The 144,179-nt window shown below is 35.2% G+C and overlaps 1 non-coding gene across 1 annotated transcript; it reads right to left on the reverse strand.

Annotated features, from left to right (window-relative positions):
* Positions 1 to 55,113: 55,113 nt before the first annotated feature.
* LOC115897249 lies at positions 55,114 to 55,320 on the reverse strand. Its single transcript, XR_004057156.1, has one exon. It is a non-coding gene; the product is annotated as a small nucleolar RNA U3 (small nucleolar RNA).
* Positions 55,321 to 144,179: the final 88,859 nt, after the last annotated feature.

The raw sequence follows: 144,179 nt of genomic DNA on the forward strand, positions 1-144,179 counted from the left end.
TTGCATTATGAGCCATCCCTTTGTGCTGTTTCTATCCATATTATAACCACTGATTTTTGTCTTTTTTTTTTGTGGAGACATTTATTTGCAAATGATTGAACTTAGGGAGGCACTTCTTTTCTCTAGTCAGCTTAATTAAATTATGATACTTACAAGGTTGGTTTTCTATGAAATATTTAGTTTTAGCTTATTTCTAGAATTGTTGTCAGTCTCAACTGCCCATCCCCCTGCTGGGAGACTAGATTACTCACTGTCTGCTCTGGTGCCTGTTTTCTCCAAAGTCATTCTAGTACAGAGTTACTGCAGAGATGTATATGGCCTTGGGCAAGTCATTTAGCTTTTCTGTACTCTCCTATCTTCATTTATAAAATGGGGATTAAATGACCTTTCTCTACCTACATTTCAGAAGTGCTTTAGATAAAATTAGATAATAGATATGAATGTACATGGGAAATGAAAGTATTGTAATAAAACATGATAATCTATTCTAAGGAATCCACATAGAAAAATGCGTGTACAGAGGTTTTTAAATTTGCATTTTTTGGTGACTAATTGCATTCATGAATCAAGTTGTTTTCAGAAAGAAAAAAAAAACAATGGCTTTGAAAAATCAGGAAATTATTTTATATTTCTATTATAAAAATGTTTAATATCTAGTGGAGATGGATTTTAAAAGTTATAATCTTTTTTAAGGGGAGATTTTCATAACTTTAAATCTTTATAATAAAAAATATTCTGGGTCAGTGGCTCCACTATAAACTATCGGTGACCTTCTGTGACTTTTAGAGGGACTGAGTACAGGTAGAGAAAGCCATGAGGTTTCTATAGGTAGAGAAAGAAAGAAGACAAACAAAAAGGGAGTTCTGACAGATTGCAAACAAAATTCAGGAAAAAATTGAGATCACTTCTTGAGAAACATCCATTGATCGAAAAGAACCACCAGGTTTTCAAACAATAGCAATCCCACATTCGTACATGATTTTCTCTTCTTTGTTCTTTTTTTTCTTTTCGTTTCTCTATGCGCTGAGGCAGGAGAAGTGAGAGAAAAACAGATAAATTCAAAGAACATATGTGATCTTTTCCAAAGAGATTGTAAATACACGGTTAAAGGTCTCTTTTACTAGATAAAGATCAAAGGTTGAGTGAAAGCCTATAGAAAGAACTTTGAAGAACAAGTTTGCTGGATATACCCAAGTGTACTGATTCAGGAAAGAAGTTCACTTGATGACAATTCAGATAAGTTAAATCTGCCATAGCCTGAGAGAAAATTAGGGTTAAATTAAATAATAAACGATAACAATTAAAGATAAAATAGAAACACAAGTATTTGTAGATATCTATATACAGTGTAAAACAAAATTCTGGAGAATTTAATTGTCATTTTTTTATTATTTATTTTCAATTATATCCTTAAGGAATTCAACTGTATTGAACAAGCATGGAGATTTTAAAAAGCATGCTGTGATATTTGATTCATCATAACTAGGAAAATTATTATACTTTTAACTCTAAGACTGCATAGTGGGTTTAATCTTGTCTGTTGGCTATGTGCCCTAAATGCTGTAGTCATTCCAGTCTTGCATATGGAAATCCACAAAGGTAGGTGCAATGGACAACTTTGCCAGGAGAGGATACTTACCTGAACTTCTAAGAAACGTATATTCTCCTTTGCCATTCCAGCAGAATTCTGAAAACTGTTCTAAATACTTTGATTTGTCTAATTGTTATTTATCATTTTCTTTTAAATCTTACTGCCCATTTCATTAGGCCAATTAACAATATCTGAAATTGATTGTAAATAGTTTCTTAGAACCTGTTTTGCTGTTCTCAAAAGTGTTTCCAATTTTTAGTTTCTTATTCTTATACATTAAATTGCTGTTTTCAATAAATAGCAACAAACAAAAAAGAACATAACCATAATATAAAAGCAACAATCTTGTATGATTTCCATGTGTATGATTATCTGTTTTGCACCTTTGAAAGTCAATTTCTAGAGAGCAGAGGTCATCATTTGCATCTTTCTTTGGTGATAATAAATAATGTGCACTGAAGTCTGTCTTTGCAAAGCAAATGAAACAAAAAGCAAAACCATCAAACATTCTGGATTGAATAATACACAGCTTAGAGACACACAAAGAATTACATTTTGTGTTTCTAACCACTTGACACAGGAAGAGAATGTCTTCTGTATATGCCAATTATTTTCTAATTCCTAAAAGGCTAACATTTGAAAGTTTAATAGATGTTATAACTTTCTACACAAAGTCTATTAATGATACAAATATATAGATGAACACCCTTTACAAATCATTCACTTAAAAATGTTTATTTGTTAAATGTAATGACTATTAATGTTTTCTATCATAGACATAAATTATGATTATAGGCCATTTGTGATTGGGGGAACTTTCAGAGCATGTTTCTATTCCATTTAGAAAACAGAACAGAAGAGAGGGGATCATGGTGCACACCAAGGATAGAACTGTACAAGAAACAGGAAAGCAATTGATGTCAATGGAAATTATCTTTCTTTTTGTTTAAAATTAAGTGGAAAAGTAGAAAGATTAATACTTTTAGCCAAATATAACTGAAAATTATTCATAGGAAAAGTTGTCAAAAATGCCCCTGACATAATTTTTCTATCTTGAATTTTCCTGAATATTTTCTCCTAAACTTTTATTTCTCTTTGCTAAAATTTATTACATTTCTAATAAGAATCATAATATACTTGAATTTTTTTTTCTTTATTATTCTTCTAGTTGAACTTCCTGCTGACAACATCACTGATACTCAGTATGGATAAAAGTTAACAAGTTTCAGTCTAACTTTGGGGTTCTTTATGAACATAGATTTGTAATTGAACCAGCTTATGAACAAGAAAAAAGGTAGGTAGCAAGTTTGTGAAGCAAATTAACTGGGGGCCAAATTTAGCCTTCTAAACTCATTTCATTTGCACCTCAGCTTGGACTTAAGCCATTAGCACAGCAGGGAAAAAGCAATGGTTATGCACCAGGCCACCAACACTTCCATGCATAAGATTTTGCAGAATGACAGAAATAATGAATGTAATTAAAACAGCATGTAGCCAAGAAAAAATAATTAGTATACAAGTTGGATGGCTCTGGGAGGCCCATGACATGACAAAAACATTTTTAAAGGGTTTAATGATATTCTAAACTAGTTTCGTTTCCACATAAGAGTTTGTATATCATAACATTTGATAAATGAATATTCTTAATAATTATATTTGAGCTTTAGATTTAGGTTGCTCTAGTTTTAATAATGTCAGCTTTTATTCTCAGAATTTTTTCACTTACTCTTGGAATGACAGCTATAAATTATTTAATTCTTATTTTCAGCAGGAAGAAGGAATATAAATGCCCAATGTTCATAAACTGATGAAAGTTAATTAAGATTTAATAATTATTAATCAAATTTGAATCCCAAATTTTAAATTATTTATTTGTAATTATATAGGCTGCAATCATTAAAAGCATATTCATCTTTAAAGAGAGAGAAAGAAAGAAATCCAAACATTCTCAAGGAAGACTGTTTTGGAAAATCAAATCACGAACCACTAAGAACTGTGCTAATTTTTTTAAATTACAAAAGTATTGTACATTATTGAAAGCACAAGTACTTAAAAGATAAATACATATTATAGACAATTCTATTTCCAAAAATGTTTTAAAAACTAATTGTTAAATTAAATATATATTTTTACAATGTAGAATATCTTATCTTCTCCAAGTAAACCATTCATACAACCCCAAAACAATTTTTAAATTATTTTTCTTCATACATATTTCAGTACATAAACCCAAAATGACTTCTAACTTTTTTTTTTTAGTAAATTCCTTAGAATTAAAAAAAATTGCAATCGAAAACCAAAACAAGTAGGTTATCACTAAGAAAAAAATATGACAGAGTAGATGCAATTTGATTGTTCTTCAAGTATAGATAAATTGTAGAGTGAATGCAAAGGAAAAGAAGAATTTGCCAAGCGCATGGACATGTAATTAACAAGATTGAAGAAATTTCAAAATTTGAGCCTTTAGATGTCTAAGGTAATAATTGTGCTATTGACAGAATTGTGAAATGAAAATTATATTTGTTGGGGAAATGATAAAATTCAGATGTTGAGATTGAAGTGGCCATAAGGAATTCAAGGTGTGAAATATTAATATTTATAGACTGTACATAGGGAAGATCTTAGAGGTGGCAATAGTTTGGAAAGTTGTTTGCTTAAAGGTGCTAGTTAATGATTTACTAAGGTGGTTGATGCCATATTTCAAATGATATTTTTCACTCAAAATACTTTTAAAAGAGGGAATCATATATAAAGACAGATTTTAAAATGGTATATGTAAATATAAATTAAATATATTTGTATTGTATTATCTTTTAGATAGAATACTTTTAAACAAATCAGTAACATGCATCATTTTGCCTATAAGAAATGAGCAACTGTATATTTACAAATGGAATTTAAAATCTAAATTAGGGACTATATATTCATAATAACATCAGCTATAGTTGTTAAATTATTTTAAATCTTGAGATAAAGTAAAATACAAATTCTCTCAAGAAAAATGATTTAAGAAAGTGAGTTGGATACCACAGAAAGTGAACCCCAAGGAATACAACATGGCCTTGCTTCACTACTTCTTCCCAACTTCTATTTGTAGATGTAGAATGGGGGAAACAAGGTCCATCTACTTTTTAGGACATCAATTGCATATCACTCTACCTTTAAACAATGAAGGCTACAATACACACTGCAGAGTCCCCGCCCTTTACATGTCCACAATCTAATAAGGGAGATGGTCATGCTAAATCATGATTCAAATATTATGAGGAAGCATGTCACACTATATTAAAAAAAAATTGCATCAATAGGCTTGGAATCCCTCCTAGCTCATGGGTAAATGGTTTTTTTTACATGGCTCTTTTTTTTCTAAATCTGGCAGCCTGAATTCTTGCGATTTATTCTGTTTACCTTTAGTTGACATGAGAAAGCCTCTCTTGAAGATAATCTGGCAGGAGAAATTTTTGTGCAATAGTTTTTGTTTATATTAAATGATAAAATGACCATTTTAGGTTTTTACTAGTTTTCTCCTATAAATCATTCTCTTAATATGTACTTACACTGTTGGCCGGGCGCGGTGGCTCAAGCCTGTAATCCCAGCACTTTGGGAGGCCGAGACGGGCGGATCACGAGGTCAGGAGATCGAGACCATCCTGGCTAACACGGTGAAACCCCGTCTCTACTAAAAATACAAAAACTAGCCGGGCGAAGTGGCGGGCGTCTGTAGTCCCAGCTACTCGGGAGGCTGAGGCAGGAGAATGGCGTAAACTCGGGAGGCGGAGCTTGCAGTGAGCTGAGATCTGGCCACTGCACTCCAGTCCGGGCGACAGAGCGAGACTCCGCCTCAAAAAAAAAAAAAAAAAAAAAAAAAAAAAAAAAAATTTGTACTTACACTGTCAAGGATTCCATCCTTTAAGTATTTTGGCTATTATTTATTGTAATATTTCTCATTATTTATCCTTGAAATTTAGTCAATATCTACAAAAGAATGAAAACAGTTGAAGTAAAATAATTAGTCTGCATAAGCACAGGTACCAAAGCATCCAAATAACATAATACTATGTCTTGTTGGAACTGATCATTTATAATAAGTAGAGGTTTTAACTGAAACACATTATCAGTGGCTAATGGTCTATTTGGCAGAGCTCATGGCCAACATTATTTTGGCTGCTCTTGATTAGGAAGTGGACTGTAGGATGCCACAGGGATTCTTAATTGATTGTTATTAACAGTCAATGGAATATGTTTAATAATGAAAAAAACTGGACCAGAGAGATATTCTGATTAAAAAAATGCTAAAAAGAATTAGAGTTCAAAACATCTCAAATATGGTTCAGCTATGGATCTATATAACTTTCCTTCAATCCTACATTTCAAATGCCTTGGGAAAAAGGAAACTGATTTTTGAAGTGAGAACTGAAAATGTTTGTTTGGGAAAGCAGTAGTTGCATTGAAAATATAAAGGCTGTAGTGCCTTGCCATCTATCAATTGATTAGCTGTATACTTAACACAACTTGGAACAAGTTTTCAGAATCCATGACTTCACTAAAGTAAATATTACAATGATGGAGCAGCTGAAAAGAAACTTCTGGTCAAATGGATAGTACATTTAAAGGCTATTTCTGAATGCAGATATATAAATGATATTAAGAAATATTTGGCTCTATAATTTGTTGTCTTAACTCTCACCAACAGAATTGTTCATGAACTGAATGCTAATATGCCCCATAATTTGAGAAAAGAAAGGAGAAGGCAAGGCAAGACCAGATCAGACAAGAAAAGCCATAGCCACAGTCTTTACACCAGTTTTATAGCTTGGCATGAGACAGTAGTAGCGATCAGGAATACTTAAACATGACGTTTATTGTATTAACAGTGTTTTGCTGTTAAACAGAATTCCCAAAACAACAGGGAATAACAGATTAGATACGATTTTCTCAGTTTTGCTAAGCACTACTAAAAAGTCATTAAATAATTTCCAATCAGGCTTTGAAAAGAAGTGGTTGGCATTTATGTGATTTCCGACAGGTGAATAATAACTTTGCCTTAGGAATAAAACATACATTATTCATTGACCAAAATCCAACACGGTTCTTCAAATGAAAATAAATGAACAATTTTGTTTCAAGTAAAGATATAAAAAGTGCAGGGTGCTCTAATTGTAATGACATGGATAATATAGTAAACTAGAACAGTATTTTAGAAATGATGTGTTTAAACACAAAGAAAATTATAACACACTGTCAATAGAGCACTTATTATCTAATTGATCTCCTTCCTTATGGATGATACCAGTAGAAAAGAAGAGTATCATCAACTGAGCTAATGAACCTTTCTCAAAGCTAAGAAAGAAATCCAACTGACAAACATGTGTTAATCTCTTTTCTTTGCTAATCCAATAGCAACTTTTAAAATGCTAGTTTCAATCACTACTTCTTAATTATCGTTTATATTTGAATCTAATAATCTAAATCATTGTCTATAATTGAAGATACTCTAAATACTAAGGGAGAAAAGTGGACATATTCCCCCTGAGAACTAGAATAAGAAGAGAATTTCCACTCACCACTTCTATTTAACACAATACTAGAAGTGCTAGCCAGAGGAATCAGGCAAGAGAAAGAAAAAATGGAATTTAAATAGGAATAGAAAAACTCAAACTATCTCTCTTCTTTGACAATGTGATTATATTCTCAATAAGCCCTAAAGACAGCCAAAAGGCCCTTGGAACTATTAAAAATATTTCAGTAAAATTTCAGGATACAGAATCAATGTTCAAAAATCAGTAGCATTTTTATTCACCAATAATGTTCAAGCTGAGAGCCAAATCAAGAATGCAATCCCATTTACAATAGCCACAAAAAACTAAAATATGTACAAACATATCTAAACATGCAGGTAAAAGAGACCTACAAGAACTATAAAACACTACTCAAAGTAATCATAGATGACACAAGCAAATAAAAAAATTATATGTTTATAGATTGGAAGAATTGATATCATTAAAATAACCACACTGCCAAAAGCAATCTACACATTCAACTCTATTCTTATCAAACTACCAATGTAATATTAATAAAACTAGAAAATCTTCTAAAATTTATATGAAACCAAAAAGGAGCCTGAACAATCATAAGAAAAAAGAAAACCAAGAGAGGCATTACATTATCTGACTTCAAACTGTACTATAAAGCTACAGTAACCAAAACATCATGGTACTAGTACAAAGACAGAAACATAGACCAATGAGACAGAAAAACAGAATGCAGAAATAAAGCCACACACCTACAGTCATCTGATTATCAACAAAGTCAATAAAAAAAAGCAATGTGAAAGGAATTCCTATTCAATCAGTGGTGCTGGTATTACTGACTAGCTCTATGCAAAAGAATGAAACTTGATCCCTAACTTTTACCATATATGGAAATTAACTCAAGATGCATTAAAGATTTAAATGTAAGACCTCAAATTATAAGAATCCTAGAGGAAAACCTAGGAAAAACCACTGTAGACATTAGCTGTGGGAAAATTTTTGACTAATTCCTCAAAAGCAATTGCAACAAAAATAAAAATTGACAATTGGGACCCAATTAAACTAAAGAGCTTCTGCAAAGCAAAAGAAACTACAAACAAAATAAACAGGCAACTTACAGATGGGAGTAAATATTTGCAAACTGTGCATCCAACAATGGTCTAATATCTGGAGTTCATAAGGAACTTAAACAATTGAACAAGCAAAAAACAAATAACCCCATTAAAAAGTGGGCAAAAAGGCCGGGCATGGTGACTCACGGCTGTAATCCCAGAACTTTGGGAGGCTGAGTTGGGCGGATCACGAGGTCAGGAGATTGAGACCATCCTGGCTAACACGGTGAAACTCCACCTCTACTAAAAATACAAAAAATTAGCCGGGTGTGGTGGTGGGTGCCTGTAGTCCCACGTACTACTGAGGCTAAGGCAAGAGAATGGCCTGGACCCGGGAGGCAGAGCTTGCAGTAAGCCAAGTTTGCGCCACTGCACTCCAGTATGGGCGACAGAGCGAGACTCCACCTGAAAAAAAAAAAAAAAAAAAAAAAAAAGCGGGCAGAAGACATGAACAGACACTTATCAACGCATACAAGTGGCCAAAAATGTATAAAACTATGTCCCATGTTGCTAATCACTAGAGAGGCAGAGTTGGGGCAAGAGTTGAAAAACTACCTATTTGGTACTATGCTCAGTAGCTGGGTGTCAGGATCATTTGTACCCCAAACTTTAGCATTACACAATGTACACAAGTAACAAACCTCATATGTACCGCCGAGTCTTAAATAAAAGTTGAAAAATTAAATTAATGTAAGGAAATGAAATACTCATCATGAAAAATAAATAATTAAAAGCAACGGTTGTGAAAACATTTTAATATAGTAGTATTTTAATATTCATCTATATCTTATTTGCCTTTTTAAATTTCAATAAATATAAGAATTTTTGTATACTGAGTGATATTTTCGTATAGAAAAATTGTATACCTAGGAATGTACAATATTTTATAAAATTATACCAACACGATAGCAACACAGCTTTGCTTTTGAAATTCTCATGATTGAAGCCAGCCAAAACAAAAGATATGTTGAAACAGTTTTAGGATCCTCACCTCCATTGAGTAGAATGAAGTACTAGTGGTTCCCTAAGATTTACAAAATATATAATACTGAAACCCTTTGATAGATAATTGTTTACCCTACAAAGACATTTTTCTTGTCTGCTTTAATGAAGGAATGGCCCAGCAAATATTAAAAAACAGTTTATTGTAAACAATATGAATCTACTTGAATAAATTACATGTGGAACTTTAAAATCTTCAGTCCATTCAATTTTCTGAGAAATTTTTCCCAACATTTTTAAAGTGCAAAAATTACTGCTGTATTTTTCCTTATTAGTTAATTTCTATATATTACCATATACACAAATTAATTCAAGACAGATTAAATATTTAAATGTAAGACCTCAAACTATAAGAATCCTAGATGTAAACCTAGGAAAAACCACACTGGATATTAGCTGTGGGGAAAAAAATACTATAGCTAATTCCTCAAAGGCAATTGCAACAAAAACAAAAATTGACTAGTGGGACCTCATTAAATTCTACAGCAAAAGTAATTGCGGTTTTTGCCATTAAATCTGTGTCCAACAATTTCCAATTACTTTTGCACCAACCTAATAATTAAGTAATGTAAAAAGTTATAATGATAATAAGACTAAAGTTTATATTTTGAATTATTTTATTCTAGAACTGATCCAATGGTAGAAAACCTAATAGTTATTACTATCCACTGAAATATCTTAATGTTCACAGAATCGATTTCTGTGATATATTACTCACACATGTTTGTCATCTGGGAAAAGTATAGTAACAAAATTAAAAGTTTAGAAACGAAATTAGGGTAAACAAAATAGGAAAGATGTCTGGGTAAGATGACAGCTTCAGTTATTTTTTTTCTAATTTCCCAAAGGTCTGATCTTGCCTCAGCGTTAGAAACAGAGACAGAGTGCCATTCACATGCTAAGAAGTTTAGGACTTTCTGCTAGACATGTAGCAGATGTGATCACATTGAAGGAAACTGATAAAGACTGGAAAATAGTATTCTTATTGAGAATGCAGCTAAATACTGTGGAAGTTGAGTAGAGGAGACTCTGGCTGAATCACATAAAAGGAAAAGTGAAGTATGTCACATGTTCTCATGATTATCATTGATGAATAAAATTTTAACAGATAAGTAAAAATTCCAGACGCAAGGATCCCAAAATGTTAACACTTTTTGTATAAATACCAGGTAAAAGAGAACTCTACTCATTAAAAAGCAAACAAACAAACAAACAAACATAGTTAACTGGAAAGAAAGAAGCTTGCAAACTGTTAAAGAAATATTTGCTATACAGAAAGCAGAATTCATTTTCAGGGTTAAGTATGTTTTTAGTTTTGAAAATGTTTTTTACTGTTGAACACAATATATTTCAGAATACTTACTTTGTGCTTTTGACAAAATGCAAGGAAACATAGACTGTTGGAGAAAAATGAATTCAAGTACACAAGTATAAAATGAAAAGAGAATCAACTAATATAAGAAAAGATTGTAGCTAAACTGATATTAAAACTGATAATAAATTGCACATGGAAATAGTATTGAATATAATCTCTATTATAAATAAAAATAGAGGTATGCGTCCTTCTGTCGGTACTCTGCATTTAATGAGGTATGGAAGGAAGTAAGGAAGGCCGTAAGAAGTAATTAAGTAAGGAAGATTAATGTAAGTCCTGCACGTAGGTGAATGAAATGAAATCGCTAGTAGTTATTGTGATGTAAAAGAAATATAGATGTGAAGGGAAGGAGGAATGAAGTAAGGGAATTAATGAAGTAAGGAAGGAATGGAAGTAACGGAATGAAGGAAGAAAGGAATAGAATACTAAAGAAAGAAAATGTCTAGTTAGGTATGGCTATTATGATTGATATTAGTTAGTATCGTATTATTATAGTGATAGAGAGTCGGCTGAGGGATGTGTGAGGGGATTGCTGTATGATTTATGTGATTGAGGGAGTTAGGTATGCAGGAGTATGCAATACATCTTTAAGGAGGTAGAAGGAGGAGAAGAAGGAATAATTAATCAATTACTGACCAAAAATCTATAGGCTTGACTTATTTATGGATAAAGTCGAAAATCTGTTAAGTTCCGTACACGTACTTATCATTCCGTCATTCCTACCTCATTCTCTTCTTTTCTTTCTCTTATTTTTCTTTCTTCTTTCTTTCCTCTTTCTTCTCTTCTTTTCTTTCTCTCTCTCTATTTCTTTCTCTTTTTTTCTTTCTTTCTTTTTCTTTCTTTCTTCTTCTTTCTTCTTTTTCTTTCTCTTTCTTTTTTCTTTCTTTCTCTCTCTTCTTCCTGTTCCTTCCTCATTTCTTTCTTTTCATCACTCTCTCTTTCCCCCCTCCCTCCTTCCTTCCGTCTTCTTTCCTCCCTCCCTCCCTCATTCCTACCTTCCTTCTTTCTTTTTCTTTCTCTTTCTCCTTTTGAAAGTCTGTATATCAAGAAGAGAGCAGCCTTGTGAGTAACTGAAAGAAAGTCTAGATGGATTATTCCCAATCTCATCCTATCTACTCTAAAATTATTTTTGCTCCTGAAATGTGATAGAATGAATAGTCTATCAAATCAGCCTTTTGCAGAATAAGTTGATATAGAAGACAAACTTAACATAGATTTTTAAAATGCAAATGTATATCAATTATGTGAGTAAAGCAGTAAGAGAAAATAGAGCTATGATAAAGGCATTGCAAGATTAACTTCTATGACTCTTGAAGGAGAAGATAGAAACAAAGGAAAATAAGATATAATCACTACATAAAAGAAAAACATATTATGAGTGAAGGAAATATAAAAAAGATCATAAAGTAAAAAAAACATACAAATAAAAGGAGGTCAACACCTAGGCATATTTTGGTGAGTTTAAATTTCAATGAATATAATGATTTATATATACTGATTGACATTTCCATATAGACAAAATGTATAATAGTTTATAAAATTATATGAACATGAAATCAACACAGTTTTGCTTTTAAAATTCTCATGATTTAAACCAGCCAAAACAAAAAATATGTTGAAATACTTTTAGGATCCTCACCTCCACTGAGTAGAATTAAGTACTAGTGATTCCCTAAGATTTATAAAATAAATAATACTGAAACGCTGTGATAGATAATTGCTTACCCTACAAAGATATTTTTCTTGTCTGCTTTAATGAAGGAATGACCCAGTAAATTTTAAAAAACAGTTTATTGTAATGAATATGAACTTACATGAATAAATTAGATCTGGAACTTTAAAATCTTCAGTCCACTCCACATCTGAAAGTATACTATAGTATATTGATAAATAAATCAAAATTAAAATTTAAAAAAGGGAGCATAAAAGGGCTAATATTGAAAATATTTTTAACCAGGTTTAAAATTTACTTTTGTTATTATAATATGGCCATATCATCTAATGGATACGTTAATAAATTTTAAAGAGGAAATAAAATAGCAAAATTAATATAATCATATTATTCAGAATTTAAAAGATTCAATATCTATAGAACATAGGATGTTATTAAAAACTAGATTTCACTGAGTTTTATAGATTTCATATGGGGAGTCAATAGAAATTGCTTTATTCTTGGCAAGATAATTAAGAAAAAAGTTTGAAAAGTTTACATCAAAAGCAACCTTAGTACAAGTATACATTTATTTCAATTGTCAGTGGACAAAATAACAAATAAAACAGTACATACAGGGAAGGAAAAAGTGACGGAAATAGAAAATAAAATGTGAAGAGAAAACACATACTAGGAGTTGTAATCTATTGTAATGATGAAGAAAACATCAATAGTCATCATCTAGATAAATGTATTTAAACCCACCAAATTATTCTCTGTCCTCTATCCTGTGTGCCTTTGCTCCCAACCCCTACCCGCCACCACATACAAAAAAAAAAAAAATGTAAAAAATTATTTCTATCAATACCTGAAAAAGTAGCATATATCCTATAGGTGGCTGATTTTTATGGTACTGTAAATATGCGTGCAGTGGGTGAAGCCAGAAATGCTATTCTTTTTGTCCTTCTGTTTTTCTCTACTTTTTTCTTTTCCATCCCATCCCTTCCCTTCCCCCTTCTCCCCTCCCCTCCACTCCCCTCCAGTCCCCTTGACTCCCTTCCAGTCCCTTCACCTCCCCTCTCCTCTACTCCCCTCACCTCCATTCTCTTTCCCTCCCCTCCACTCTCCTACCATCCCCTCCACTCCATCCCTCCTTCTTCCCCTCTCTCCCTCCCTCTCTCCTTCCCTCCTCCTTCCTTTCCTTTCCTTCCCTCTTCCTTTCCTTTCTCCTTCCTTTCTCCTTCCTTCCTTCCTTCCTTCCTTCCTTCCTTCCTTCCTTCCTTCCTTCCTTCCTTCCCTTTCCTTTCCTTTCTTCTTTTCTAAGTCTGTATTCCAAAAGGAGAGCAGCTCTGTGAGTAACTGAAGCAAGATCTGGATGGATTGTTCCCAATTCAACCCTATCTACTTTATCATGCTTTTTGCTGCTGAAATGTGATAAAATAGTCTACCAAACCCAGCTTTTGCAGAATAAGTTCTAATCTTGGTTGTGCATGTCTTTTTTTTTTTTTTTTTTTTTTTTAAGCTACCAAGGTAACTGCTTAATTCTTTGGGGAAAAAATAGGTTTTCATTCCAGAGCTTAGAATATAATGAATGAAAATACTAAATATTAGAAAAGAAATGTAGCACAGTCACCTGCAAATGATACTGAATAGATATTTTTGAATGAGTAAAAGAAAAGGTCATTACATAGGTAATCTATAATTGGATATGCTTTTAAAGTGTTAGTAACAAAAGAGTAAAATGTAGAAAATACTATATTCATATATACAAAATATTGTAATACATATAATAGCTTGAAGCTAAGAGAAGAGTGTTTGAGGAATAGTGTTGACAACAAACTTAATATTTTATAGACATAAAATGCCTATGAGTGTTAGAAAGTATCTTTGGAATTATCTCTGAAATTTGTTTCATATTTTTGCTTTATGGAGTTATGTAAAATGTCTTATCCCTTAGCCATTGAAATATATCATCATGATTTTCATATACCCTTATCTTCTGTTTTCAAGATGGTATTTTTTCTTTTCTCTCACCCATTGCTGAAATTTCTATCTTCCAAGCTTCTCTTCTCTGAAATCAGTGCTTGCTTTGAGTAAGCAAGAATCTCTGTTGTTCACATGTTAAAGTCCCACAGTCAGGCCTGGTATTCTGTAACCTCACATATCCTATCCAACTGCAATATCTAATTCTGACACTAAGATAATTATTTTCTGCAATCCAATCATGGACTCTCGTCACCACATCTTTTTATATGTCTTCTTATATCTCATTATTTATGTCAATCCTCTGACCTGAATATCCTTCCCATTTTATATATGGAAAGTATATGGGGCAGCCTCCTGCTACACAAGTGTGCCCCCCTACCGTTGTCACCCACACACACACACAAACACACGTGGCACATCGTATCACACATGCATATACTTCTTTACCTCACAAGATATGCAAAAATGAAGCAATTGTTTCAACCCTGGGAAGCCTTACAAGACATGTTATGTCCACAATGATTTATTTCTTTTCTGAGAATTTATTTCTGTACAAGGCATGTTACAAAGAATTGTGCATTATTTTATGATATTTTTGAACATTTGCTTTCAAACATTATTCTCTATGCATTCAGATTTTTACTGTCTATATTTTACTTCTCCAAGTAGAGTGTAAGCTCTTTGAGCACAGGATAAATTAGATTTTACTTTATTTTTTTTTTCTATCCTCCACGTCCTTGCACTAATAATGTAGTATTGAAAACATATTTGTTGATTTATTTACTTTTTCCAGATCTCAAAATAACATACTACCAGTTGGAGTTGAAAAAAAAAAAAAAAAAACTTTCAATATCCCTTTAGACTTTATAAGCAGCAGGCATTACATTTAGATGAAACTTGAATTATTCAACTTAAAGTTACTAAACTATGAAATGCTCTATAGAAAAGCCAAAGGTATAAGTGCTGCGATGTATAATGTCACTATAGGTTAACAATGGAATAGATCTTTTCCACATTTTCAGTGAAAGCATTTGTGAAAAGATGTATTGCTCCAAGTTGGAAATCTATATTCTGCGACAGCTGCTGACTAGTAATGAGATCTAATGAGCTGTCTCTTTATTGGAAAAAATAACATTTGCAATAACAGCCCCTTTGCAAATTGTAAAAGAGTATGGGAGTACAGATATAACCCCCAAGTTGATAGGGGTATATTCATGCCAATGTCATTTCAATTCAAATCTGAGTTTCTGTTCTCATTTAAAGTAAGGTACACTCCAATGTGAAAATCAAGTTCTTTTCTCCCCAAATAGCCTCTGGCTAAATTCATGTAATATTAACAGAACACTGATGCCAATATTATCATAGGAAACTTAAGACAATTAAGTTTAAACAATTATAAGCTTTTCAGATATCATTTCCAAGTTTAACAGAAAGCTATTGTTCTTTCTCATTGTTGTGCTCAGCTAATACGCAGGGTCCATTATTGGAAACGGATACATTGATGTGTGAATAGCCATCCCCTTTGCTCATTCCACAACTCCTCAACATACACATAAAAAAGCCAACTTTGCTAAGTACTACAGTACTATCTTTGAAAACTGATGGGTAGTTTGCATTATCTTAGAATGCCTCAAGGCTCAAGTTAAAATCATTTAAAACTAGCAGTGGCAGCGAAAATATAATTCATTTTGGAAATACAAAAAATACAATATTTCACATAATAAAAACAGGTACTATCAAAAGTTGTCAATAAAATGCAATTTCTTTTTTAAAAAAGTAATTTTACCCTTGATTCACATTTAATCATAGGAGTTTATTTGCACAAAATGCATACAGTTCTGAAAGCAATAATTGTTATGGCTTTTAAAATGCCCTAGCATTCCTTATAGAGGAATAGTGGTTTTCTGCATCCAAGCCATCTTTTCCTTTTCTCTGCCATTACAAGAGGAAGAACTACATTATTCTTAAGGCTAATCCCTTCAGTTCTCCAATTCTCAACACCTCAACTTTTGTCTGGATTCCTTCTGTACATTTTACCCCCTCTATTTCCTCCTATGTTTTCACCATGGTCATATCTTCTAGCTCTCCAATCAGCTTAGCTATACGTACATAACTCACATATTAAAAGCAAGGAAAAAAAAAAAAACTCAGAATTCCACCTCTTTAGCTCCTACTCTATCCTTCCAAATCACAGATGAACCATTTGAAAATAAAATTTCTATAATTCGTGTTTCCACCTTTGTAGCTCCCATTCACTTTTCAGTCTGCTCTTTATATGCTATAGTTCTTTCTCTAAGGAATCCATTTTCTAAGAAATCAACCTCTCAGTTCATTTTTTTGGAATAAATTTTATTGTTTCTACTTAAGGTATACAGCATAATGGAATATATGTAGATAGTTAAAAAAAAGGTTATTATGGTGGGGAAATTAACATATCCATCATCTCACATCGTTACCCAATTTTTTTGGTTGTTGTTTTGTGACAAGAGTTGCTAAAATCTACTCATTTGGCATGAATTCCAAATGCAAAGCAATTTTATTACCTACAGTCCTTATGTTGTGTGTTAGATTTCTAGACTTGTTCACCCTACGTATGTCTCAATTCAGTTTCAATATACGCCTATTGGAATGCCTCAGCAATATTTGACACTGTTGCTCACTTCTTGACTTGGCTTCCCTATTAGCATATTCTCCTAATTACCTGTCGTCTTCAATTTTTTATCTTCTTCAGCCATATTTTCAGAGTCTTTGCTGTCTTATTACCTAAATGTTGTTGCTTCATATGATTCTGTCCTGAGCACTGTTTTCTTTTCATTCTTCATATTCTTCCCAGAAAGACCTCATAAATTTCCAGCAATTACCCTTTAGATGCTGATTGGTCCCTATGTTTTTGCCCAGATCAGATGTTTCTCTAATGTATCAGAATCATCAAAAGCCTATTGGGCATATGTGTACCTCCATACTGAATATATTCAACTCCACTTTGTAAATAAACATTATTTTACACCTGCAGTATCTTCTAGATTTTTCTACATGAATGCATGACTCATAGGGTTTGGCTCTGTGTCCCCAACCAAATCTCACCTTGAATTGTAATAATCCCCAGGTGTCAAGGGCAGGACCTGGTGGAGGTAACTAGATCATGGGAGTGGTTTTCCCCATGCTGTTCTCATGGTAATGAGTGAGTTCAGGAGATGTGATAGTTTTATAAACATCTGACATTTCCCCTGCTTGTACTCACTCACTCTGTCCTGCCACCTTCTGAAGAAGATGCCTGCTTTTCCTTTGCCTTCTGTGATGATTGTAAGTATCTGGAGGTCTCCCCAGCAATGTGGAACTATGAGTCAATTAAACCTCTTTCTTTTATAAATTACCCAGTCTTGGGTATTTCTTCATGGGAATGTGAGAATGAACTAATATAGCCCAGAAGACATTGACCATTCCCTCACCTCAATACTTTCCCACATTACATCTAATACAATTACTAAATTCCTCCAATTTAACTTCACAGATACTTCTCATGTTTGTTAGCTCTGTAGTCCCATTCCACTAGCTTAATTCAGCTGATTATTAAATTGTATCTTATCCAGCCCGATAACTATGTCTCTCTCTGGTCAGTGACTACATGGAAGCAAAGTGATCTAGCTAAACACAAAACTGATCATATCACTTACCTCCTTAGAGTTATTCCATAACTTCTTGTGGCTTTCAGGCTAACTCACAAATCTTTAGCTTAGCTTTGTTCACTCCAGCCTTCTCTCTAGATCACTCATTTAGTTCCTGGAAGATGAAAATTTACCTTTGAGCCTATGGACATCCGTTTGACGAGTTACCTGATAACATTCACGTCTAAAAATTAAAGAAAGCCAGTTTTTTTCAAATGCAAACACATATAGAGTGCCCATCATGTACCAGGTAATGGATTCCACATGTGTTATCTAATGTAATCATGATATCTATGAAAGAAGTTACTGTTTTATCCATCTTAGATACAATAAAACTAAGGCTTAAAGTGAATAAATAACTTGCTTAAATATACCTGGCTGGTTTTGAACAAGAATCTGAACACAGTTCTTGCCTGACTCCAAAATTAGAACAATGTCACCTCTTTAAAAACTTTTGATTTTAAAGTCACTATTGTGTGCTTTGCCTATATTTTTCCAGAGCAGCCAATACTTTAACATAGCACTAATCACTCCATACTGTACTTACCTATTAAATTATTTGTATCCTTATATGATGCTCCAAAATCTGTATTGTCTATTTTATCTGCCACTGTACTTCCATAAAACAGTCTTGGAAAAGCACAGTTAATTCATACCCAAGCTCTGAGATATCCGGAATAGCACCAACTCTTGCAGGTACCCCTGAATGTTTTCTGCAAAAATTCTCCACTTGATTCTTTAGGGTAAGGGCACATTTTTAATAGATAATTTGTCACTTTTGTCACTGAGCACTATGTTGGGTATTCAGTGTTGTCAAGAATTTTTTTTTCTCTCTCTTCTACTAAAAATAGAATCCTTCTTCATCTGTGGAATGGCCTCTCCTTCACTGCATGTGATTCTTGTGTAGCTGCCCATAACAATGCTAAACCTCTCTGACCACAGGCGCAAGTGAGTGTGACCAAAATCTAGACAATCATTGTATTCATTATCCTTACTACCTATTTTGGCATTAGGTATACATATAACCTATTCCAGTCTAATACAAATTTAATAGCTAGATAATGAAATTGAAAAGCTGTCTGCATCATTCAGAGCTCTAATAGAAACACTGTAACTTTCTTAAGGAGAAAATAAATATTTTAAAGTATCTCACCTAGGGACAGAGAGTCAGACTTGGAAGATACAGAACCAAGAACAATGTCCAAACCATGTTATAGCATCACTCTAGTAGAGACCTCACTACAACCCCCTTTTCAGTTTCCTAGTAAAGGCCTGGAAAATAGTTGATACTAAGCAGGTAATCACTGAGTGCCCATGACACTGTATAATAAATATCAGAATCTACCGCAGAGAGCCAGAATGTATAACTCCCAATATTACTAGAAATTGATTCTGTCTAGGGCCTCTTCCTTCACATCACTTTCTCCTAAAGCAAGATTTTAATAGGAGTATATGTGTTTGATAGATAAACTTCAAGAAAAGGTGGGAAAGTGAGTTTTCAACTTTTATCTAAGAGAGGTAGGACTAATACTATGGGAAATTCCCAAGAAAAAAGCAAACTCAATGATGCTATGAGGCAACTAAGCATGACAACCACTAAACTCTTTCTCATACAGGATCACTTAACTTCAGGGTTATAGAAACATGTATGTATCTTCAGTCCTGCTCTCCTTTTCTAATACTCAGAGGAAGCCAATATGCAGTGGGAGATACTGGGTCAATACACAGAAAGAAAGAATCCGAAAGAGAGCTAATGCCATCATTTAAGCTCCTGGAGTTCTTAGGCTACACTATTCATTGATTACACACACACACACACACACACACACACACACACACACACACACACTTCTTATATTAATTTGAATTCTTTATCTGTCTCTTACAGACAAGAATGTCCCAAATAATGAAGATATTAGTGCTGGTTAATTTTCTTTGTCACCTTGGCTGGGCCATAGTGCCCAGATATTTGGTCACACACTATTCTGGACATTTCCGTGAAGCTGGTTTTTGCTTAGGATAATATTTAAATCAGTGGACTTTGAATAAGTCATATTGCCTTCCATAATGTGGGTGGGCATCATCCAGTTAGTTGAAGGCCTGCATAGAACAAAAAGACTGACCCTCCCCTGAGTAAGAGAGAATTATTACTGCCTGATAGCCTTCAAACTGGAATGTTGGCTTTTTCCTGCTTTGTGACTCAAAAAGGAAACATTAGCTCTTGCTGGGTCGCAGTCCTGTTGGCTTCTGGATTGGAACTACACCACCAGCTCTCTTGATTATCAGCCCTTCCAAATCAGACTAGAACTACACCATCAACTCTCTTAATTCTCAGCCCTTCACAATCAGAATGGAACTACACCATGAGTTAGTCTCAGTCTCTAGCTTGTCGACTCACCCTCCAGAATCTGGGACATGCCACTGTCTTATTCCTTATGATCAGTTTATATATATGTGTGTGTGTGTGTGTGTGTGTGTGTGTGTGTGTATGTGTGTAGTGTGTGTATGTGTGTATACATGTTGTGTGTGTGTATGTACATACACACATATATGTATACATATATATATATATATTCTATTGGTTCTGTTTCTCTGAAGAACCCTGACTAATACATATATACCATATATACAAACATCCTCTTGGTTCTGTTTCTCTAGAGAACCTTGATTAATAGGGTACTCTACCAAGAAAATTGTTAAAAGACGAGATGGGAATGTTTAAAGCAGAAAAATACTTCATATTTTATAGAAAAGTAATGACTTGCATGGAGAATGTGGAAACCATATCCTTCTTCCTCACCATACAACAGCAATTTCAAGGATAGATGGTTACATATACTCATGGGGAAAGGTTTTGTTTCAGAGTTAGGTGGTTACATATACTCATGGGGAAAGGGGAGAAGAGGTCTGTATATAGACCTTGTTATCTTATGTTTCTAACAGACTCATGGCTATAAACAATTAATAAGTCCATTCCTGGAGTTGTATCCCAAGACCAAAGCCAAATACCATAAAATATACCCATTTTAACCTCCTGATCAAGTATCTTTGGATTTTTCTTTTATGAACTATCAAATATTAAAGTCTAGTTGAATGGTGATTGTACAACTAATGGAAATGTTTCTGGTAATAAATTGATAATTACAGTAAATTCTGAATGTCTCTACATCATAATTGCTCCATTTTTCACACAGTTATAAATTAGATAAGAATTTCTTGCACTTGGGGCTGTGACCTGATTATGTGGCATACGAAGTGAGGCTAATGGGAAGCTTAGAGTAAACTGCATGTGAATAGAAGTAACTATTAAAAAATATACTCTACTATTTGTCATCTTAAACAGTACTTATTAAAACCACTGCCAAAGTTTATGTTAATTATTTGCTCTTATTTATTTTTCAGACCTTTTTCCTCCCATTCAACATATATATTTTTTGGTTCATAGTTGGCCATCTTTCCCCTGCATCCTCACATGGTAGAAGATTCAAGGGAGTTCTTTGAGGTATCTTTTTGAGCACACTAATCCCATTCCTGAGGGCTCCTCTGTCATGACATGATCACCTTCTAATGGTCCCACCTCCTAATATAATCATGAAAAGATGGCCAACTATGACCACTAGGTGCTTATTGCTTTTTTTGAAAGTCATTTCAATCGCATACGAAGATTCTGAACTAACCATTTTAACTAGAGCATCCAGTAAAATCCATCAAATGTAACACAAATTACTTATCTACTTTCAGAGTTAAATCTCATTTTGTAATAATAATTTGTTGAGACCTTTAAAATAATTTGAAAATATAAAGCCAAATGATCTGCCTTAGTTTGGTGGTTCAGGTTTCTTATAGATATAAATGAAGAGTTATTAAGAGTAAATAGTCAATGGATGAGCTTCAAGAGATACAGGATCATTCTAAATTTATATTCAATTTTATTGTGTAAGCTTATGAGGAGCATTGGCAACTCATCAGATTGCCAAGGTGTTCATGAGTTCAAAAGGTTAATATTTAAATAAAACACATTTCTGCCATGAGAGCTGATTGATTGTCTTCCCCTTTCCCACCACATCAATGAATAAATGATTGAAGGGAATCTTGATTAATCTGGGCAGATTCATATAATAAAAATATTAGAAATATTAATACCTAAAAATTTAGATCACATTTTGTAGTAGAAATATCCTTTGAAATAGGTGTATTATTTCCCCCAGTTTTCAAAGGGAAAATGTGAGGATTAGAAAGATTAAGTAACAACTCTGCAGCCATACAGTTTGTGAGTGACAACTACAATTTGGACTGTGTCCCTGATTTAGAGCCTGGGTGCACCCTTAGACACAATGTTCTGTTGCCTATCCACTTGACCTTGAAGGTGACTCAGGCTGTTTTTTACAGACTGAAGCACCAAGATCCACTCTTAGGAGATGCTATAGACTGAATGTTTGTGTCCTTTCAAAATTTTTATGTTGAAATTCTAACCCTCAAAGTGATGATATTAGGAGATGAGGGCCGTTAGGAAGTGATCATGTCACAAGAGAGGAGCCCTCATGAGTGGGGTTACTGTTCTAAAAAAGATACCTCAAAGACTCTTTCCTCTTCTGCCATATGTGAAAGAAGGGAAAAGATGGCCAACTATGAGCCAGAAAGCAAACCTTCACCAGACATTCAATTATCCAAATACTTTGATCTTAAAGCTCCCTGCCTCTGGAACTGTGATACATGAACTGTCATTTATGTTAAGTCGCCCAGTCTATGGTATTCTGTTATAGCACCCCAAACATGCTGAGAAGGGGCAAAAGGTTTTGAAAGGCAGTGGTGCCCCCTACTTCCCAATTAATAGGAGAGAGTGAAATATTAGATAGTTGAAATTAAGATGGTTTACTGATGAGTTTCCCAATCATCAAACTGAGGAATTCAAGGCATCAGGAATAATGAAATAATCAGTCAGAACAGGACAAAAATGGTCTTTTCCACTCTGCTCTGTGGATGGCACAACAGGTTCTTCCTAACACAAAGTGGTAAAAGCTGCTAACTCTTAGGTACCACATGAAAAATCAAAAACTAAGGAAATTATTGGACAATCCTGAGTGTATGATTCAATAGAAAAAAGAAACACACTACAAAAAACTGTTCTCTCTCTCCTTGATGGAAAAAGAGAAAATAAATTGATAGTTGGACTTCACAAACGTATTAGTGAGGGAGCATGTGTATCTGGGTGGAGGCTGGTGATGATGAATGAAGAGACTGGAGATGATGTGGAGCTATAGTAGACTTCAATGGTGAAGGGAAAGCTGTTCTCTAATTTCTTTTTTGAAAGGAATGAAAATTTTGGTTTTCAGTATGAGATAGTAAAAGCAGAATCAGTTCCTGATTAGAGGAATAAGCTCCATAAAAACAAAGCAACTTGAGATTACAGGTGCTCTGTGCATCCAGCCCAGGGTTGTCATTTATGCCTTGTCGTGAGGGCTATTTGGAATTGAAAGGGTGAAATGAAATAATACACTTCTTTATCTTGAATAAAGATTCAGAATATCACATTCGTGAATTCTATCTTTATATTCCTCCCCAAGTATATCCCTGAGAGAAACGATTAAGAAACAAGCAAGCAAACAAACAACAAAATATGGCTATGGAGAGATTTTCAGGACTAGGTCATTCATAAGTTTCAAATTCAGTGTAATTCCCAGCATAGAGACTAACCAAAGGGAAAGAACTACTTTTGGAAAACTCAGTAAACACTCTTATTAGGGTCTAACAAGAAATTAGTGTTAAGCTTCAACAAATGAACTTTGGAAGAACATAAACATTTAGTGTTAGCCTATGATATGTCTATAGATTGGAGCTTTAAGGCTCCAATTCAATTCTATAGGCGGGAACATTATTGAAACATGAAAATCACATAGAAAATTATTTATTGTCAAGGTTTTTATTATGTTTTTAATAAAAAAATTCAGATTATGAAATTTTGGTTAATGAATTTTTAAATTACAGTTATCACTGATGATTCTATACACTTCTTATGTAGAGATCATTAAGTTGCATGGGATAGAATCCCTCTCTTTCTAGCTTAAGTAAAGGTAATTTTCTTCTAATGTCAAATTAGTGTATTCCCATAGGAGCGAAAAGCCAGTGGCAAGGAATATAGTAGATTTCACAGGTAACTGCTCTTTGTATCGCTTAGATGAAACAGTCTCTCATATTTGCTTCCTCTTCAAAGTGCCTCATGTATCTAAATCAATTTTCCAAGAGGTTCTCTATTTAAGGAACTGTCTGGGCAGTTTGCATGTGGCATTAAGACCAATAGAATTGAGAGGCATGCTCAGTATTTATATTTTTTTTGGCTAGGATATATAAATATAATAGAGATAGGTTAAGTATGAATCCCTTCCTCAATAATTTACTAAAATAATGATTAATATCAGTGAATAAATAAATGATTATAGAATAATATGATTATGTGCTAGAAGTTTTTCAAAAATTCCTTTTAAATCCAGACAAAAGAATGACCTTATTCATCTTAAGGTGTTGCGCTTTAGAAAAGCTGAGAGAAAACTTTGTGCAGAAAAGTGACATAATCAAGACCTGTCTCATATGTGTCCTCCATTTTCTAAGCTCAAATTTTAGAGTGAAAAGCAACAGAAATATTTATGAGCAAAACTTAATTGATTCTATTTTGTACTTCTATCACTCCTGTGACCCTCCATCTGGACATAAAAGACTTAGGGAGAGAAAGAAGGAAAAAGAAAGATAGGAAACCTTTGGGTACTTCATTTAGACTATTAGTAATTCTTCATTAATTTGCTTAATTAATAATTAATTCTTATTATATATGAACATATTCTTTTTTATTATTGAGAATAACTGCTTGCAGAAAAAAACCCTTCCCTCTCTCATACCCCCTTTCATGGAACTTCATTTTATTAAGAGAAAGACAATGCAGAATGAATGTTAATACATGGCATGATAAAATATAATTATGTTTATGAAGAAAAATATACCAAAAAAGGGCATAGTAATGCTGGTAAGTGTTTGAGGATCATCGTTAGTTTACAATATATTATCTAATATATGTGACAGTGGAGCAAAAACTTGAAGGAAAGGACTGAGAGTGAAGATTTATAGAGTAAGGACATTTTAGAGAAAGAGAACAGCTTGTGCAAAGGCTGTGAATGGGAAAAGTTCTCCTTTGTTCCAAGCGCAGTGAGGTGTTTAATGTGACTGAGACAGAGTGACTGGGCATGTAATAGAAAATTAAATCAAGGATATAAGGTCCAAGGTCATATTGGGTCTGAAGGGCATAGTAAGGGGAAGAGGCGTTGTAGATACTTTGGATTTTATTCTGAGTAGAAAGTGAATAGTATAACTCTTCAATGTCTAAAACTAAATTCTAATGTAAGTTGCTTAGATCAACAAGCAATTCAAACTCTTTAATCATCTCCATGGAAAGCTTTTATTTTGGATTGATTGGTTACAAATCCTGCAACAGGAAGCAATCTCCAGAGTAAGGCATTCTCATTGAAATCAGTAAGAAACACTTTTAATTTTACTACCTGGAGCTATTATACTAAGTATTTAAAGGGCAGATTAAAACTCAAGAAATCAGGAATCAGTAATTAATTGGGTTATAGAAACATCAACACCAAGGTCATTAGTTCAAATCGAAGTTGTGAAAACATAATTGTTAACATCTGAAAGCACTTCAGTGGAAATTATGAAAAAGAGGTCTGTCTCAATCTTTTACTTGTCAAGAAGCATTCACATGCACAAAGCAAGAATGACCCTGCTTTTGATATTCAACGGCATGGCTTCAGGAAGTCATTTTGTAGATGCTAAGGTTAAATGAATTTGGAAACTGGCCTATTGGGTTGGAGTAAAATATTTTAGCACAATGCCTAATCAAATATTTTCTAAAATGGCATTGGAATGTGTGTTCCCTGGTTGATTCTAACCCTTATTATGCAAAATGCACTGAAAAATGTAATGCAGAACATAATGATTTGATTATGTAACAAAGCTAGTTAAATGTTTTCATTAGCTGCACAATATTTTTGCACAATAAAGATAATTGAGTGTTGAAAATGTACTAATTCATTTATTCCCATGAGGCAAAAAATAATAGTGAGGGAAATAATGATATTGTTAAGGACTATAATTCGTAAAAAATAAGGAAAAATTCAGCTAATAGGCATAGTGTAAATTTAAAGAACAATATGGAAAAAATTAACACTTTTACTCATTGAATTATTTAAAGTTAATAAAATGATTAGACTTTGCCTTCTTATGAAGTTCAATTTCACCAACTGGTTGAGCAACAGGAAACATTATTATTTGCCCAATGGAGAAGTACCACATAAGTTATATGTGAGCACATATATAAAGGCTATGTTGTAATCTGCTGCACTACAGCCCTATGTAAAGAAAAGGGATGGAATAGGATTGCCTGAGGTAAAAACTGCATGTCAACAACATAATTCAATAAACTACAACATGGTCTTTTGTCAAGATAGAGTTAGTATATTGTCCAACTTCATAAAAAAGAAATAAAGATACTAAAAATCTTGAGAATATCACATAAAAATGTCTTTTTCATTTTGTTAGTAAGTATTAAAGTATAAACATTTGGGCAGCATTATCATATAATAGTACTTCTGTTGAATAAAATATTTACATATTCCTCATACTACTGCAAGAACCATATGTTTTATGCTGCTAGCTTTGTTAGTATTCCACCGTGTATTAGTCTGTTTTCATGCTGCTGATAAAGACATACCTGAGACTGGGCAATTTACAAAAGAAAGAGGTTTAATTGGACTCACAGTTCCACGTGGCTGGGGAGGCCTCACAATGATGGCAGAAGGCAAGGAGGAACAAGTCACATCTTACATGGATGGTGGCAGGCAAAAAGAGCTTGTACAGAGAAACTCCCATTTTTAAAACCATCAAATCTCATAAGACTCAATCACTAACATGAGAACAGTGCAGGAAAGACACACCCCCATATTTCAATCACCTCCCACTGGATCCCTCTCACAACACATAGGAATTAAAGACGAGATTTAGGTGGGGACACAACCAAACCATGTCACACGGTATCATACAGTGTGGCAAAATCCTAGTGGAAAGGAAGATATCTTTTTTTTAATATTTTCCCCAGATATATCTGAATACTTATTTTCATCAAAATTCAAAATTCAAAAAGCCAAAGAGATATTTTAAGGGGAATTCACAAGATAATTCTGAAATTCATCTCAAGGAAGCAACACCTGAACCATTACTAGCTCTATTTTTATTGACTGATTTTGTTCTTCATAATGGGTAACATTTTTTTGCTTCACTTATCTATTTTGATTGCATGCTTAATGTTGTATGTAGAAGAATAGTAGCAACTAAATTAATTGTTGTCCCGAAAAGGGCATTCTCTTTCATCTGTAAGCTGCTAGCCATCAATTCATTCTAACCTGTAGCTTAGCTGGTTTTGATGTTCCTTTGGTTATATTCAGTTTATCATTGACTTTAAATATTTGAATACGTGATCAAGACCTTCCATTGTCTTGGTATTAGAACACCAGAAAGATTCAGCAATTTTGTGATTGACACTCCAGTCACCAATTTCCAAACTGCTTGTGATGTCATTCTTGATTTATATATGTCGTGGCTTTCCAGGTTTTTTGTTTGGTGTTTCAATTTGCTGGGGATTTCTCTTTGTTCTCCAGTCTTGTTCCTAGCTTTCTGTCCCACAGGAGCTATTTCATATCCTGCTTTTTTTGCAGACAGTCTTGGAAGACTTTTGCAGTGTGTACCGTGAAGGTAGAGAGCAGTTATGGAGGGTTGATCTCAGGACCCCAGTCCTTCTCTTAATGGGTAATGGCAGCTGCTGCCTACTTCTCAGTTCTGTTCTATCATCTGACTTCAACTGACCTTGTAGGATGTACCTTTGCAGTCATCTCTCCCATCTCTTACTCCCTGCTCCAAATCCATCATGTGAACATTCAGTGATGACCTATGAGAAAGCTAGTGGGTAGGTGCAGAATCTCTTTGTGACTGGGACTGCCAAGTTTTCTGAAGTATTTACCAGTCAAGTCATGGCCAAAAAATTTGTTAAAAATTCAGCCACTCTCCTTTTACCTCTACTAATAGTTGCTTTCCCATCCTCTTGCTTCTCTATCTGAAATGAAAACCACTGTAAATCTCTTTTCACCCAAGAGGGCTTGTCCTTTTCTATATTGTAATTTGTTTTAATTTCTTTTTGTTCTCAAATTGCTAATGGGTTTAAAACAAAAACAAAAAATAAATTTTACTTTTATAAATTGTCCATCTTTCCTGTTGCTGAAGTAGTAATGACATTATGTTGTTACTTTCTTCATCTTTAGCAGAGCAGAAAGTAGAATGTCTGTAATTATTTTGATAAAAGAAGATAACCAACAATATAGGATTACATAAATTATGGTGTCAAATTTGTTCAGGCTTCTATAAAAAAATACCATAGACTGGGTGGCTTACAAACAACACAAATTTATTTGTCACAGTTCTGGAGACCGGGAAATCCTAGATCAAGACACCCACAGATGTGGTGCCTGGTGACAGCCTACTTCCTGGTTCATAGGTGACCATCTTTTCACTTTAACCTCACATGGTGGAAAGGGGCAAGAGATCTCTCTGGGTTTGCATTCTTACTAATCTCATTCTTGGGGGCTCCACCCTCACAACATGATCACCTCTCAAAAACCCTATCTCTAAACACAATTATATTTTCATTTAATTATGCTTCAGTACATGACTTTTAGATGAATGCAAATGTCCAGCCTATAGCATATGATATTTCCATAGATTAGAGCATAATTTGAACATGAAAATAATAGATTATTTATTGCCATACAAGTTTTATATTATTTTTCTAATGACAAATGCAAATTATGAAATTTTAAAATAAATTTTAAAACTATGGGCATCTCTGTTGGGATATTCACTTCTTAGTTAGGGATCATTTAGTTACATAGGATAGACTCTCCTTCTAGCCTAAGTAAAGGTATTTTTCTTTTACTGTCCCATTAGAGTATGCTAACAGAAATGAATAGCCAATGGCAGGAAATACAGTAGATTTCAGAGGTAACTGCTCTTTGTATTTCTCTTAGATTAAATAGTCTCTCATATTTGCTTCTCTCTGCATAGAAGTGGCCTATTGTAACTACAAGAATTCTCTGAGTCCCACTTGCAAATATTTAGGAGGATTTATACGGAAGGTTCAACTTCACTTTCAACCAAGTGTAACAGCAGGATAAGTCATGATATACTAACATAGAGGTTGGGAACCTTTATTTTATAGTGTTATTGTTTTTGTTGCTATTTTAAACTTACTATTTTTCTCCCCATATTAGGATACAATTCTCTTGAGATCAGGAACCTAAGTGACTTACTCTTTTACATTCCCAGTATAGAAGGAACTGCCCTACTCATGTTTTACTCATGTTTTATGTTTAATTAAACTTTTACTGTAACTATCTCAAGTCTTTTGTCTGCCATGTAAATGTTATTTTTTATACACTTCATTTCTGTTATTCATTAAGATGCTACCTCCTGCAATGGTAATTATAAAATTTAAAATAACACATATGAAATTTACATTATAATTTAAAATGTTATACAAATACTGCACTACTACCTCAAATTATATTAAATATGCATAGTAGTTAGACCGGCTGAATTGCAATAATTAAAAGTGGAATTGAGATTTTTAAAATAATGTGACAATAAATATAACAGATTTGAAATAAATGGTCACTAGTTCACTGATAATGCATCAGAATAAATAATCCACACAATGTAGAGTAAAAGTGAAAGAGTTTATGAAATTATTGGTGGTGCAGATGTCTTCTGGAGTGAATGTTTATTGTTGAATATGTTTTGTTAGGCAAACACAGTGGAAAGAGTAGAGAACAATTGAAATTTTGTTAGAGAGTGTGTGATGGTTGATTTTATGTGTTGACTTGTCTGAGCCAGCATATCCCCAACTACTTGTTTAATCATTATTTCTGGGTGTGTCAGTGACGTTGTTTCCAGAAGAGGTTTAACCCAGTGAAGTAGATGATCCTCCCCAGTGTGGGCGGGTCACCCCAATCATTAAGGGCCTGAATAAAACAGAAAGGTTGAGGAAGGGAGAATTCTCTCTCTCTGCCTAAATGTTTCAGCTGGATAATCAGTCTTCTCCTGTCCGAAGATTAGGACTTTCACTTTTGGCCCTCCAGTTCTCAGTCCTTTGGATTTAAGCTAGAATTCACATAATTGGCTCTCCTGGTTCTCAGGCCTCTGGATTCTGACCAAATATGTGCCACCGGCTTTTCTGAGTCTCCAGCTTACCAAAACAGATTGTGGGACTTCTCAGCCTCCGCAAGTGCATGAGCCAATTTTTTATAGTAAATCTTTATATAGAAGTACATATATCTAAATATATGATATATGGCATGTATCTCCTATGTAACCTATTGGTTCTATTTCTCTGGAGAACCCTGTGCCACTAGCAAGTTCTGCCTTCTCCTTTTCTTTCCTTATTTTATTTTTTCTTTCCTTCTATCCTTCCTTCATTAATTCATTCTCTTCCTTCACAACATTATATTGGGTGCCTACTTAATACTGGGCCTAGGCACGCTTTTTCAGAGCTATGGAGATAGGAATGAATGAAACAAATCTCATTCCCTCATAAAGCTTGTGTTTTTTAAGAGAGACTGACAATGAACAAATATTTGTGTGTACATATATATTTACATATGTACTGTATATATTTACATATAGGCATAGCTAGGTGATAGGTGCAATGAAGAGTTAATGACAGGGAGTAATAGTAGCTGCTGTTTTAGATACACTGTTTTCTGATCAAAGGCTACCTCGTACTTGAATGAGGAAAGAACCATACAGATGTGAGAAAAGAGGATCAGGCAAAATATGCATCAGGTGCTTACACTTGAAGATGAGAGCTTACTCATCAACTTCATCTAAGTTCAAGGACTCAGAAAATCTAGAGTGGAATGAAGAGGGGAGTGCATAGTAAAAGATAAATTGGAAATGGTAACTGGGAGTCAGACGATGTGTCACAAACGATAAAAAGGACTTGGAATTTTATTCTAATAAGGGAAGTTACTGGAGAGTTTAGAGCAGGAAAAAAAAAAATGGTCCTAACATAAATCTTAAAAGGAATACTCTGGCTGCTGTGTGAAAAATAACTGTGGAGGAACAATAGGGCGTGTTGTTGTTCAGAACGTTGTTCAGGTTAAGGATAATTTTTAACATTGATTTTTGAGAGTGTTGGGGACTTATAAATATCTTGTGTTGTTGCTTTACATGTCATTAGAGTGTTATATATAGGATGTGTTTTTAACTTTTCTACCATCAGTCAACAAAAATGCATTTCTTTTACTTATGACACTAAGATACCAGATAAAAAGAAGAAAAATAAAAATATTGTTTTTTTTAATTCTCTAGGTGGTCAAATGCATTAGACTGAGTGCACCGTTTTCGAACTTAAGAAAGCACATAGCATTAATAATAAATAGTTTAATGTCAAATTATACTTTTAAAGCACAATTCAAAATATCAAAAATGTAAAATCATTTACATAATCAAATGAATATAAATGTATAAGAAAACATTAGTTTGCCATTTTTGGTTTTTAAAACAAAAATTTGTCAGAAACTGTTACCAAAAGAGATCTACAAATACATATATGAGATATCCTTTTAAAAGTATCTTTAATGGTAACATAAAGTGAAGAGAATTCCAAGGGCTACATTGGAAAATACGGGGATGTATCCAGAGCTGTTGATGCACTTAAGGGCAAGGAGTCTTTTCATTTCAAATCAAATGTCATATAATGATTACTATTTCTGGATTTTCTCTTTCTACCAGCCACTGATCTAAACACATTGTATACATAAATTCTTTTAATATTCTGCCAATTCATTGCTAAGGAGAATAAATTATGGGCAACCACTGCCAACAAATAAGGTCATTTGTTGCACATCTATTTTAGGTAAGTAGCCAATTCTTAATAGGAAAAATGAAAATATGATTTCACCAGTTTAGTTTTGAGATCATGAGGAAATAATAGAATCTCCTATCTTCCTATCATCCTGGGGAGAAAGAGCTGGAAAATATTTAGCTACAATAGTAAAGAAGGAACTAATACACTACAGCTTTATATTTCATTGTTTATTTCCTGCAGCTGCCTCACAGGAAATGTGTGTATCATCTAATTGGGAAGGTGTCCACCAACAATTACATCAGATGGAATCCATGGGATCCAGCAGTTATAGCAGATTGGATTAAGAGCAAATGGATGTTTAATAAGTACTTCTTAATGATGATGATGATGATGACCATATTAAGAATATTGGTGTGACATTTGTGGTGAATAAAAGATTGTTTTCACTCCTTTTAAAATACATTTGTAATATGACTACTTGAATTCCAATTGTGCAGTGAAAAAGCATCTTTTTCAAGGTCTCTTATAGTACAATATGCCGGGTATTGATAAGTGAACGAAACCATTTACAGTAGCATGATTTAGTTAGATGTCATACAAAAGGCAGTTAACGGTAATCATAATTTTCTTCTATGTAATGCATTTCTACAACCTAAAATTAAATTACAAACATTAAAAACTTCACCTCTGTCTTAGAACGCTTTGTGCTGCTATAACAGAATACCACAGACTGGGTAATTTATAAACAACAGAATTTTATTTGGCTTAGAGTTCTGGAGGCTGGGAAGTCCAAAATCAAGAGGTCATGTGTGGTGAGGACTTTCTTCCTATGTCTTCTCATTGTAGAAGAGAAAAGAGATTACCTAATCACCTCCAAAGCCCATATCTGCTAATACCATGATCTTGCGGGTGAGAATTTCAACAACATACACATTTTAGGGGAGCATAAATAAACCATACCAGGTACTCTCTGTGAAACTTCTTTTTGTGCAATTAATAACAATTTTTTTATTTCCTAATTCTGCTTTCAAAATTATTATTGCTATATAAGACAACTTTGTAATTAAATATTATGGAGAGAAGGATTCTAGCACTGATGGCCATTTTTTTAAGCTCATTTCTGTAATATCTCATAGGAGTTGGTGGCCCTGCATATGCATGTAGTCTTCCCTAACATTCCTACTGTAAACGTAACCTTTACGGTTTATAACATTTATTTTGCTTTAATAACTGAAGTAAATCCCAGGGATAGAGGTCTCATACATTATCACTTTGATTAAATCTCTACTCCTGATCGTAGTAACAGGAAATTTACTGCAGTCTGTCTTAGGGCATCTACATAAAACTCCTTCCTTTTGTGCCATCATCACACCTAGTTAGTTAAGTTTTGCCATGGATTTGAAGAGTGTAAGATTTTCAACAATAAATCCATACTCTGAATCAATCTTTTCTTCTTGTATTTTGGGAAGTAGTGCATTTCTATAACTGATTTTTTTCATCCGATGAGAGAGAAACAAGTGAAAAAGAAAAGGGAATGAAGCAAGACTAGAGAATGTCTGCGTACTTTGAAAAGGCACATTCCTATTGTAAAATTTCCATGCATATGACATGATAGCATAAGAAAGTAATTGTTCCATAATACAATCTACAGAAAAGTAAAGCTCAACTAAATCTTTTGGATAGGTAGGGATAAAAATTAAGAAAAAAATCAACATTCTATGGTTTACTATTTCTCAGAAGGGAGAACTACATCAGCATTTGGACCTTGGCCCAAGTATTTGTTATTATCAAAAAGATTTAATAGATTACAGATTACCAATGGAATTAGTCCTGGGCTGTGGCAGAGAAGATTGACTAATGCCTGGTATATGACTATTTTAAAAAGTCACCACATTTATTTATGCTTCCAGTTTATAGATCATATACACTCATTTGGGAGCACCTCAGATAATGTCTTTCTCCCTTGATTTTACTACCCCTGAATACATTTCCCATCCAACTACTGCAAAGCATTTAGTTTTGGGAAATTCACTGCCTATCAAGGCAGCCCATTCTATATTTGAAATTGCTGCAACTCTTTTATCTATGGAGCTAAATTTGCTTCCCTGCAACTCCTCCCGCTAGTCCCAGGTCTACCCTTTGAATCTGAACAAAATTATCTAATTTTTCTTTTCTATGACAACCCTTGACATAGCTGAAAATAGCTATCATGTCTCCCTAATATTTTATTTTCTAGGCTATTTACCCATCACCAAAATAAGATTAACTATCCGTAACCTGCTTCATCTCAGAATGGTGATGAGAATGAGGTGAGATAATAGATGTGAAAGTGTGTCAAGAATACAAACAAAAATACATGAAACTTATTGTTTTTATATTTTAAAACTAATAGATATGAAATTCTAATTTTTCAGTGAAAGTATCTTTCACCACGGTATTTAAAAAGTTCATTTGTTTACAGTTCTGCATTCTTAAGATTGAACTAAATTAGTGATTAGTTAAAAGATTCAAAGAGGTTTTAAGAAATCAGAATATGTAGCAATTAGGGCAGTTGAAGAATGTCAGGGCAGTCTCCAGGAAGGATAGAATATGTGCTGAGGTGAAGTTTCAAACCTTCCAAACCTAAAGACTTCAAGAAACAGAGCTGAGCAGGCCTCACTACTGTTGTTGTTGTTGTTGTTGTTGTTGTTGTTGTTGTTGTTGTTGTTGTTGTTTTGATACAGAGTTTCACTCTTGTTGCCTAGGCTGGAGTGCAACAGCGCAATCTCTGCTCATCACAATCTCCGCCTCCTGGGTTCAAGCGATTCTTCTGCGTCAGCTTCCTGAGTAGCTGGGAATACGGGTATGTGCCACCATGCCTGACTAATCTTGTATTTTAAGTCGATATGGGGTTTCTCCATATTGGTCAGGCTGGTCTTGAACTCCTGACTTAATGTGATCCACCTGCCTCGGCCTCCCAAAATGTTGGGATTATAGGTGTGAGCCATCACGCCCAGCCAGCCTCATTGTTTAAGACAGCATTACTCTCAATATGAAAACTCTAACCATAGACCCATTCACCCTGATACAGCTCTCACAGGTCCTATCACTGTTGGGCTTAAAGCTACCTCTGGCAGCTCTATAGTGATTCAGACCTTACAGCATTAGGTTGTGGTAAGACTTCATAAATTAAAATACAGCAAAGTGTATAGAACAGCCTTATCTCATAGTTCAATAAATTCCCGCTGAGATGATGATGATGAATTACTCAGAATTGAGGCTAGAAAGAGTATCTTCAATTATACACTTTTATAAATTTGTACACAGAGTTATGAATTGTGGCTACATATCTGAGCCAATGGGCATAAAGTTGGTTTTCCCATTTCTCCTTCTATCCTCAGTGTCATGGAGAGAGATCTGAAATATTATGCACTGTAATTGACTTAGTTATTGGAAAATGATGGTGAATAATTAACTTAAAGGACTGAGTTGTAAATAATATTGACCACATGTTACCCTCTCACTACTCAATCTGAGAATGCCCATTCTTCCTACACCTCCCTGGAAAGTAGGAAAATCACTGTTGAAGTTGCTCCACTCAAAGCCAAATATCAAGAATCAGTCATGTTACAGTCAAAAGAATATTCCAGTTAGTGATGCCAATGAATTGAAAAAGGAGAGAAAAAATATTAGGATGCAACTATCAGATTATTATCCTCACTAACGCTATTCAAAGTCTGAGGGAAAGACAAGTGTTCTATGTGTATAAATTGTCTTAACTGCACGGGCTCAAGTTAGCACTTCGATTAGTAATTCATTTTGTTTCCTATTGACTTCACCTTTTGCTGTCTAAATCCCTTCCAAACTTCTATCCAAAGTAGAAGAAGCACACCAGGTCACCAGACGCTGTCTCTCTGATTACTGTTGTTTTCCTGTGGCTTTCTCATTCCAGTACAATCAGAAGGAATAAGGGACCCTCTTTTCAGTCCACTCTAGAGTGGCCCTAGCTCAGTGTGGCTCTTTCTGACAAAATGACTAGCTTCTTAGCTCAGTTGCCCTGCATAATTGGCTCACATCTCCTTGATAGTCACCCACAAATGACCACACACTTTGCATTCCTTCATTTTCATTCTGTCTTGCTTTTCACAGGATCTTGCTGACTGATAACATTGCTTCTGAATTTTCAGTTTAAATCATTCTATTTTACCTATTTTTTTCAGTGCTTTCCTGATTTCCTCACTGATCTCCTTTTCTAATCAATACTATCCACTCAAAATATAATAGACTCTGAGAAGTGCATTCTTGAATTTTTATGACTTGGTTTTATGTTCTCTTTTTCTAATATGGAACATCTCCTCTTTTTCTCATGATTCTGAATTTCTGGTTTCCATATGATGCAGATGTTCACTATGATGTTGCTTTATTATGTGATCCAGAATCCATCTGCACTCTACAATTAGGCTCACTGAGTTTGTTAGCTCAGAAACTCCAGCAGCTGGAAGTCTCCCTCCAGGGGCTTGGAGAGAACAGAATTCTTTTGCCCCTTTATCCTGGAGGTTAGACCCAGGAGCTCTCACTGGGTGTCCACAGCCTACAGTTATCTTTTACCCTTAAAATTATTCTATTTGTTTTTCCATGGTTGTGATCAAGATGTTAGCCAAGGAATATGTGCCCTCTGTGCTCTTTTTTTTCTGAATACTCCTTCTGTATCTCAAATATATAATCTATATTTGGTGAATTTCTGCAGCCTCTCTTCATTGATGGTCTATGTGGGCAAGAAATGCCATCAGCAGGTAAAATACCAATAAATGGTAAATAGCTTGATCCTCTATCAAACAGGAAAGCATGAATTTAATGAGTCATATTTTAAGGATATCAAATTACATATATATATTCTTATATAAATTATTATGCAAGATCTATTGACTTAAATCAGATATAGATTTGACATACCACTGTCAGGCTTTCAAAGATTATGTGAATTCAAATGAATAAGAATATACAGATTCCCATGAATATACCTAATAAAATTGGTGTCTTACAAAAAGTCATTCTAAAAATTGAAACTGATAGAAAAGTTTAAAAAAAACCTCAAAATAATATTAGGTCCAAAGAAGGAATCAAAATTGCATTTACAAGCTTTTTACAACATGATGAAAACAAGAACCTAGAATATCAAAACCAATGGAATGCTTTAAGGAAAGCACTCAGGACAATATTCTTAACATGAAGCATAGATTTCTAAGCACCAAGCCACTTTAAAAACTTGGAAAATGATAACAAATATAAGGTCATTATTAATAAAGACATGAAAAGGATTAATTGAAAAATAGAGAAATGGTAAAATTGATTAAAAATTCAAAAGTGGTTTGCTTGAAAACACAATGAAATAAATAACAGATTGATGAATAAAAAAATTAAGATAAGTTCATGAGTTAGCAAGCAGGTAAAATGGCAGTTAGAGAGAAAATGATTTTAAGAGGCTACTTTGTAAACCACTTTACAAATATATATGACTTGTGTACAGCAGATTGATTTGTTCTGGAGGAATATTATATAATGCTTAAGAAGTCAATAAAGAGTTTTAATCTTGGGTCCATTACTCGCTAGCTGGGTAAACTTGGGAAATGTATTTATTTTACCTGTACTTCATTTACATCATGTGTAAAATGAAGGTGATATATTTTATATGGATTTACCTCATCACATTGTTCTAATGATTTAATTAAATATATGTAGACTGAGATAAGTATGCAAATTTCTGACGCCAACCTTGTGATTAACAAAAGTTAGTGTATTAGTCTGTTTTCACGTTGCTAATAAAGACATACCTGGTAATTTATAAAGGAAAGAAGTTTAATTGACTCACAGTTCAGCATGACTGAGGAGGCCTCAGTAAACTTACAATTGTGGTGGAAGGGGAAGCAAATACATCCTTCGTCAAATGGCAGCAGCAAGGAGAAGTGCCGAGCAAAGGGGGAAAAAGCTGCTTTGAAACTATCAGATCTTGTGAGAACTCACTATCATGAGAACAAGAAAGCATGGGAGTACCTACCCCCATGATTAAATTACTTTCCACTGGGTCCTTCCCATGACACTTGGGGATCATGGGAACTACAAATCAAGATGAAATTTGGGTGAGGACACAACCAAACCATATCAGTTAGGCTTTAGCAGTAGTGGCAATAGTTGGGTTTTATAGGTTTAATACTTTGGCAGCCACTGACTCAGATGTTCTTAATATATAACTTTATTTTTAGAATTCCTTAAATATTAACTCTTAGAATTCAGACCAGCAATTGGACGACAGATTTATGAAGTTTTTTTAAGTAAATAAAACCCAAATCAATGATCAGTCAATTATGTTCAAGGTGCACAACTCTGCTCCCTTTTGAAGCCCTACAGGCTCCATTTCAAAGGTTCATCATCAAGCTTTAGTTTGTCTTCCTACTTAGTTGGCTATTATATCATGGAGAATTTATATAAATAGCTGGACACGGGTGGATGAGAGAACTCATCTACTTTCTTGAACTTATCTGTATCTAGACCCCATGATATCACTCTCACCAACTGTTTTGACCTTGTCATTTATTTCCATGGCACAGAAAATATTTACATCTCTGGCAGGTACACTTCTATTTTCTGTTTAACAATCTGGCATTGATGATTCCCCAGAGAGGGTATTCTGGCCATCCTGTTCACCTGAACATTTAGAGGTGCCATGCTCCCATTTCAACTTGGCTACCAACTTTTGAAAACCTAGATCACAGAAGGGAACTACACCTTCATTTCCTAACTAATTCAAGACAAAATTCAAGGGAACACAGGTTAACTCCTATCAACTCTCCCCCTTCAGATTCTACTAATTGAAAGACAATTTCTTAATACCCCTCCTTTTCTGTTTCCTTCATTTGGTATCTTTATTTTCAGGCTCCAGAGGATCCACTAACGTAGTGTGAGAGAGCAAAGTGGTGGCAGTGAATATGCAGATTATCTTTCATTTCAAATCTATGAGCTGTCAATTCAAATTAAACTTCAATTATTTATCTTTATTATATTTTTGAATTGATACATTAATTGTACATATTTTGGGGGTACAAAGTGATATTTTCATTCACGCATATGATGTGTAATGATGACATCTAGGCAATTAGCATATAAATCACCTCAAGTACTTATCATTTTTTCATGCTGGGAACATTCAAAATCCTCATTTATTTTATATTTTGAAATATACAATAAATTATTAGCTATAGTCAACCTACAGTGTTACATAACAATATAATATATTTCTCCTATCTAGCTGTAATTTTATTTTCAACTACCAACATTTTCCTATCTTTTTCCAATTCCCAGCCTCTAGTAAGCTGTGTTCTTCTCTTCACTGTGAGATCACCTTTGTTATCTTCCGCATGACTGAGAACATGCAATATTTATCTTTCTGTTCCTGGCTCATTTCATTTACCATAATGTCCTCTAGGCTCATCCACATTGCCACGGATCAGAGGGTGGTGTTTCTTTATGTATAGAGGAGAAAGATGTTGTCCTGAAGGGACAGGAAGTTTACTGTGAGTGGCAATTAGTCCAGAGATGAGAGAGTGAAAGTAATGAAACCAGAAAAGTGGGCAGGAGCCAGAATATTTAGTCTTAGAGATCATAAAAAGGAATCTGGATTTTATTCTGATTGCAATGGTAAACAATAAAAAAGTCTTAAGCTTAAGGAAGGCATAATCTGATTTATGCTGATAAAAAATGTGGACTCTAAAGGCAAGAGAAAAGAAAGAGATACCTCTTAGGAGAATACTGAACAAATCCAGGTGAGGAATGGGGTGATGGTTGAGTCTAATGTTATTATAGTAGAAGAGATGGTGAATTAGATGTGGAATGGAAAGAAAATGGGAAGAATCAAGGAGGAGTTCTATGTGATACACCTGAGAAACTAAGTAATTCGTAGAGCCATTTAATGAAGGGAGGCATTTATCCTACTTCAGGCTTTGACATATGTGGAGTAAGGGAGAAAACATCGTTTTCATTTGAGAATGATATTTTCAGGGAGGTGAAGGTAATCTTCAGAGATGACAGTGAAGATTCAGGGAAGTTGCTTATCATAGAATATTCATTGCCTGTGGTGGGGGCAGGATTTGACTGAAGAAGGGCATGAGGGAGCTTTCTATGATAATGGAAATGTTCTACAACTTAGTACACACAGCTATGTGCATTTATCAAAACTCATGGAACTATAAACTTAAGATCTGTGCATTTCAGGGTGTGTAAATTGTATCTCAAAACTAGAAACTTAAGAGTTAGAAAAACAAAAGTGGTGTTGTTTGCATATAGAGAAGATGGTGAGAATAAAAAGCATTCAACCAAGGCAGTTGTCCACTGAGATAAGAGTGCAAAGCAGCTTTAATTCTCTGAATAAACAATTTCCACTTAGCATGTTGTAGACAGAAATTTGACAACCGTGACTATAAAGAATCCATCACAACCACCTGAAAAGGCAAGTTATAAAGAACTCCCCTGTGACAATGATAACTTGTCAGTAAAATGTCCAACTTGTCAGTAAAATTTCCTTATATGATCAAGTATACAAAGTCTCATGACACTACCTGACCCCAAAGTTTCCCAATGGGAGGGTAGAGATACAATTATTAGTGGATTTCTTGTGTTCCTATTTGTCCAGGCCTTCTGAGCAATGGGCATGTTTGGATAGCAAACATATTTTTGGGATCTATAGAAAGTGTGTCTCACTAGAAAGAGACATTTCAGGATACTGAAGTGTGATGGTTTATTTTTGTGTATCTACCGAAGTCTCTCCCCTCCCTGGAAACATTTTGCTTACTTTCCAGGTTATGAGTAATGTCTCTCTCTCTACAGAGGAGGGTATGCAGATTGCTAAAAGCCCATAAAAGCTTAATGTTTCGTAATTTGGGGTTTCCTCTCCTGGAATGCAACCCGGCTGCATGCCGAGGTAAACATTCTGTACTCATAATGTTGCCCTAAGGGGGACTGGGGTGTAGAAATGCTAAGATAATATGATATTACTCTGACTACTGCTTTTGCTGTGAGTAACAAACCATCTGTGTCTCTGGTCTAGGGTTTTGTGTTCTTCTATCAGTGCATACATATTAAAAAAACAAAAAGCTAACTTGCTAGCTTGTAAGTGGAGTTTTGTCAGATCCTCCACAATCTCAGAACTAACATGGAGATTTTACTGTAATCATGTTAAAGTTTCCAATGGTGTATATTGGATTCCTATATCAAGACTTTAGTTCTAAGTCAGAGGGCTGACACAGTTCAGAAAAATTTGGAGGATATTTCCAGTCAACATATGTGGGACCTATTAAAATTCAGAGTTATCTACTCTGGGGAGAGAAACATACAACTTTACAGCGGTCTTTACAATGTCCCCAAACTCCAACTATACCTGTTAGTAACCTGTGTTACTGTTTAAGCCTAGTTATTTTTCATCAGTCATCATTGTGACTTCGCTCTCAAAGATCAGACACAAGCAGGATACAATATCTAATTGTATTTTCCCATAGGAGAAAGAGTTTGCATTTAATTTTGTATTTAAACTGAGGAAACTGATTTATACTCTAGTCTCTTAAAACCTTTTTGGGATTTTAAACATATACATTCTTGATGCTTTGACAGGGACCAAGTTCTTACTTTTTCTGAAAGTGGAATATACAGATCATTTAACAATGGGCTTCTACCCAGATGTACCATCATTATCTTCTTTTAAGTAAAGCAAAAAAAGCACATAAATAAAAATTGAGCATTTCTTCATAGCAATTTGTAGGAAGATCAGAAGATCTGAAGTCTGCTATCTTGCAATTCTCCTACTGATACTACATCTTCCTGGGATTGTGAGGTCTCTTTTCACAGATTTTTTCTTGCCTGGAAGTCTTGACTTCAACACCCAGCCCTGTTAGAGAAGAACTCCTTTACTAGGTGTACCACCCCTCCTATCCTGTACCAAAAAGCATTAAATTGTCCCTCACTCTCATTCTTAGCCAGAGAAGCATGCAATTCCGGTATATGGTACCATATTGTCCATTTCTGGAACTTAACTCCTCTGGTCTAGGATTCCACAGGCCAAATACAACATGTTAGTTCCATGATTCTGCCTGCAGCAAAAACTTCTCCATAGGTTTAGGGGAGTAGGTAGATCATAGAGAAACACTTGAAAAATTCTATGGATGTAAGTATATTTTGAAATGCAGGTAAAATTGACTGTAGTTCTGACAATAACATAACAACATTCATGCTTATATTATTAATTGAATAGTGTTCATGGGGTAAAATATTCAATGCATTATTTATGCCATTACTGTATTTGTGTGATAGACAACTCTAACAAAGTAACTGTTTTAATGCCAAACTGAGAGACAGAATCAGATAGTGTTTCTGCTACACCCTAGTGGAATATTTTTTCTTAAGTACTAAACACATGCTAAGCAAGATATAGAACTTTGAATTAGATTTTGATCAATGATCTCATGCTAATTTTCATTCTGTTTGTTTTGCTAGTGGGAAACTCATAAGTGAGGTTTCAGATTTCTTATGCATTTTGAGGGTATTTAAAAAAATAAGATAATTGTTACAGAAAGAATAGCTTATCTTATTTCTTAATGTCAATGCTCTATATGCTTAGGATTATTAGATATCTCCTAGGAAACTCTGATCTTTTGTGAAAGAAGAGCACAATTTATTTCTAAGAACAAAACCATTGAATATCTTTCTTCTCAGCAACGCAAAATAATCTTAAATTGCCTTAAATTTTAGGCGATATTATCCGGACTAGAACACAAAGATAAAGAATGCCGTCATGCCCTTTATCATTCATCAACACATAGTTTGAGATTAATTAAACAAAAATTTCGTAATGAAGAATAAGATAATAAAATAGAAATAAAAATATAATTTTATTTGTCTTAATTGTTATATTTATACGTGTGCCTTAGATGTCTAGAAACATTCAACCTATCTTCAGTAAGAAAGGTCAATGAGATATTCAATTACTTTTAAGCCATCAAGATTGCTTGATGAAATACGGGGATTATTTTGCTCTTTTTTTTTAACAACTCACTAGAGTGTCTGCAAGTTGGTAAATTGTTCCAAATTTACGAAAGTCGAACATTTTATCAGTGCTGCAGAGAACCTAATTACCATGTTTATTAATACGCCTGCAGAAAAATTAATTCATACTCTTCCAATCCCCCAAGGGAGCCAGGGCATAACTTTTCTCGTCAGTAAGACTGTAGATGCCTTTCCTCTCAGTGGGAAGGGGCCTCTCCCTTCCAGTAACCAGCCTTGGTGTGACAGCCGTGGTGTGGAAACAGACACCAGAGACATAGCAGAAAAAGTTAAGTGGGCTGAGTATACTGACATGCTAGCTCCTAAAAGATGTTTCTCTGTATGGCTGAATGTATAACATCCTTTTGAAGTTTCATTAGGACTCTAGGAACCAACCTTCATGCTTCAATGCTCTCTTGACCCATTTCTTCTGAAGAGTCACAAAGTTCAAGGCAGAAGAGAACAGGTTCTCAGTACTTCTTTCATAATTTTTCTTTTTTTTTTTTTTTATGAAACATATAGTAGTTCTGGGATTTCTCTCAACTCACATATATATTTCCCTGATGCCTCCATTTTATAATAAGGGCAACACTTGGGAAGATGTATGTGGTACAGGATTGTCTTCTGAAATTTCTCTTCTTTCCTAAACCTCACTTGCTCCTATAAGGTGTAGCCTGCAAACTCAGCAGATCATGTGTGATGATGCAAAGCAAATGCCCTACTGGTAGCTGCCTGTGGGTGCAGGTTCAGATGGGAAGATACTCTTCTCCTTCAAGTATTATTAAAAAATAATTTTATAAAAAGTTTCGATTAGTTTGTAAACTGAAAGTAAACCAAACCAAGTATCTATAGGCTAAACAGCCCCACAGGGCTATCAACTTATGATCTCTGCTAGAGAAAGGGACAAAGGCACACAGAAGATGATACTGCCTGGTTTATGTCTCTAATATAAATGAATCCAGAATCATCTATTTTGGAATGTATACTGAGAGGTATAAAGATTTCACGTATGTTGGGGATATATTTAGAATCATATTCCTTTATTTCTCTAAATGTAATTTGACTTCCTATTTCTCTATCAGTAAAACTCTTAGTTGATCATCCCATTCTTAAGAGTTTGTTTGCTCCTTTGCAAATTGATCAAGAAATCACAGAATCAAAAATATTTTTTTAAAGAACTTGACCTAATTTCCATTGCCAAGTGCAAAAAAAAAAAAAAAAAGAAAGCAAAAGAAAGGAAGAAAAAATCAAAACAAAAAAACAACTATGGGTATCTCCCCTCTGCCACTGCTGTCAGTACTACTGATCCTCACTTCCATAAGATGCCTGCCAGGAGTAGGATCCCGAAGATCCACTCTGAGTTGACCCCTCTAAAACCTACTTTGGCCCCCACATAAGTGGTGCAAATCACTATCCCCTGTGCTGTTTTGTCTTCTGGCTTAGTTTCCGTACTATTTGGGAGGAATCTTGGTTGATAAATTCACTCTGCCCACCTGATTCACAGTAAGCTCAATCAACATTGTCATATTAAGTGGAGAGAGTACACACCGATCTAATGTTGCTCCCTCCCCCTGCCTTCTTTCTTCAAGTTTTCATCCTTCCATTTGAAGTATGGGGCAGACTAATTGGTCTATTCCTTAAGGAGACATTAAACTGGAAAGTGAAGTGTCCATTTTCCCTCTTTCCTGCCCCTTCAATCTGTAAGAACGATTCCCTCAAAAGACTCTTCAAATGGCTCTGAGTGAAAAGAAACACATGCTTCTATCCTTCCTTATTCAGGGAGCAAAGGGAAAAGCCACAGCATTCTCAAACAGACTGACAGTTTCCAATTCTATAGATCCTTTCCTCCCAATTCCAATTGTTTGCTTATAGCTTATCTAGTCAGGTTTAGAAGTAAAGAAACTTTTTCAGTGATGTTTATTGGGGAAAAGCTTTTTTCCCCCCAATCCTTAATCAACCCCAAAGGGAGTTTTCTAATTACTATTTGCTGTTATTCTCTACTTGCGGTTTTTTTTTTTTTTTTTTTTTTTTTTTTTTTTTTTTTTTTGTGAAGTTTTGAACAGCAGTTCCTTCCAAGTTCTGGGATATTAGGAAAATTTTGGCTCAAATTTGCACATTTGTATGAAGTAGGAAAAATCTCAAAGATTTTGGGGAAATTCCAGAAATAATCTGAACACAGAGGGCTCATGAAGTACCCTTATGCTAACATGACATGCAAAAAATATGGACAGCACACCAAACTAGGAAGAGTAAAAACACTTTTATCTTATGTAAATGATTCTTGGAGGAGAGAAATAAAGAAGAACGAGGAGGAGCAGGAAAAAAGGGGAAGAAGAGAAAGAACAAAATAGGAAGAGGAAGAAGACGGGAAAAATTTCTTCTGACTTGCAGCATGAAATACAGGAGAAGACAACCAGGTGTCCTGACATTAAGCAGCAGAGCAAGAGTTCAGGTTCCCAGAGGAGAAAGAAACTATCACCTCTGGTGGGCTGAGGACATGACTTCTCTGCTCCTTGGAGTAGGGCTCAAAACCGCCTAGATTTCCTTAAGCATCAACAGACATCTGCTGAGGAAAGTATGCTGGAGGAGCGACATAACTGTGAGCACATTCTGCTCCTTCACACCCTCTCTCTTCTCCTTTGCCATCGTCCTTGGGGCACAGGTTTAAGAAAGAGGAGAGCAGTGATCAGCCCTTGGGAACTCAACAGGTGTTGAATGTGACAACTCTTCTCTGTTCTCACTTCTGAGACTGTCTAGGACCCTGCATAAGCCATCTGGAAAGCAATTGAAGTGCTGGCAGCAGCAGTGATGGTGGTGGTGAGGGGTCCGTGTAGGATGCTTAAAGGAGGGAGATTTGAAATGAATAGCACGTGAGGGTCTACTATTGAATTCTACTCACAAAATACATAAGATTTATAAGGAAAAATTATCTGTAACTATTTTAAGAAAAGACTAGAGTACGTGGAAGCTCAAACAGTACGTTTTTGCAGTAGTGTCATTGTCTGGGATAAATACCTGGGGTTCATCGTCTCATGTCAAGAAAATTTAGGGCGTTGGACACACACACGGAGTTTAGGAGTAGAGACTTAGTAGGCAGAAGAAAAATAAGGGAGAACAGTTCTCTCTCTCTCTCTTTCTCTCTCTAGTGAGAGAGAGGGGCCTCCAAAGGCAAAAAAACAGCTGGCTGGGAGTTTGCTGGATTTTATAGGCAGGCTTGAGGGGGTGGTATCTGATTTAGGTAGGGCCCACAGATTGGTTAGATGAGCTATTGAGAGGTGACAATGTGCTAGCGGCCTTCACTCTCAGCGCCTCCTCAGCCTCAACGTTCACTCTGGCGGCGCTTGAGGAGCCTTTCAGCCCGCCATGGCACCATGGAAGCCCCTCTCTGGGCTGGCTAAGGCCAGAGCTGCCTCCCTCTGCTTCCGGGGAGGTGTGGAGGGAGAGGCACGGGCGGGAACCAGGGCTGCGCTTGGGGACCAATGTGAGTTCTGGCAGGCACGGGCGCCGGCTCGGTGGCCCGGCACAAGGAGGGCCAGACGGTGCCGCAGGCCCAGGGCAGTGAGGGGCTTAGCACCAGGGCCAGCAGCTGTGGAGGTTGAGCCGGGTCCCCCAGCAGTGCCGGCCTGCTGGCGCCGCACTCAAATTCTAGCCGGGCCTTAGCTGCCTCCCGGCAGGCCAGGGCTCCGCACCTGCAGCCTGCCATGTCTGAGCTCCCCCTCTGCAGTGGGCACCCGCCCAACCTCAGCTTCCCCAAGGGGTGCCGCCCCCTGCTCTGTGGCGCCGGGTCCCATCCACAGCCCAAGGGCTGAGGAGTGCAGGTGAGGCTCGGGACTGGCGGGCAGCTCCGCCTGCAGCCCCAGTGCAGGATCCACTGGGTGAAGCCAGCTGGGCTCCTGAACAGGATGGGGACTTGGAGAACTTTTGTATCTAGCCAGAGGATTGTATGTGCACCAATCAGCACTCTGTATCTAGCTAACCTAGTGGGGACTTGGAGGACTAGCACTCTGTGACTCTGTGTCTAGCTCAAGGACTGTAAATGCATCAATCAGCACTCTGTCTAGCTCAGGGTCTGTAAATACACCAATCAGTACTCTGTGTCTAGCTCAAGGTTTGTAAATACACCAGTTGGTACTCTGTATTTAGCTAACTCTGTATCTAGCTAATTAGCACTCTGTGACTCTATCTAGCACAAGGATTGCAAATGCACCAATCAACACTCTGTCAAAATGGACCAATCAGCTCTCTGTAAAACAGACCAATCAGCAGGATGTGGGTGGGATCAGATAAGGGAATAAAAGCAGGCTTCCCAAACCTACCAGTGGCAACCCACTGGGTTCCCTTTACACAGTGTGGAAGTTTTGTTCTTTTGCTCTTTGCAATAAATCTTGCTGCTGCTCACTCTTTGGGTCCACACTGCCTTTATGAGTTGTAACACTCACTGCGAGGGTCTGCAGCTTCACTCCTCAAGCCAATGAGACCAGGAGCCTATTAGGAAGAAGGAACAACTCCAGAGGCGCTGCCTTTAAGAGCCATCACACTCACCACTAAGCTCTGCAGCTTCACTCCTGACAGCGAGACAAACGAACCCACCAGAAGGAAGAAGCTCCAGGCACATCTGAGCATCTGAAAGAACAAACTCTGGACACACCATCTTTAAGAACTGTAACACTCACCGGGAGGGTCTTTGGCTTCATTCTTGAAGTCACTGAGACCAAGAACCCACCAACTGAAGACACACTATGACATTTACATAGCAAGCAGGGAAGGCTGGCCACCCTAACCTAATCTTATTGTGCAGAGGGGCTTTCCACTTGACCTGCACCATCTTATCTGCTCCTAACTCTACACTTGGCTGGCAATGGCAAAGAGAAGGGACGGTGGAGCCACCATTTTGAAAATGCCTAGTCCCAGGTAGCTTTGTCCTGCCGGCATTCACACGTGCAAGCTTTTGGCCTATTTGTGTCTGTAGCTCGATTCTACAGGCTGCTCTTTGTTAGAAAATGATTTGGGGACCGTTTTTCATTAAAAAGAAAACCTTACCGAAAACTCTGGTACCCTATCTGCTTAAGTATTTTCTTCTTAACTCGTATGTCATTTCTGCATCTGTTTGGGCCTCATACATTAAAGTTCCGATTGTACAAACACAGTATCTGATTTGCGACTGTAGTTCATACCTCATGCAGTGAGAATCCTGTGGGAAAAATCTCTCTTCTTTTCTCTCTAGCATATTCACAGACGTATTCTCTTCAACCCTGACCCAATCACAATGCCCCTTGATGGAGGAGTCCTGAATTTAAGTAGAGGGTAGTTTTTAGTTATTCCTCGTCATACAGCATTAACAAAATAGGAAAACTCTTTCCTCTTTCTCTTCTTCTTCCTCTTCCTCCTCCTCTTCCCTTCCTCTTCTTCTTCTTCACTTTTCTTTCTCTTTTTTGTTGTGCATTCTGATTTGCTGCACATTTATCTTAGTTAAGTATTAAGATCCTGTTCAGTTTTCCAAGTTCTTGTTCTTTTCACTAGCGCCAGATTTCTACCTTGAAGGGACATTGCAGAAACGGTGGAGCAGATCAGTCAAAAGCAACAGGCTTTCCAATGGCGGAAGGCCTGTGTGGCATAGGACATGGACGGGGCTGCAGCACTCTTTTGAGGTGGAAAGGAAGACTCAGAGAAAGACTGAGGTGTCACTGGCTGTAAAGGCTGCTGAGCCATACCGAGTGATCTCTGAGGTTCAAGTCACAGGTGAAGTTGCACAATTCAAAGTAAACATAATGAATCACTGCTCAGGCAGTCATAGAGCAGCAATGATCCCAGCAGAGTGGGAAATATAACCATCCCAGGGGACTGCAGCAAGGAGAACGTCAAAGGGCGCCAAGGCTGTAGGCAAGGCTGACTCAAAAGGCTTGCCTATGTTGTTAACAGCTGTGAACGTATTGATAAAAGATCAGCAAATGCACAGGGAGAAGGGAATTTACTGATATTCTGTAACAACTTCTGAATTAATGTTACTTTCTATTATAAAGAAAAAATGTTTTATTTGAAATTAAAATTTCCTTTCAGGGGAACCTTACAAAGGAATGTAGTTGAAGGCCATTTTATTTTCGCTGAGAACCTACATAGCTCTTGGATATCCAAAATAAGACCTTGGAGCTGAGTTTGGGAATAGCAAACAGAAGAAGCTGAACGCTCTGCTTAGTGGAGTGAGAGGAATTAGAGTTCCTGGAAGCGAAATCAGGGTGAAGAGGGAAAGAGGAACAAACATAGACTAGCCTTCAAGACCTGCATGCAGGAAGAAAATATATGATTATCTCAAAATAAGGCAGGAAACAAATTATAGGAAAGCTTTAAGCAAGAACAAACTAATCAAGGTATTTATTTAGATATTCCTTTAAACTGTGAATCCTCTGAGAGATATTCAGTTTCATTATTTCAGTGACTGTTACAGTGCACATAATAAATGTTCAATAAATGCTTGCTAAATGAATTAATAAAAGGAGGGTTAAAGAAAAGCAGGAAACCAAGCAAATCTCAGATTGTCATTGGTTAGGAGCAACCTAAGAACATACAGAATATGCTTAATGAAACTCAGTGTCTTTGCCATGGCCCTTTCATCTGGAACATGGTCTTTTCCAACATGAACTCACACACACAGTCTTACAACCACACAGCCTGGTTCCCTTACCTGCTACAAGCTTATCTGCCATTAACACTTTATTTAAAAGTGTGCCTCTCCCCTAAACTCAGTTTGGCTTTTCCTATATCATTCCCTACTTTATTTTGCTGCATGGCCTGCATACTATCTAGTCCATTATATATTTTATGCAGATTTATTTTCGTCACCACACTTTGATATGTAAGCTCCAAGATGTCAGGAACTTCTATCTGTTTTGCTCAAGGATATACCCCCAGCAACGAAGGAGGGCCTGGTCTGTAGCAGGTACTTTTGTAGGAATGCATATACGAATGAAGGAATGAATGAATGAATGAATGAAGGTTTATAGAGGAGTCATGAAACTTGTCATTCGAGAGACAGAAATAATTTTTTCCAGCTGGACTGAAAGAGGCATGCACACTGAAGCAGTTTTAAAAAAAGAAAAAACCATTACCAGATATGAATTAAAGCCTGTCTGCTTTTATGTATTCAAAACCCCAACCAACACAGAACAGTAGTCAGAAGCTGGACCTAATTTCAAGGAAGGAAATTAGAAGCTTATTTTCTGTCTTTGCATTGCTTTTGAGTGTGTCTTCTGATACAAGCCAAATGCTGTCCGTCAGCCTGTTACAGCATGTGCTCTCATGTGCTGCCATACTTTTCACTGCTGTCCCCCTGAGTTAAACTGCTCTGTTCTGCTGCCTTGCTGTCTAAGGCTTGAGATAAAAATGTTCAGTTGCTGCTGCCATGCTGCCTGTCTCCTGTGTTTAAATGTGTCCATATCATGGTGTTTGCATCTGACTACATCTTGGCAGCTTCCAAATAAGACTTAGAGAAACCAAGCCACTGCTGGGATGATGACTAATCATTTTGCAGAACAGCGTGAGTCAAACAAAGGTATAGCTCTTATGGTTCTCAGTTTTCCTTCTGAGACATACCACCACAGAACAGAGAGAGGATTGATTACAAGCAAGTACCATCATGGACACAGCTGTAACTGGTCAACAGATGCAGTCTTATTATAATATGCATTCCACAAGCATATGGAATTGGGTGAAATTAAACTAAAAAATAAAGAGATTAAGCCCTTCTTCAAATAAGAGGTATGTAGAAGCCAAAAAGCCTCCCTGTTCTTTGTTTTCTACCTTTCCGAACTGTAGCAGATGTTGTGAATTCTATAAAATTAGAAAAAATGCAAATGTCCACTAAATCCTGAGTGGGGATTAATGCAAAACTGTAGAAACATTGAAATTCGAAATACCCAGCAAGTTATGTTTATTAATATCATCCACATACGCCTTTTTTTGGTCTTTAGGGTGCTCTTTGATGTAACACCAAGTGGATCTACAAAGGATGTGGAGCAGTATGTGTGATCCTTTTATTCATTGAAAAGGAAAGGGCAGCACGAGGTAAATGCTGGTTGCCATTAGCTTGTGAGCTTTATCCCAGGAAAAGTTTAGGACAGCGTGAATTATCATAGAATGTGCCCTGTTTTGGATTATCTATTGCTACCATTTATCTATAAAACACCCTCCAACCAGTATGGTTACCTTTCTCTTTGTAATATTTTAAAATTCAATTGCATTTAGGACATTTTCTCATCTTTTCTACCGTATCTTTTTATCTGTATGCCGTCCTGAAGTTTATAAAGTCAGAGGACAAAAATTAAAAGTTGTCATAAGGGGCCATTTTTCAATATTTGTTGTAAGTGGAATTATTTATAATACAGAAACCATCATATCTTAAAACATAAACATTTAGGGCATGTATCTTGGCTAGAATATTTGAATAGTGTTCTGTACTTGACAATGTTCAATAAATATTATCACTCAGAAAATAAAAGCAGCAAAAATTTGGTGGTACAGTTTTAATGTTTAAATTTAGAAGAAAATATCAAAGGCCAGAAATCATCTAATATCTGCTTCCCTATCAATAAGAACCAATGTAAACTGAATATCGCAATCTTGTTATAAAAATTTGGCTTCCTTTACTGACTATTGAGGGAACACATCATGACAAGCAATCTTAATTTAAAAAGCCAAAATTTGAAAACAGTAGTAATGCCAATTTCACATTGCATTTGAAGGATAAATGTCAAACTCTGTTGATGAATTTGTCCTTAGAAACAAATATTTTTGCAGGTTTTCTTTTCTAAAAGATCTACCCTTATCATTTAAAAATAGGAGTCCAGTCTTATCTTTCAGTCCTGCCTTTCCAGTGCCCTCTACTGGGCACTACAGTTGATAAATATGTGTATCTACTCCTCCAGGTTTGCCTCTGATTTTATTTCTAAATCATAGAATAAAGGGAGGGCTGAAAGAAATTTGAGAACTCCATCCCTGCTTTCTACTAGGGTCATAACCAAGCCACCTGAGAGGTATGAAATCTCTTCTGTTTTTCAAGATTGTTAAAAAAGAAAAGTGATTTAAACCTATTTGGCTTGGTATTTTCACCAAACTGGCCTATACCTTAGCTGCCTTAGTGAGTGTTTAGGATGACTTAAATTACTGCACCTGCCACAAGTGCCTTCCAGGTACTGTAATATATAACACTGCCTTTTATTCTTTAAACACAAAAGATGTGGCTTTCATTTTTGGCTGATGGAAGTTATCTGTGCAACATAAAAATTGCAAGTGTGTTTATCTCTGTTTCTTTGCTAGCTGTAGTAATGGGTGCTTATGCACAATGGAGATGACATTATTTCTATCTGTTTTAAATATTTTTTCTTAGTAAACATCTATAAAAGAATGCATTCACAAGCAAGTAACCCTGGAGGCCTTCTAATGAAATTTATTTTGCTGCATTTTAGTGCAAAGGACAAAATATCCTTTATTGTTAGACTGGAATTCAGTATAAAATATCCATTAATATTTAGCATTTATGCATAATATAGGCCTTGTTATGTTTTGGTGTGTGCAATTGATCTCCAAACTATTTTTAAGCAAGATTTAAAACAAAATAAAGCAAAAGCTCTGGATAAAGAGACTCTACTAGCTTTTTCTCTTCTTATTTTTTTCCCTCCTTTGGTTATCAATTTTCTAATTGAAAAATTACAGAGGATGACATTTAGTACATTTAAGAGCTGTTTTGACTGAGCTTTTACTCCCTGAATGTTAAACACATAAGAATATTTACAGCATATCAGAGCATGGCACACCTATTCTTTCCTTTCTGTTTTGGAAATTTGCTTAGGCTGTTCAGCTGTCCCTTCTCTATGGCCACATAATGGAACCATCATTACCTCCAGTGGGTTAGTAGCATAACCTTTCTGATGGACAGAACATGTTTCTGTTTTTTGAAGTTACTCAAATATTTCTAACAGTTGCAGCTAATCAACTGCTGCATTGATTAATAAAAATGCGCCCCAGCAATCATTATAAAATATCAATATACAGTAGCTAAAATAGTCTTAAAGAGGCCAATAAGGATTATTCTATATTTCTGTAGTCATATTTTGATTACAAGTGCATAGAATGTTTGTATATATTATAAATACTATTGTTTTGTGTAGCTATTTTTGACAAATATTCTATTGCAAAATGAAAATAACCAAGAGGAAAAGTATAAGAACTTTAATTTTAACTTTAAAAAAAAATCAAACCTTCTTCAAAGCTAACAGAAGACCGACATGCTGATCATATCTTTCAGAATCTCTTGAAGTGTAAATTTAGTCAGAGTGCCAAACATAGAAAGTTGATCTCAACCAAATCTTCAAATGGACAAAACATACTCTTGGACTCAACGGGGACTGAGCCAGCTGCCAGTTGATATGTGGGCAGAGAGAAGTTGAGTGCCTGATTCTGGGGGCATTCAGCTTCTATGCTTCAAGGTAGCATAGTCTCAACATCAGATCCTGCATTAGAGCTTTGAATATGTGTCAGAAGAAAAAAAAAAAAAAACAGTTCAATTTCCAAAATTATTCTAGCTTGCAATATTTTTGACCATCTAGTCATGTTCATACATTTTGTGATAATATATTGGAATATGTATTAAGCTGAAACCTTTGTCACCCAACTACTGGGCCCAGAATTGTAATTTTTAACATGTTTGTTGCATTAGGCTACCAACCACAGTTTACTAACTGTATGTGGAACTAAAAATTGCTGATGAAAGCTTTCAATATAATGGAAAAGGTGTTAGATTGGAAATCAAGGGAGCTATTTTTTTTTTTTTTCTATTGCTTTCACTACATGTTACAGTGGCCTTGGAGCAAGGTGTCTTGTTTTACTTTTTAAATAACACTTTTCGCAAACACTGACTTCTGCAGAGTGGGGTGGCTCACGACTGTAATCCCAGTACTTTGGGAGGCTGAGGCGAGCAGATCACCTGAGGCCCGGAGTTTGAGACCAGCCTGGCCAACGTGGTGAAACTGTGTCTCTACTAAAGATACAAAAGTTAGCTGGTTGTGGTGGGGGGCACCTGTAATCCCAGCTACTTGGTAGACTGTGGCAGAAGAATTGCTTGAATCCAGGAGGTAAAGGTTGCAGTGAGCCCAGATCGCACCATTGTACTCCAGCCTAAGTGGAAAACAAAACGAAACAAAACAAAAAACTGAATTTTTTATCTGTCATAAGTGTTGGTTGAACTAAGATGATTAGGTCTTCTGCAGCTATAAATTTTCGTAAGCCAGACTTGTATACCAAAATACTTCATCAACATTTCTTCCTAGAAATCCTAACAGATTTCAATGATAACACGCTAACGTGTTCAAAAACAAAATTTTCACTTTCCTCTACACTCTTCTCAGTCTTCTTAATTTCAGAAAATAGTAATTATTTAGGCCCCAAATCCTGAAGTCTTTTTAAGTTCCCTCTATTCTTTATACCCGACACCCAATTAATCAGCAAAACCTGTTGGCTCAACCTTCAAAATGACACCAATAGCAGCCACTTCTCTTTGTCTCCAGTGTTTATGCTCTGGTCCATCCATCATCTTTAGACTTCACTATTTCCATAGTATACTGGTATGGTTGAATTGCATTCTTCCAAAAAGATACATGGAAGCCCCAATCCCTAGTGTCTCAGAATGTGATCTTATTCAGAAATTGTGTCTTTGCAGTCATATTAGGATGAGGTCATTTGGGTAGGCTCTACTCCAATATGACTGGTGTCCTTATAAAAGTGGAAAATTTGGATGCAGAGACAGATGAGCACACAGAGAGAATGCCATGAGGAGATGAAAATAGAAACCAGAGTGATGCATCTATGCCTAAGATTGTCTGCAGATCACCAGAAAGCTAGGAGAGAAGCATAGAACAGTCTCCGTCAGAGCCATCAGAAAGAACTGACTCTACCAACACCTTTGTCTCAGATATCTAGCCTCCAGGAGTTTCAACAACAAATTTCTGTTGTTTAAACCACTCAGACTGTGGTACGTTTTTACAGAATTCCTAGAAAACTAGTGTATATGTTAAGTGGTCTTTCTGCTTTCCACTCCTCCACTATGGCCTATTCCCCACACAGCAGTTAGACATACACACACACACACACACACACACACACACACACACACACATATATAAAGGACTGCATCTCTCCTTTTTATTCTCCCAGTGGGAAAGAAGAACTATCATTAACGGCAAATGGCAGCTGAAGCAACACCAGGAGCTGGGTTCACATTTAGGAAAGAATGCTGCACCTTCTCGTCCTCATCGTGGTTTCTGGTGCTCTGCACATTCAGAGAATCTTCTCTAGTAACAAACTATAGAAATGATCCCTGAAAGTATAACCTTTAGAAACAAGTATTTGTTTAAAGTGCCAGTCAAATCGTATTGCCTTTTTATTAAAACTCCTCCCATAGTTCCCCATGTGCTCCTGATCTACAATTCGATTCTTTCTACCATTTCTTCTCTGACCTGTCCCCTAAAATAAGTCTGCTCCAACCAGAGTTCCTGGCATATAATAAGTGCTTAATTAGTATTTGTGAACTGATAGAATAATTAAATTTTAAATAAGCAAAACCATTTTTGAAGTTTTTTTTAAAAAAAAAAAAAGATTAATAATGGAGAGAATAAGACCAGGTGCATAAATGTTGATTAAACCAGAATGACCTTGCAAAATTTCATTCATTCATTCAACACACCTCATTAATACATGCTGTTAGCCAAGTGCTATTCTAGGCACTTTACTTTCAAATGTGGAGAGGCCATAGCTCCTATACATCTGGCATAGATGAAGGGGCAACTTATAATGCATTAAGGTAAATCTTACCACAGAGGTGAAAACAAAGTTCTATGGTATCACAAATGAGGGAGCAATTACTTCTGTCCAAAGCAGTTATGAAAAGGAGACAGTTAAGCCAGTCAATCTTAGAAGTTTGGTGGTGATGGTAGGAGTGTTAATAGATAGGTGACATATAGGAAGGTGAACATTTCAAGGTGCTGACATAGCATGTGCAAACACATGGCAGAATCATGCATCTAGAAAAGGTGCCATTTGTTAGGCAAAGCTGTATGTCCCTGACTCACTACTTCACTGCTCAGCAGCCAACCAGCTGCAGAATCCTATAGAAATACCGGAATCTCTTATCTTAAAAATAGGAAATCATAGGCGCCTTCTGCATTTAAGAAAATCCCAGACTCTCTTTATTTAAATGTTCCACAAACCAATGAAACAAGAAGCCAACAAAGTGGGACTGGACTCTAACTTTGCCTTCAGTTTAGCAGCAAAGCTGTATACCCAGCTGGATCCTGCTGCTAGATGATTCTATGTGACTGAATCCTAGCCTACTCTCCCAGAAGGAGACAACCAGGAGTGGAGTCTGGCCTCATCATGAGATACCTGATATATTTTCATATTTCAGTGTTTTTTCTTCTATTTATGTAACCCTAAATGTTTTACAACATTAATATTTTATTGCTCCATTTCTTATGTTGCAAGTACACGAGGCAGGCATGCAAAGAGAACCCATGTATTTTGATGGTCTGATTACTACCCATTGTGAGGTTTGGGGTTTTAAAATATCAATTTCTTGCCGATATTTCATGTAATGCTAACTGTCACAACTGCTCTGTGTAGCCCAGCAAAATTGGATTTAATATACTAAAGAAATTAGGGAATTGTATTGCGTCTGGGTTCTAATCCTAGCTCTCTAACTAATCATTGTATGTCATAAAACAAGGCATTTAACATTTCTCTTAGTACCCACATCTATCTGACAAGCAGCTTGGACTATAACAGTTGCTAAGATTCATTATTCCCTGATCTTAGAAAGTAAAAAAAAAGGTGAATTGGAAACAGCTTAGAATCACCATCAGTAGTTACTTGAAAGACATTGAGATTTATTTTTTGTTTGTTTTGTTAGTTTGTTTTCAATATTGACTTTTCAGATGTGTGAATCCTCATGCTTCCTTGATCCATGTGTCTATAACTTAGCAATCAACCAGTTATGTTTTGAATGCTGAATTTAAATAATTTATTATTTTTCACATAGAGTTAATGGTGTGTGTGTGTGTGTGTGTGTGTGTGTGTGTGTGTGTGTGTGTTGTATTTATCCACCTAATCTTCTCAGGCAGGGGTTATTTAAATTCCTAGAGGCTGCTTTACAAAAACTCAGAGCCAGGTTTGCTCTTTCATCATGACTTAAATGGGTAGTTGGTTTTCATTTCATATCATTGCTACACTTATTTGCTTGTATAGATCTTAGAAAGTATTAATAAAAAATCAGTTGTGGATGAAACACCACTTATTTCTGTGCCTGCAATGATACGTAATATTGACTCAACAACCTCACTTTTATTTCCTTGATGGAATCTTGTGCCTGTGGATCCCATTTTGATCCCGAAACGTCTTACATCACAAATGCTGGAGCAAATGTTAGTTCCCTCATAACACTCTACTTCTTCACTTCCCTGTGATACATATAGCTACATTCAAGGTTTAGCATAACTTAGGAAATATTTCTGTGGAAAATATGCACAACAGATCTTCCTAGCAAAAATAAAAGCTATTTTAAAAGAGAGATATTGCATAAGTCAGAAAAAAAAACAACATTGGGGTAAAAGAATATGTGTAGACAGTCAAATTTTAAAAAATAAACAGACTTTTATTTTTATTAATTTCTTTGGTGTAACCGTCTGTCATAATGTATATAGTAGTGACATGCAATTTATATTTTAGGATCTAAGAAGTAATTTCCTTAAAAAATCAGTGAGTAAAGATTTTAAATGATACTTTTTAAAATCTTGCATAATTAATAAGCTCATAGTAATCAAAGAAAAGTATTTGTTCAGTATATTAAGAAACTAAACTTTAAATAAGGTACTTTGATAATATTTCTGTGTATGTTGTATTCATCTTCACATGATCTGGTAGCCACATTGCTACTAAATTAAAGCCAGTTTACATGATTTCAGGCCATTTATGTGTTTTATTTCCTTTTAAAAAAATCTATACAATTCCATCCTATCCCTCACAATATTAATTTCCTTGGTTTCTATTCATGTTTCAAACGTATTTCCAAAATAATATGATTCAGATAAGTATTTAAAGGAAATATATCATCACGTTGAGCCAGGTATTATAGCTAAATGTGAAGGGGTTAAGCAGCTTAAAATATGTTGTCACAGATCCTGTATTCTCCCCTCCTTCTTGACAGCCAAGGTCATGTTTTCCTGGCTTCAACTATGGGGAATCTTTCCAGGCAGTTTTGCAGACCCAGTCCTGCACACCTCGATTAATGTATCCTTGTGGGGGTAGGGGAGGAGTACCACTTTTGTAATGATGTGTATCTTAAAACACACAAAATTTTTCATAAATCATGCAAAACAGAGCTGCATTTATTTGCAGCTGCTGATGACAAAAATACCTCTGAGAGCAGGTTATTTTTATTTCCACTTGGCTGAAAATAAGCAGAAACAAATCTTCGCACAGTTAGGATGACAGGACATGTTCCGCTCTTCATCTCAAGTTCCTCTTCTGCTGCCACACCCACATGATGGCTATGCTCTGCCATCTCCTGCTTCAAGGATCTGCACCCTCCTGTTTCCTATTCCTATTTCACAAAGCACTGACATCCATGGGGGCACTTTTGCATTAATTGACTTACTGCCCCTCATATGAAAGAATTTCAAGTATTCTTCCAGGCCAGCCTTAGCATCTTCAGCCTTCTATTCCTAATTATGAAATAAATGTTATAAATTCATGAGCAGGTGGCTCACTGAGTTGTTCAAATACCTGAAATCACAAAATACAGTCAGTTCTGCTACAATGCTTGCTTTGAGAACATGAATTTGTTTCAGTGTAATTGAGATATTTGGGAACAATTTAAGCATAATGCAAACTTCACATTTGCTTCTGTGGGAATTCCTCTGCCAGAAACACCAGGAGAGCTCAAAAAAACTGCACCCAGTTGAACCCATCTGCATAAGAATATGCAAAATTCAGATGTCGCCCATCTCAAACTTCCACTCGCTACCTCAGTTCACTAGGTGTGCTGTGAGCCACATATGTCCACATCTGGTGTTACAAATTTCATCCGATTTCTGAGAATCCACCTTCTACCATCTCACAATAACTTAAAAGCTATTCTTAATATTGCTTAATTTTGAAATAAGAAAACTTCAGATCTTAAGATTGCATTTTATTGTAGAATTTATGTATTCATAAACCACTTAATATATATAAAACTGGGCTACCATATTTATTAAGTTCTTATATTTTTAATGTATGACTGATGAAGTTTTTGTGTTGACTGTCTGTTTTTTGCTGCACAGTTTTGCATAGCATGATAACTTTCAGGAGTGTATATGCAGCATTACAACAAAACTGACAGTATGAAACTGCCTCCACTGCCAAGACTGCTGTAGCAGGGATATCTAACAATACCTTCTTTGGTCTTATTTTGAGAACTTCTTATCCTTGACTCTTCTTCACGTCAATTCTCAGTCACCACTCAAAGACCAATTTTCTTTTATAGACCTGAGAACAGTTACGAAATATCTGAGCATTGCATTATTCTAGAGGGTTTGGCTTTTATTAGAAAGGCAAGAGGTACTCTTGAAGAATTTTAAGCTGGAGAATGGCCGAGATAATAACAGGAATCAAATCCATGCTGGAGAGGGCTTTACATAAAAGTTTCTATCAGGACGCTCTGATTGTGACTCAAAAGCCCGTGAGCTCCGAGAGGATAGAAATTGTCCAGTCATCTCAGAAGCCTCTATGCTGGGCATCCTGCCTGAGCTGGAATGGCTCAAACTGTTTACTGAACTGAATTCCAACAGTACAAATGAGGATTAGTCCTCAAAATGGTTACCAAGAGGCACTGGAAAGTCTTAATAATGATGCAGATAATCAAGTTCTCCACTTAGACAAGGAATTCTTCCCTTAGATTTTAGAAAACAATTGTTTAATAGTAAGAATTAAAACAAAAATGATTTTTCATTTATCTAAAGTAAATAATATGCTTTTAAGCTCCTGCTTTATGCTTAATAATATTTGGGCACAGTGCCTTTCCCATCAGGACATGATAGATGATCATTCAATTCATCAAAAAACCAGTTAATCAGAACATTCATTTCCTCATAAGTATTCTATTTAAGTGTCTGTTGTGTATAATTTAATGTTTCACACAGTTTGGCTACTTTAATTTCTTAAAAGACTTTTGGAATTTTTACAGCATCCTCTAGAGATGAAAGTATGAAAAATCTTTCATTCTTTTGCAATGCTATTGCATTCATATGCAATAATAATACAGTATCATTGCCTTCTATATAACATTTATACAGTTAAAGCTAAAAAAGACAATGAACATCAGAAGTAAAACAATAGTGACTATGAAATCACAAGTAGTATGGCTTACTCTAAATGTGATCTCTGCTGAGTGACTCTGACTTCCTTTCAATTAAGTGCATATTACAGCTCCCCAGGTGGGTAGCCATCTGCTCCTCATGGAAGGTAATGCCACCCAAGCTCTTGGCTCTCTTCCCTGCCAATTAGTCCCCTATATGCATTTTATATGAATGTTGCAGAGCCTTAGATAGGTGTGAAAATTTTAAGCTTCTATACTTTTGATGAAGTCTGATTTAAGCATACATTGTCAAAGAAATGAAAAGAGTAAATATCAATATGGCAATGGAATTTCTATAACCACTACACAATTTTGTTCCTCAAGTGGTTATCTGAATTTAAAATGATATTCTTCCAGGCTTAAAATAGATAAGTAGCTTAGTAATAGATTTGTTTTTAGTAATAACGTCACTCCCTACTTCTCACTGGGATTCAAATACGACAGTTTTTCTTTACATGATTTAAATACACATGACTGGCCACAATCCTGTTGTGCACATTGACCTCTCTGTATGTCCTACATGTTTTCCAGTTATTTTAAGTGTATTGTTTTTGACCCCAAGCAATTTTTATTGCCTTATAGCACTATTCTGTGTGGAAAAAAATAAAATCAAACTGGAGTTATTTAGGCCAAATGATACAGTGGGTTTCTAGGAAGCCTGAGGCAGATTGTCCATTTTGCATTTAGAAGAAGCCACTGGAGAGTGACAGTTCAAAAAAACCACACACACACGAAAACCTCTGTTGTGAAATATTTGGCTTGGCAAACAGAATTTGGGAAAGCTCAGATTAATGCATTAAGATACTATTATGCACCCCTAAATAGAGATCCTAGGAATAGGCTGCCACCTACTATATTAACTCTAATTCCTACCTGAAAGTTCAGTGGTTTCATTGAATAGATAACCTAAATTAAAGGCGCAGTATATTAAAAAATCATCTAACCCCTTAGTAAATGAGGACTGAACTGGTAAGCTGTATTTATACTGTGAAAGTTAAGCAAAGTCCCTTATTGGTAACTATTTTTATTTTAATTTCTCATAACAGCTATTTTGGGTTACATTTATAAGTATGGACTAAGTTGGTGTCACAGAGACCCAAAATAGTAGTGGTTCAAGTAAAACAATAAAATGTGATATCTCTTGCATGTGAAAATCCACAGGTAGGCAAGAGGTCCAGGATAAATAGGCAGTTCTAATCCATGAAGTCATCCAAGCATCGGATTCATTTCCCTCCACCATTCCAGAGTAGGTTTTCCTTGTCTGTATGGTCGAAGTTGGCCATTATTATAAAATCTGTGTTTCTATCATCAAGGAGAAAGTGAGAAGATGGAGCACAATTTCCTTTTTAAGCTATGTGATCCAGGAATCACACAATTTCCCATACCTACTTGCAAGAAAGTTTGAGATATATAATCTCTAGCTTGACAGATGTTTGTTCAACTAAACTCAAGCATTCTATTATTCAAAGGAAGAAAGGGAGAATGGATATCAATGACATCTTGCTCTACTACTAACTAGCTATTTATTTATTTTTTACTAATTTAATAATAAAATTTTTTTCCAGAGGTATAATAAGGAAGCTTTTTAAATAAATTGCACCAGGTTTCTTCCGCTTAAAATCATTCCATGACGCACTGTATTGCATCAGTACAAATTCCTAACATCACTTACAAGGTCTTGTAGGCTCTGGCCCTTGACTCTGACTCCAACAACAATTTAAACATGCTTCTCCTGGCTTCCTATTTTCCAACTACACTGATATACTTTCCGTTTTGTGGACATCCCAACTATTTCCGTCTCTCCATTTTTGCTCTTGTCATCCCTTCTTTTATAAATGTTCTTCCCAGAATTCTATGTATAATTAATTGGTTCCTTGTTGCCCTTCAGTGCAGCTCACGTATCACTTCTTAAGATGCCCTTTCACTATTTTATCTGGTTTCCCCAAATTTCTTCACCATTTTTTTAATCTACTTCATAGAATTTATACTTTATTTATTTTGTTAATTTATTTTTAATTCGTTTACTTCCTGATTTTCCCTCTGGAATATAAGCTCTGGGAAGGCACAGAGCTCATTTGTTTTGTTATCTCAGATAAACTGATTCCTGGAATGTACTTACTGGAACATAGTAGATGCTCAAGAAATATTTTGGAAATGAGAAAATGAATATACAATTATAAATATATAATGTGCATATATATAATGTTTGCAGTATCTTTTGGAACACTGTATATTGTCAAATTAATGCCTGCCATTGTCTTAACACTGTATAAGGATTGAAAAGGTAATGTAAAGAGTTGATGTATAGTTCATCACTTTCCTCATCTGAGATATAGGCAGCCTCCTGACCATAGTATTATGCATAAGTAGAGTATGGCATTCTATTTTCTATTAAGCTTGTGTTACCAGTATATTTCCATTTGCTTTATATCAAAGCTATAGAACTGTATTTACTAAATCCTGAAAAAGCATTCTGAAATACAACCAAATATTTGTTGACCTGCAACCAAAGACAAATCTTATATTGATCAGAATTAAATAGTTACTCTGGAATCATACTGAACATTCACATGACAAAAGCAACAACAAAACAATTTAGAAGAGAAATGTAACAACGAAAGTTCTCAAAATCATAGAAGCAAAGTAAGTAACATGTTTTCAATATATATTTATGTATATAGTTTAGTTTATAAGTTTATAAAAGGAGCTGTATTACATTTTGTTCCTCTTCCCCTAAATAGCCATGTGAAATGATGCAATATAGTGAAACTGAACACTTATTTCCTCTGTTGCTTCTCTTTTAAAATAATATAATTGGTTTGTACATTTCACTTTGAAGAAAGGGATAATCAAATGGTGACACAAATGGTCCTCAGAACCAGTAGACTAAACCACAGAAAGAGTAGCAGATATTTTTCTAACATGTACACAGTTCATCCATTTGATTTGAAAAGTGATCAGCTTCAGAAGATTTCCTTGATTTATTTCTCAGTTGGTCACATCATGGTAGAATTTCAGAATCAACATTAAATAGAGCTTTCTGGAACCATCTCCAATGCAGTATGTTTTATATTAAATAGGTTTACAAGTAAAAGCCCTGGGATAAATAAAGAAAGGAATCTCTGTGAATCCTACAATAATCACAGTGATTCCCCCGAGGCGCAATGGGGATTCTATTAAAAACAAGAATTATACATTGTCACTATGTTAATATTAAGCCAATTTCATAAAAATAACAAAATATTCCTTCTTACATGCTAACAGAAATGGGCAAAAAAATCTTACTTTACAACTATCTCAAAGTAGATTAAAATAAGAAAATGCTTTCAAATTTTAACTGTTACTTTCCTCTATTATAATATGCTCCTGAATTCATATGAAGCATTCAAAAATTGTTCTACATATCATTGTCATTAGAGAGACTTCTTTACATATCAAGTGAGTAAGTATTGGCCATGTGGAAGTCTATTGACTCAGAGTGCCTACCATATCCACAGCCATTTTCTGACAAAAGCGACCACAAGCTATTCTTTGACCATAAATTAATGTGGTTTTTGTTCTGTCCCCTGAGAAAGAAAAGAAACTTTTTATCTGAGGAATGCAGCCCCCTTTAAATTATCGGGTCCAGAGAGGCATAAGAATGAGGTAAGAGTCACATCCCACTAACCCCCTTGAGCTGAGTAATCATCCTCTCGAAGCTGCCGGCTGTATGGACTTTAGACTGAATACTGCCACAATACTTATAAATTAACCTAATGATGTCATATGTTGGGCACCATAACTTACACGCTGTGCTTCAACAACGTCTAACCAATTATTAATCAGTGTTATAGATCTTTAAACTAATGAGAATTTCTGAAACACAACTTTTGTAATCCCCCCTCTCCTGATTTGTCCTTTTTTCTTCAAAAGCTCAAACCTCTCTTTTGTTCTCCAGAACACTTCTCAAGGTAACTTGGAAGTGTTCCCCAAGCAACTGTCCTAACGTTACTTGGCTTAAGTAAACTCTTTAAAATCATATTTTGTACCTCAGCTTCTTCTTTCGGATTTTTAACCCCTAAAACCTTGGCTGTAGCTGATTGGCTCTGATCATATATTTTTCCTCACTGAGAGCTTTAGTTGTGAAAACACAAAACCACATAAAGGGAAGTTAATATAAAAAAAGTTGTAGCAGACAAATTGAAGCTGACGAATTGAGGGAGAGCGAAATTCAGTGTGAAAAAAGTGAGGCGGAGAATGAAGATGGTGGACTATTATAGAAGCAGCTAGTGTGCATGGCTCTCACGGAGAGGAAATGAAATAATAAACACTGACTCTGCCAGCCGACCATCTAAGAAACCATTTCCGGACCCATCAAGGGAGTGAGGGGACACAGACAACAGGGAAATGCGAGGCTGGGCTGCAACCCATCGAGGATTGGCACAGGGCCAGCCCTAACAGAGAAATGCTAAGTGAGAGCCCCCAGGAATCCACACTTCCCAAAGGGACCTGTGCATGCCTGGGAACAGGAGAATCTCCCTGGCTCTGGGGGTCTCTAGACTGACATAGCGAGCAGTCGGAAATTTTGTGGCTACGACACTCAAGACCACAGGGTCCTGCACGAGCTTGGACACTGCAGCCAGGCACCAGCTGCCATAGCCCCAATAGAGGCCACAGTGGTGGTGTCCAGGAGCAGTAAGATTGCTCCAATCTGCCTCACCAGCTTGAGCCAGCTTCAAGCACAATGGCCTCACTTCTGCCAGTGCCCCTCCTTCTGCAGAGCAGGCGACTCCACCCATCCTCCACAGCACACAACCCAGCGGGTTACACCTGCTGTGGCTTTCAGCACAGCGGACCTGATTCTGTCGGAACTTTGTGGACAGGAGTGTCGCTAGATTAGGCGACTCCGTCCACTCCTACTGCTCGTAGCCTGTTATGACACTGACTTGGATGGCGTCCAAGCAAGGGGAAGCCCTCACTCTCAGAACACTGACAGGAGTGAGGTGCCCACGTTCATGGGCCTGCAAGGGAACGAAGCATTCCTCCCTTTGCAGGGCCAGGCCAGAAGGGTATAAATGTCTGCCAACTGTGGCTCCTAACTGAGGGAGCCCTACAGACCAGAACAACCAACAAAAGAAACATGGATGTAGAGCCAGTGATCAGAGGGGGTTCTTCCAATGCTCAGGAGTGGACCAAGTGAAGGGGGTTCTTTCTCCCCACGCCACAGAGCACGACTGTCAACTGTGCCAAAATACAACAGAGCCATGTGACTAACAGCCTATCTGCAGGCCAGTAATCTCAAGTGCCACCAACTGGATCTCAGTCCAAAATACAACACCAAAATACTTGACCAGAATACAGCACCTGTGAAAACTAAGGCAAAATTCCAGTCACAAATAAAGATTCCACAGAGTGCTGGCCGACTGAAAACACCCAGAAAAGAAGCCTATTGACTATATTCGACTTACATCACAGTTAAAGGAACACCAGCCCTCAAGTATGGGCAAGAATCAATGCAAGAACTCTGGCAACTCAAAAAGCCAATGTTTCTCCCTGTCTCCAAACAGCACACTAATTCCCCAGAAATAGTTTTTAACCAGATTGAGATGACTGAAATAATACACATAGACTTCAGAGTCTAGGGGGCAAGGAAGCTCACTGAGATCCAGGAGAAAATTGAAATGCAAACCAAGGAATGCAAAAACAAAACAAAACAAACAGTAAAATGATCCAGGACCTGAAAGATGAAATAGCCATTTTGAGAAAGAACCAAACTGAATTTCCGGAACTGAGGAATTTACTTCAAGAATTTCATAATGCATTTAAAAGCATATGACAGCAGAATAGATCAAGCTAAGGAAAAAGATCTCAAACCTCGAATACCAGTTCTTTAAACCAGGTCAGTCAGATAAAAATAAAGAAAAAAATATATTTTTTAAATAAGCAAAACCTTTGAGAAATGTGGGATTGTGTAAAGAGATGAAATCGGCAAATTATTGGCATTCCTGAAAGAGAGAGAGCAAGCAACTTGTAAAATATATTTGAGGATATAGTCCATGAAACTTTCCCCAATTTTGCTAGAGAGGAGGACATACAAAATCAAGAGATACAGAGAACCCCTGTGAGATACCACGTAATGTATCCATCCCCAAGGTCATATTTGCCAAGGTCAACACAGAGGGAAAAAAATCTTAAAGGCAGCTAGAGACAAAGGTAAGATTACCTACAAATGAAACCCCATCAGGCTAGCGGCAGACATCTCAGCAGAAACCTTGCAAGTCAGAAGAGATTGGGGGTCTATTTTCAGCATTTTTTTTTTTTTTCCTTTTTTGAGACAGAGTCTCACTCTGTCGCCCAGGCTGGAGTGCAGTGGCGCGATCTCTGCTCACTGGAACCTCTGCCTCCCAGGTTCAAGCGATTCTCCTGCCCCAGTCTCTCGAGTAGCTGGGACTACAGGCACGTGCCGCCACACCAGGCTAATTTTTTGTATTTTTAGTAGAGACGGGGTTTCACAGTGTTAGCCAGGATGGTCTCTATCTCCTGTCCTCGTGATCCGCCTACCTCTGCCTCCCAAAGTGCTGGGATTACAGGCGTGCACCCCTGCGCGCAGCCTATTTTCAGCATTTTTAAAGAAAATCAATTCCAACCAAGACTCTCATATCCCACCAAACTAAGCTTCATAAGCAAATGGGAAGTAAAATCTTTCTCCCATAAGCAAGCACTAAAGGAATTCATTGACACCAGATCAGCCTTACAAGAGGTCCTTAAGGGAGTGCTAAACATGGAAACGAAAGATTGAAACCTGCAACAAAAGAAACACATTCAAACATATAGTCTTCAGACAATATAAAGCAATTACACAATTAAGTTTACAAAACAAACAGCCAACAACACAAAGAGGATCAAAACCTCATATATCAATACTAACCCTGAATGTAAATGATCTAACCACTTCACTTAAGAGGCATAGAGTGGTAAACCAGATAACCAAAAAAAAAAAAAAAAAAAAAAAACAAAAAGGTCAAAAGGGCCCATCTCCCTGCTGACTTCAAGAGGCATGTCTCACATGTAAAGACACCCACAGGCTCAAAGTAAAGGGATGAAGAATAATCTATCATATGAATGGGAAATGGAGAAGAGCAGGAGTCATTATTCTTATATCAGGTAAAACAGACTTTAAATCAACAACAATTGGGAAGGACAAAGAAGGGCATTATATAATGATAAAGGGTGGAATTCAACAAGAACATTTAACTATCCTAAATATACACACACCCAACACTAGAACATCCAGATTTATAAAGCAAGTTCTTCTTGACTATACAAAGACTTAGAAAGACACACAATAATAGTGAGGGATGTCAACACCCCAATGACAGCATTAGATTATTGAGGCAGAAAATTCACAAAGAAATTCTGGACTTAAACTCAAAACTTCATTAATTTGACCTGATAGACATCTACAGAATCCTCCACCCAACAACCGCAGACTATATTAGGTTGATGCAAAAGCAATTGTGGTTTTTCCCATTACTTTCAAAGGCAGAAGCCGCAATTACCTTTGCACCAACCTAACATACTCTTCTCATCTGCACATGAAATGTATTCTAAGATCAACCACATGCGTGGCCATAAAACAAGTCTCAATAAATTCAAAATAAGAGAAAAAGCAAAACATTATTTGAAAATAACAACACAAATTAACAAAATCTTTGAAATACAATTAAAACTGTGTTAAGTGGAAAGTTTATAAGAATTAAATGCCTTCATCAAGAGGTTAGAAAGATCTCAAATTAAGATCTAACATTGCATCTAGAGGAACTAGGAAAAAAAAAAAAAAAAAAAAAAAGTCCAACTCCAAAGCTATAGAAGGAAAGAAATAACTAAAATTAAAGAACTGAACAAAATCAAGACCCAACAGTTCATACAATGAAACCAAGATTTGGTTCTTCAAAAAATTAACAACATTGATAGATCACTAGCTAGATTAATAAAGAAAAATAAAAGATTCAAGTAAGCACAATCAGAAATAACAAACATGACATCACAACCATTCCCACAGAAATACAAAAGAAACTCAGAGTATTCTGAGTTTTAAAGAATAATTTAACTCTCAAAGTATTAACACCTCTACTTACACAAATTAGAAACTCTAAAGGAAATCAGTGCATTCCTGGAAACAAAGGACTTCTTAAGATGGAACCAGGAGAAAAGTGAAAACCTGAACAGACCAATAATAATTTCAGAAATTAAATCAGTAATTAAAAAAAAAAAACTACCAACCAAAGGCAACCCTGGTCCATATGAATTCACAGCTGAATTTCACCACATGTACAAAGAAAAACTAATACCAATCCTATTCCAAAAAATCAGGGAGTAGGGGCTCCTCCCTAAATTACTCATTGAAGCCATTATCAGCCTGGTACGAAAATCTGGCAAAAATACAATGAAAAAAGGCAACTGCGAATCAATATCCCTGATAAACATAGATACAAAAATCCTTAACAAAATACTGGCAAACTAAATTCAGTAGCACATCAAAAAGTTAATTCACCACAATCAAGCAGGCTTTAATTCTGGAGTGTAGGGACTGGTTCAACATGCCCAAATTGGTAAATGAAATTCCCCACATAAACAGATTTAAAAAAAGACCATATAGTCATCACATTAGATGTAGAAAAAAACACCTTTGAAATAATCCAATATGCTTTCGTGATAAAAACTCTCAACAGACTAGCTGTCAAAGAAACAACTTCAAAATAACAAGAACCATCTATGAAAAACCTATAGATGAATGAGCAAAAGCTGGAACATTCCTCTTGAGTACTGAAGCAAGATAAGGATGCTCACTTTCACCACTCATATTCAACATAGTGCTGGAAGTGCTAGCCAGAGAAATCAGGCAAGAGAATGAAATAAAAGACATTAAAATAGAAAAAGTAGTCAAGCTATCTCTTTTCACTGATTATATGATTCTACACCTAGAAAATCTGAAAAGACTCTGTCAAATGGCCCCTGGAACTGAAAAAGTATTTCACTAAAGTTTCAAGATACAAAATCAGTGTAAAAAAATCAGTAGCATTTTTATATACCAATAGTGTTCAAGCTTAGAGTCAAATCAAGAATGCGATCACATTTACAATAGCCACAAAAAGAATAAAATAACTAGGAGTATATCTAACCAAAGAGGGGAAATATCTCTACAGGGAGAACTACAAAACACTCCTCAAAGAAATCATAAATGATACAAACAAATGGAAAAACATTCCATGCTTATAGATGGAAAGAATCCATATTGTTAAAACGGCCATACTGCCCAAAGCAATCTACAGATTCAACTCAATTCCTATCAAACTGCCAGTGTCATTTTTCACAGAACTAGAGAAAACTATCCTAAAACTTATATGGACCAGAAAGAAGCCTGAATGGCCAAATTAATCCCAAGCAAAAAGAACAAAACAGGAGGCACTGCATTATCTAACTTCAAACTATACTATAAGGTTACAGTAATCAAAACAGCATGGTACTAGCATAAAAATAGACATATTGACCAATGGAATAGAATAGAGAGCCCAGAAATAAACTCACATACCTACAGCCATCTGATCTTCAACAAAATCAATGACAATAAACAACGGCGAAAGGATCCCTTATTCAATAAATGGTTCTGTGACAGCTATCTAGCCATATATAGGAGAATGAAAATGAAGACTTGCTTTTCACCATACATGGAAATTAACTCAAGATGAATTAAAGGTTAAATGTAAGACCTCGAACATTAAAATTGTTAGAAGAAAACCTAGGAAACAATCCTCTCTTCATCAGCTTTGACAAATAATTTATTGCTAAGTCCCCAGAAGCAACTGCAACAAAAACAAATATTGACAAGTGGGACCTAATTAAACTAGAGAGCTTCTGTATAGCAAAAGAAATTACCAATAGAGTAAACAGACAGCCTAGAAAATGGGGGAGAATATTTGCAAACCATGCATCTGACAGAGGTCTAATATTCAAAATCCACAAGGAGCTTGTATTTGCCCATTTCACACTATAAAGAAATACCTGAAACTGGGCAATTTATAAAGGAAAGAGATTTAATTGACTCACAGTTCCCCATAGCTGTGGAAGACTCAGAAAACTTACAAGTAATGGCAGAACTGGAAGCAGGCACTTTCTTCACAAGGTGGCAGGGAGAGAAATTGTGTGAAGGAGGAACTGTCAAACACTTATACAATCATCAGATCTCATGAGAACTCACTATCACAAGAACAACATGGGGGAAACCACTCCCATGATCCATTTGCCTTCCTCCCTTGACACGTGGGGATTACATCTCCTTCCCTCAGCATGTGGGATTACAATTTGAGATGAGTTTGGGTGGGAACACATAGCCAAACCATATCAGAGCTTAAATCAACAAGCAAAAGCAAAAAATCCAATTAAAAAGTGGGCAAAGTGCATAAACAGACACTTCTCAAAAGAAGATGGATACATGGCTAACAAACATATGAAAACATGCTCAACATCTCTAATCATCAGAGACATTATACTAGCCAGAATGGCGATTATTAAAAGGTCAGAAAATAACAGATGCTGGCAAGGCTGGGGAGAAAAAGGAATGCTTATACACTGTTGGCGTGTATAAGCACACAACTAGTTTGCAACTCGAATGCAAACTAGCCACTATAGAAAGAAGTTTGGAGATTTATTAGAGAACTTAAAACAGAACTACCATTCAACCAAACAGTTCCATTATTGGGTGTATAGCCAAAAGAAAACAAGTCATTCTACCAAAAAGACACAGGCACTCTCATATTCATTGATGTACTATTCACAATAGAAAAGCCATGGAATTTATCTATGTGACCATCAATGGTGGAATGGATAAAGAAACTTTAGTACATATATACCATGAAATACTATGCAGTCATGAAAAAAATGCAACCATGTCCTTTGCAGCAAGATTGATGGACCTTGAGGCCATTATCCTTAGCAAATAAATGTAGGAACAGAAAATCAAATACCACATGTTTTCACTTATAAGTGGAATACACATACACATGAAAATGGGAACAATACACACTGGATACTGCTAGATGGAGAAGGGGCAAGAGAGATATGAGCTGAAAAACCACCTATTGGGGACTGTGCTTATTATCTGGATGACAGGATCAATTGTACCTCAAACCTCAGCTGCACACAATATACCCATGTAACAAATCTGCACCTATACCCTTTAATCTGTAATAAAAGTGGAAATTATTTTAAAATGATGTTGAAGATAAAAGGTTTAAAAAATGATGAGGAGAACGAGAGGCATGATGAAGTTACTAGAGTAGGGGTTATCAAACTTTACTGCACCTTAGAATCACTTAGGGGAATTTTAAAGATCTCAGTGCCCAAGATGAATCCTGGATCCATTATATCAGAATGTCTGGGGTGCAACTCAGCCATTTGTATTTTTAAATCTCCCCAGGTGATTCCAATGTCAGACCAATACTGAGAATCACATGGTGGAGTAATAGGTGAACAATACTGAGAGGGTTTAAAAGAGGCCAGACTATCACTAATATAGTTGAGATATGGTTGTATTCTCTGTGGAGGCTGAAAATACAACTCTTGAGCTGGTTTCTTGTGCTTCCTCACTCAGTAAGGGATCCTTATAATAAGGTAACAGTAAGTTCTGAGGGAACGTCAACGTGCATACAATCTTCCCAAACTTCAAGGATTTAAATAATTCCTTTTCATCCATATCCAATGACCATATCATTAAATTAAATAATTAAAGGTCAAACAAGAGAAACAGGAGTCCTTTACCACTTATGGAATCCATCGCAACTTTTCCAAAACTAAAATGACTGGCAGAAAAGATTGAGAAAATACTGTTCTTAAAAGTGTTAATAGGTGCTTGCATAGAAATGAAATAAGATTTAAGGGCTAAATAAAACTATGCAGGGTATACTTTCCACTAAAAAAAACTCACATGTGCATTTCCAAAATAAAGTAAGAAGCATATGTGACACAGAAGGAGTCTTGTGACTCAGAACTTAAACAAAGATGTGAGAAACTGAAAATATTAAAAATTATTCTAAACCTTAATAAATACACTACTATACTGAGTTTACATTGAGGAATTACATGATGCCTGGTGTGGCTAAAAAAGAATCTCCCTTCTAGTATTTGAATGCCAGATGTAAATTTGTGTGCACACAAATCCATTCATTCTGCTACATGCAGATGGAAGTCATATTTTTGTATTGTAATTAAATATAGAGTGTGTAACTATTCTTTGTGTGCTGAACATTAATGGAAAGAGTATGATTTAAGTGCATATTTATTTTTGTAATAAACGTAGACCTTAGGACTGGAGTTGTATGTTGACATCATAAATGAAATTTTTTAAAGTTTTATTAATGTTTTTTCAACCTGTTTCTTATATTCCCAAGATATTATGCTGCCACTTGAATAAACCAGTCAAATTTTCAACTTACTTAAAGGGAAATATATTAAGGGCATATCAACATTGAGAAAAAATTGTATTTATTGCTCAAAATATAACAATAGTGACTGCTGAAATTCAAAGCAGAAATCTTAACACAAGTGCATTCCTTTAGGTTTTGCTTTTAACTGTATTATATCTTTGTATCATTTTTCTATTTGTTTTCTTCTTCACACTTAATATTGTGAGAAAAGGATGAAGTATTCCAGATATGTTTAAAATGTCAGTGACACACATTATGCTCTCCTACTGATTTCAGTCTTAGCTTTTTGATTAAATAAAAGTGCTTAAAAAACAAAGCTGTATAGTGGTACTGTGATCACTAAAAATGTTAGCAGTGCTATTTTTTTTTAACTCTATTGCATCTTATTGCAAATATATATGCCATATAACATTTTTTCTGGAATGTTTTTCAGAGTATATTTGATATGTGGCTAAAATTTTACTCTACTTCTTTAAAATATAACTTTTTTTTTTTTTTTTTTTTTTTGAGGCGGAGTCTCGCTCTGTGGCCCAGGCTGGAGTGCAGTGGCCGGATCTCAGCTCACTGCAAGCTCCGCCTCCCGGGTTCACGCCATTCTCCTGCCTCAGCCTCCCTAGTAGCTGGGACTACAGGCGCCCGCCACCTCGCCCGGCTAGTTTTTTGTATTTTTTAGTAGAGACGGGGTTTCACCGTGTTAGCCAGGATGGTCTGGATCTCCTGACCTCGTGATCCGCCCGCCTCGGCCTCCCAAAGTGCTGGGATTACAGGCTTGAGCCACCGCGCCCGGCCAAAATATATCATTTTTAAGTAGAAAGAACTCCAGCTCTTTGGACCATAATAATATTTCACAAACCTAATCCCCAAAAAACAATAATAATAAATAATTAAAAGCAGTCAGAATGTAGAGAAAACCCAAAGCAGAATACAAACACTAACAAATAAATCACACTGAATTAAGAAAACGAATAACATAACTATACTGAAGGGGATGGATGAAGACTAGAAATAACCTAAGTAACTGGAAAAGAATATCCTGATTGGATGTTATAAGGCTAGGTAATAAAAGAACTCTACATATGTGATGTACTATGGTTGGTGGATGTGCTTTGTGTGGCATTATGGCTTAGAAACTTTAAAACTACTTTTCATGTATACTAGCACTGAAGCCACTAAACATATTGTAGATAACAAATAAGCAATCAAATATACAGTATGTAATAAAAGCCAGGTTTCCCATTGTTAGTGAAATAACTTAAAAATAAGTAGGAAGACTAAAATTGACCCAGAATAAACTTTGTTGTGCTGGATTCAGTATAAACTCATGACAGAAATACAGATATGTTTCTATATATACATGCTTAGGTTTAATTTACATATATATATTTCCTAGCTGTGTCCACTGAAAGACACCGTAAAGCAATAATGCCCTGAATGCCTAGAGTATAAATTTAAGATAATTCTTCAATAAAAGAAACAGGACTTTTTAGAGAAATGGTTGATTTCATGGTTGGGGCAGGGAAAATACAACATTGGCCTGGAATATCTTGTGGGATCAGAAATTATACACATGCTCGGCTTAAGAAAAGATGGGAGCCTGTTGAAAGAAGACATAAGCCAACAGGAAAGAGCTCTTACTGGCTGAAGATGAAACTATTTGAGCAAGAAATAATGGTAATATTGGATTGTAACTTCAAAAATACATGTCTACAAGTCAATAATGTTGTAAATAACAACAAAGGGATATATAGTATATTTACAGTGGAGAAATCCATCAGATACTACCTTAACTGTGTTCTGAAAGTCACTGTCACCAACAATAAGATATACTGGTACCACTAACAATATCAAATAATGTATTAATAAAAAAGCACAGGCCGAGCGCGGTGGCTCACCCCTCTAATCCCAGCACTTTGAGAGGCCAAGGAGGGCGGATCACGAGGTCAGGAAATCAAGACCATTCTGGCTAACAAGGTGAAACCCCGTCTCTACTAAAAATACAAAAAATTAGCAGGGCGTGGTGGCGGGCTCCTGTAGTCGCAGCTACTGGGGAGCCTGAGGCAGGAGAATGGCGTGAACCCGGGAGGAGGAGCTTGCAGTGAGCCGAGATGGCGCCACTGCACTCTAGCCTAGGCGACAGAGCCAGACTCCGTCTAAAAACAAAACAAAACAAACAAAAAAAAGGCATAGCATAGTTTCTATGGTAATCTTGACATAACCTCAAATCTTTCATAATAGAATATCAAACGAACCCAAATTGGGAGAAATTCATCAAAATGGCTGATCTAAGCCCTTTAAAAGTGTCAGACTCTCACACACACACAAAAGACAAGAGAGAGAGAGAGACTGAGAGTCAGTTATAAATTTCAAAAGACTAAAGATAAATAGCAATTCAATACAATGTGGGCTCCCAAGACAGGATCCTGAAACAAAGAGGACATTAATGGGTAAAAGGGAATTGGAATTAAGCTTTCTGTTCAGTTTAATAGAGTTTAGCAAATGTTATTTAAGATGTTAACATTTGCAAAAATTAAGTGAGATTATGCAGACACTTTCTCTACTAATTTGCAACTTTTCTATAAGTCTAAAATTACTTCAAATTTAAAAGTTAAATAAAGACACTAAAGGCCAAGATATTTCCTTATAAAAAATAATGTCTTTTACATTTCCATTATATTTAATAGTGAATTTAATATCTATTACAGAACAATTTTAATTTAATGAATTATTTTAATGATAGTGAAAATAAGCTATTAGAATACAATCAATGTAAATTATTCCATGTGAAATAGCTAAGTAAATTCCAGATAGATTAAATAGTTTAATGCTAATAAAAATTACATTAACAATTATTTTTTAAAAAATCAACTGTCAAGAGAACAACTTTCTAAGTGTGAAGGTAGAAGGAATAAAAAAAATTGAGATCAAAGCTCTCCAGGGTATATTTGTGTACATAATTAAAAAGCAACTGTTTAACTATGTATAGTATTACCTCATTTTGTTTTTTAAAAAATGTCGTTTAATGCATTTAAGAAAAAATACTGGAAAGTTCTCATGAGACAAGTAGCAATGTGTCAATAAGGCCTGCCTCAGTTTCTATTCACTGGATGTTTTAACCAAGAAAATATATGCATAGAAGTGAAAAATAGTAGCATCAATAGATATAATAACACAAATATTTTAAATGTTGAAAATACATGTATAGAAGTGAAAAAGAGTAGCATCAATAGTTTTAATACAACAAATATTTTAAATGTTAAACTCAAGTTCAGCAAGTTGGTTACCTAAATTTTAGTGCTGATTTACCAATGACACAGTTATAAGACTACAAGCTCTTTTTATCTGAAATTTGTTATCATTTGAATTACTTCCCTGAGAGATTTAAAAACACCTTTTCAATGTTGTTTTGTTCATAGCACACCTTGACTCTTTAGCATTTTGAAGATATGCGATTCTGTCTTAAGTAAACCCTGCTCTTGATTATTTGATAAATTGATTTAGGCCGGGATGGGCGTGGTGACTCAGGCCTGTTAACCCCAGCACTTTCGGAGGCCAAGGTGGGTGGATCACAAGGTCAGGAGATCAAGACCATCCTGGCAAACAAAGTGAAACCCCATCTCTACTAAAAAAAAAATAATTCGCCGGGCATGCTGGCACACTCCTGTAATCCCAGCTACTCTGGAGGCTGAGGCAAGAGAATCACTTGAAGCCAGGAGGCAGAGGTTACAGTGAGCCCAGATCACACCACTCCATTCTAGCCTGGGTGACAGAGCAAGACACTCTCTCACACATACACACACACACACACACACTATATGTGTATATATATATATTAAATAATATATAAATAATATATAAGTTATATATATATAAATTTAATTTTAAAAAGATAAATTGATTTATCAGGTTAAATCTTTTTTTAATTGAAAAGAGTTTTCTTGCTTGTTCTGTTTTCCATTAAACTAATCAGTCTATCTATCAGCCCAGAAATCAATTTGGTTACATTATCTTGGTTTCCATTGGCTCAGGGCTGAGTGAGCACACTGAGGGGTAAGTAGAATTATTCTTATTACCGAAGAGGATTTTATTTTTGCTGTGAAAACTTGCCAGTGGAGCCATAGTGATATTTTCTACAAAATCTAAAGTAATAACCCAAGATAAACACAAATTAAAAACTGTGAAAAAATATTGGCAAGAAATTTGAATTTAAATTTTTAAATATCTTTGAGGTCCAAAGCGTTCAACTAAATTTTTATGAAACCTATCACAACATCAATGGATAAAGACACCATGAGTATATACCCACAGTCTATAAAATTCAGGTTCACTGGAAATCAAAGAAATTTTAAATTAAAAGAATAAAATGGCCAAAATATGAATGATAAAGTTAAATAAAATACTCAGTGCTGCTGTGAAGTATGTACTGGTGCAGTCATGCATCACTAACATTGTAGTATGTTCTGAGAAATGCATTGTTAGGCAGTTTTGTCATTGTATGAGCATTACAGAGTATACTTACACAAATTTAGATGAGCTAGCCTAGGCTCTACTGTATGGCATATTGCTCCTAAGCTACAAACTTGTACAGAATGTTACTGTATTGAATATTGCAGGCAATTGTAATAAAACTGTATTTGAGCATTTTTATTATATTATACTTTAAGTTCTGGGGCAATGTGCAGAACATGCGGTTTTGTTACATAAGTATACACGTGCCATGGTTGTTTGCTGCACCCATCAACCCATCACCTACATTAGGCATTTCTCCTAATACTATCCATACCCTAGCCCCCCACCCCCAGAAATGCCCCAGTCTGTGATGTTCCTTTCCCTCTGTCCATGTGTTCTCATTGTTCAACTCCCACTTATGGGTGAGAACATGCAGTGCTTGGTTTCCTGTTCTTGTGTTAGTTTGCTGAGAATGATGTTTTCCAGCTCATCCATGTCCCTGCAAAGGACATGAACTCATCCTATTTTTATGGCTGCATAGTATTCCATGGGGTATATGTGCCACATTTTATTTATGCAGTCTATCATTGATGGACATTTGGGTGGGTTCCAAGTCTTTACTATTGTGAATAGTGCTGCAGTAAACATACATGTGCATGTGTCTTTAGAGTAGAATGATTTATAATCCTTTGGGTATATGCCCAGTAATGGGATTGCTGGGTCAAATGGTGTTTCTAGTTTTAGATCCTTCAGGAATAGTTACACTGTCTTCCATAATGGTTGAACTAATTTACACTCCCACCAACACTGTTTGTGTATTTTAACATATGTAAACTATATTTCTAAACCTATAAAATGTACTGTAGAAAATACAATATAAAGGACTAAAAATGGTACATCCATATGGGGTACTTACCATAATTGGAGACTGCAGGACTGGAGGATGCTTTGCATAAGTCAGTTAATCCGATATCACGTTGCTAATAAAGGCACGCCCAAGAGTTGGCAATTTATAAAGGAAAGAAGTTTAATTGACTCACAATTCAACATGCATGGAGAGGCCTCAGGAAACTTACAATCATGGCAGAAGGGGAGGCAAACATGTCGTTCTTCATGTGTCCAAACATTGCGGCAGCAAGGAGAAATGCTGAGCAAAGGGAGGAAAAGCCTCCTATAAAACCATCAGATCTCGTGAGAACTGACTATCATGAGAACAGCATGAGGGTAATCACCTCCACGATTAAATTACTTCCCACTGGAACCCTCCCACAACATGTAAGAATTATGGAAAATACAATTTAAGATGAGATTTGGGTAGGGACATAGCCAAACCATATCAGTAAGTGAGTAAGTGGTGAATGAATGTAAAGGCCTAGGCAAGTACTCTACACGACTCTCAACTTCATAAACACTGCACACTTACGCCACACTAAATTTAATTTTAAAACATTTTCATCTTCAATAATAAATTAACCTTAGCTTAATATAACTTTTTTACTTTATAAACTTTTAATATCTTTAAAAACATTTTGGGTCTGGCACGAAGGACCTGTCTGTGGATATTTTACAGTTAACTTTTTATTTTAATAAGTAGAATAAAAACAGTCTAAAATAAAGAGGAAAAGTCAAAGTGGTTGGTTTACACTGGCATCATCACAAACACATAAGTAATAATTAATGTGTTTGTGTGCACCATGCCATTACAATGCCTATGATGTCACTAGGCCATAGGAATTTTTCAGCTAATTATGATCTTATGGAATCATCATTGTATATATGATGGGTTGTTAACTGAAATGCCACTATGCAGTGCATGACTGTACATTTTATACTATTGTGAATTTGTGTAACATTTCTGGAAAGAAATCAGACTCAAGTATTATGCATTAGCAGTTTCAAAAATACACATTTTCTTTTATCTAGGATCTCATTATCTCATTTCTATAAATGTATTTAAATAGTCATAATTATTACGTATTTTAAATATAATCATTAAAGTAATGTAAAGCATGAGGAAAAATTGAAAACAGACAAAAAATTAAGAGTTAAGTATATTATATTTAACCTCATAATAGAATATTTTGAAATTATTGAAATTTGTTCTTATGAAGATTTGAAATAAATGAAAAATATTTACACCAGTGACTCAAATTTCATCTGAAAAACTGAATAATTTTAGCACAACTATTTTAAAGTATTTGCCCTGGAAATAATTGGAAGACAATATACTAAAATGTTATTACTAAGTTTTTTTTGAGATAATATAATATATTCCTCTTTTCCACAAAATTCTTCAAAGTACATTTGTTAGTTATTTCAGAGAAAATAAAATAAACTTTTAAAATATTTTAATATAAATAAACAATCCTCATAAACGTGTTCTCAAGACTTAGTTACCAATTTGGAGATTCAACCTAATGACCTTTCCAAAAAAAGAGTCATCAAATGTATTATTAAATCATGTACTATTAAGTACTGTTTTATTTACAGTACTTAACATTTATATTTATAAACACATTAAAATGGAATAGAGAGGACCAATAAAAATGTGAGCTGGGAAAATCACCCTGTAGTATATCTATATCAAGATCTTGAAAGAACATCACCTAATTATGCAGGAAAAAACCAGAACTATTTACAGAAGAAATAAAAATTATTTATGTAAAATTTATCATAGTTGCAATATATATATATTTATTTATTTATTTACAGAGTCTCACTCTGTCGCCCAGGCTGGAGAGCAGTGACATGATCTCGGCTCACTGCAACCTCCACCTCCTGGGTTTGAGAGATTCTCCTGTCTCAGCCTCCCGAGTAGCTGGGATTACAGGCACACACCACCATGCCTGGCTAATTTTTATATGTTTTTTTCAGTAGAGATGGGGTTTCACCATGTTGGTCAGGCTGACTTCAAAATCCTGACCTCAGGTGATCCATCCGCCTCAGCCTCGCAAAATGCTGGGATTACAGGCAGGAGCCACTGAGTCTGGCCCATGGGCGAAATCTTAATCTGATGTTTCTGCTCCCATGTACAGACAGAAGTTTTAATTGTTGAACGTTAACATCTTCATAAAAAGGAAAACAATTAATGTATTTATATATTCATATTAACTATGTAAAAAACAATATGACTATGATAATCATTGTATAATAGGGATTATCATTATTTGAAAAGCCTATTTTTAAAGTCAAAATATATTGCCTGGAGTTTTAATAATTTCTGAGAAAAGTCCTTTTGCCTCCATTTAGTAAATAAACTAGTTGCAAGGCAGTCTTTATGGCCTTTTCTAGTTATGCGAAAAATGAATTTTCATGAATATGACTGAATCCAACTCCAAGATTCTATAAATCTTAGATCAAGAAGAAAGACTATATATCCTTCAACATGTTCTTATTTTTCACCCTGATGAAAAAGCTAAATATTATTACTTTAGAGGATAATCTTTGCGTTTTACCTGGAAAGAACCTCTAAGATTACTAAAGTCAGGGTTGTCTATATGGCTTGACAGAAGTGCCTTTTGTGAGCCCATGGAAAAGTGTATTAACTGGAAGTCTTCTTCCTACTTAGTTTCTAGCTATTTTAGTAAAAACCTTGAACTCTCCTCAAGAGAGGCATTCAGCTTACTCTAAAAAAGGATACTAAGTAATCAGACGCTTCTTAATATTGGACTAGGACAGATCAATGAGTAAGAAGTTTTTGTCTTTGAAGTTTCAGTTGAAAGTTTTATTCTCTTCATTACAGCACGAACTTCTGAATCTTGTAGGCTGTGTGTTTCCAGGCATTCTGCCATTTATCGTTTCCTTCCTGTCAGAATCCTGATATCTAACAATGTAATTATGTTAGGATAGCATCTTCCCTCTAACACTAACTAGGAAATTTCTCTTCCTTTAAGTACCAGAAATGATAAACAATTTTAGACTGAACTATGTGCAGTTATCTCTTTGGAAACTTGTTCCCAAAATGCTTTATAAATTAGTTGTTGTGAGAGAGAGAGAAAAAAAATAAAAGCACAAACAATTCCCATATGTAAATAGCATGTTATGTACTTTCAGATTCGACTTAACTTAATGTGCTAAGATAAATAATATATTACTCTCCCATAAACATTTACTGGGTGTTTTATTCTAATTTATTGAGGGAGAAAAAATGTATAGCTTTGCATTTTATAGACTGTCATCTTTTTAGAAATTTTTATTTCTAGGAAACATTTTCATTTGTGACTTTAAAATTAGTGTGTGTTGATAAAGTCGCTAAGTCCTAGTTCAATCACTGTGGGATAGTTTCAGTAATTCATTCAAACTGGGAAACTTGCTGTTTCAGATCTTGGCAAGGTTAGCTTAGTTTTGGGTACCCCAGAGACTAGTTTGGATTTCTCATCTGGGTCAAAAATGATTAAGATATTATCGTATTTTGTGAATTCTTAATATGTGTTGAAATAATTAATTCGGTGCTTGGCATGAATTAAGCAATATATATGTGTTAAATTTAGATTTATGGTATAGCGGGTTGTGGGAACAAAAACACAAACATTTTCAATGCACAGAGGCGAATACACCACAAATACACAAACACAAAAACACATGGACATAGCCATAATCAGCAGTATATGAGTCTTTATGTGAACAAGAAGTAAATAAAAACTAAAGTCTCAGGAAGGTGTGTTGGTCTGCTCATCTCACTGTGTAAAACACCAAAGATTGCATGGTTTAAACAGCAGAAATTTACTTTCTCGCGGTACTAGAGGCTAGAAGTCCAGGATCTAGGGATCAGCAGGTATGACTTCTCCTGAGGTTTTTCTGCTTGACTTGCAGATGACCGCCATGTTGCTAGATCTGCACTTGCTCTTTCCTCCATGTGCTTACACCTCATGTCTTCTTATGTGTCCAATGTCTTCTTCTTATGAGACTATCATTCGGATTGAATTAAGGCAGACCCCACACCAATGGCCTTATTTTAGCCTAGTCACCTTTTTTTTTTTTTTTCTTGAGACAGAGTCTTGCTCTGTCACCAGGCTGGAGTGCAGTGACACAATCTCGGCTCACTGCAAACTCTGCTTCCAGCTTCATTCTCCTGTCTCAGCCTCCTGAGTAGCAGGGACTGCAGGCGCCTGCCACAATGGCGAGCTAATTTGTGTATTTTTAGTAGAGACAGCATTTCACCATGTTGGCCAGGATAGACTGAATCTCTTGCCCTCGTGATCTGCCCACCTGGGCCTCCCAAAGTGCTGGGATTACAGGTGTGAGCCACCGCTCCCAACTGCGTAGTCATCTCTTTAAGGTCCTATCTTCAAATAATCACATTCTGAGGTACGGAGGGTTAGGGCTTCAATATATGAATTGCTATTTATATTATGTTTCTCTCAATTTAAGATACTGTATTACTAAATCACAATTTTCTTAAAAATGTTTAAAACATAAAATAAAAATTAGACTTGTCTTTTTAAAAGTTTCATGGAGTCACATTTTTCAGTTGGTGTCATAGTTTCTATAAACTTCCACAATATAAAATAAAATATTATTTCCATATCTGATAGAATTAGCACAAATGCATTCCAGCATTTTCTTAATTACTGACTAAATGTGCAACTAAATCCAAAAGTGTCCTTTTCTGTGTTTTAGTAGTTCAGTTGGAACTGTTCAAAAGGATGAAAAGTAATTAAACCATTAATATTTTCTTGTATATATTACTAAGATTTTGATTTTCTTAACATTTTCATAATTCTTTCTAATAAAAATTTATACTTTATTCATAGAAAAGCACATGTAGCTGATGATGTAAGTTGGATTTATTTTGTGTCTTTTACTACTTCTTTAATTATTAACCATTCTTGGAAGTTAAAGACGTGCGATTACTATGTTTTAAAGTATGATGTCACTAGTATTCATGCAGGCCAATATACAAGAGAGTATTTAGAGACAATATCAGATAATTTGTTATCCTCATATGGGTGAGGAAAGTAGAATCTGTGTTGAAAGGAAGGGAACATTTTCCACCCACTTGTCCCTCTTCCTATCCTTCATTGGACAACGATTGCACGTGGTATTTGTTTGGCAGTTCCAGCATGCAATCTATTAGGTCAGTGAGTGGAGGTGCATGGAGTCAGATCATGTCGTAAGAGAAGCAAACAAGTAGAGATAAGGGTAAACTGGAAAAGAAGGAAGCATATTAGATATATCAGCCTGATGGGGCGTCCCTAACTATTCAGAGGACAACAGATCATTGTATGCCAGTGGGTCGAAAGGAGGAAAACTGTACAGTTAGGAAAGGAGATAATAAGCATACTAGAATGCTTCAGATAAGATGTCATGCAGATCATTCAGCATGGCAAACTTGCATGTGTTGCTGGCTACATCTCCAAAAATCATCCCTGGGGAAACCACAGAAGAGGAAAACATGCTGGAATAAATAATATAGAACCTTGAGAAACTCTGCCAAGATCAAAAACTGTCTTGGACTAAGATGATGGGTGGCAGTCTGGGGCAGGGGTGGTCAGAAGGAAGTGGCAGAATAGGTTGAGGAGAGGTTATAAATTCCCCTCTCTCCTCCTCACAACATTACCTGGGCAAAATTGTTTCCTCTTCCTTATCCATGTAAATCAGCAGGAACAATTGAGACCACTGTGGGCAGGAAGTGTTTGTAATAATTTCAGGACCATATGAAAGCCAGACTGGGCTGAGAAACAAATGATGAGATTGGTGGTTTATTCATGTCGCCCCATCCAAACCTCCAGGGCTGGTGGATTTCATCTTGCTTTAGTGTTTCTTTCTCAAAATCTTACAGGAAAATCCTGAACATAGTATTTGGTAGGTGCCAGCTTAAGATTTTGATGCCTGACCTCTCTGCTCTGGGACTGATTCCTCCTCCTCTTAAAATTCTGACAAGTAACAGAGAAGAAAATTTCATCAGTCTCCAGTGTCCATCACTGCACAAGATAGCCGTTAACCCAGGGAAAATGAAAGCATGGGACAATTAATGACACACACAAGTACATCCAGCGTAAACGAAAAAACACGATAACACAATATATCAAAGACAAAAAGAGAATCCTATTGGACTCAACAACAAGAGCAACAACTCAAAGCTAAAATTCAATAATATGCTGCCTATAGGAGACACACTTAAAAAGACAAAGAAAATGAAAATAGGTAGATGGAAAAACATATACCAGGGGAAGAAAGCTAAAGTATAAATTTAATGTCTGAAAGAAAGTACTCAAGAAAAAAGTAGATGAAACAAAGATAAGTGTTCTATACCAGTGTGATTTTTTAAGTCAAAGTAACCATCACAAAACCCATATATTGAAAACTTTAGTCTTTAAACTTATAAAGTTATAATTGACACTGTGATGGATTGACTCACTATATAAAAAGAAATAACAGCAGTTTTGCTCCCAAAACCATATGGTGAGTTGGACATCTAACTGGAAAGGGTAAAAGTTATAAACTTGATAAAAAATGAAGGAATTCTTTTTAACAAGGTCTCAGAACAAATTATAAAGCATTACATTTATACAATCAACAACATCAAAAGTAGGGGTTTCTGTTCAGTGAATTATACCAGAGCCAAAGTGATCAGATGACAGTGTCCTGTATCAATCTATTTACAATGCCTAAAATTGACAACCAATTAACATTTGCCAAATACATCTACCCTCAAAGAACCAAGAAGAAGACATGTAACTTGGACAATATAGTGAGACCTTGTCTCTAAAAATAAAATTAGCTGACCATAGTGGTAAAAGCCTATTGTCCCAGCTAGTTGGGAGGCTGAGGCTGGAGATCTCTTGAACCCAAGGAGTTCAAGGCTGTGGACATCTACGATTGTGCCATTGGACTCCAGTCACGGCCAAAGAGTAAGGCTCTGACTCCAAAATATTACAAGATATGCACCCATCAGAAAAATAGCATTTTTAAGCACAATTAATAGAAATTAAAGTCCAAATATTAAACAAACATACAAAGAGAAATTTAAACTCATTAATAATCAGAAAACTGCAAGTAAAAATGAGATGTTACTGTTACTGTAAATCTATCAAATTGACAAAAGTTAGAATGCTGCATAATGTCAAGTGTTGCTAGAATGAGGAGATATGGGAGTACTCATGCATTGTAAGAGGGTCTGTAAACTAATGATGCCATTTTGGAAAGCAATCTGGCAGTACTTAATCAAACAGTATATGCATACCTTATGACTCATAAATTTCACTCATGCAAATAACTCCTAGAGAAATCATCACACAATTCTATATAAGAAAGTACATGAAAGAATTTTATCACAGTGATTTTGTTGTGATGGACGAAGTTTGGTTAATCTAGGTGTTCATAATCTAGGGTGATTATATATACATATGGCAATACAATAGAGTGATAAAGACATTGTACTAATCAAAAAAAGTAAGAATCAGAATAAGATGTATAATATGATACCATTCATATAAATTAGAAATTCATGTAGGAAAATTCCAATACAAATTTTGCAAGAATGTATACATAGGCAGCACACTAAAATTGAGGCAGGATGAAGATGAAGGGTAGCAGCAGTAATCCAAGTATGAAGGGAGTTCTAGATGGAAGTTTAAAATGGAGATGAAGTTGGTCAGATTAATTAAAAAAAAGAGAGACATCAGGAAAAAAGGGTAATTGATTAAAATGAATGATTGCCTTCACCATCATCTGCAACTGAGACTAAAACAAATAGAAATTTAAAGCATATTAAGAAAAAGACAAGAAGATAACATAAAATTGAAGTATGCAGAGACATTTTGACTCTTAATAAACTTGCATTATCTGCTTCAGTAAAAAATATCTTATTCACACAATTGAAAACAATAACAACAATGTATGTTATGATGATAAAGGCATTCTAGATATTGTTTCATTCCTCTTCAAATACAGTTTTGCATTTTGTAAATATGACTACTGAATGTTTTTTCATTTTTATTATTTTAATAATTATTATTATTTAAAATGAACTTTGGGTTTTTTCTAATTCAAGTTTACTTTATATTGGTATATTTATAAAGCAAATTTAAGGACATTCTCCAGAAATAACTAAAACTAGGAAAGTTAGCGTCATTAAAATTTTCATCTTATCTCATTAGAATAATTTGACTTCAAGAGGTTTTCAATGAAGAATTCAATTATATAAAGGCCTGTGACTTTTTTGTTTTTAATCTTTTTAAAATCTATCTATCAGCAAATATAACGTTGTAATTAATTCCAAGAACATTTTAATTTACAGACTCAAATTCTATATCTTGCATCCCAATTTAAAAATCTAATATACCAATTTATATTAATGAAGTTTCTTGGAACTAAAATATAACCTCATGCTTGTTATATATTTTCAGTCTCTGTGTTCATCTGATTCTCAAAATGGGTTCCAAAAGACAAATTATTCAATTTCCCTTGTCATTAGACATGATTTTCTTACTGCTTATTTTGAATAATCTTCTAGTCTTTTACCAGTTCTGTTCAAAATAGATGCAGAAAAGAATGCTACATATTAATAAAATTCTTAAGCATTTTTACAGATAGTATTTGCTTCTAGAAAGGACTAAATGATGAAAAATGGCAATCCAACTATCCTTTCCTCCTACCTGTCTATGAGTATTTCATTCAGAAAAAGATCTAGAGGTTTAGTTTAAAGGGCATTTAATAACTTGAATGAGTGATTTTTTTAAAGCTACTTGGAGTGTCAGTTGACTGCCAAAGAGATGACCATCTGAAATATTGACAGCATCATAGAGGGTTGTGGACCTGGAGATAATAAATACCTCTATTCCTTCTTAATTTCTTGACCACTTTCTCTTCTCTGCTGTCTGTTCTTCTCTTTACCTTTATCAATTGTTCTGTGATCCCATCTATTTAAGTCTGCTTTTCCCAAGGCTTTATGGGCCTATTTATCTGTCTTTTCCTCATGCTTTTTTTTTTACTTTCTTCCTCAATTTCCTTGATTTTATGATCATGCTTATTATTGTGTATATGTAAGTCAGATACATACACTCGTATGTGCTGCCTTCTTAAGCTTTCAAGTCACACTAAAATAATTTGTGTCTTGATTAATGCATTTCAGGGGAAGAAAAGAAATTTACTTCTAATATACAGGCCACTGTAGATTGCACTAAATCATCCATTTTTACTGCTAACAGAACATCTCCTTAAGCAGTCCCCTTCTTTCCAACCAAATTAATTAGATATTTTAATCTAACAGTGTCAGTCACACAAAAGACGTAGAGAATTGCAGACTCAGGCAATGAGTTTCACTTTTTATTTTTTTGCACTGCATTCTTGATAAAATATACTGAATCTATCTTTTCTTCAAAATTCATTCAACAAATTGGAATTAGTTCAAAAAACTTAGTGGCATTGCTAATGACTAGGTGTACAATTGTCTCCTATTGATGCAACTTAAAGATCTGAAAGAAGGCAGAATTAATAAGGTAAATATGGTAATCAATATATTATTAAAATATTTTGGAGAAACAAATGACAGATTTAGGACAGTATTCAACAAAAAATATGATGGTTCCCTGAGAAAATGATCTTGACCTGAGATTAGACACGTGAACATAGAAGGGTCAGGTATATCTACTTCTTCCTACCAAAATCTTCTCCACAGGGCAATAAGAGGAATATATTTAGGATTCACAAGAGATGCTGTGTTCATTGACCCTAACTCCTCTAACTTAAAAACCTTTGGTGCTCAATCCATGGCTTTACCTGAAAAGTTCTTTGTTGACTACATAAGTTCTCACTGCAAGGTCTTTCCATATATTCCTCACAGTGCCTGGAAACCTCTTCCCATATCTTTCTCCCTGAACCGTTAAGTCATTTATAACATCCTACATGGAAAGGTGGGAAGCTGGATTAGTCTGTTTTCACACTGCTGATAAAGATATACTCTAGACTGGGCAATTTACAAAGAAAAAGAGGTTTAATGGACTCACAGCACCATCTGGATGTGGAGGAGTCACAATCATGGTGGAAAGTGAAAGGCACATCTCATATGGCAGCAAACAAGAGAAGATGACTTGTGCAGGGAAACTCCCTTTTTTAATTCAATGTATTTTATAACTTCTACAATCATTTTCCCATAATAGAGATTTATGGTAAAGGAAGATCACATAATAAATCTACCTCTCCCAAACTATCTGATCTCATGAGACTTATTCACTCTCACAAGAATAGCATGGGAAAGACCTGCTCCCACAATTCAATCATCTCCCACCAGGTCCCTCCCACAACTTGTGGGAATTATGGGAACTACAATTCAATATAAGATTTGGCTGGGGACACAGCCAAACCATATCAGAGGCATACTGATTTCTAAGAAATGTTTTGAGTCTTTTTGAAGTGAGAAAACACTTCCCAGTTAGATGCTTATTCCCAGTAATCCATGAAAAACAGTATGTCCCTAACTTGTTTACATATGTGACTATTTACTTTACACAATATCTATAATTTCTTATGCTGGATATAAAACTATGTCTTTCTCAAAAGCATTTTCTCATCTCCTAGAGATGATCATAAGACTGGTTTTTCGTAAACTTTATATCCATAAAACATATTATGAGAGGAGAAATCACATTTTCTACTTGATGGTGCTTGTTCTGCTCAGATATATAATATCTAAGTTCTCTAATCTGATTCTATATAAATGTATCCTATATTTGCTTGAAGTTAAGTATGAGGTAAAATTGTTTGTGTTATTCTATTTGTAATTTTGTCCAACAACCTTTTGCCTGTTTCATTAACCGAATGCCATACTGCTATGCAGTCTTATGAAGACAAATGAGTTAAAATATAGAAAAGTAGTTTGCAACCATTAAAAAGTTCTAAAACCATAAAAATAATATTTTTGTAGTATTTCTATCCTTAATAAAGAATTGATGTTGTTACTCTGAGACACAGAAGCAACAGTTGTGTTTTCTTAGTTTTGAGAAATTTACACAAGCAAGCCAAGCTTCCATGGTGTGAATGTGAATTATTTTTATTTTTATTATTTGCTTGCCAAAAGTGTGAATAGGCATTTATAAAAACAAAAACTGTCTTAAATTATTCTTATTTGGTTTTCTTTTTGTAAATCCACCATCTTCTGTGTACTATGAAAAGTTGTGTTTTTTGCTGTCTTACATTTGATAAAATCTTTCAAGGATTTAGAAAATTAAGAACTGGTTCTGTATGTAAATGGAAAAAATGCCTTGCTTCCAGACATCTTCCCATAGGGCTGAATAGTAATTTAATTTTGAAAATATTTGAAAAAGTCCTTTCATTTAAGTTTTTTTTTTTTTTTTTTTTTTTTTTTTTTTTTTTTTTTTTTTTTTTAAGATATTCCTTCATTGAATGACTTTGAAGCACCACAGACAAAAAGAGACCTAGTGGATAACATGAATTCTCAAATGTGTGTGTTGTGGGGCCTCGTATGAGGTGAACAATATGTAAGAATGTAAGTATATGTATGTGTGTTTGTATACATACATATAATTTTACATGAGACTGATTTCCACTAGGTACCTTCTAGATAAACTTTACCATTTTCAAACTGTTAAAATAATTAAGTTGATTTAAATAATTATGATTATATATTAATCGTGTGATCTCTAAATAATAAGAAAAATAGGAATATGAAACTAACTCAGAAATTCCACTGGGTCTGAATATGGGCACTTAACACACTCTTAGTCTTTTTTTTATATATACTTTAAGTTCTAGGGTACATGTGCACAACTTGCAGGTTTGTTACATAGGTATACGTGTGCCGTGCTGGTTTGCTGCACCCATTAACTCGTCACTTACATTAGATATTTCTCCTAATGCTATCCCTTCCCTAGACCCCCAACCTCATGACAGGCCCTGGGGTGTGATGCTCACGGCCCTGTGTCCAAGTGTTCTCAATGTTCAATTTCCATCTGTGAATGAGAACATGCAGTGCTTGGTTTTCTGTATTTGCAATAGTTGGCTGAGAATGATGGTTTCCAGTTGCATCCATGTCCCTGCAAAGGACATGAATTCGTCCTTTCATATGGCTGCATAGTATTCCATGGAGCATATGTGCCACATTTTCTTAATCCAGTCTAACATTGATGGACATTTGGGTTGATTCCAAGTCTTTGCTGTTGTGAATAGTGCCGCAATAAACATACATGCATATGTGTCTTTATAGTAGCATGATTTATAATCCTTTGGGTATATACCCACTAATGGGATTACTGGGTCTAATGGTATTCCTAGTTTTAGATCCTTGAGGAGTTGCCATACTGTCTCACAGAATGTTTGAACTAGTTTACACTCCCACCAACAGTGTAAAAGCATTCCTATTTCTGCACATCCTCTCCAGCATCTGTTGTTTCCTGACTTTTTAATGATCACCATTCTAACTGGTGTGAGATGGTATCTCATTGTGGTTTTGATTTGAATTTCTCTGATGAGCATTTTCTCATGTGTCTTTTGGCTGCATAAATATCTTCTATTGAGAAGTGTCTGTTCATATCCTTTGCCCACATTTTGATGGGGTTGTTTTTTTCTTGTAAATTTGTTTAAGTTCTTTGTAGATTCTGGATATTAGCCCTTTCTCAGATGGGTAGATTGCAAAAGTTTTCTCCCATTCTGTAGTTTGCCTGTTCGCTCTGATGGTAGTTTCTTCATATATATATATATATATATATATACACATATATGTATATGTGTGTGTATATATAATACTTAAAGTATTATATGTAAAACTTTAATAAATATATATATATAATACTTTAAGTTCTAGGGTACATATGCACAACATGCAAGTGTGTTACATATGTATACATGTGCCATGTTGGTGTGCTGCAATCATTAACTTGTCATTTACATTAGGTATATTAACTAATGCTATCCCTCCCCCAGCCCCCAAACCCATGACAGGTCCCAGTGTGCGATGCTCCCCACCCTGTGTTCAAGTATAACAGACAAACCGAGAGTCAAATCTTGAGTGAACTGCCATTCACAACTGCTATAAACAGAATAAAATACCTAGGAATCCAACTTACAAGGGATGTGAAGGACCTCTTCAAGGAGAACTACAAACCACTGTTCAACGAAATAAAAGAGGACACAAACAAGTGGAAGAACATTTCATGCTCATGGATAGGAAGAATCACGACAGTGAAAATGGCCATACTGCCCAAGGTAATTTATAGATTCAATGCCATTCCCATGAAGCTAACAATGACTTTCTTCACAGAATTGGAAAAAAACTACTTTAAAATTCAAATGGAACCAAAAAAGAGCATACATTGCCAAGACAATCCTAAGCCAAAAGAACAAAGCTGGAGACATCACACTACCTAACTTCAAACTATAAACAAGGCTACAGTAAACAAAACAGTATGGTACTAATACCGAAACAGATATATAGACCAATGGAACAGAATAAAGCCCTCAGAAATAGCAACACACATCTACAACCATCCGATTTTTGACAAACCTGACAAAAACAAGAAATGAGGAAAGGATTCCCTATGTAATAAATGGTGCTGGGAAAACTGGCTAGCCATATGTAGAAAGCAGAAACTGGATCCCTTCCTTACACTTTATACAAAAATTAATTCAAGATGGATTAAAGACTTAAATGTTAGACCTAAAACCAGAAAAACCCTAGAAGAAAACCTAGGCAGTGTCATTCAGGACATAGGCATGGGCAAGGACTTCATGAGTAAAACACCAAAAGCAATGGCAACAAAAGCCAAAATAGACAAATGAGATCTAATTAAACTAAAGAGCTTCTGCACAGCAAAAGAAGCTACCATCAGAATGAACAGGCAACCTACAGAATGGGAGAAAATTTTTCCAATCTACCCATCTGACAAAGGGCTAATATCCAGAACCTACAAAGAACTCAAACAAATTTACAAGAAAAAAACAAACAACCCCATCAAAAAGTGGGCAAGGGATATGAACAGACATTTCTCAAAAGAAGACATGCATACAACCAACAGACACATGAAAACATGCTCATCATCACTGGCCATCAGAGAAATGTAAATCAAAACCACAATGAGATGTTGTCTCATACCACTTAGAATGGTGATCATTAGAAAGTCAGGGCACAACAGATGCTGGAGAGGATTGGAGAAATAGGAACACTTTTACACTATTGGTGGGACTGTGAACTAGTTCAACCATTGTGGAAGACAGTGTGGCGATTCCTCAAGGATCTAAAACTAGAAATACCATTTGAACCAGACATTCCTTTACTGGGTATATATATATAGGATTATAAATAGTGCTGCTATAAAGACACATGCACATGTATGTTTATTGTGGCACTATTCACAATAGCAAAGACTTGGAACCAACCCAAATGTCCATCAATGTTAGACTGGATTAAGAAAATGTGGCACATATAGCCCGTGGAATACTATGCAGCCATAAAAAATGATGTGTTCATGTCCTTTGCAGGGACATGGATGAAGCTGGAAACCATCATTCTGAGCAAACTATTGTAGGACCGAAAACCAAACACTGCATGTTCTCTGATGGTAGTTTCTTTTGCTGTGCACAAGCTCTTTAGTTTAGTTAGATCCCATTTGTCTATTTTGGCTTTTGCTGCCATTGCTTTTGGTGTTTGAATCATGAAGTCCTTGCCCATGCCTATGTCCTGAATGGTATTGCCTAGGTTTTCTTCTAGGGCTTTTCTGGTTTTAGGTCTAACATTTAAAAATCTTTAATCCATCTTGAATTAATTTTTGTATAAAGTGTAAGGAAGGGATCCAGTTTCTGCTTTCTACATATGGCTAGCCAGTTTTCCCAGCACCATTTATTACATAGGGAATCTGTTCCTCATTTCCTGTTTTTGTCAGGTTTGTCAAAGATCAGATGGTTGTAGATGTGTGGAGTCATTTCTGAGGGCTCTGTTCTGTTCCATTGGTCTATATATCTGTTTTGGTACTAGTACCATACTGTTTTGTTTGCTGTAGCCTTGCAGTATAGTTTGAAGTTAGATAGTGTGATGCCTCCAGCTTTGTTCTTTTGGCTTAGGATTGTCTTGGCAATGCGGGGTCTTTATTGGTTCCATATGAACTTTAAAGTAGTTTTTTTCCAATTCTGTGAAGAAAGTCATTGGTAGCTTGATGGGAATGGCATTGAATCTATAAATTACCTTGGGCAGTATGGCCATTTTCACAGTCTTGATTCTTCTTATCCATGAGCATGAAATGTTCTTCCACTTGTTTGTGTCCTCTTTTATTTCGTTGAACAGTGGTTTGTGGTTCTCCTTGAAGAGGTCCTTCACATCCTTTGTAAGTTGAATTCCTAGGTATTTTATTCTGTTTGTAGCAATTGTGAATGGGAGTTCACTCATGATTTGGCTCTGTGTTTGTTATTTGTGTATAGGAATGCTTGTGATTGTTGCACATTGATTTTGTACCCTGAGACTTTGCTGAAGTTGCTTATCAGCTTAAGTAGATTTGGGGCTGAGACGATGGGGTTTTCTAAATATACAATCATGTCATCTGTAAACAGGGACAATTTGACTTCCTCTTTTCCTAATTGAATACCCTTTATTTCTTTCTCTTCCTGATTGTCCTGGCCAGAACTTCCAACACTATGTTGAATAGGAGTAGTGAGAGATGGCATTCCTGTCTTGTGCCAGTTTTCAAATGGAATGCTTCCAGTTTTTGCCCATTCAGTATGATATTGTCTGTGAGTGTGTCATAAGTAACTCTTATTATTTTGTGATACGTTCCATCAATACCTAGTTTATTGAGAGTTTTTTAGCATGTAAGGCTGTTGAATTTTGTTAAAGGCCTTTTCTGCATCTATTGAGATAATCATGTGGTTTTTGTCGTGGTTCTATTTATGTGATGGATTATGTTTACTGATTTGCATATCTTGAACCAGCCTTGCATCCCAGGGATGAAGCCAACTTGATCATGGTGAATAAGATTTTTGATGTGCTGCTGGATTCGTTTTGCCAGTATTTTTATTGAGGATTTTCGCATTGATGTTCATCAAGGATATTGGTCTAAAATTCTTTTTTTTGTTGTGTGTCTCTGCCAAGCGTTGGTATCAGGATGATGCTGGCCTCATATAATGAATTAGGGAGGATTCCCTCTTTTTCTCTAGTTTGGAATAGTTTCAGAAGGAATGGTACCAGCTCCTCTTTGTACCTCTCGTAGAATTCGGCTGTGAATTCTTCTTGTCCTGGACTTTTTTTTTTTTGGTAGGCTATTAATTATTGCCTCAGTTTCAGAGCCTGTTGTTGATTGGTCTATTCTGAGATTCAACTTCTTCCTGGTTTAGTCTTGGGATGGTGTATTTGTGCAGGAATGTATCCATTTCTTCTAGATTTTCTAGTTTGTTTGTGTAGAGGTGTTTTAGTATTCTCTGATGGTAGTTTGCATTTCTGTGGGATCGGTGGTGATATCCCCTTTATCATTTTTTATTGAATCTATTTGTTTCTTCTCTTCTTCTTTATTAGTCTTGCTAGAGGTCTATCAGTTTTGTTGATCTTTTCAAAAAAACAGCTCCTGGACTCATTGATTTTTTTGGAGGTTTTTTTGTGTCCCTATCTCCTTCAGTTCTGCTCTGATCTTAGTTATTTCTCACCTTCTGGTAGCTTTTAAATTTGTTTGCTCTTGCTTCTCTGGTTCTTTTAATTGTGATGTTAAGGTATCAATTTTAGATCTTTCCTGCTTTTTCCTGTTGACATTTAGTGCTATAAATTTCCCTCTACACACTGCTTTAAATGTGTCCCAGAGATTGTGGTACGTTGTGTCTTTGTTCTCATTGGTTTCAAAGAACATCTTTACTTCTTTCTTCATTTTGTTATTTACCCAGTAGTCATTCAGGAGCGGATTGTTCAGTTTCCATGTAGTTGTGCAGTTTTGAGTGAGTTTGTTAATCCTGAGTTCTAATTTGATTGCACTGTGGTCTGAGAGACAGTTTGTTGTGATTTCTTCTCTTTTACATTTGCTGAGGAGTGATTTACTTCCAAGTATTTGGTCAATGTTGGAATAAGTGTGATGTGGTGCTAAGAAGAATGTGTATTCTGTTGATTTCGAGTGAAGAGTTCTGTAGATGCCTATTAGTTTTGCTTATGGCAGAGCTGAGTTCAAGCCCTGGATATCCTTGTTAACTTCTGTCTCGTTTATCTGTTTAATATTGACAGTGGTGTGTTAAAATCTCCCATTATTATTCTGTGGGAGTCTAAGTTTCTTTGTAGGTCTCTAAGGGCTTGTTTTTTGAATCTGGGTGCCCCTGTATTAGGTGTATATATATTTAGAATAGTTAGCTCTTCTTGATGAATTGATCCCTTTACTATTATATAATGGCCTTCTTTGTCTCTTTTGATCTTTGTTGGCTTAAATCTGTTTTATCAGAGACCACAGAAACTAGGATTGCAAACTCTGCTTTTTTTTTTTTTTTTTTTTTTTTTTTTTTTTTTGCTTTCCATTTACTTGGTAAATCTTCCTTCATCCCTTTATTTTGAGCTTATGTGTGTCTCCGCATGTGAGATGGGTCTCTTGTATACAGCACACTGATGGTCTTGACTCTTTAACCAATTTGCCAGTCTGTGTCTTTTAATTGGGGCATTTAGTCCATTGACATATAAGATTAATGTTATATGTGAATTTCATCCTGTCATTATGATGTTAGCTGGTTATTTTGTTCTTTAGTTGATGCAGTTTCTTCCCAACATCGATGACCTTTACAATTAGGCGTGCTTTTGTAGTGGCTGGTACTGGTTGTTCCTTTCCATGTTTAGTGCTTCCTTCAGGAGCTCTTGTAAGGCAGGCTTAGTGGTGACAAAATATCTCAGTGTTTGCTTGTCTGTAAAGCATTTTATTTCTCCTTCACTTATAAAGCTTAGCTTGGCTGGATATGAAATTCTGGGTTGAAAATTCTTTTCTTAAGAATGTTGAATATTGGCCCCCACTCTCTTCTGGTTTGTAGAGTTTCTGTAAAGATATCCGCTGTTAGTCTGAGGAGCTTCCCTCTCTGGCTGCCCTTAATGTTTATTCCTTCCAACCTTGGTGAACCGGAGAATTATGTGTCTTGGGGTTGCTCTTCTTGAGGTGTATCTTTGTGGTGTTCTCTGTATTTCCCGAATTTAAATGTTGGCCTGCCTTGCTAGGTTGGGGAAGTTCTCTTGGATAATATCCTGAAGAGTGTTTTCCAACTTGGGTCTATTCTCTCCATCACTTTCAAATACACAAATCAAACATAGATTTGATCTTTTCTCATAGCCCCATATTTCTTGGAGGCTTTGTTCATTTCTGTTTACTCATTTTTCTGTAAACTTCTCTTCTCACTTTATTTCATTAATTTGAACTTCAATCACTGATACTCTTTCTTCCACTCAATTGAATTGGCTATTGAAGCTTGTGCATGCATCACATAGTTCTCATGCCATGATTTTCTGCTCCATCAGGTCATTTAAGGTCTTGTCTACACTGTTTATTATAGTTAGTCATTTGTCAAATCTTTTTCAACATTTTTAGATTCCTTGTGATGGGTTTGAACATCCTCTTTTAGCTCGGAGAAGTTTCTTATTACCAACCTCCTGAATCCTACTTATGTCAGCTCGTCGAAGTCATTCTCCATCCAACTTTGTTCCGTTGCTGGCAAGGAGCTGCAATCTTTTGGAGGAGAAGAGGCTCTCTGGTTTTTAGAATTTTCAGCTTTTCTGCTCTGGTTTCTCCCCATCTTTGTGGTTTTATCTACCTTTGGTCTTTGATGTTGGTGACCTAGAGACGGGGTTTTGGTGTGGATGTCCTTTTTGTTGATGTTGATTGTATTCCTTTCTGCTTGTTAGTTTTTGTTATAACAGTCAGGTCCCACAGCTGCAGGTGTTCAGAGTTTGCTGGAAGTCCACTCCAGACCCTGTTTGCCTGGGTATCACCAGCAGAGGCTGCAGAACAGCAAATATTGCAGGACAGTAAATATTGCTGCCTGATCCTTCCTCTGGAAGCTTCGTCCCAGAGGGGAACCCACCTGTATGAGGTGTCAGTTGGCCCCTACTGGGAGGTGTCTCCCAGTTAGGCTATACGTGGGTCAGAGAGGCAGTCTGTCTTTTCTCTTGAGGAGGAAGTCTGTCTTTTCTCTGAACTCAGACACCATGCTGGGAGAACCACTACTCTCTTCAGAGCTGTCAGACAGGGACATTTAAGCCTGCAGAAGTTTCTGCTGCCTTTTGTTCAGCTATGCCCTGCTCCTATAGGTGGAGACTACAGAAGTTGCCAGCCTTGCTGAGCTGTGGTCGGCTCTACCCAGTTCAAACTTCCCTGGCTGCTTTGTTTATCCACTCAAGCCTCAGTAATGATGGATTCCCCTCCCCCTTCCAGGCTGTTGCCTTGCAGGTTGATTTCAGACTGCTGCACCAGCAGTAAGCAAGGCTCCATGGGCTTGGGATCTGCTCAGCCAGGCACGAGATAGAATCTCCTGGTGTGCCATTTGCTGCCTGTTGGAAAAGCACAGTATTTGGGTGGGAGTGTCCAGGTTTTTCAGGTGCTGTCTCTCATGGCTTCCCTTGAATAGGAAAGGGAATTCTCCCAACCCCTTGCACTTCTCGGCTGAGGTGATGCCCCACCTTGCTTTGGCCCACCTTCCACGGGCTGCACTGACTGTCCAATCAGTCCCAATGAGATGAACAAGGTAGCTTGGTTGGAAATGCAGAGATCACCTGTCTTTTGCTCCAGTCACGCTGGAAGCTGCAGACCAGAGCTGTTCCTATTTGGCCATCTTGGACCAGAATCCCACTCTTAGTCTTATTCTCTACCTTGCTCCAGGAAAAAGCAAATTTTTTACTAGAAATTCCTGTTGTTGACTCTTTTCTATAGACCTAATAAAACATTTATTGGACTTCAAAATGAAGTAGGACTTACAAATGCAAAACCTAAAATAATCTAAATTTCTCCCTTTGGGGAACTGATTAAATATAAATATATTAAATATAATATAAATATATTAAATATAAATATATTACTATATTTTTATATAATTGCATATTAGGGCAATAATTTTAAAAGGAGTTAAATAGGACTACATTTAGGTAAAATATAGTCCTATTTCCAAACAATGTAACAGGGATGCATATTTGTATGAAAAATTTCCAAGATCATTTACATCAAATGTCAAGAGTATTTATTAACATAAATAAATACTGGGTAATTGGGCTGTGAGTGATTTTTTAATTTCCCAATAATAAACATCAATTTTATGTATGAGAATAGTGTCTTGGTATTTCAGATAAACATGTTTACTAATTTGGATTTCGTGAAGGTTTTAGCAGCCATAATGCACGTATATATTGTGCTAACCAGCTTGAGGTCTTCAGGAACACACTATAAAATGATTTATTGCATTAGGTAAGTAGAGATGTATTCTAATCAGAAATCTGTGAACATATTCTTTTGGATCAAGAGCAATCTGGGTTCATTCATGTGGCCTCAAGAAATATAACAGCCAGCATCCCATCTCCTTTCTAACTCTTTGAAATCATGCTTAATACAAATAGATAATATCATCAGTGGCTACAAGAAGAAAGTAATATTCAGTTTCATAAGACTTAAGCATTTTCAGACAAATAAAAAAATAGTGTTTTTCACCTACTTCTGTATCAATACTTTAAAATTGATGTGGAAAAACTGGACCTCTTGAGAGAAATGATTGCAATAAGTAGATTTTCAAACGTGCCATGGAAATTAGAGTTGGAGTAAATTGTGGTATATAGCATGGAGAATCATGGATTTGAGAGATAAATGAAATCCTGAGATGCCAGAAAACATGTCAGAGAAAGACACATTGTATGCAGTCTGATTGTTCAGATGTTACCAAATGGGAGCGACTTATGGATGATTGACTAAAACAAAGACAGATCTTTTAGAATAGTTAGAACAATCTAAAAATTAACTGGATGACCATTAATGATAGTACAATCCACATAATAATTTAATTTAAACTGAGCCTAGGTGATGGGTTACTAGAAATATTTATAAAATGTTGATGAGTCAGGGGCAGATTTGAACAGATGGACTTTAAATTCTGTTTGAATTCTAAGGTGTGATAATTCCAAGGTAAACCAGTTCTTTTGTTTGAATGCGTCCCCTCCAAAGTTCAGGTATTACCAATATAATAGTATTGAGAGGTGGAACCTTTAGAGGTGATTAGGCCTTGAGAATTCCTTTCTCATGCATAGAATTAAAGTCTTTACAGAAGAGGTTTCGTGCAGAGTTCTGTTGACTTGCCCTTCTGTCTTCTGCCATGTGAGGATACAGAGTTCCTCCCCTCCAGAGAATGTAGCATCAAAGTTCCGTCTTGTCAGCCCTCACCAGACAACCAAACCTGCGGGCTCCTTGATCTTGAACTTCCCGTCTTTGCAAACTAAGAAAATAAATTTCCACTTGTTATGAATTAGCCTGTCCTGTGTGTTTTGTTATGGAGCACAAACAGACTATGTGAGCCAGGGAGCCAAGTAAAAAGCATTGGTCCATTTGTAAACATGTGTATATTCATGGAAATGTATGTTTATGTGTATCTAGTGGAAGATTTTGCAGGTGGTGGGAGAGATGACAGCAGAAGTGAAAAAAGAAGATTATGTCACAATCCATGTTAATACAATAGTCACAAATCACCTGATCACTGCCAAAAGTTTAAGCAATATAATGAATAGGCTCATACTCCATTAACACAGATGAGAACAAATGTGTTCTTGCAAATTAATTTCTATTTAGATCTTTTATATATTAATCTGTTAGATCCTTTATACCTTTATATCCTTATTCAAGTCTCTCTCTTCCCAAACTCAAGTCAAGATTCTGGAATGCTCATTCATATGAAGGCATTCAGGGATGGCCTTCTGCCACTGCCTGTAAACATTAACATGAGTAGGTTTCCCATCGCAGGCATCTTGGCTCAGTCAGCTCCAGACTCTTCCACTTGTGGGCTGTGCTCGGGAAAATAGGAAGCTTCTCATAAGGCACACCTGTATCACCCTGTGTCCTACTGGGTTCTGGCTAATCTGTTGCGATGCTAAAAGGAGGCTGGGTTTCATGCCCACTGCTCCTGAGATGTTCAGACATCTCTGGAGGCTTTCTGCACCCACAGCAGCACTGTGGGGAAGCAGGGCACAGATGCAATCCTAATGCAGTCCTGAGGGAGTGTCTTTCTAGTTGGAAGAAAACTCTTCCTTCTCTTCCACTTTTGGTTAAGATTCTTTTTTTCTATATCCTGTAATGGTCTTCCCCAAGCTTTTGAATGAGATACTTTGTCTACCTATACTAATGAATCCTCTTTTCTCCCTGGGGCTTACTCTTTTTTAGAATAAAGCTGGGAAGTCTTATAGGAGTTTCAGCATTTTAGCCTGGTATATCCATTTTTGAGGCAATAAAAACAAGTTGACCACTTGCTGAAATGGAGACAAGAGAATGAGAAAGACACAAGAATTACTAAAAAGACTAATGTCTCAAAATATCACCTTCTTTTGGTAATGAAACACCCATGAAGACATAGACACATTTTTAGGTAGAAGACAGCAGTGAATTGGGATTCTGGAATAAGGAGCTTAATAAAGCCCAAGAAATCAATTTCTTAAATGAAAATTTTAAGGAGGCAGATTAACTGTTGATTGTACAAATGATAGAAGAATAGGTTTTACAGCCAGGATTGGTTACATAATGCCAGGATAGTGGAACTAAAACTTTCTATGAGATGTCAAGTTGAGTCATCTTCACTATACTCTCCAGAAAAGCTATAGCATAAGCAAAAATATCTCTACCCTTAGGTCATTCTCCATTTTACTCTCTGCTTTCTAAATCACATATGGACAAGCATCCCTGTTGCTGGAGGTATCTTCATCAACTTACCTTCAATATGGCTGATTGTAAATTCTTCCAGTACATATCAGCAACAGAAGGATATGTCAGAACTTTTTTCACACAGCAGATACTGATGAGCCATGATCAGCAGGAAGCCACTGATAACCATTTTGAAAACTGCCATTGCCTTCAATAATAATTCTGTCATCATAATAGCTACAAATCCCCTACAAACATTCAGTTATCATGGTTGGGGGATTCTGGAAATGTAAATTGGGCCCTTTACCTTAACAGGGTATACAGTATAGTTGTCGTGGCAGAAATCCATATCCTTCTGTCAAATTTATAATCCTCTTCTTCTAAGGTAATAGAACTCTTCTATGTTAAATAAATGACAGTCTGATTTTAAGTGATAGATATAGATTACATTTCTTATTCTCCTCTGCAGCAAAGCAAATTTATATAACATTCTGAGAACAGAATATAACTACAAATGATATATACAGATTCTGGTAAGAGTACTTAAATATAAAAGGCTTATTTGTATTTCCTGACTTTTTTCCTTCCTTGTTCATTAGAATGCAGATGTAATGGATGGAACTGAAGCACTTATTTTGGTCCATGAGTTTAAAGCTGTCTTTGAGGATGACGGAACACTTAGAAAAAAACGAGACTATGTCACTAATATTTTTGGAGCCATGATTTCAGTCCTAGAGTCTCTATTTGGATTTTTATTTGAGAAATAGACTTGTATGTTTTTAAGCCACTCTAATTAGCTTTTTAAACCTTTTTAGTCAAATCTAATCCTAACAAATACAGTAATCTATGAAGAATCCAAACTCTCATAGAACTTTACCCTCAATAATATCTCTGAAAATAATCTACAAGATAAAATATTTGTAGAGCTAAAATACATTTATGTCAACTTAGAAGGGATGTTGTTGCCATAGAATGATTTATACAATATCATCCAGTAAGCATTTCTATCAGAAAGTAATTTTGTCTTGTTTAAATAATTTTAATAACTTAAATTCAAGCTATATAACTTAAGAAAAAATACACTTCAACTAGTTCTCCAAGGTTTTCAAAATCACTTCAGAGAAAACAATGGCACTCTTAAACATTGTCCAAAACGTATTTTATTTGCTAAGGAAATTCCATGATTATAGAAGCAAATATTTTCTAATAGCAGATTGTATTATTTAAGCTTAGCATTTTTGAATTTGAGAGACTATCCTTTAGAGATTAGACCTCTTTAGACTTTACACATGACAAAATGCTCAGGCACTTAAAACATTAAATTCAGTTTTCAATATTACTCATATATGTAAGCTGGCGAACAGTGAATCTTACTGTGTGAACAACGCAGCTGTCCAATTGTGCTGACTTTTTCCTAAATAAAATAAATAATTCTGTATTTCTCAGTATTTACAAAAATTTATTCACTGCTTAAGAGGATGACATATCAATGTGATACTATATTCCGGAGTTCATTGCGAAACTAGCTTCAGTCAGAATAAAACTCTAATCGCACATAGGGGCTAAATCTTCATTAATTTCAATGAGAGTTTTTCCTACAGAAGTGCTTGCTAACTTACCCTTAGATTAAGCCATGTTCATTATTTATTTTTTTTCTGGGAACATAAAGGCTTTTTTTTCCCACATTTCAGTCTTTTGCACTTCCAGCTGTTTATCAATTAATAGAGAAAGTCTCCGTTATAAACCGCATTCTGGAAAGAATAAATTAGGTAAATTTGAATGACACAGGAAGTTGTTAAGGATTTAACAGTACTGCTAACATTCCTGGGTTTCCCAATTATGGACCTATAATGTTTTCCGTCTGTCTTCCTTGTTTGTTGAAATGCTGGCATAATTTCAAAAGAAGTGTGTGTGAGGGGGCTGTGTATGTGGGTGTATGTGTTTGCGTCAAGTACACCTACAAACCTAGTGAAGGGAGAAGTGTAACTTCCTTCAGACTCATCGTAGAACACAGAACAAGAGTATTTATGTCTCTAACAAATCCTACATGATTCTCATTTAGTATCTCAAAATGTATAACGTCCATGCAGCTTGATTCTTGGGATGCAAACATTTTGTGTTTTAAAATAATTGTTTGACTTTATTTGGATGACATTGGCCCTCAGTGTAAAAGAACAAGTTTCATCTGCTTGATTTAATATGGAGTGATACAGGGCTGGAAAGGAGTTTCTTAGAAATAATGTATAGTAACAAAGACACCGTGACAGATAAGGAGACGTTAGTCCTTGGAAAGGAGCCAATTTTAGAAGCTTGTGGAAAATAAAGCATAACACTAAAGAGAGATGTAGTTTCACTTGAAGCAGCAAAGTAATGATGTCCTACTTATTTAAAGATATTCAATGCATATTTTGAACTTAGGTCTTAATTTATTCATCATTTCTTTTATTTCTGCTTTTGAATTTAAAGACATAATTGTGAGCAATACAAGGACTTGCTTTAGGGCAACCTTGAGTTTCAATAATCACCATTAGTTTTATCATTGTGTAATCCTGGGCTAATGTTAATTTCAAGTAAAGAAGGAAGAGTGGTTTGTTCCACACTAAAATGTGTTTCACATTTAGTTCTCTTGAACTGGTTTTCTAAATCCTCAGGGTCTATTGTGTTTTATTTTGAAGGAAGGGGTCGATTAACTTGCTAAGAACTTTTCACAGAAACGTATTGCTGACCTTAATAATAGTCACTGAAGTTGGCAATAAAAAGAGAGGATGAAGGTGAGCAAAACTGCTTTGTCAACATACTGATTTCATGGCCGATGTTGTTAAAATATTATGTAAAATGACCAAAACATAATTTCTGGGCCATACATTAAGAAAAAAAAATCTTAAAAAGTTTTTAAACCATAATTTCTGTGTGACTTACTGCATTACAGATGTGCAAGTTTCAATTTTTCTTTCCTGCTCATGTTAATTCCACAAATTGGATGGTGCTTATAAACTTGAATTATACTTATGTATATATTAGATAGTACATATATAACAGTAATGGATTTGAATTCTAGGAACTGAATGATAATGGATTAATCTCCAAAGAGAAAACATTACAGATAGTTTCACTTTTAAACTATTAGGCCTAATGGGAGAGTTCACCTCTATTTTTGCTTTAAAAGTATGTTCATTTTCAGTAATCTTGACAAAGAATTAATAAGAAAAGCTGATACGATAAAATTATTTAATCAATGGGAGAAAGAGTCACCATTTTTATTATAGAAAGAACATTTAACATGAGATCTACTTTCAACAAAATGTAGGTGTATAATAGAATATTGTTAACTATAGGCACAATGCTGTACAGTAGATCTCTAGAACTTATTCATCTTGCATAACTGAAACTTTATACCCATTGAATAGTAACTTCCTGTATTCCCCTCTCCTTAGCCTCTGGCAACCACCATTCTACTCTCTGCTTTTGTAAGTTTTACTATTTCATTAATTCTTAATATCACACAATATTTGCCTTTCTATGAATGGCTTACGTTACTTAACATACTGTCTTCTAAGTCCATGCATGTTATCCCATCTGGTGGAATTTTCTTCTTTTTAAAGGCTGAACACTGTCCATTTGTGTCTATATACCACATTCTCTTATTTATTACTTTGGTGTACATTTGGTTGTTTCCACAGCTTGATATTGTGAATAATGTTGCAATGCACGTATGTGGGATATGTGGGAATGTGCATATCACTTTGAGATCCCAAGTTCAATTATTCAATTATTCTGAAAGTGGAATTGCTGGGTTATACTGCAGTTCGATTTTTAATTTTTTGAGGAATCTTCATACTATTTTCTGTAGCAGCTGTACCATTTAACATTCTTATCAAAGATGTTCAAGCATTCCAGTTTTTCTATATCCAAGCTATCTCTTGTTATTTTTTGGTTATTTAATCATAGAAGGAGAAGTTAGCTGGCAAACCAGCGAGCAGGACCCCAAAAGACCCTAAGTCTGGTAGCATCTTGATTTTGGACTTCCCATCCTCCAGAACTATGATAAATAAATGTTTGTTGTCTTAGTCACTCAGTCTTTGATAATTTGTTATAGCTCCCCAAACTCACGAAGACAATTAGTGATGCTGAGAATCTTTTCATATGCCTGTTGGCCATTTGTATGTCTTCTTTGACAAAATGGCAAAATGTCTGTTCAAAGCCTTTCTCCACTTATTAACAGGGTTATTTATTTTATTTTATTATTTTTTTTTGGTATTGATTTGTAAGTGTTCTTTACATATTTTGAATATTAGTTCCTTATCAGATGTATGATTTGCAATATTTACTCCCATTCTGTAGGTTGTCTTTTCCGTAGGAAATAGTAGTCTATTTTTAATATAGAAAAATAAATTTAATGTGAGATCTATTTTCAAAATGTAAGTGTGCAATGGAATAGTGTTAACTATGGGCACAATGCTATACAACAGATCTCTAGAGCTTATTCATCTTGAGTAACTCTAGTTCCATTTGGGCCAAGTACTTTATTTGCCTGAATTAAATCTTTTGTTTTTGTTGTTTTTTGAGACAGAGTCTCGCTTTGTCGCCCAGGCTGGAGTGCAGTGGCACTCGGCTCTAGATGCAGTGGCATCTCGGCTCACTGCAAGCTCCGCCTCCCGGGTTCACGCCGTTCTCCTGCCTCAGCCTCTGAGTAGCTGGTGTGCACCACCACGCCTGGCTAATTTTTTCTTCTATTTTTAGTAGAGACGGGGTTTCTCCGTGTTAGCCAGGATGGTCTTGATCTGCTGACCTCGTGATCCACCCGCCTTGGCCTCCCAACGTGCTGGGATTACAGGCGTGAACCACCACGCCCAGCCTGAATTAAATCTTAAATCATGCACTGCATACATGTAAAAAAATTCCTAAGTCTAGACAGATATTTATTGAAAATGTTTAATTTGTCAATACAGTGCATCATTATTTAATAAAAGAAAGAAATATTGCAGTGCTATTTCCTTTACTTATTTTACAAAAATCAATCTGGGAAAGGTGATCTAGTAATGATCATTCTTCATTTGCAAAACAAAGTTGACTAATTCATAATAGAAAAGTTGGCTAGAATTTAAAGACTTACAGGAGAAATTCATATGACTCAGTCTGCTTTTGAGTAAACCAAAAGATACAAAAAAGATTTGACTATCTTTTGAAATACCGTGAATTCAAGTTTCTTTTTTTCCCGGATTTGGTTTAAGAGGGATTATTCTGTTAGGGATGACAGAAAGAGCCTGGGGAAAAGCTTATAGAAAGGCAGAACCCTTTTTGTTACCCATTAATGCTTTTTTAGAGTTGTTCATTTTTCTATTCTATTGGTGTCACATAATATTTGTTTCACAAAAAATTATGATCCATAGTACTATCAATTGAGTCAGTTCTATTATACTGTTTGGCAGAAACCCAAAACAGGCAAACATAAATTTTTGGTTTCCATTGAAACTTCAAGAATATTTAAAGCTTCTTTAAGGACAACAGGAAAGACCTGCTTCTATACTTAAAATATATTTCAGTGACATCCAAATAAATGGTTTTCCATGTCATACTGTAACTCTTTTAGAGATAAAATCAAAGAAAGTTGCAAGATACGCAGCCAGAATTCAAGTGGTCATCTGGGAATATCAATATCATTCAAACTATTCAAACACAATAGCCCAGACAGACACACTTACTTCTACCACTCCAACACTTGACAGATCAAACCATGTGGGAATTTAATTTTAGGATCTTCAGTTTCACCATGATGCAAGCCTTGCTGAGACCTGCCAGGCAGGCATTGCTGAACTTTAGCTCTCATTTTAAATCCAACTTTATGCTTTAATTTCTTCTTTGACTCAGAAATCATTTTTTTCTACTTCTTTTTCTATCACATTTTTTTCTCCTGACGTCTTACAAAATTTTCAAATCCTCCATAAATCTTTTACTTTGTTTCAGGTAAGTATATTCGTTTCAGTCATCATCTGGTCATCCCCCAAAAGCACCAGAGAGGAATGAGAACCAATAATTGTGTAATATTTATGTGATTTAAAAAATTAATTTAACCTTAGTACTAATTCTGGTGCTAATCTAACAGAATTTAAAGGATCTATTGTTGTTTCCCTAAATGTAAGAGAAAGAGGGAGAGAAAATCCCCTAAATCTAATCCCAGCAAATTTCACTTCTTCAGTAAAGATTCTAGGTTCCTCATAAAGATGTGTAGAAAACATTTTAGTATTTGGTGCCACTAATATTGACAGTCAAAATTTGTGATATTACAGGGCAAAGGAAAGATAAATAGAAAAAAATAATACAAGTCCTCATTAATACAAAATGATAGAAAATAGATAATATCATTGTCTAAATGAACCTCCCTTTCTAAACTAAAGAAATATTATTATATTTAAAAAACAACTGTTTTGCTAGCCAAAGATTACCATAGTCAAATTAATTACTATGTTAAATTCAAAACAAAATTTTATTTTAAAACTTAATTTGTCTCTTAAGGAACAAGAGCAAGAGAATAAATGTTATTATTTTATTTTATTTATGTTTTTCTCCTAGAAATGCCTCATCTATAAATATTACTAATAAACTCTTAGTATTGTGTCGATGTTTTAATTAATACTTGGTATTAATAAAATACACTCTTATTTTCGTCTTAAAAGATTAAATTTTATGGCACTACATACCCTTGGTTTCCTCAAAAGTTTTTATAGAATGGAAGCAAAAGTGTTTTTGAGAAATCTAGGATATGTACTTCCATAAAATTATAATTATTAATCTGTGCATATAGAAATCTTGATAACTGATATAATGATTTTATTATTTATAATGAATAATAAGTAATCTTGGCAATTTATACCACCTTCACACATTATGCAAATTTTAAAAACTCTTCAAAAATAAAATATGAAAAACTTACATCTAGTAAAATAGTTTTTGTTGGAAGTGTTTGTTTTCTATTTTTCTTCTAGTAATATGGTATGGAACACTAGATATTGTTTAAATAATAGCTTCTAAAGGTTATAGGTAGTCAGAAGTTTTTCACTGTTTTTATGTATGCATTTTATAGCTGAGGGTGGATGAGTGGGGTGTAAGGTAAAAAAATAGAGGAAGTTAGGGATAGCATCTTAGTTGAATAATAGAAAACATAATCATTTTAATAGTAGGAAAAACATAATTTTGAAATGAAATTAAAACCATTAATAAACAGTTCAGTGGCTACAGAAAATTATTACATATATATATTTGCTTTTTACCTAAAGGTATGAACCATTCTATAGAAATGCAAGAGATGCAGGAGGATGGAAAATTACAGATTAAATTGTCTTGTCAGAAAATTCATCTTTTTTTCTAAAAAATATGGTGACAGCTTTCCTCCTACTTCCCTGACATTAAAAAAATTTATAGATGATGAATAATAGTATAAAACTATAAATAGTCATGAGACTATACATAATATAGTCCAAGAATTCTAACTATATTATTGTACTGTGCACCTTTTACTGTTCAATTCGCACATTGTTTGTTTAAATCTGTGAATGCCAACAATGTGCTTACTTGTAATTTTGAAACTGCACTACAGTCATTGCTTTACAATATTTCAGAAGACAAATAATAGACTGCACTTTGCTTTTCTTTTATGATCATTACTTTTAAAAGATGTATAGTATTTACTCTTATGCAAAAATATTTTTATCATGTCTAAATCATTATTTTCTCCATTTTAAGAGCTGTATTATGTTTCTCCTTTAAAATATTCTTTGCTCATTTTTTTCTCTGCTTTCTTTCTTGATCCAAGCAATAGTAACACATCCCCTTAACTTAGAAAGTATAACCATATATTAAAAACACTTCTTTAGATTTTTGTCAAGATTCTTATCATTGTGAGTATAATTTTACGTCAGTGGTAAAATATCAAATTCAGAAACATACTTAAGATTATCTAGGCCCAAACTCTTTCTTCACAAATCACAAAATTAAAGCATGGTAAACTTAAATAATTCACCTATGATTATAGGAAAAGTTAAGGAAGACACCAAGTCACCCAAATGCTTTCAGAAAATCTCAATCTTCTTTAAAAACTTACTTTGGGCACATTCATATTTAGCAGACTTTTGGAGTAAATACTCTAAGATGTCTTCTCTATTCTGTCTCTCACAACTAAGTCCTTGGTAAAACCGAAGTAACATTTGAATATATTGGTGGCTTATAAGTAATCTTTATGAAGTGATTTGGGGAGCACAGTGAGCTAAATACTGAAGTCTGGAATAGCTAAATTTGAGAAGGAAATATAAGGGTAGACATATCTGTAATATTACATGCCTAATTGTAACATTAAAAAAGTAAAAAGAAATAGGCAAAATTAATTTTAATAATACATTTTATGAAATTCAGTATGTCCCAAATATCATTTCAACTGTATGAGACATTATTAGATCCTTTAACTTTTCATACTCTTATTTATAACTTATCACTTTATCTTCCTGTGTTGTACCTTGAATAATTCTTTTTCTGATCTATTTTTGGTTTTAAATTTCTCCCTGCAGCAGCCTCTAATATTCATTAGATATTTAACTTACCCACTAAATTTTTATTTTTTATTTAATTTTTGTTAAACTTTTATTTTCAAAAGTTTTTTTTGATTCTTTTTTATATATGCTTTGTTTTCACTTCTCTAAAGATATTTTTAAACTTCTTGTTTTTAAAGAAAATATTTTAGAACTGTGTGTGTATGTCTTATAATTCCTGTCTGACTTCTTTATGAGTGTGTTTTTGTTGCAGATACTTTGCTTTGTATCTCTTCTGGTACCTTGTCTTTCCATGTTCTTGGTTATTGTGTTATTTGATTGCCTTTTCAGTGTTCTTAACAAATTATTTGAGGTTGTAAAGAAGATAACTTTCTGCAGAGAAGATCTGTGATTACTTCTTCTAAGTGTGAGGTGCCACTAACTGTCTAGGGCTATTTCATTTCAAGATCTGAGATTAAAGCTCCAAACTTACACTCTGGCTGCCTTATGTTGTAACTTCTCAAGATGTGTTTTCTTTTTATTTGCTGCTTTGTTTAGCACCAAGGGAACTGTTGTTGTTGTTAGTGTCCTGTGGTACGCTGCTGGGAAGGAGGTCAAATTTTTTTTTTTTTTTTTTTGGTCTTCCTCTCATAATGATGGTTTAACACTTTGGGGACTTAGCTTAGTGCGGGCAGTGTCTACTATAACAGCTCCTTTCTTAGGCAGCCTCGTAGGTTTAACTTTTGTCTCCGTTGCTTCATAACTTTAAAGATCAAACTCAACATTTAATATTGTTTTTTGGATCGTCAACTTTGCTGTGTACTAAAGGCTTTAAGAATCTATTTCTTCTCTGCTCATCAGCTTTCTCTTAATTTTTAATAAGTAATTTCAATTTTTCATTATCTTGTCAGTTAATTCTTTTAAGAATAATTGGAAATACGTATTTTTTTCTAGTATTTGGAGTTGGCTTGGTGGGAATAATGCTCAGAATTGCCTATCTTATTATATTCCTGAAAATGGAAGTTCAGTGGAAGTTCTTTTGTCTGTGGGCATGAAAAAAAATCATTCTAATATGTTGAAAATAGTTGGACATTATTGTATAATTTCAAGCAAATTATTTCAAGCCTAAACAATTTCACAGGGGGATTTGTACAGGAATGTTTATAGTTACCTTATTTGTCCAAAGTCTAGAGGCATATTAATACCATATTGCAGGGGCTCTGTACTGAAAAATGATACTTAAGTTTTACAATAGTCATACCACGGAATATTAGACAACAGTGAAAATGGACAAATTACTAATGCATTAAACAGAATGGGTAAATCTTTGAAACATAATATTTCTCATTGAAGTAATTCTAAAAGGTCTAAAATACAGTATGACTTTTAAAACTCTTAAGCAAGGAAACAAAAGGTTGATACTAAATGGTAAAACATTAAAAATAACAACATTAAAATTAAAGATATTTGCTACTTTTCAAAAGAGAAAACATGAATAGGATATGGGAAAAACATACTAGTAACTTCAAATATTGGTAATGAATATCCTAGTTCTGAGTTTACATACTGATTTCAAAGTATTTATTTTATTTTTATATTTTATAACTGTCCTACATTTATTATATATAACATAACTTAAGCTCACACAAACACATGTATGATTTTGTAGATATCTATAATTGTTTGATTCCCATCAAAAACAGCCCTAAACTGTAGGGTTTAGTGCCTCTCTGTGGCACCAAATAATTGAGCATGTGATGTAGTGACTTGACAGTCTGGTTTTAAATAACTCTAGTTGAATCTTTTTTCTCAAAACCTAAGGATGCAGCTATGTGACTACACTGTTTTGGATTGGGCTAGAGTTCCAATCTATTTTCTAACAATTTGGATATTACACACTGCCCCATTCAGATGTCTGAATTTACAAAATATATTCCATCTTAGTCTGGTTATTTTGGTCTGATTATTTCAAGTATGGTTACACAGAGAAAAATGATAGCCTGGGTGAGGTGACTCATGCCTCTAATCCCAGCACTTTGCGAGGCTGAGGCAGGAGGATTGCTTGAGCCCAAGAGTTTGAGACCAGCCCAAGCGATATGGCAAGACCCCATCTCTACAAAAAATAAAAATAAAATAAAAAATTACCCAGGCATTGTGGCACGTGCCTGTAGTCCCAGCTACTTGGAGGTTCAGATGGGAGCATCACTTAAGCCCAGGAGGTCAAAGCCGCCGTGATCACCCCCACAGCACTCTCGCCTGTGCCACAGAGCAAGACACTGTCTCATGAAAATAAAGAAACAAAAATGTTGATAGAGATACATTCATTTAGGGACTCTGTCTTTCCTGAGCATTTTCTCCAGCATAATTAAACAAAAAATACATGGCGTGTTTTTTAGGTTTGACCACAGTCTTAGTGTTTCACTCAACTTGATTCTATTGACTAAGGCTTCTTTTCTGACTGTAGAATCCTACTCTCCATTTTCTTCCATCATTTACTTTAGAAAACTTGCATTTGTAAATTCTTTCCCTATTCCTTTGAGATGTAAATTTTCTGCAATCTAGAGGTGCCTTCTTAAAGGACCCTGGAGCCATCCCTTTGAAATACAATCATCAAGAAAGTTGATGCCCTTCTTTCCTAGTCTGTGTGGAGAACAGGTGTCTAACTTCTTCTGTAAGCACCAATTATCAAACACAGACAGCCTGATCACATTGACCAACCAGCCCACTAAATTCTTTCATTATGTTTCCACTAGCTTTCCTCGGTGTTTAAAAATCCTCTGTTTCTTGTTTCAGTGAAGCTGAGTTCAGTGTTTCTCCTTTATTGCAATAATTTTGACCCTATTTCAAGAGTCTTGAATGAAGTCTTGTTTGTCATTTTTAATAACCACTTGGTTCAATATTTTTCTTTGAGTGATCGTGGACATTAAATGTATACATTCACATCAAAACATTTTTCTTAAAGAATGTAGATTGGAAAATATCATACTATTAGATTATTGTAACAATATTATTTTTATAGCAGGTTATAAAATGCTTGCATGTTGTAAAATGCTTTCATGTTTACATGGAATGCCTCCAAAGGCATTATTTAATTCAATTTTCACAACACCTCAGTGAGATTGGCAATGACAGTATCATTGGGTTTACTCTGAGGTATTTGAGAGTTGGATTAATCATCTTGCCCAAGATTACAACAAAAGAGAACACCATAGAGTCACACTAGAAGTGAACCTTCTAGGTTCCCTATTGTTCTTATATCCACATTCTCCAGGTTTCATATCATAGTTCCCTTTAATGCATCTTTTGCCAATTGTTGTTACCCAAAGTCATAATTTTAAGAACATGGCAAATTATAATTTAACTGAAGCCCATTGACTTCAATTACTTTGTTTTATCAATTACTTTAAAATATTATATTCTGTTATTCACACGTGAATTTGTTAACTGTATATTATTCCATTTTGAACAAAGATTATACAGTAATATTTGTTTACTTCTAACACAGAGTCTGAAGACTGACAATTTTTAAACACAGCAGGCACTCACTATTTGTTGGGTAGATATATTAGTGAAGTTGAATTTTTGAGGAAATCATATTTGTATTTTTGTAACATTTAGGACAAGGTTCACACACTGTTGATAACCAGTAGCCAGGAAATATTGGTTGAGGAGAAAAATAGTAATAATTGTTCAGTTTTTATGGTTTTTATGTTAATAAATGTTGGAAGAAAAGTTCTCTAAGAGAATATATGTCCTTGTTTTTACTGTTGTTTTATTGCCAGTTTGTTAGCCCTGTGTGAAAATCATTATAAAACAGTTTGACAAGAATGTTCTCTGAGATGCTTTAGTCAGAGAGGGCAATTGACTTCATTACACTAGAGATACTGTGACATTCACATTTACATCAAAAGGGAACCTGAGAAGGGTTAATACATACAGAACATTTTCTCAATCTTTTAGAAAATGTTTTGTGGCCAGGCACGGTGGCTCACGCCCGTAATCCCAGCACTTTGGGAACCCATGGTGGGTGTATCTCAAGGTCAGAGTTTGAGACCAGCCTGGCCAACATGGTGAAACCCTATCTCTACTAAAAATACAAAAAAAATAGCTGGGCGTGATAGCAGACACCTGTAATCCCAGCTACTTGGGAGGCTGAGGCAGGAGAATTGTTTAAACACAGGAAGCGCCAGTTGCAGTGAGCTGAGATCGTCCCGTTGTACTTCAGGCTGGGTGACAGGGCAAGATTGTCTCAAAACAACAACAAAAAAAGTATTTGTACATTTGAGAGGGCTAAGAGAAATGAAGATTACCCATATAATTCATGGAAATGCTGAGATATCAACACAAGTCTCATCTTGCTCTTCCTATATACATGCGTACATGAGTTTAAATCCTATACTCATTTGATTAATTGAGACAGAAAATAATTTCACACAAAACAGCACTCAGAAAATAGAGTCAGGTGGTAGGCTTTAAAGTATTTAAAGTAGGAGATATTTGTTCAATATCAGTATAGAACATACAGATACATTTCATGGCGGATGTTTATTATTTTTTCTGTAATATATATATGTAATTCTTCAAACATTATTTTCTTCATTGAGTACAGATCTTACAAACTTCAGTTTGAGTGAATCCTTATAAAATAAAAGTAAATAAAGTAAAATATTTTTAAAAATGTGTAAGAATGTGTAGACCAAAAGGTCATTTGGTTAGCAGTTTCAGACAGTCTATCACATCTTCCGACTAAAATTTTCATTTAAAAAGGAATTTATAATATTATCAATTATATTATGAAAAAAAGTAAACTTTGGGATCGGTATAAGTGATTGTTTTCATGCTAAGATGTTAAGAATACCCCAATCTTATGTTAAGTGCTTGTGTACACCCAGAGCCAATAAGAAGAATATAAGATTACTGGTACAACTCTCAAAAACAAACTCCTCCAGGTTGGAAAGAAATTTCTCACTAACTGACTTTATTTTGTCTTTCATTCTTGTAATGGCCTTGACATTGGTAAAGGGCTGTAGTTTGTTATCATTATGGGAGACAAGATAAAATGGAAAGGAGTTGAGAAGGAAGAATTATAAAATCAAAGGTAGAAAAAATTTCTAATATCCTATAAATGAGATTGGATTCCTTCCTATTGTTCTTGACCACAAAACCTTAAAGGAAGGGAATGGCTTGTTAGTGGTAACATTCTCCTTTGGTAATAAAATAATACAAAATATCATATTAACCACTTGTAAACATTCACACACACAAACACACACACACACACACAAAGGAACATCTTTTTGATTTTTCACAGGAATAGCATAATGCAATAGTTATTTATCATAAACAATAAAAAATACAGAAAATATATCAATACAATATAAAATCATGCAACTTCAGAAAATTAGGAGCTGAAAGTCTTACATAGAGAATATTATATGATAAAAAGAAAACAGATAAAAATATAAAGAACAGCAGAGATGAAAAAAGACCTGGGTTAGACAATGAAACTGAAACTAAAATAGGAATAGCAGGATTTAAATCCACAATTGAGATGATAAAGAAAAGCATTAATCGTTTAGGAAAATTGAGCTAATAATCTGGAGAAATTTGTTTTTAAAAAATCCATTAGAGTCTAAGAAAATGAAAAAGAGATGATCAATGAAAATGAGTATGATTGATGTGAATGGAGAACAGATGGTGGAAGTTTCACTTGCAGAAAGTGGGCATCCTTAACAAACAGTGCAGTTAAGTATATGAAAAAGGCAATGGACTGAATATGAATAATAAAACTGTGATTTCAGTTTGGTAATAAGGATAAGTGTTTATCCTAGGATTGCCTTATAAGGTTAAGGTAATAAGGAGACTATAGATTTAGATGTAGATGTAGATATAGATATAGATACAGATATAGATGTAAGGAACTATACCACCAGGCAAACTCTTTTCTCTGGTGGGTGGGAGGTTTTATTTTTCATTTTCCTATTTGTTATATGTAGGTAGTTATTATTAAAAAAATCTAAATAAAATATTTATAGCATGAAAAACCATGCATTATGCTACACAGAGTGGATAAAATTCAGTGAGCATAATCTGTAGACATTGCTGCTTTAATAAAATTCATGTGTCTAGTTGTGTCACATGTTACTAATTTACTATATCTATATTTTTATATTCTAAACAGACAGACTACATCACAGCAGTACTACAGGAATAGTTGAACATGGCCATTTGGTCTCATCCATATGAACATTCAGAGGCTATTTTCCAGTGGAAACCTTTATATCCTACAAAGAATAACGGAAAAATGAATAAAGGCAGCTAAGATTATCTATCATCTTTCCATCTATCCACACACATAAAAATGCCCACTGATAATCACAGACATTTAAAATCATTGGCTATTCACACTATTAGGTCAATTGCTTTTATGAGATAATGACTTAACTGAGCTCAAACTAATTGATTTGAGACTGGGGAAGGAGAATGAGAAGACAATGAAAAATACATAAAGAAAAATCTATGTCAGAATGGTGGAACTTCTATATTCTTAAAGTTTTTTTTTTTTTTTTTTTTTTTTTTTTACCTGGACATGCACTGACTATTTTGTTGTTGAGAAAATGCACACTTGAGATGACTTGTATCATTTTAGGTGCTTGAATAACATAAGCTCTCTAAGGCATTCACATAATTCACCATACATTGACTTGAATTGATTTTAAAACATCCATCAGAAAGCTTAAGTGGCATTTCTGGGCCATGTTATGGACCTTTTTACTTATTGCCTATATGTAAATTTCTTGTTTTGAAAGACAGTAGCATTTTATATGGTTTTTGCCATCTGAATGATAAGTGCAATTTTGTACAATAAAAAGAATTGCTTTGAGGCAGTTGAGATTTAATTAAATTCACTGAGTTTTGTGATGAAAAAAAAATTATTCCAAAATTAGAATGCACACAACACATTTTTGAACCAGTATTAGACTCCTCTCATACTCATTATGAGCTTTGACAGATTATTTGAAAAAAAATTTACATGCAAAGTGTATTGATTTTCACAACAGTTTGCAACTCATACTTTGCATCAGTATTGTAGATTGTTCAGAGAGGTATGGACTTCAATATTTAAAATTAAAATGTTTTAAATAATTCTCAATGCAACACTTCCGTATTGTACCCTTCCAGTTTACTCTTAATAGCTATATCAAGTAAATAAGTAAATATTCAAACATACACTGCTAATTTGAGATGTGTATGACTTATCTTTTCACTTGGTTGTAAAATCTTAATGGCTTAATACAATACCTTATATTTCTTTCTTTATCTTTCCTGATGCTTATCATAATATGATCCACTTGGCATACACTTTCTGATTAATTGACTGATTGCTGTCAAGTTTTTGCTAATTATTTATCGAATTTCAACAGTTCTTTCTTCAAAAAGATCAAAGACTTCTACAGAAAGCTGCATATTTATAGCATTTAGCACAGACAACTTGAAAATAGTAAAACCAGAAAACACGTAGAAAAAACAAATCAGAGCAATGAAGAAGGGCAAATGATAAAATCAATTTAATACACCCTTATTGGTCACTTAATTTTATGCATTAAACTGTATTACCAAGTCATTAGGCCATCAAAAATGATATTATTTATAGGATGTAAAGGGAGTAAAGGTCTTGCCTGTTGCCTAGGCCTCCTGGATTTTCTTTCTGGACTGGCATAAGTATGATCTTTTTCAGCTTTAATTTTTGTCTCAGTTTATAACATTGCCATGTATGTTAGTCCATTTTCATACTACTGATAAAGACATACCCCAAACTGGGCAGTTTACAAAAGAAAGAGGTTTAATTGAACTTACAGTTCCACATGGCTGGGGAGGCCTCACAATTATTGCATAAGGTAAAGAGGAGCATGTGACATCTTACATGGATGATGGTAGGCAAAAAGAGCTTGTACAGGGAAACTCCCGTTTTTAAGACCATCAAATCACATGAGACTCCTTCCTTCCCAATGAGAACAGCATGAGAAAGACCTGTCCCCTTAATTCAATCACCTCCTGCAAGGTTTCTCTCATGACATGTGGGAATTGTGGGTGTTACAATTCAAAATGTTATTTGGGTGGTGACACAGCCAAACCACATCATTCTTCCCCCAGTCACTCCCATTTTTCCCTTCCTGACTGCCCAAGCAGGTTCTTCATGAGGGCGGTGCTCCTGTAGCAAACTTCTGTTTGGGCATCCAAGAGTTTCCAAACATCTTCTGAAATCTAGGAGGAGGTTCCCAAACCTCAATTCTTGACTTCTGTGCACTCACAGGCTCAACACCATGTGGAATCTGTCAAGACTCAGGGTTTGAACCCTCTGAAGCCATGGCCCAAGAACTTCTAGGTTGTCCCCTTTCAGCCACAGCTGGAGTGACTGGGTCATAGTGCACCAAGTTCCTTAATTGCACACACCAGAGGGACCCTGGGCCCAGCACGTGAAACCATTTTTTCCTCCTAAACCTCCAGGCCTGTGATGGGAGGGGCTGCTGTGAAGACCTCTGACATGCCCTGGAGACATTTCCCCTATTGTCTTGAGGATTAACATTTGGCTCCTCATTACTTATGCAAATTTCTGCAGCCAGCTTAAATTTCTCCTCACAAAATGGGATTTTCTGTCTTTCTTTCTTTTTTTTTTTTTTGTTTTTTTGAGATGAAGTCTCACACTGTCACCCAGGCTGGAGTGCAGTGGCTGACTGCAACCTATGCCTCCCAGGTTCAAGCAATTCTTCTGCCTTAGCCTCCTGAGTAGTTGAGATTACAGGCATGCGCCACCACTCTCAGCTAACTTTTGTATTTTTAGTAGAGGCGGGGTTTCACCACGTTGGTCAGGCTGGTCTTGAACTCCTGACCTTGTGATCCACCTGCCTCAGCCTCCCAAAGTGCTAGGATTATAGGCCTTTTCTTTTCTATGGCATTATCATTCTCCAAATGTTCTGCTCTTTTATGTTCTACTTCCCTTATAAAACTGAATGCCTTTAACAAGACCCAAGTCACCTCTTGAATACTCTGCTGCTTAGAAATGTCTTCCACCAGATACCCTAAGTCACCTCTCTTAAGTTCAAACTTCCACAAATCTCTAGGGCAGGGGTAAAATGCCACCAGTTTCTTTGCTAAAACATAACAAGAGTCACGTTTTCTCCAGTTCCCAACAAGTGCTTCATCTCCATCTGAGACCACCTCAGCCTAGACTTTATTGTCCATACGTCTACCAGTATTTTAGGCAAAGCCATTCAACAAGTCTCTAAGAAGTTCTGAACTTTCCCACATTTTCCTGTCATCTTCTGAGCTCTCCAAACTGTTCAAACCTCTGCCTGTTTCCCAGTTCCAAAGTCGCTGCCACATTTTTGGGTATCTTTTCTGCAGTCCCCACTCCTGGTAACAACTTACCATATTAGTCCATTTTCATGCTGCTGATAAAGACATACCCAAAGCTGGGCGATTTACAAAAGAAAGAGGTTTAATTAGACTTAAAGTTCCACATGGCTAGGGAGGCCTCACACTCATGGCAAATGGCAAGAAAGAACATGTCATGTCTTACTTGGATGGTGACAGGCAAAAAGCTTGTGCAGGGAAACTCCCATTATTAAAACAATCAAATGTCATGAGACTCATTCACTATCACAAGAATAGTGCAGGAAAGACCTGTACTCACAATTCAATCACCTCCCACCAGGTTCCTCCCACAATACATGGGAATAGTGGGAGTTACAATTTAAGATAAGATTTGAGTGGGGACACAGCCAAACCATATCACCATGCAGTGGGTCACAGACAAACACTACGGTTCCACATGAGGCAGATTTATAGTAGAATACGTTGGCAGGAAAATCTTACAAGCGTGTAATTGGTGGAATACACCATACCTTAAATTCTCATTATCCCACATTGCAAGCCAGGCATAGATTGTCCGTATGTTAAAGTTTCAGTAAATGAGATCTACCATCATAATACTCTACAAATGTGGACAGAGAGGGAGAGAAGGGAGGAGAGGCAAGAGAATGTCCAAATGATTATTTAATAAGAATTCCCTATTCAGAGAAGTATTCCTGTAGCATCAATCTGTCCTAGGTAGCTAACTCAAATACACTGAGACAACGTTCTGCTAAGCTATTAGCACAAAGGGTGTGGATAGAAAGTGAATGTCTAGAATCATCCAGAAACAAAGAGAAGAGAGCTGAGAAGCTAATATTAAATCACCAAGCTAAACCTTCTAGAGTAATGGGATACTACAGCAGCCATGACATCCATTTCTGTAAATCTCTATTCCGATTATTTTGACAGCACATAATATTGATCATATGGATATTGAGTGGCATGTGATTCAGCATCAGAGCCCAGCTGTCAGCCTCTCTGTTCTTAAGTCTAAGGGCATACTGTCAACGTAACACAGAAACCACTCTTGATCATATTGCTTCATAGCTTTATAATAGTACATTTCCCTGTGCATAAAAAAGACTGATGCTATGGTTGGAATGTGTCCTCTGAAGATAACGTGTTAAAACTTGATCCCCAAGGCAGAGGTGTTGGGAAGTGGGACCTTTAAGAGGTATTAATGTCCTGTGTGTCCCGTTCTCATGAATGAATTAATGCTGTTATCATGGTTGTGGTTTCCTTACATAATGATGAGTTCAGTCTCCACTTGAATGCTCTTTTGAGCCCTCTTTTCCCTTTCACCTTCTTCCATGGGATGAAGCAGTAGGAAGGCCCTTGAAAGATGCCAGCTCCATAATCTTAGACTTCTCAGACTTTAGAACTTTTCAAAACAAATTTCTGTGATTTATACATTACTCAGTCTCGGATATTCTTTTAGAGCAGCACAAAATGAACTATGACAAATACAAACATTTCCTATTGAAAATAAAAGACTTGTTTGCAGGTGTGAACATAATTTAGAGATTTCCAGGTTGCTTCATATATTTTTTAATTCTTTGTAGAAAAATATTTGAATAATTATGTTTTCTAATATAAATATTATTAGATAATTTCAAAATCCTCTTTAAGTGATGTTATCTACCTCATCATAAGGACCACCTAATCATTTAATCACTTAAACAAGTATTGGAGCCTTTGTTGATTTAATAAATTATATCTATCATGTTAGTTATAATTTACATTGCATATTTACATTATTTAGTATCCACTATATACATATTCAGTATGTATTGGATATTTGAAATAGTAGATTATTTGTTGCAAAAATGTTTTTCTTCTTCCTCATAGGTTCATAAACACATTATTTATGCTTGTTCTCCCCTTCACTGCCTTTTATCTCTTCCTTACTTCCACTTCTATTCCATGTTTTCTTTAAGGACAATGTTTTATTATTATTATTGTATTCCATGTGGCAGTGATTATTTAGAAGTTGGGCAAGAGTCCTCAAGTAGAAAAACAGATCAGGGAAAGTTGATTACTAAGGATTCTCTTCTGTCTTATTGTGAGCTATCTAGTTGATCCATTTGTCCTTATACAAAATAAAAACATCAGAAGAGTGAATTGTAAAAGCCTGTTACCTGGCCTCTCATTCTCCTTCATTGCAAGGCAACAAGACAATTTAAGCAGAGTTGGATAAAGACATCTTGGAGTAAACAGCTTAGTAAACATGTGCACAGTTATTTCATTTATAGCTTATCTTATTTTCTCCTATGGTCTGCTCATAATGGTTTAAGGAGCAGAAGTCAAAAGTAAAGATGTTGTAGCTGTTTCTATACCTAGATTAGTAAAAGTTTGGATTTGCATTTTCAAGTAAAATCTCTAGGGATCAGTTTATACACCTTTGTTCAAGTTAAATCCCTCCTCCTAAGGTGTGGACTCATTGAAGTCCTTAAGGTGTGTTATTCAATTGATGTGGTTATTTCTTTGTTTGTTCCAGAATGCTTTTTTTGTCCCCACCCCACTCTCACTAACACAATATCTTACCCATTAGAACTGTTTTAAAGCCATTTCAAGTATGTTCATAGAGAATGTAACACAATTGTACATTGTCACATGATTAAACATGAAATAAAAATAATTAGCAAAGGTATTAGGGTTGTTGGAAATCTAGGAGAAAGAAAAAATTAGGGAAACTCTTTTTATTCTTGCTTTCCTCAAGTCTAAAATGAAGAAATTGACACACTCTTTTATTAGGTTTCTAGCAGTTCCATGTTATACTATATAAGATGCATTTTTATAGGATATATTTATAAGAATACACTTGCTATGCTGCTTGAAAATTAGAAACTTTCAATTTGCATTTGGTAACTGCAAGTGTAAAAGAGCAAGAAGTTTGAACACTGAGGTCTAGTCCAGTAGCCATTCCCATATCTATAAAAACAAATATTTGAGGAAACAATGACAATAAAATAGTCATCAAACAATATTCATAAAGTATGCCATGAAGTAAAAAATCTTCCTTTCGCTATGAAAAACTGCTATATTCGTACAACAGCAGATATTTAAAAATACAGTGTTTTTGTACCTGTATATAAAATAATTTCAAGTATGTATGTAAACTTTAAAAGTTTTTGATGATTTGCATATTATAAATTTAAATATTCAGATTTACAAGCTTAATCTCAGATTGAAATGCAATAAAATATATTAAAACTTATGGACTTATAATAATTATAATAGTGACATTTTTATTTTTAGAAAAATACGTGTGCATCGTAAAAAATTGAAAGCATGTAGAAAAATAGAAACATATAATAAAAGTTACCTCATGTAAAAAGTATTGTAATCACTTTGACATATTTGTATCAGTTTCTAAATACGTGCATTTGAAGTTCTACAAATGTTTCTACATATTCTATTAAGATTAAACAGATAATAGAGAATTACATTCTTATTTTTAACTGAAATGTAAATCATAAGCATTATCACATGCTATTAAATAGTGCTTAAGAATCTACGTTTAATCATATTACATGTTTTATCTGTAGCTCCACTAAAATACATTGAATTATTATCCAAACATTAGACATTTAAGTTGCTTATAGATTTTTGCTCTTACAACTACATCATAATTTTCATCTTTTCACTAAAATGTTTGTCTAATTTTTTTTTTTCCTTTGGATAAGGCTCTAGAAGAGAAATTACTGTATTAAAGGTTACGAACTTTTTACAGACCTCAGTATGTACTGACAAATTGCTTTCCAAAAAGGTTGTACCAATTTACACTCTCACCAGTAGAGTAAATAGATGAGTGTTGTAGTGTACTCATTCTAAATATGCCTTTTAAAATGCTTGCAGATGTGTTGGTAAACCATAGTAGCTGTTAGTTATTTCAATCTGAAAATTTGTGAATAAAGGAAAGATTGAAATATTTTCCATGGTTTTTATATATAATTTGCTTTTTTTCTCTGAAATAAATTCATGTCATTTTTATACTGCTTAAGTAATTATTTTAACTTGCGTTAACAGTGTTCAATTATGATTATTTTAGTTTATATTTTTAAAATACTACATAATTATATCTTTACCCTACAATATGATTTTTGGTAGATTTCAGCATATACAGCAATTGTTTGATTCTTTACTTTTTTCTCAATCCCTCAACATAGCTTTTATATTAGAAAATGTCTTCTGAGTTGATAATAATATAAATGTTTACCCTCAATTTTTTATTCACTTGTAGATCTCTTATTATAAAATATGTTGATAAAATCTATCATTATTCAGCAATATAAAAGACCAGATGTTAAGTACTTTATAGTCATACTCAGTTATTTATTATCTAACGTGTAGCACTTTGTAAGGTCTAACAGTTCATTTAAATTTCTAAGGAAATTTGTACCTATTATAATTCATTGTTTGAGATCTGTCAGAATTTCTTTAACCTGTCAGAGGTTTTGATACGCTATAATAATATTGATACATTTTAAAAGAAAATATAACACCATATTCCCAGAATCAAACCCTTTCATATAAAAAAGTAGAAAAGAGTCATCACATTAAGATAGTATTTGATTCTGTGGTTTTTCATTGCAGTACAAATTTGTTGCTCTGTCATGATATTCGTTACAAATTTCTGTAAGTTTATTTTGATCCTTTGGGATTTGTATGATTTCTTCTAATATTTAGTAAAATGATTTTAGAGTTGTACGGGTGATTATCCTTGAAATGATTATCCAACTGATACCAACGATTGGCCGTTGCTTTGTAGTTCATAAAAACTTGAACATCCATTCTCTCTACAGTTTGTTCCATACAACAAGAGCTCTGTGAAGGTGGCTGTTTACAACTACTCTATTTAAAATAGCATTCTGCTGATGAGAAAAATAAAATTCAAGATGGTGAATACCTTTCTTAAAATCATAGATTTAAAGTTGACAGAGATGGAGTTAAAAGTGATTCTTGTCAGCCCAGATCCCGTATTCTCTATTAAAATAATGTCCTAGCTTTCAATCATCAAACTTTCTTGTGTCAACAAAGAAACATTTGGATGTAACTTTAGTTATCATAGAATGAGTTGCAGTTTATCTATTAGAGGGCTAACTGCTTTGGAGGTACAGCAGATAGAGTAAATTGCATATAAATTTTTAAGTTTCTTTCTGCCAAAATACTAATGTAGTTTCCTTAGATAAAATATTTTTTTTTAAATAAATGTATGCATAAAGACACAGGCAAACAGATTAAATTAGCAATAATTTGGAGAGTGCTTGTGCTCAGAGCAAGATACCCAAAAGTATGGTGCTGTGGCATGCTGAGTAACTTGAACTGAGGGCCTCAGAAGTGAAGTGAGATCTTTCTACACTTCTCCTGCCCTCCTGCTTCTTTATCTTCTCCAGGCAGGCTGTACAAACTAGAACTCCTCTTCGCAAGGTGGGTCATAAAAACCAGAACCCCTTTTTTCCAAAGCCAGCCATAAAAACCTACAAAATATTTGTCTAACCTCCTCCTACCCTTCTATGTAAGAGCTGGTTGTAATGAAATTCTCTGACCTACCTTGTCTAACGGTAGGTCATAAGACCCTCATTCCAGAAGGGGTCCTGCCCTATGCCTCGTAGGAAGAAATGCCACACAGGAAGGTTAAGAAGAATGTGAATAAACAGGTCTTGCTGGGTTCCCCCACTCAGTCTGTTTCATCAAAGAATACAATAGACATTTCCCACCTCCCCCACCACCCCGCAGTGCCTTTGGCTCTTCATATCTAAAGGTTCCTGTGTCACATAAAACTCTGATTAAATAAATCTGTTATGCTTTCCTCCTGTTAATCTGTCTTTGTCAACTTTTATTTCAGACCTAGACAACAACCCTAGGAACGTAGAGGAAACTTTTCCCCCTAACAAGAGGAAACGTATGTATAAATATTTTTAAACTTGGCAATTCAAGTCATAGCAAGTTCCTCTTTATAATGTTAAATTAGATAATGCATATGAAGTTCTTATCACACAGTGAGAAATAGGTTAAGTGTTGTGATGCTTTTGTTGATGATGATGATAATTCCACAGTTTGTGAAACACAGGGGTTTCACTTCTGAACCTGGGCAGATGTTTGCGTTGTGTGGTTCTCCTGGGTTTATTTACATTTCACTCAGAGGAAGTGTTCTTAGTGGCTTGCAGACAAATTAACTCAGTGTTGTGGAATAAAGACTTTCTCTGTGAGTGAAACCCAGAAGTAGTCATTACCTAGGACAATTCTGCGTCATTCAAAAGCAGCTAAGATGGGGAAGCCATGAGATAGCAATAGGAATTGGTTTCTAAAAAGTGCTAGTAAGATGGTCTAATAATTTATTGGGGCCTACTGGGAAACTGTCAATTTAATTAACACTTACATATTACACAAACCCAAAAAAGTGAGGTTGGGTTCTTACTGGATAATGTCAATTTACTAATATTTCTTTTTTTCTTTATAAGTAATAACCAATCTGTAAAAAGACACTTTCTTTGTAAACCTTGATGGCTGTATTTAGCATCTTTTCATCAAAAGATATCTGACAGAAACACCATTTATTACAATGGTGGAAAAATAATGATTTTTCTATCTTCACTATTTGCTGCACATTTGTCTGTTGACAATCTACTGGAATGAAGAGCCCTCCTTACCTCCTTTCTTATCTAGGTGTGTTTCTGTGTATTGATCCGCACCTATCTATCTCTAATTATCTATCTGTCTACCCATCATTTTTCGATTATCAGTGTGAACTTAAGAATTCCTATTTTATTCAATGGATTATTTTCCATTTTGTACTTATTTATGCTTATGCTCATATTATCACAACTTTTCAACAAACCTGGGGATTTAGTAGCTCCTTCCAGCTGGCTCTTATTTTATTTTATTTTATTTTTTGGTCATTATTATTACCATTATTATTATTTTGAGCACCTTTTTACATTCTACAACATTTTTAAGGCTTGCCTTCCAGCCCTGAAAGGAATCCAGTCAATTCTCCAAGTCCTGGTTCCTTTCACTGGGGAATCATATTTACAAATCAAGATGAAAATTGTGTTTATTCTTGTCAGGATATTGTTTCTGCTAGGCGCATTTGACTCACAGCACTAAGATTTCTGTGCATGTGTATGTGTGTGTGCGTGTATACATACTGAGCGCATACTTCTACCTTCAAGTTCAATCCACCTCCTGGCATTTGTATGCCTTTCCTAGTCTGTATTTCTATGTTCCCTCGTTCATAATGAGAACTGAGGCTTTAAACACAAGCTCACTTACTCATTTACTCAATCTGACAATACATATAAAATAGATTCTGAAGTGCTAGACCCACCTCACTATGCAAACACAAACTACAGGAAAAAATTCAAGATTTGAAGGTGGTTTTATTATCCCCTTGGACTGAGATTATTACAGCTAAAAATCCATGTTCAGAAGTTACATGCATTCATTTGATTTACCTATGTGTATGAGTTGGTTTGGTTTTGCTTTTCCTTCCTTCAGTGTGGTTGTGTTATTCATACGAAATACATGGGATTAATTTGTTCCTGTGTCTGCTCAGATTTTTAAAAATTTCATATTGATTTACTTTTACTTTTTGAATATATAAGCTATTAACATGCATAGGAATACTGTGGATCAAAACAAAACTCATTTGACATTGCATCTGTTTATGGTTAGAATGAAGTCCTCCTTAAATCCCACTACTGGAAACATTTAAAGCTAGAGTAATATATTCTGTTTTCTGATAGTTGCCTTTTACTGGTTCATTAGAGTGGGACAGTAAACTTGTTTCCTTTCTAGTGTGAAGTATTCTGTTGCTGATGTGTGCCTTAAATACTGTGCTGAAAAGGCTTGTGTGAACAAAGCCTGGATTTTGTAGAGACTCTACTACACCATGAGTATTGATGTCTGCCATAGACATGTGACCAGGACCTGGAAGCTTGTGTTTATTTCTTGTTTATTTATCAGGGGAAATCCTTACAAACTCTATTTTCTGTTGTTTGGTTTTGTTTTTTAAAAGGAGGGGCAGTTTATAATGGTACCTTCTGAACTCCAAAGATTGTTCCAAAAATTGAATCATATGCCATTTCTAAGTCTTTTGTAAATTATAAAAAATCTTAATATATCTCATTCTTGAGTTTGGAACATTATAGACTCATGGTATATAAGTACTTTCTCTCTACTTTTTAAAATACATTGTTTGTACCTTATTTTTGGCACTTCTACATGGTGGGAGTTAAAGTCCTACTTCAGAGATTATGGTCTGTAGTTTTAGAGTATCTAAGAATGGCAGGATCAAAATTGACCACAGGCTAGCTCATACTGGCCCCTCCAGTGAGCCTATGGGATACCAGTGGGTCATGATTGCAAAGCTACCAAAAGCTTCCAAAGCTCTGCCATGTTCCCTTTAAAGATTGCCTCCACTGGAATCCTAAGAGCATCTGATCACAGCAGGAGGAAAACTTCAACTCACTGCCTTTTACATTTCATCAGCCTGACTCATGACCTTCCCAGCCAAACAGAGAACCAGTGATGGAATCTATATATCTGCTTATATGTCCTGGCTTTCGTAGCATATCATACAAATAAACACGTTTCCCTGAAGTTTTCTAGTTCAGAGTGGTAGAATACTTGCCACCATGCCTTGATCTTCAAATGTGAAATCCCTCCAACTCGGCTGCCTATGGCTGGTGCTTCTGAATCAGTGAAACAGGAGCAGCACTGAGCACTTCTCCAGGCCAAGTTCTAAAACTGGCAATAAATTTGATTGAACAGCAACAGCCACAGGAGAATCAAATACTGTTTCTCTTCTGCCCATAAAGACTGATTTTTTAAAATCATTTTGGAAACCCCATGACTCATAGGTCACGCCTACTATATTATGAAGAATAAAATGCCGAGGCAGAATTACCATCCTGCATAACAGAATATTGGATTTATGCATCTAAGACTTATCAGGAAATAGAGGAACTACAAGAGTAGCTTATCTGTAAATATTTTATTTTATTTTTCTGTTTTCATCTATTTGTTGACTAGGCCAAATGCAAAATACATTATAAAATAAAGAAACAAAACACAAAGTCACCTCCTCTGAATATTTATCTCCCTCTTTCCTGGCATCAGATTGTTTATTCATTTATATTTGTATTTATTATTCATCAAAGCACTTTGATATTTAAAGCTTCGTGTCAAGAAATGGAATGCAAATAGATACTTCTCAAAAAGGAACCCCAGAACTTTAAACTATTTTTAAAACTCTAAAGGTAATTTTAGCTTCACTAAAGATAAGTGATAATTTGATCACTTGTTGTGATACATTCATAGTCTTAAGGTACATGGGCGTATTTCACAATATTACTTAATTCATTTAAGTAGGGTTTTAAAAAGTCATTGTTAAATAGATGTTTCCAAATCAGTTGATTATTTAATTGAATTTTATATTTTGAAAACATTTTTAAAGCTTGAAGTATTATGAAATCTAAAGCATTACATCAATTTCAAGATGTATTGTAGAACCATATTATTCTTCTCAAATTATATAAGTGAGTAGATAGATGTAATTTTTCTTCAATTAGTGGATTAATTAAAACTTTCATTGTTGCTTTTTATTGAATATCTACTAAAATATACTGATCTATGAGGTCACATCTTACTATTTATGGAATAAGGATAGTCTCAAACAAGAAAATACAATAGTAGACTAAATGCTTATAAAATCTTTGTTTAAAAGCATACATTTTCAGTGTAAATTTGGGAGAGGTAGGTTTACCGTGTGATCTTCTTTTATGATAAATTTCTATTATCAGAAAATGATTGCAAATATTGTAAAATATGTTGAATTTAAAAAGATGAGATAGAGAAAAATAAAATGGAGGAAAATAATAATTGTGAGGCCACACTAATGTACCATACTGATAAACTAGACAAGGCATAGCATATGAAAATTATCATTGAATGATTTCTTGATATTTCAACTACACAGAAAAATTAAGAGTATAAACTTCTTCTGTGGAGGGCAAATTATTAGGATCTTTTAAAAACAGCAATATATTACAAGCAGTTGTTTCTACAGGAGAGTTGTCAAATGTACCAGCTTTTGCTCAAATGAAATCAAGGCATTGTTAATGTTGGTTAAAAATAATTTCATTCTATATTTAAAAATACCTTGTGGCTCAATCTTGATTGTACATTTCAGATCCATCATTGTATATTCTGACTCATTTTTGTCCTAGGAAGATAAATTCACCTGCTAAAAGTATTTCATTTTCACAACTAATGTAATATGCATGCATACACTTTACATTTTAGATTCATTTTTGCATTCTAAACTATAAGAACAGAATACCAACTGTAAAGGCATAAAGCCATTATTTAGTAGCCATCATTAATTTTATTTTGTTAGGATACTTAGCTGTATTATGGCTATTATTATTTACTCAGAGAAACTAAATTTTACTCAATCTCAGTTATAAATCTTTAATATATTTAAACATACTCTATGTATACTTTTTCATTTTTAAAATTGAATTCGTTTATTTTTCCTTTTTCAAGATAATGAGTAATCCATACATATCAAATGGACATTAGTTACATTGAACTGAAAAATGATTTTTAAAGAAATCATACTGAGCAGTCAAATAAAATATATAATAATAAAAAATACCTTTGGTTACTAATTTCTATTTAGTTTCTACTCTCTGTGCTAAAACGATACAGTATAGTTTCCATAGCAGGACTGCATGGGTCAATGCAGCTGCTGCTGGATTTTTAAACAATGGAGCTACAACCTTTTGAAGGTAGGGATTCATCGCGGAAATTCTGACACAACCGTAACTGATGCCGTGTGAATCACATTACTGAACTATGCATGCTGTAGTAGGTGCAGCTAGAACTGGCCCCACTTGTGTTTTGCAAACTTTGACCAAAGAGAAGTCTTTGACATTTCAGTAAAGAATGGAAGTGTCTTGCATGTTTTTATTTGTATGGTGTGAATAGGAATGTGTTGCTGTATTCATTACCAGGTTAGTTTCTTGAGGTTGGCTAATCACTGGTCCTAACACAAATCCATGATCCCAGCTTTTCCAGATATTTGTATGGCAGGCAGCTACACAGCAGCAACTTCTGTAATCCCTTCTCCTGCAGTTAGAGCTACTAGAAAAGCTTAGTAATATCCCAGAGGCAAAGATGAAACGGTATTTCCACAGCCACTGTTTGCTGTAGAGAGCTTTTGAAGTCAAGCTTAAGATGTCTTTATTTCCCTACCAGAAAGAAATTTTTTTTTTTTTTTTGCCCTCTTTTACTCCAGTGTTGTCATGATGATGGTTTTCTGCTTGAAAAATATTCCAAGAAGCTGCAGCTCTCCCATAAAGCATTAGGGAATGAGAACTGCTTTTCATCAGGGGCTGTTGGAATCTGTAACTACAGTTTGTCACTGCCGAAACCCACGGCTATGCTGGTAGTGATCTCAATTTAAAACTCACAGTTTCTTTCTTATCAGGTTTAGGGCAGCCATGACTTTTACTGTCAGCTTACTGGGGACTGCCCTAGCTTTTAACTTTAGTGGTTAATTAAATTCTAAATTGGGTGTAGTGTAGAGCTCCCAATTCAACCTTTGTTCCATACCATCTAGAAAACACAAGCAGTAGCCCCAGAATGAACTGAAAGTCAAATTAATTGCAGTGGTAGGTAGCAAGGTGAAATTTAGATATAATTTATTAAAGATCGGAAACAGGATATTACATGTTGATTTGAAGAGCTATCATTTCAGACAAACCCTGACCAGAGGATCACAGTGAAAAGTTGTAATGAAATGTAAAGGGTAAAATAGCCTTTTAATTATTTATTTAATTAGGTAGCACACTCATCAAGTGCAATGGGATCCAAACAATTTTGGAGAAGGATGTAGCAACAAGTTCTTATCAAAAAAATAGATGGAAGCAAGCTAAACATAAAACAAATAAATAACAACATAAAAGCAACACAATCAAGGGGGTTTGATGCTTCTTCATAAAACTGAGTTCTGTAAATATCTTCATACAGAAGAAAAACATGTACTCTTGGCAGATAAGCAGGTGAATTTTTAAAAACCTTATTTTGCAGATTTAAAATTTATTGCAATTATATTTTGAACTTCATGCAAAAGAAATTTCAGAAAAACATGTTAAATTATACACATACATTTTTAACTGAAAAAATTGACATTTGAAGAACTCTTGTTTTGTTTTTCAGTACATAAATCTCAATATCCTCAATAGACATTATAAAATAATGAGAACTATTTCGTGAGGAAACAAAGGCTATCAGATGAGTTTTTCTTCCATATTAAAGTTAAAAATTATGAAGAGTTTAAAAATTAGGAATTACTTTAATTAAGTAATTATTCTCTTAGGAAGGTTTTTGCTTAATCTGACAATCTCATCAATTAATAAAAGTGATTGAGAACAGTTTTGAATTTTGAAATATGTTTTTTAATGCCCCCCTTACTTCCAGAAAGGATTGGAGAAGCTGAGATACTTACCATATTACTACTACCTAGGTATATAATTTGTTTCACAGTGGTAGTCCAAATAGTTCAATATCAAAGTTGGGAAACATGACTAATGGGGTTAGTCCTAGGATGAGTGCTATTTAATAATTCCATCAATCATCTCAAAACATGCTCATTTACGTAGTTAATAACATCAGACTGGGAAGGATTACTTAGCACCTTGAAGGACAGAATTAAAGTACAGCATGACCTTGAGAATTACCAAGTTTCACAAGTTATCAGAATCAAATTATAAAATCTTATGAAAAATGCATATTAATGTTGTTCTACAGGCCTAAATACCTGAATGACAGATATTGATACAGGACTTTTGCTCCTTAGTTCAGTTAAAGTCCAGGTTCTTGTCACAGGACCAGGCAAAAATAGGCACATGGGCACATTGAAAGGTGAGGAGAATGGAATTTATTAAACAAAAGCTCTTAGCGAAAAAAGGGGTCCTGCCCACAGGCTCCCACATCCCAGGTTGAATATCAGGTCGCCACACAGGAGCTGAAGAGCCCAGGCTTCTTCCCCCTGCGTAAGGTGTGAATTCCCAGTGGCTCCACCCCATTCTCCCAGTACGTAGGTGGGCCCCCAGTCCAGCCATGCCCAGGCAAGGCCCTGGACAGGATCCCTTATCTTCGCCCTGCATCTATCAACATGAAACATGTAGATATATTAATTTTAGTTAAAAAGAATATCTCTGTCCCAGTGGGGAATAAAATGAATAGAAAAATCACTCTCTTCCTGAGAGGCAATATTGCATGCTGGTTAAGAGCATGACCACTGAAATTTTCCAGTCTGGGTTCAAATCCTGATTCTATCTTTCACTAATATGCCTGTGTACTTGTCACATTACTTAATATCTCTTGGGTTCAACTTTCTCATCTGCTAACTGATGAAAATTGTAGTACTATCTTCATTAGACTTTTGTGAGAATTAAACAAGGGACTCACATAAGTGCCTAGAATGAAAAGAGCTACATAAACACAAATGTCTGTGATATGTCTATGTTCAAGGTCACTGAACAAGGAGTGAGCAGAACAATTTGAGACTATTAGTCATCCAGAATGACATTCTAAGAAAGGTGAGTTTAGATCTAGTTTCTGAAGATGGTGAGGTTCATGGTTGGCATATAAAGAAAGATATTTGTTTCAGAGAAGCACAATTATATTCTTCCAGAACCCTAAAACTATTTAAATCAATATAGAGTACTTTTCATATCATCTCTTGACAACTGGAAAACATCTGTGACTTAAGAAATTGAGTGAGTTTCATTCCAAATGGAGAGCCATGGAAAGTCTTATAAGAATACAATATGATAAAATATTGAGAATTACTAGCATAGTCTAATGGGTGAAAATTTGTACTTTGTAATTTTTATATAATAGGTGCTAAGAATGAGTATTTCCTTATTCAACTGCAAACACAAATCAATGGCATTCAGTTCCGAAAAATCTCACTTTATTGAAAAATGACATTTCCAATTTAAAAAGTAGCAAAATATAGCTACAAACAAAACAAAATGTAGCAAAACCATATATAGCAGTATTTTGGAATAAATAATTCCCACAAATTATTGAAAACAAAATGTAGCAAAACGAAATGTAGCAACATGTGAAAAGAAACTGTAGTAAATTTTTTAGAGTAAATAATTAGCAGATTTTATTTCAGGCCCTCCTGAAATTTATGAATGTCATTCTTTCAGGTCAGTAATTCTCTCGAGTGAAAGTATCAGAATCATCTGGTAATACTATCCAGTAATACTAACAGGATGATGCTTCTTCTGTCACTGTGAGAATTATCAACAAGTGAGTCACCATTATGCATGAGAAATGATATCAGGTAGTGCTGGCCATGAGAACTTCATGATGCTTTATTGTTAGGTTAGATTCTACTATGTATGTCTTTCTTATATTTGAGTATACTTAGGCCGACAGTTTAATTTATTCATGCCTCAGTTCTTTCATCTTTACTACAGGAATATTACAAATTATTAAACTATAGTAGGAAAGATTAATTTCAATGTTTTTCAACACTTCGAAAATATGAGTGCTACATGTGTGCAAAATTATAAGATATCACTATATGCTGAAAATAGCCACACCCAAGTTCATAATGATTTCGTGTACATAAAACACTGCCCCAGTTTGAACTTCAGTTAATTAGGTCAAGGTAATTTGCCAATCTTTTTAATATCTTTCCCTGAGCACTAAGGAGCATTACTGATAGGCATCTCTGTAGTGCCTAGAGATAGATGCTGAACAGAGCTGACTCAAGTGGTTTACTGAAATTGGTCATGCCCTACAAGTATACAGATTTGTGACCATTCCATTACTCATTCGTTCCCCAATGCCAGTTGTCATACGAATGTCCCCTCAGCCATTTCCAGCTGCTTACTTTTAGTTTTGTACAAATGTAGCCCAAGCCTTACTAAATCCATCATTAAAGTTGTCATCAGAACCATTGAAACTGACCATAACAAGATCCAGAGATTTTTCAAAGAACTGATCCTATTCATGTTTATTTGGGGCATTATCTTCCACCACTACAAATCATCTCTTGTTTTCTTTAATACACTTCTGTTTTTTCAGCTGAATATGTAGAAAAGTGTGTCGTTTTTCATAAATGGTTCTTCTGTGTGCTTTTATTTATTTTAAGAAACACTAAGAATACAGTGTACTTCAGGATTTAATCTATAGCCTGCTGCTAAACTATTTATGTAAAAATAATAGCTAACACATTAAGAAAAATGATATTAAAACTAAACCCCCTGCAAGCACCTGAGAGAAATATCAAACTCTGCAAGTGTTTCTTAAAGTTAAAATGGAAATACTTGATCAAATTTAAGAAGGCATTTCTTTAACCTTGGTCAAGAATTTCCTTCAACAGGGATGGGGGAAGGGATTTAGTTATGAGATTAAGGATTTAAATTTTTAATTTTAGTTGGCCACTTGAGTACCTGAAATAACTGAATAGGGTCAGGGTGACATTCCACTGATTTCATTAGGAACAAATTATTTTTCTAATCATCTTCACTTCTGTTCAGTGCCTACTTTCTGATAATTACAATCTCACGGGTGGTGAGAAGAGTGAATTTAATTTCAAAATATTAAAGGTAAAATTTATGGTCCCTACAATAATAAATATTAAATAAACTCTCACTTATAATTTTTAGAATTGAGAGAAAAAAAGCAACTTTGCCTCGAAGAACTCCTACTTTGATAATTAATATTTTGTTTTTCAAATTTCTCTTTCTATCTGCCCTTTTCTTTCCAACATGTGGGGCTGTGACTTATCTAATTGCATTCATCACTTCTTCAAAAAAATCAACAAATATTTATTGAGGATCTGCCAGGCCCCAGGTTCTGGGTAAGACACTAAAGGTAATAATGTGCAGTAGACAAGGATACTTACTCTCATGCTGACAACAGGTAAACTAAAAAAGCAAACAGAAAAATGACATGTAATGCCCTCATTAGAATTTCATGGCAGTAGGAATAAAGGACACAAACCAATCTTATGTTTGAGGAAGTGATGACTTTCCAATAGACAGACCTCACCCTGTGATTAGGCACTTGACACAGACACTGGAAAACAAAATAAAACAACAGCACACAAACACTTTGACTCAGTTTTATAATACTTGGTTAGGTAGTGTTAGTAGTGTAGATGTATAAAACATTTAGTGAAATTTATTTCTCTTGTTTTATGACTTAGTATATATTTCACTTTGAATTGCATGTAACATTGACATGTAAGCTGTGACCTGGGAAACATGAGGAGTTCAGGAATTTGGTGAAAAGACCTGTCCCTGGGATGTGGAATAGATTTGACAAATGATCTGAAAGAAGACACAGCCTGTTCTAGAAACTGATAACGATTCTCTTACAAGAACATGAGTTTCTTTAATCAGAAAATCTTGCCTTAGTCATGTCTGTTAATACCAACATCTAGAACAGTGCTTATCAAATTTTAATATGAAATCACCTGGAGTATTTTGTTAAAATACTCAGAATTCTTTAAGTCAGAGATGAGCCTATGAGTCTACATACCTGACAAGTTCCCAGCTGATTTTGATGCTACTGATTTGGGAACCACACTTAGAAAGTCAAGAAGCTAGTACCTTGCCTAGTCAAATTGTATGGCTCACAATCTTATACAGACTTATACAGTAATAATTTAAATAAAATGAGACTATTTAAATAAATGTATATGTCATAAACTATGGAAGCATAGATGAAGACAGGAAACAAGTTATCCTGGAAGACTTCTGAGAAATGGCATTTGAGAAGAATCTTAATGTTTGTTTTGAATTTCAATGGATGAGCCAAGATTTTTACAAAGCTTTCCTGTGGATGTTTAGCTCCAGGGAGTTTAGGGGACATGCAACAGATGTGACAGCGATTAGAATAGTGGATTGAAGATTTTTGAATAGTACCTTGCTAAAGCATGCAAACTGCAATGATTCCTAAGTTGACAAATTTAAATTCATGGGCAGTTGATACAGAAAAAGTTACTACATGTTGACAAAGTTTCAGTTAGTGTAAGTTGGCAAGCTTAATCTTTATTTTCTGAGTATTTTATCCGTTCTTTCCAGCATTTTCTTCACTAAACTGAGATCATTGGAAAAAAATTTCAGAAATTTCAATTGTAATAATTTGTGTGATACTTAGCATTGTGTGTGAGCTTAGTGAGACCAGGAACCTAGATATTGGTCAAACACCAGTTTGGATGTTGCTGGGAGGGTGATTTTTAGATGAAATCAACATGAAACTCAATAGACTTTGAGTAAAGCAGATTGCCCTCCATAATGTGGGTGGAACTTACCTGTTGAGACCTTAAGAGAAAACAGACTGAAGTTCCCTAAAGAAGATAAAATCCTGCTTCCAGACTATCTTTAGGTTTGAACTACAACATCAACTTCCCTGGGTTCATATTGGACCCTGCTGATTTTTGGACTTGCCAAGCCTCCGTAGTTGAGTGAGTACACACTCACACTCAAGCACATATGAAAATCCTATTGGTTCTGTTTCTCTGGAAAATCCTGACTAATATATTTTGCTTCCTCTAATTCTAAAAACATGTTATATACATAGGACTGTCAATGTTTATAAAAATAAAATTTTAAAAACTACATATCAAGATAGTTTTGAACACTTCTTAGGTAATGATTTCATGCTGTTTAGTTCCTCGGGGGTATTCAGGAAAAGAGTTGGGCTATCTTTAAGTATAGGTGGCACAATTAATGGATCAAACTACTACTTACAGAGAAAAAAAAAAAAAAAACTGTTACATGCATGAATAAATGAATGAGATACATTGCCTCAGTTCAGTTAATTTCAAAATATATTTGATGAGTACAGTTCTGTGCCAGAGTTCAGCTAGGAACTGGGGATAGAAGATGACTGAGGCAGAATCTCTGCTATAAAGGAGAAGACACATTCAATATTATGTAGTAAGTGCAATGATAGGTTAACATGGAGTACTCATGAGGCTATAGTCAGTATCCAGAAGAGATGAGTAAATAAACACTACTCTACAAATAGCATCTGTTTGGAACATAGGCTGTTTGTGGTGTAGAGTGCCTTGTGGTTATTTTGGGAAAATAAGCCATTAACTGTGAACAGTACTACCACACAACCTCAATTAAGCGTTCTTAAGGATTTTGTCATGGGGACCAAAATAACTGGAACAACTGGAAAACATAGCACTCTTGTGGAGTCTATCCTCAGTCTGACCTGCTTTGATAGTGTTACTAAGTTATAAGTTGAGAAAAGGGGTTAGAGTCCTGGAAGAAGCAGCAAGGGAACACAGCAGAAATATGCCTACCTTTTCTGTGATTCTCTCTCCCTGCTGCTCTGACTGACCTGAGCACATTTGGGTGGATCCACATCACAAGCCTGTCAGCAGAGCCCTGCTGTCAGCAAGTCATGAAGGCCTCAGTCCCTTCACCTCATCGGTGCCCTCAAACTGAGACAGTAGAGATTTGCTGCCACTCACCTATTAGCCTGCTCTTTGCAACTGCCGGAAGTATTTCTTGGGTCACTCAGTTTAGACTAGGAATTTGGCTTGGGAATAGTTGAATGGCTCCAGATAATGATTATACTACAGTGTGGTGACTTTGGGTTAATGTGTATTTTTAGGCCTTTTCCTAGGAACAGAAGGGAATAACCACATTACTTGTCATCCTAGACATTCAACCACTGGGCTGGAAGGATAGAATTTCCAGGCTTTCTTTGCTGGAAAGCCAAAGAAGCATAATTATTTGGAAACAATTCAATGGTCACCTGATGTGCAATAAGCATTCATGAAATGTCAACATGATGATGTTGATGAGAAGTATTGGGTGATGAAGACAATTGCAAGCTAAAAGAGGAAATCATTGCTCTCTGCTGTTGTTTTTAGTGGACTTTTGTGTTTCATGTCATTTTTCTCATTTTTCCGATAAGGCAAATGAAACCAAGTGGGGAAGGATCAAATTAAAATGTGCAAATTTGTCTGGGTCAACTAAATGTCAGGTAGCTGTCAAAAGAAATGCAAGGAGTGTGTTTGCTGGAACCCACTTTTTCTGGTGTATTTTCTTTGCTTTAACTGATCACTACCTATGGTATGTAGCCATTCACAGGCAAATGCAGATGGATAGTTTTCCAGAGGTCTAGAGTAGAATACAGCTGCTTCAGCAAATTGAGTGAGAAAAGAAAGAGACCCACCCACAAAGACACACTAGTGCATGCATGTGCGTGTGTGAGCTCATGCACACACACAAACACATTTCTACTGTTCACATCTATTAACAGTTCCTTGAGCTGGAAAGGGAGGGCTGGGATTATTAAAGCTCTTTGTTTCAAGCAATTTAGTATAGGTAACAATGGTAAAGGGAGGCAATGAAGGGGCTGAACATCCAAAGATATATTTTAATTTTCAAATTTAGAACTAACTGCGAAAGCCAGAAGAGTAGTGTCTGTGTGCCACTGACTATTCATTAGATGGCTGGCAGCAACATTATCATTTTAGCAGAGGATACAACAACTTCACTAAATTGTGATGTTTCTTGCATCTGTGTGAGTGTGCCTTTGACACTGAAAAAAAAATCCTACAGTGCAGCTTCCAATAATTTTATTCTTGTTGTTACCACTTAAAAATTCTCACTGATTGAGATGTTACATATCATTTTGAGTGGTGTTAACTTAATTATTTCTTATCTGTTGAGGATTTAAACATGCTGGTGTAGCTGGCATTAATTATTTAATAAAGAAGAAAATGATCTGTAGAGTAGGGATGTACTGTAGATGAAGCTGTTTTTTTAAAAAATCTTGCCCTTAATTTCATCTCTTTTTTTTTCAGACTTCAAAGAGGTTCATGGTACCTGCAAATTAATTTTAGATAAAATAGGGAAATTTTAAGTACAGGAGCTGAAAACTTAATAGTCTGTTTTATTAATGAAGGGTTTGCTTATCAGTGCCTTTAATTTCTTGAAATGCTTCCTTCTCAAGCGTGGCAGGAAATATTGAAATGTCAGACCCCCATGGGAGCCACCAAAATATTCATGAGTGCCTCAGAGAATCTTATCTATGTACAAAGAGAAAAAATATATGACTAGATATAGATCAGGAAGAATTTAATTTTTTTCCTACTTAAAATGCCTTACAAATGAAGATGCATTTTTTCTATAATCAAAATTTTTTTCTCATAAACTGTAAAATTCTAGCCTTTCATTAAAACACAAAATGATTACAAGTAAGTGACAGTAGTTAAATAACATTTAAATGATTTAAAAAATTATAAAGACTAATGTACATGCCTAAACAATGTGGAAAGAGAAGAATCCCATCCACCACAAAAAAGAACACAAATCCATCTTGCTCTCTAATCAGGAACAACCCTCAGATTCCTTCTCACTTTTGGCATCTCTCCTTTACATTAAATTTGACTGCTGTAATCACCTTAAATCACTCTACCTAAAATATATTATCAGCTTCGAATATCCCCTCAGTAGAGAAGATATATAGTTTTCACTTGGGCAGTTCTCCTATTTTCAGCTAACTGATGATAAAACCATCCTCATTTTCAATTTAGATCTTTATTTTCTTCCTCTCCATAGAATGTGTGCTTTCTAAATCCAGATTTCTTCTTCAGGGTAAATTCCATTTTGAGACATGGTTTATTAGAGGCAAAATAATAATTTTAGTTTTGAGTATTAAGTTGCTCAGGAAGCAGGGGTGCAGAGGGCGGTAATGTTGAGAAACAGATAAAAGGAATAGACTAAGGAAAGTCTGAAAGAGAGAGAGAGAAAAAAAACTGATTTATGGTGAAACAAATTTTCTATCAAAATTATTTCCTAAAGCTTTTTGAGATGACCAAAAGTTGAAGCTATTGAAAAACATTATATTTATTTATTTATTTATTTTATTTTTTTTTTTTTTATTGAGACGGAGTCTTTGCTCTGTCGCCCGGACTGGAGTGCAGTGGCGCGATCTCGGCTCACTGCAAGCTCCGCCTCCCGGGTTCACGCCATTCTCCTGCCTCAGCCTCCCGAGTAGCTGGGACTACAGACGCCCGCCACATCGCCCGGCTAATTTTTTGTATATTTAGTAGAGACGGGGTTTCACCATGTTGGCCAGGATGGTCTGGATCTCCTGACCTCGTGATCCGCCCGTCTCGGCCTCCCAAAGTGCTGGGATTACAGGCTTGAGCCACCGCGCCCGGCCGAAAAACATTATATTTATTTATAGCTGTCAATCAGTTTTTAGAATGGATTTTAAGGAATCAATAACAATTTTAAAACTCCTTCATAAATAATATTTGTATTTTATCAATTATATAAGTTCAGATTCTCCTTTTCTGTGTATGGTTTAGGTGAAGGGCACCCTCTGAAATCAATTGACGTGATTATAGTTGGAGTTACCATTTTACAACCTTAAAATATAATTGATATGACTATGTTTTAATTGTTCAAATAATACTTAAGAACTTATTATAGTTTCAGTATTTATTATAGTAAGTTATCAAAATAATTTATGGGTCACATTTCAATACTCTTCTACACTGGAAAAAGCTTGAAGTGTACCTTATGTAAAGTGAAGCTGGTATGTACAGAATATACAGCAAAGTATATTAAAGAACTGATTTGGATAATTTTGGCAGAAGATGATCATCTGGAGTAATATATAACTCCATAAGTAATTTGTTTATAGTATGAAGACAGAGATGGGAAGAAAGAAAAAGAAAGGTCTTTAGTCAAATAGCAGTGGATTTTTAAGTCTAGAGGCCTCACTTTAGTACTAGTAACCAGTTCTTCCCATTCAAACATTTATACTGCTTTTAGAACATTATTGAAGGAATTTTTTAAAACGACTGGTAGAGATAATTTCTTATTCTTTGGTCTTATTAATATTATTATATCCTCCTTTTATCTTCAACACTTTTTTTCAATTGCATATCATTCAGATAATTAAAATAATTCCACATTTTCACTAATCATTGAGAAATGTAGAAACATCTACCTGTGGAGCTCTTCATGTAATGCTAGAAGGATGTCAATCAATAACTTTTTGAGGAACAATTTGATAACGAGTAATGAAAAACCAGAAAATTCACAAACTCATTAATTTGGATTCTCTTTATGTAACGGATGCTAAGGAAACAATAAATAATACACACACAAATGTATTTTAAAGATTTTCTAGTACTGTTCAGTTTAAAATCCAGAAAGCAAACTGAAAATATCAAATGTCTCCCTAAAAATCCCCCTCATGGGAATGGAATAAATAAACAATGGTTCACAGATTTCTAGTACACTGAACTACTTCGCACCAGTTAAAATATTGTTAGAAGAATATTCATTGTAAGTCTCTAAGGACTTGCTTTATGAATCTGGGTGCTCCTGTATTAGGTGCATATATATTTAGGATAGTTAGCTCTTCCTGTTGAATTGATCCCTTTACCATTATGTAATGGCCTTTTTGTCTCTTTTGATCTTTGATGGTTTAAAGTCTGTTTTATCAGAGACTAGGATTGCAACCCCTGCTTTTTTTTGTTCTCCATTTGCTTGATAGATCTTCCTCCATCCTTTTATTTTGAGCCTATGTATGTCTCTGCATGTGAGATGGGTCTCCTGAATACAGAAGACTGATGGGTCTTGACTCTTTATCCAGTTTGCCAGTCTGTGTCTTTTAATTGGAGCATTTAGTCCATGGACATTTAAGGTTAATATTGTTATGTGTGAACTTGATCCTGCCATTATGATATTAACTGGTTATTTTGCTCGTTAGTTGATGCAGTTTCTTCCTAGCCTCGATGGTCTTTACATTTTGGCATGTTTTTGCAATGGCTGGTACCGGTTTTTCTTTTCCATGTTTAGGGCTTCCTTCAGGGTCTCTTGTAAGGCAGGCCTGGTGGTGACAAAATCTCTAAGCATTTGCTTATCTGTAAAGGATTTTATTTCTCCTTCACTTATGAAACTTAGTTTGGCTGGATAAAGAAGAAGTCAAATTGTCCCTGTTTGCAGATGACATGATTGTATATTTAGAAAACCCCATTGTCTCAGCCCAGAATCTCCTTAAGCTGATAAGCAACTTCAGCAAAGTCTCAGGATACAAAACCAATGTGCAAAAATCACAAGCATTCTTATACACCAGTAACAGACAAACAGAGAGCCAAATCATGAATGAACTTCCATTCACAATTCCTTCAAAGAGAATCAAATACCTAGAAATCCAACTTACAAGGGATGTCAAGGACCTCTTCAAGGAGAACTACAAACCACTGCTCAGTGAAATCAAAGAGGACACAAACAAATGGAAGAACATACCATGCTCATGGATAGGAAGAATCAATATTGTGAAAATGGCCATACTGCCCAAGGTTATTTATAGATTCAATGCCATCCCCATCAAGCTACCAATGAGTTTCTTCACAGAATTGGAAAAAAACTGCTTTAAAGTTCATATGGAACCAAAAAAGAGCCCGCATTGCCAAGACAATCCTAAGTCAAAAGGACAAAGCTGGAGGCATCACGCTACCTGACTTCAAACTATACTACAAGGCTACAGTAACCAAAACAGCATGGTACTGGTACCAAAACAGAGATATAGACCAATGGAACAGAAGAGAGTCCTCAGAAATAATACCACACATCTACAGCCATTTGATCTTTGACAAACCTGAGAGAAACAAGAAATGGGGAAAGGGTTCCCTATTTAATAAATGGTGCTGGGAAAATTGGCTAGCCATAAGTAGAAAGCTGAAATTGGATCCTTTCCTTACTCCTTATACGAAGATTAATTCAAGATGGATTAGAGACTTAAATGTTAGACCTAATACCATAAAAACCCTAGAAGAAAATCTAGGTAGTACCATTCAGGACATAGGCATGGGCAAGGACTTCATGTCTAAAACACCAAAAGCAATGGCAGCAAAAGCCAAAATTGACAAATGGGATCTAATTAAACTAAAGAGCTTCTGCACAGCAAAAGAAACTACCATCAGAGTGAACAGGCAACCTACAGAATGGGAGAAAATTTTTGCAATCTACTCATCTGACAAAGGGCTAATATCCAGAATCTACAAAGAACTCAAACAAATATACAAGAAAAAAACAAACAACCCCATCAAAAAGTGGGGAAAGGATATGAACAGACATTTCTCAAAAGAAGACATTCATACAGCCAACAGACACATGAAAAAATGCTCATCATCATTTGCCATCAGAGAAATGCAAATCAAAACCACAATGAGATACCATCTCACACCAGTTAGAATGGCAATCATTACAAAATCAGGAAACAACAGGTGTTGGAGAGGATGTGGAGAAATAGGAACAGTTTTACACTGTTGGTGGGATTGTAAACTAGTTCAACCATTATGGAAAACAGTATGGCAATTCCTCAAGGATCTAGAACTAGATGTACCATATGACCCAGCCATCCCACTACTGGGTATATACCCAAAGGATTATAAATCATGCTGCTATAAAGACACATGCACACGTATGTTTATTGCGGCACTATTCAGAATAGCAAAGACTTGGAATCAACCCAAATGTCCATCTGTGACAGACTGCATTAAGAAAATGTGGCACATATACACCATGGAATACTATGCAGCCATAAAAAAGAATGAGTTTGCGTCCTTTGTAGGGACATGGATGCAGCTGGAAACCATCATTCTTAGCAAACTATCACAAGAAGAGAAAACCAAACACCACATGTTCTCACTCATAGGTGGGAACTGAACAATGAGATAACTTGGACTCCGGAAGGGGAACATCACGCACTGGGGCCTATTATGGGGAGGGGGAGAGGGGAGGGATTGCGTTGGGGAGTTATACATGATAAAAATAATGAATTGATGGGTGCTGACGAGTTGATGGGTGCAGCACACCAACATGGCACAAGTATACATATGTAACAAACCTGCACGTTATGCACATGTACCCTAGAACTTGAAGTATAATAAAAATACATAAATAAATAAATAAAAAAAAAACAAAATTAAATGTAAAACAAAAAGAAGAATATTCAATAAATGAAAAGAGTAAATGAAATACAGTTAACGTGGAAAAGAGTTGCTCTGATCTCATTTCTTTTACAAAATGAATTACATGTATTTTTAGGGAGAATAAAGTCCCAAAATGTATATTACACAATTTTAAAATGTAAAAAAAT

This window comes from Rhinopithecus roxellana, chromosome 4 (genome assembly GCF_007565055.1).
Source record: "Rhinopithecus roxellana isolate Shanxi Qingling chromosome 4, ASM756505v1, whole genome shotgun sequence".
NCBI lineage: Eukaryota > Metazoa > Chordata > Mammalia > Primates > Cercopithecidae > Rhinopithecus > Rhinopithecus roxellana.